The 144,179-nt window shown below is 40.1% G+C and overlaps 2 protein-coding genes across 4 annotated transcripts; both read left to right on the top strand.

Moving 5' to 3' along the window:
- The first annotated feature begins 74,271 nt into the window (after positions 1 to 74,271).
- Positions 74,272 to 142,647, top strand: MRPS6 (mitochondrial ribosomal protein S6). 3 transcript variants are annotated; one of them, XM_037832042.1, is made up of 4 exons: positions 74,272 to 74,286; positions 122,682 to 122,819; positions 123,045 to 123,184; positions 142,091 to 142,647. In XM_037832042.1, exons 2-4 carry the CDS (start codon positions 122,724 to 122,726, stop codon positions 142,281 to 142,283), a joined length of 429 nt encoding a protein of 142 aa, XP_037687970.1. In that variant the 5' UTR covers positions 74,272 to 74,286; positions 122,682 to 122,723; the 3' UTR covers positions 142,284 to 142,647. The 3 variants fall into 3 exon arrangements, with proteins under 3 accessions (XP_037687970.1, XP_037687977.1, XP_037687961.1); XM_037832033.1 differs by lacking the exon at positions 74,272 to 74,286 and adding an exon at positions 74,492 to 74,624; XM_037832049.1 differs by lacking the exons at positions 74,272 to 74,286; positions 122,682 to 122,819 and adding an exon at positions 74,431 to 74,624.
- Positions 74,511 to 106,209, top strand: SLC5A3 (solute carrier family 5 member 3). The gene is made up of 2 exons (XM_037832021.1): positions 74,511 to 74,624; positions 94,839 to 106,209. Exon 2 carries the CDS (start codon positions 95,171 to 95,173, stop codon positions 97,325 to 97,327), a length of 2,157 nt encoding a protein of 718 aa, XP_037687949.1. The 5' UTR covers positions 74,511 to 74,624; positions 94,839 to 95,170; the 3' UTR covers positions 97,328 to 106,209.
- Positions 142,648 to 144,179: the final 1,532 nt, after the last annotated feature.

Below are 144,179 nucleotides of genomic sequence, written 5' to 3'. Positions count from 1 at the left end.
GCCTAAGGTAAGTTTATTTCCTGTTCTCCCTCAAGTGCAGAGCTGGGGATCCAGGTTCCTTATACCTGGGATGCTGCCAGATCCAGTACTTGGTTCCATGATCATTGCAGAAGAGGAAGTGAGAAGATGGTCCATTGCACATGGGGTTATATAGCCAGACCCATCTCTTTCATCCACACCCCATTGACCAGAATGTAGTCATGTATCCTCAACTAACAGCAGGAAAGCTGAGAAATGTAGTCTTCCTATGTATCCAGAAAGAAGAAATGGAATTGGTCAGCATACAGCAAGTCTCTGTCCCAGCATGTGATGCCTAGAATTATGGCAGCCATGGTGTGACCACGAGGACATCTAATCTGACATGCAGTGGATTATCAAGAGAGTGAACAGAAGACCTACAGAATGGGAGAAAATATTTGGAAGCCATATATCTGATAGGATTTAATATCCAGAATATATAAAGAGCGCCTACAACTCAACAATAAAAAGGCAAATAATCCAGTTAGAATATTGGTGAAGGATCTGAATAGACATTTATCCAAAGAAGGTATACAAATGGCCAATAAACACATGAAAAGATGTTCAACATCATTAACCATAAGGGAAATATAAATCGAAAACACAGTGAGATACCATTTCACACCTGCTAGAATGGCTACTATTTAAAAAATGGAAAATAACAAGTGCTGGTGAAGATGTGAGTAATAGGAATCTTTGTGCATTGTTGGTGGGAATGTAAAATGGTGCAGCCACTGTGAAAAATAGTTTGGCAGTTCCTCAGAAAGTTAAATATCGAATTACCATATAACCTTACAATGTATATACTTCTAGGTATATACCCCAAAGAATTGAAAGCAGGGACTCAAACGGTTATCTGCACACTAAGGTTCATATGGCTTTATTCCCAGTTGCCAAAGAGAGGGCACAACAAGTACCCATCAACTGAAGAATGGATAAACAAAGTGTGGTATATATATGTGTGTGTGTATACACACACATATATACACGATGGAATATATATAATGTTATATATATAAAAGTGTGATATATATATATACATGTGTGATACACACACACACACAATGGAATAATATTGACATAAAAAGTAAAGAAGTTCTCTCCCCCCTATGCGGGACCTGACTCCCAGGGGTGTAAATCTCCCTGGCAACACAGGATATGACTCCCGGGGATGAATCTGGACCTGACATCGTGGGATTGAGAATATCTTCTTGACCAAAAGGGGGATGCAAAATGAAATGAAATAAAGCTTCAGTGACTGAGAGGTTTCAAATGGAGTCGAGAGGTCACTCTGGTGGACGTTCTTACACACTATATAGATAACACTTTTTAGGTTTTAATATACTGGAATAGCTAGAAGTAAATACCTGAAACTATTAAACTCCAACTAAGTAGCCTTGACTCTTGAAGATGATTATTATGACAATGTAGCTTACAAGCGGGTGACAGTGCGATTGTGAAAACCTTCCATTATCCAATATATGGATGGATGAGTAGAAAAATGGGGACAAAAACTAAATGAAAAATAGGGTGGGATGGGGGGGGATGATTTGGGTGTTCTTTTTTACTTTATTTTTTATTCTTATTCTGTTTCTTTCTGGTGTAAGAAAAATGTTCAAAAATAGATTGGGGTAAAAAAATAGATTGGGGTGATGAATGCACAACTATATGATGGTACTGTGAACAGCTGATTCTACCATGGATGATTGTATGGTATGTGAATATATCTCAATAAAACTGAATTCAAAAAAAAAAGTAATGAAGTTCTGACACATGCTACAACATGGATGAACCTTGAAAAGATGTCATGTTGAGTGAGATAAGCCAGATACAAAAGGACAAATATTGTATGAACTCACTTGCTTGAAACAATTAGGATACGCAAATTCATAGAGTCAGAAATTAGAATACTGGTTATCAGGAGCAGAGATGGGGGTAGGGAATGGGGAGTTAATGCTTACTTGGTAAAGAGTTTCTGTTTGGGGTGATGAAAAAGTTTTGGTGATGGATGGTGGTGATGGTAGCACAACATTGTAAATATAATTAACACCACTGAATTGTATACCTGAAAGTAGTTAAGTGGGAAAATTTAAATTTTGTATGTGTGTTTTTGTTTTGTGGCTGCCAAAGCAAATACCTTGGCTTAAACAATGGGAATTTATTGGCTCATGGTTTTGGGGCTAGGAGAAGTCCAAGATCAATGTCATCAAGGTGATGCTTTCTCCCAGAAGATTGTGGCGTTCTGGGGCTGGCTGCCGGCGATCCTTGGACTTGGCTTTTCTGTCAGATGGCCATACACATGGTGGCCTCTTCTGGTGTCTCCCTTCTCTTCTGGGCTCTGTTGTCTTCCAGCTCTGGCTGCTCCCTCAGTGGCTTTCTCTCTCTCTGTGTAATAGGATTAAGACCCATCCTAATTCAGCTGGACCACACCTTAACTGAAGTAACCATCAAAAGGTCCTGTTTACAGGGGCTCATACCCACAGGAATGGATTACATTTAAGAACATGCTTTTTTGGGGTACATGGTTCCAACCCCCCCAATATGTTAGTTACCACCATAAAAATAAAAAACAAAAAAACCTGGGTCCTTTAAGACATCATTAAGCAGCTGATTTAATCATTCCAGAAGTTGTCTTTCTCTAGATATTTTTTTTAATGGGAGTTAATAAACTTTTCCTGTTGTCAAGTTCTTTTGAATTGGCGAGTTGGGTAAAGAAAAAACCTCTTTACCTATAACCAAACATATCTTCATTCAGAAACCATGAATTTAATTACATCATTTAAAACAAGCTCTTACACTTAGCTAGATTATTATATTTCACTTGGGGGGATGAGGTAGAACACAGGCAGCTTGGCTAAGTTTCAGGAGGCCCATCTTGCTTGATCTGACTTTGCAACCCCAGTGGGAAAATGGAATCAGAATACGTTTTGTCTCAGAATACTTTTGTCAGGGTAGGACTGAATATTTGCATGAACTTCACATTTTGTAAGAAACAATCAAGAATACGGCAATAAACAGCCTGTCATTGACTCACTGTGTAGACATGACTTGCTTTGCACACCTCTTTAGGATGCTTCATTCCTTCACCTATCAAATATTTACTTAGGACCTACTATGTGTGATAGTTTCTATCTTCTCCTGCTAGATTGTGAACTATTCAAGAGAGGTATTTCTCTTATTTATTTTTAGATCCTTGCAAACAGACTTTAATATATAGATGACACATAAATATATATTTGTTGAATAAAGCTTGATTTGATCTCCCTGGTAGAGTTGCACATTCGTGGGTCTTAGCTTCAGACAGTGCTAGAATGGGATCTTGACTTTGACATCCTGGGTGATCTTGGGAAGGTACTTAACCGATCTGAGCCTACGATTCCTGCTTATTGAGAATAACAATCCGCAACAGAGCACATTTGAAGGGTCCGGTTTATTGCACACTGTAAATAGTTGTTCTCCTCTTCCTCCTCCTTCTGGCACGTTATAGAATAAGTCATTCCCTACCAATTTCCTACCATCCAGTTGATGAATATTCTAAAATCTCAAGTCTTATGGTAAACATAATTAAGAAGGTGAGTCTTTGGCCAGGAAATCATGTAAAGCATATGAAAATTATTTTTTGACTCATTTCTATTTGATATGCTCTATGACAGTGTTTCCTGCTCTTAGTGGAGTCAGTTGAGCTCCAACACACTTATTTTAACTCCCATGTCCTTAGAGCATCTCCCAGATACACAAATGCAAAGAAAAACAATGCTCTCTCCATTTGTTAGATGAAGTATTTCTCTTTTCAGCTGAGCTAAAGGGTAGCTAATCTTGCGCCAACGTTATAGGCTCTGACTGAGTGTTCTTTTTAGTTTGTTGCTTTTCTCACAACTGACCTGAGAAATACAATTTCATGACCAGGTGAGACAGGAGGCGTTCATTCCTATTAGCATTTGCTGTGTCGGTGAAGCAGAGCCTGGCTTGGGTGTCTTTTGTTTGAATTCAAGAGTGCTGCACTCAGGCAGCAGCCCTGGGTGTGAGTCTCAGCTCTGCAACGCAGCTGCACTGAGGCCTAGGGCCTCCGTTTCCTCATCTGTAACATTAGGGCTTTAGACCTGATGGCTCTCGTCTAAAATCTATGCTGGGAGTTTCTTTCCTGCATTCTTCTCCTCTTCTTAATTTCTTATTTCAATATTCACTTCTTAAATAATTCAAAAGAAGAACAAAATTATGTGTATGAAGATAGTCGCAATCCATTACGTTTCCATAAGAAAAAAGAAATAAAATAGCTTAAGTGTCCAAGAGAGAAAATGCTAAGTGAATTATGGCACATTAACCAACTCAGTGAAATTCTATCCAATGATCAAAAAGGATATTTCGAAGCCTCTCTAGCAAAATGGGAAAGTGCTTTTGTGTGATGGTAAATGAAAAGGGCAGAAGATACATGTTCCCTCTTTGATGATAAAAAAAATCTAAAAATTATATAGGAATAGGTACAAATTCTAGAAGGGAATGCAAAAAATGAAAACAGTTGATATGTAAAAAAATTTAATTATGTTCTCAGTTCTGGAGGGAGGAGGCAATTGTTCAATATGTTTTTGATTTCTCATTTGGCATCTTAACTTGCAAGTTCATCTGAGGTAAACTAATGACTTTAGATCCCTAAAATGCTAGAAGTGGGTGGGTAGCTGACCTCAGGCAGGTTAGATTCTGGCCACTCCTGTTTGGACTTTTTCCATGCCAGGGAGCTTGTCCTGGTGATAATGAGGGAGGGAAATGTGCTGCCTGATATAGACTGGGTTTTTGCTTTCCTCTCCCTGCTCCCTGGCCCCTCTTTTTGATTGTTATTTACTCCTCTTCCTATCCCCTTCCCCTCATTATATGATTTTTCCCATTGAAGAATAATTTACGTACACTTGAATGGTCTTAAGAGAATGAGTTTTAAGTTGATGAGTTTTGATAAAAAGGTACACCAATGTAATCAACTCTCCAATAAGCTATAGAACATTTCATCACCCCAGAAAGTTCCCTATGTCCTTTTCCAGTAAAACCTCCCTGCCCCCAGCAGCCACTCTTCTGATTTCTATCAAAAGAGATTAATTTTACCTGATCTGGAACTTCATACAAATGGAACCATCTAGATCTCCTCTTGTTTTTTGGCTTCTTTCACTCTGTATAATGTTTTTGGGATTCACCCATGTTGTTGGGTATATCAGCAGCTCATTCCTTTATATATATATATTTAACACACCATTATCTTTATTTCTTCATATGGCTTCAGTCAATTGTCTTTTTTTTTAAACTTTATTTATCAAAAAATTAAAAAACAATCATAATAAAAAAACACTACATTTCAAACAAAACTAAACAGAGGAATAAGAAAAACAAATAATCTAAAACAACTACATTGCTTCCAACATGTTCCTACCATACCCCCCAAAAATTAACAAACCATAATCGTTCCTGAGCATTGCCTAAAATCAAGATTACCCTCTATAACTTATCTGTTCTTATTAGATTATCATCTCTCCTTCACTATTTGCTGTCTATCGCTAGGTCCCCTACATTCTACAATCTAAACATTTATTTTACATTTTTCATGAGCTCACATTAGTGGTAACATATAATATCTCTCTTTTTGTGCCTGGCTTACTTCACTCAGCATTATGTCTTCAAGGTTCATCCATGTTGTCATATGTTTCATGACTTCGTTCCTTCTTACTGCTGTGTAATATTCCATCATGTGTATATACCACATTTTGTTTATCCACTCTTCTGTTGACGGGCATTTGGATTGTTTTCATTTATTGGCAATTGTGAATAATGCTGCTATGAACATTGGTGTGCAAATATCTGTTCATGTCACTGCTTTCACATCTTCCGGGTATATACCGAGAAGTGAAATTGCTGGATAGAAGGGTAACTATGTCTAGTTTTCTAAGGAACTGCCAGACTGACTTCCAGAGTGGCTGAATCATTATACAGTCCCACCAACAATGAATAAGAGTTCCAATTTCTCCACATCCTCTCCAGCATTTGTAGTTTCCTGTTTGTTTAATGGTAGCCATTCTAAGTGGTGTGAGATGATATCTCATTGTGGTCTTAATTTGCATCTCCCTAACAGCTAGTGAAGATGAACATTTTTTCATGTGTTTTTTTGCCATTTGCCTTTCCTCTTCAGAGAAATGTCTTTTCATATCTTTTGCCCATTTTATAGTTGGGCTGTTTGTACTAAAAAAATTTTTTATTGTGGTAACATAGTTACAATATAAAATTTCCTATTTTAACCACTTTCAAGTATACAATTCAGTGGTGTTAATTACATTTACCAATGTTGTGCTACCATCACCACCATCCATTACCAAAACTTTGCCATCATCCCAAACAGAAAGTCTGCACCAATTAAACATTAACTCTCTATTTCCCCAACCACACCCCTGCCCCTGGTAACTTGTATTCTCATTTCTGACCTTATGAATTTGAATATTCTAATTACTTCATTTAAATGCACAATTCATTCCTTTTTATTCCTAGATAGTACATTCCTGTGGCAGGATGGCTAATGAACCCAAAGTGATCCATGTCTTAATCCCTGTAACTTGTGGCTGTGACCTTATATGACAAAAGGGAGCTTGCAGATAGGATTAAACTAAGGATCTTGGGATGGGGAAATTATTCTGGACTAGCAAGTGAGCCCTAAATGTAATTACAAATGTCCTTATAAACGAGTCACAGAGGGAGGTTTGACTATAGAGCAGGAGAAGGCAATGCGATGACAGAAGCAGACACTGGAGTGATGGACTTTGAAGGGTCCACAAGCCAAGGAATACAGGCAGCCACTAGACCTGGGAAAGCCAAGGAGACAGATTTTCCCTCAGGACTTCCAGAAGGAATGGTCCTGCCAACACTTTGAGGTTAGCTTAGTGAGACCCATTTTGGACTTCTGACCTTCAGAAGAGTAAGAGAACAAGTCTATTTGTTTTAAACCACTAAGTTTGTGGTATTTGTTACAGGGGCAGTAAGAAATGAAAATAATTCCATTGTATGGCTATACCACAATTTGTTTATCCATTCACCTATTGATGCATTGGGATTGTTTGTTGTTTGGGGCTATTTTGAATAAAGCTGCTAGGAACATTCTTATACAAGCCCCTGTGTGGGTACATGGTTTCATTTCTCTTGGGTAAATGCAATTAGGAATGGAATTTCTGGGGCATAGAGTAGGTATGTGTAACTTTGTAAGAAACTTCAGGTTTCCCAAGTGGTTGAACCATTTGACAATCCTACCAACAAAGGATGAGACTTCCCCTCTCCTCATACCTTTTAACAGAGAGGCTGAGATCATTCACCCCAAAGCATAGCAGATTGATGATTCCAGACCCTGATTTTACTTCCAGAATCCTCAGCATGAGCTCAAGTGCAGATTTATGCCTCGATTTTTTTTTCCTTCTTGATTTTCTTTTCTTGCTAAAGAAATAGCTTACCTGACTAGTCTCGCCCATCCTCTTCTCAATTCCTTCCGTCCCTGGGCTCCCCATTAAGCACACACTGTACTTTCTCTGTGGGTGGGAGTCACAACCCCAGAAACTCAGACAACCCCGGGAGCAGGAGCCGGTGAGTCTAGACCTCAGGGTCCTGAGAGTGACACAGAAAACAAGCACGCAGCATGTTGCATGCCTGTCCCGTGTGGGGCAGTCAACCATATTATTCTTAAGTTAATGGAATTTTCTTGCTCTTCTAAGTAAAAAAACACCAGGAGCTCAGATGACGCCCACTACGGTAGTTGATAAAACACTCAAAGAAAGGGGAACAGGGAGGAGGAGGGGAATATCCTGCCGGATCTGTTTTTCTTTTTGGGGGCGTGTGGGGGTGCTTGTTTTGTTATTTTTGCTTTTGTTTTTCACCTAAAGAAAATTTGCCAGGGCCACCTCCAACCCTGATCCCTCTAGATTCCAGAAACTTTCTGAGCTTAAGCTTAAGAACAAAGAGGTGATTATTTTCCAGATGCAATCTTGGTGAGCCAAGTTTTGGCACCTGAAAGAGGATCTGGAATTTGGGGGTCAGCTGGTTTATCCACCACGATTCTCAAACTTTTTCATGTCATAGATCTTTAAAAACAAAGTGGTCCTCAGCTTGCTAAAACACTTCTATCTCTTTCCATTTATAATACCTGGGTAGTGATACCTCCCTCATACAGCATGAATCCTTCCAAGCATGCTTCCTTCTGTAAGGAGCCTATGTTATATTTGTGGTCACTGGTACATCATTTGGAACTGCATTTCTCTTGAGTTTATATCTACGTAAACACTGATACACTTCTGTGGACCACTGAGCACACTCAGAGTGGTTGAGAACTGAAGACCCTGGCTGTCATTTGTTACCCACTGGGGACAAGGAGAGTCATCTTGTGCAGCATCAGTGGGGCCAGACCCATCCATTTGTTTGTCCTGGAATCAAATTCAGTGATGGTCTCTTTGCCAATGACTGGATGGGCCTCCCAGGTGGGCCCAGCGGATGTTGGCCTGGAAGCCCTCTTTCCGCAAGTCGTCTTCCTGCCGTGCATCTTAATGGCTCTGGAATGTGAGTGCAGCATGTGGTCCAGGCACACGTCCGGTCCTTTGCAGGGTTTCAGAGGAGTTTGCACAGAGATGGAGACCTCATGGGAGGCATGGGAGTGATTTGGGCAAGTCCCCAGGCTTACTGCCCACCTAGAGGTGGAACTGCTCAGCTCACTCAACTTGGCATGAAAGCCTTGGCATGTACCAGGGTTTAGACGAAGCAGAGACTTCTTCCCCAGACTTCTATATTGGACTCAACAACACCAATTATTTGTTGTGTTAGGCATGGCAATACATGCTTGGTGTACATCATCTGATTTATCTTCTCACCTACCTAGAAAGTAGGTAGAGAAACAGAGGGGCAACTGCTTCCAGGTCCTCACATTTTCCCGACTCTTCCCAAGGTAGGCACCCAAGGAAACCTTACCCTGCAGCTCTGGAATGTGCAAGGAGCATGTGTTCTGGGTTCACGCCTGGTGCTTTTCAGGTTGAGCACTTAGCACAGAGGTCGAGACCCTGTGGGAAACATGATGCAGCACAGTATAGTGAAAAAGACAGAGTACTTGGGTCAGAAGATGAGTACAGCAACCAAGTCATTTACCTTCACTGAATCCCCTTTCCTCATCTGTAAAATGGAGGATGCCCCAGAGCAGGGGTAAGGATCAAAGGAGACATTGTGAATGAAGCTGTTTTGTAAACTTTCTAGACCATTTATACACGAATGACTGTTGCTCTTGATTGGTAGGGTAGCAACAATTCAGGCAGTGGGATGGTTTGGAACTATGTACTCCAGAAAAGCATGTTCTTATACTTAATCCATTCCTGTGAGTGTGAACCCATTGTAAGTAGCACCTTTTGATGAGGTTACTTCAGTTAAGGTGTGGCCCATCTCAATCAGGATGTGTCTTAATCCTATTACTGGAGTTCTTTCTAAGCAGAATGAAATTCAGACAGATGGAGAGAAAGCCACAGGAAGGAACAAGCTGAAATTCAACAGAAACTAGAAGAGAATGGAGAGGCCCCCATGTGCATTGCCATGTGACAGAGGAGCCCAGGACCAAGGATTACTGGCAGCCAGCCCCAGAATGCTGATCTTTGGGAAGAAAGCATCACCTTGATGAGGTCTTGATTTGGACTTTCTTTTAGCCTCAAAACTGTGGGCTGATATTTAAGCGAACCCATTGCATTGGTATTTGCTTGAGCAGCCAAGCAAATAAAACAGCATGAGAGAGCACTTGGCTTTGGCAGAAAATAGCACCCAGTGAGATTGTACTCAAAGAGGAGGTTGTGCCCAGTGAGGAGGCTGATACCCAGCTGGGAGGTTGGACCCAGTGAAGAGGTTGAATTCAGTGAGAATGTTGGACCCAGTGAGGCGGTTGGAACTTGGAGAGGCTCTTCACCTGATTTTGCCAGTGAAGGAGCCTAATGGTGGAGGTCAGATGGGATAGAAAGAGGTGGTTCACAACTTTCTCCACATTTTAATAAAATGGATCAGTGTACCCCAAATCTACAGTGCTCTGCCTCTGGTTAGGTGGTTTGTGGAGCATCTGTTTGTCCACATTTCTGCCCAAGGAATAGTTAAAATTAAAGTCAGCACTACCTTGATCAAACTGATCTCATATTTCTCCTGCCTGGAAATACCTACAATTCCTTAAAACAATGTTTCAATTTACCACAAGTCCGGTGGCATTTTAAAGTGTAATAAAAAGCCTACCATCCTTTTCCTGCCTCCCACTCCTGGTGCTTTGGAGGAGACTGCTGTACACATACGGACTTTCAATTCAGAGACTGTTCTTCCTTTATTTTGTGCACCTCCATCTTGCCTGTAGTGAAGAGTCATAATAAACCTCCAGATGCTAGTGACGCAGGTTGGATCACGGGAAGGAAGGTGGTGAGTCACAGTTGAATGACTGCAGTTTGCTTTCAGATCCTAGCTGACATGTTCCAGAATTTAATTTAGAAGTGTCATTAGGCCAGTTTGAATCTGGAGACATTCATTCATCCAGCAAGCTTTACTGATCACATTCTACCCCCACCTCCCACCACACACATACACACTCCCACCCGTGTACCTGCATTTGCGTCTGCGGTCAAGGTCAATATTTGGCAGGTACAACTCAACCCTTGAAATACTGAACTACTTTCACGCTGCTTGCCAAATAACCACTGCCTGGATACCTCCTAACCTCCCCAAGGACGTGCATCCATTCTAGTTGGTTAGTGCCTGTTTTGCTGACTGTTAAATAGTTGCCTTCCTAGCTTACGGGGCAATGAATACAGATTCCCACCCAAGTAGGTGAGGCAAGGGGTCTTGCCTTCCCTTGCCTGGAAAAGTCCCATTATTCTTTCAGGATAAAAGGGGTCCCTAACCACTACTTTTGTTCATGTGATTGAGGTGACCAAGTTTAGAGAAGACACTCTGTTGACATGATACAAGTAATAGAATTAATGTCTGCTATACATGTATTGGTACCTAGAAAGTCACTGGATTACTTCAACTGGGTAAAATAAATGGGCATATTGCTTAGAAAAGGTGAAGTTTGTACAGTGAGACAGGTGCCACTTGGCTAAATGGATCATTCTCTTCAATGTCAGAACTGCCCAGGGTGTGAGGCTTGTTGTCTACTTGTAAAGAGTCTTGGGATGTTGGAAGCAAAATTCAGAAAACAATTCTAATTCAGAGGTTCCCAGTCCTGAAATACAAGTGGTCACCATAGGGCAGGCCCATTCTGGAAACCTCCCACCAATTTTTATACTTTTTTTTTTCCCACTGGTAATATATGATCATTGTATAAAAAAATTAGTCCACCTGAAAGTGAACATTCTTCCCAACCCAGCCACTGCTCAACCCTTTCCCCCACTCTTCCCAAAAGAATCTCTGTTGATGATTTGATGTGTACCTTTTCAAAAATTTCTGCCTATATATAAGCATATTTTAATGTTTAACCGATTATCCACAGGATCTATAATCTGCTTCTTTTCGTTCAATGTATGGCAGGCAGGTTCTGTGGTGGATGGTGTGGTGTGCTCCCCAGATCCCACTTCAGCATGAAGGCAATCATGCCCACAGCTGCTGGAGTGCTGACTGGGGACAGTTCACCCTGAAACCTTCCCCAGGAATTGGCCAAAGTTACACCTTCTTCCTGGGTCAGCTCACATCTAAGGACTTGTCAGTAATACAGGCTCAGCCTTCACTCTGAAGAGACTTCTAGCTCCAACGTTCTTGTGGGAGCAATTGAGACCCATCTTTCAACTGCATCTCAGTTTAACTTCTCTTTCTGCCCATTCCTGCTGTCCTCACTCCCTCACAGGTGTTCCATCTGAGGGCATTTTCTACCCTGTGAACATCCGTCTCATATTCTGTTTCCTGGGAACCAGTCTAAGACAACTTCCCATCTTTTCAACATTGGCAGAGTATGCCATTGTATACAATATAACAGACAAATGTGTTTTGTCTCATTCTTATAAACATATTTTATATTTCTGTTTATTATTCCTTTTGTTGTTTCCTTCTAATCTTTAATGGATTTTATTTTATTTTACCAGGGTAGTAGTTTTCTTCATCTTTTTTTTCCTTCAAGAACAGCACTGTCCAATAGAAATATAATGAAAGCCACATATGTAATAAAAAAATATCTAAAAGCCACAAAGCCATGATGCATTGGGGGTGATTTTAGAATTCTTATCACATTCAATAAAAAAGTAAATTAAGTTTAACAATATAATATATTTTATTTAATCCAACATGGTGAAAATATTATCATTTCAACATATATTTAATGTAGAGGCTATTAAGGAGATAATTGCACATTGTTTTTTATTTGGTACTAAGTCTTCAAAATCCAGTCTGTATTTTACTCTTACAGCACATCCCACTTCACACTAGCTACATGACTAATGGCTGCCATATTGGACAGTATAGCTTTAGAGGTTTGAAAGTCTCCATGAAATTTATATTCTACAATGTCAGTGAATGTGGTAGAATAAGTACCTCCAAAAATTCTCTCCTCCATAAAAGCAATGGGAACACAGGCCAAAAAAAAAAAAAAAAAAAGTCAGAATTAGCCTTTTCAGGACCCTGGAAATTAACCAAAGGCTTGCAGTAATTTGGGGAGCATCCAGCACCAGAGTTCCCAGGAAAAAGAATAAGCAAACTTAATGGTAGGTTAATCCAGTCTGAGGAACAGAATGAAAAAAGAAGGAAGAAAAATGAATAGTGCCTCAGAGAACTCAGTACACCATCAAGTGTACCACCTCCTGTCCTAGAAGGAGAGGAGAGACAGAAAGAAGCAGAAAGAAGTTTTGAAGAAAAAAATGGCCAATAACTTAGGATATCTGATGAAAAACATAAATCTACAAATCCAAGAAACTCAATAAACTCCAAGTAGGATAAACTCAAAGAGAACCATACTTAGACACCTCATATTCAAGCTGTTAAAAGCAAAGAGAGAATCTTGAAAGTAAGAGGCAAATCCTCATCACGTGCAAGAGATCATCGATAAGATCAACACCTGATCTCTCATCATAAACCCTGGAGGCCAGAAGGCAGAGCGATGATATATTCAAAAACGGAAAGGAAAAAAAAAAAAACCTGTGAACCAAAAGTTCTGTCTCCAGCAAAATTACTCTTCAAAAATGAAGGAGAAATTGAGATATTCCCAGGTAAACAAAAATTGATAGAATTTGCTGCTAACAAATACTGAAGGGTTTCTTTCAGGCTGAAATGAAAGAATATGGGCAGTAACTTGAATTGACATGAAGAAATAAAGAACACCAGTAAAGGTAACTACATGGGCAATATAAAAGAAAGTATAAGTGTGTTTTTGTTTATATTTCTTTTTTCTCCTGATTTAAGCAATAATTATAAATCTGTATGGATTAGCACACAATGGATAAAGATGTATTTTTTTGAAAATAATGGCATGAAGAAGAAGGGGATGGAACTATATAAGAGCAAAGGTTTTGTATACTATTGGAATTAAGTTGCTATTAATCCCAACTATATTTTTATAAATTAAGATGTCAATTTTAACCCCCAGGGAAACCACTAAGAAAATATCTAAAAAACATATATAGAAAACAAAACCACAAGGGAATAAAATGGTACAGTATAAAATATATATTTAATATGGAAGAAGGCAGTAATGGAAGAATAGGGGGACAAAAATGACATAAGGTATATAGAAAACAATTAGAAAAAATGGCATACATAAAAATGGCACACTCATCAGGAATTACATTGAATGTAAATGGATTAAATTTTCCAATTAAAAGGCAGAGATTGGCAGTATGGGTTAAAAAAGAGGTCCAACTATATACAATCTACAAGAGACCCATTTTAGATCCAAAGACACAAATTGGTTGAAAGTGAAAAGATGGAAAAATATTCCATGCAAATAGTAGCCACAAGAGAGCTGGGTGGCTATTAACAACTAAATAGAATTGTGTGTGTGTGTATGTGTGTAATAAATATTAGTTTTATTTAACCAATTTTCACAACTGAATATTTAATTCTATAAAAACTTTATAGACTGTACAGTTTATATATAGTTCAAACTATGAAACAAAAAAAGTAGGTCCCACAGATGAAAAATTACTATACCAATCAATCTAAGTTGAGGTGGATTTACACATTATACAGCTCTCCATGTGGCAAGGGAGATGGTCAGTTCTAAGTATAAACTTCAAAACTGTACAAAAATAAGGTTTTTATTTTATTTCATTCTTCATACACTCAATACAATTGCAAGCTCAGAGGCCTAAATAACAATAGGCACCTGGAGTCGGGATTCAGTCACCAATCCTGGAAGGAATGCACAATGTCTGTTTACACAGGGCACTCTTGGACATCATTTGTCTTCAGGATATTGTGTAGACATGAAAGCACAGACAAAGAACATTAGATATCTAATAGAAGGTAGTTTTATTTTTTTGAAAGGAGTTTCTGCATTTAATAGTGTGCCAAAAGAATTTTAACTTATTAAATCAAATATATTCTAAGTGAGCCTAAAAATTACACTTTATAAACACAAAAATACTTTTTTGGTGTAATACAATTGTATCTGCAAACAGAAAAACAAACTATATATAAAGTCATATTTGTCACCCAAGCAACAAGAAGCAGTAATGTAGTTATTTTTCAGAAGGATCAGAAAAACTGACGTGAAGCCCACTAAGACTAATTGATAACTTAGATAGTCATACTTAAGCTACTCAGTGATTCACTAATACTGCAAAACAGGCTTTCTTCTAGAGAGACAGTGGTTTCTTCATGTTAATTGGGTAGGAACTGGACATATGGAAAAAAAAGGAAGAGGGGAAATAACCGATTTCTCAGTATGAATCACAAGCATGCAATTAGTTTGGGGGTACACTCCTAGTGGATTTTTTAACAAAAAAATTTATCTTAAAAGATAAGCCCCACTTTTGATTTAGAATTTCTCACCTCTGAGATATTTATACCTTCTTGAAGACAAAGACAATCTCTCAGATCTTTCTATATGGCCATTTGGGGCAGGTAAGGTTGAGGCTGGCCAATGCCCCCTTTAGATTCTGTATTCCCAATGGGAAAAATGTGGAAAACAAATGTTTCCAGACTTTCCTGAAACAGCAAGACACAATTCTTTTCCTTTTTATACAGTACTAGCTCAAGAGAACAAAAATTAGAGCTCCAAAGAGCAGCCTAATGCTTACCATTATACTTGTAAATTCATGGGTAAATTAAGTATAAAATAATGATGCTTGGACAGAGGAGATTTGTAGTTGTTAATTTTAAAGGTACAGTACTTAAAAACTACTTGGTAATAAATAGCTTGGATGGCTCCAGTCCTGGTTACAAGTATGAGCTAAGGGTAAATGAGGGCTACTGGGAGCCACAGTTCCAGTGTCATTTGGGTTGATGACCCAGCCAATCCAAACTCATCAATTTTCCTCTGTAGGTATTTCAACATTCAACAAAATAGACTTTAAGACAAAAATTGTTATTAGTGTCAAAGAAGAACATATTATAATAATAAAAGGATCAATCCATCAAGAATGTATAACAATTTTAAACAACTATGCATTAAATAACAGAGCTTCAAAATACATGAAGGAAAATGGACAAAATAAAAGGTTGAAATAAATAATTCCACAATAATACTTGGAGATGTTAATACCCCATTTTCAATAATGGACAGAGCAACTAAACAAGATCAGCAAGAAAACAGAAGACTTAAAGAAAAACACTCTATAAACCAACTAGATATAACTCTACTCTACAACACATTCTTCTCATGGACTGTTCTGCATATGCACCATTCTCCAGTATAAACCATGTATTAGGCCATAAAACAAGTCTCAATAATTTTAAAAGGATTTAAATCATACAAAGTAAGTTCTTTGCCCACAATGGAATGAAATTAGAAATCAGTAACTGAAGGAAACTTGGAGAACTCACAAATATGTGGAAATTAAACAAATATATGCTGTTTCAGCTTGCTAAAGCTGCTGGAATGCAATATATCAGAAATGGGTTGGCTTTTTCAATGGGGTTTTATTAGGTTGCAAATTTATAGTTCTAAGGCCATGAAGATGTCCAAATTAAGGCATCAAGAGGAAGATACCTTCTGTGAGGAAAGGCTGCTGGCATCTGGGGTTCCTCTGTCACAAGGGAAGGCACATGGTGATGTCTGTTGGTCCTTCTCTCCTGGGCAGTGGTTTCAAAATGGCTCTCTCAGTTTCTGTAGATACGTCTTGCTTCTCCTGGGGTGTTTTCTTTCTTAGCTTCTCTGAGCTGTCGGAGTTTCATCTGTCTTTTATCCTCTCATAGAGGACTCCAACAAGGGTATTAAGACCAACCTTGAATGGGCTGGGTCACAGCTAAATTGAAATAACCTAACCAAAAAGTCCCATCCACAATAGGTCTGCCTGCACAAGAGTGTGTTAAAAGAACATAGTCTTGATTATGATGTAACATTGTCTTGCCTATGTATAAAATAGTGAATCCTGTGGCGGACAATGTCCATGATTAACTGTACAAATGTTAGAAATCTCTTTTATGAACTAAAACAAATGTATGACACTATAACTAGAAGTTAATAATAGAGGGGTATATAGGGAAAAATATACCTATTGCAAACTATGTACTACAGTTGGTAGTATTTTAACATTCTTTCATCAACAGTAACAAATGTACTATACCAATGCTATCAGTCAGTAATGGAGGGGGCATTGGTTAGGGGTATGGGAGGATTTGTTTTCTTTTTTGTTTTTATTTCTTTTCTGGAGTAATGAAAATGTTCTAAAAATTGAAAAAAAAATTAATTGTGGTGATGGAAGCACAGCAGTGTGATGGTACCATGGGCAATTGATTGTGCACTTTGGATGATTGTTTGGTATGTGAACAATCTCAATAAAACTGAATTAAAATTAAAAATGACATAGTCTTAACAGGGGGCAAGAAGGTGGCATAGAGAAGTGTGGAATTTATTTATCTTCTGCAGCAACTAATAAGGAACTAGGAACAACTAGTAAATAATCTGGAACAATTGCTAGAGGACAACCATGACTGTACACATCATACACCAACCTGGATTGGGTGGAATGGCTGAGATTGAAGCATAAAAACTGTAAGTAATAACTGTGGAACCACTCTGGGAACCCCCTTCCCCCATGGCAGGCTGAGCTGAAAGACCTTGCTGTGGGAGAAAGCAGCATTCCTGGAGCAAGCAAATATAGTACAACCAAGCTCCAATTGGGGTTTTAATGAACAAATGTGGACTTCTGAATATTAGCCAGAAACATAGACAAACCCCTAACAGCAGAAAATTACCCTGAAGTCACTCCCAGTGGAGAGGAGGTGGGACTGACAGAAAAAAAATTAATTAAAAAAAATACAGAGGCTTTTAGAGACAACTGACTTTAGAGAGCCAGAAAAATGCCTGAGCCCCAGGAAAGGGTGCCCAGAAGACTGTGTGCTCACTCTGACTGACAGGTGAAAATGGGGGCTGTGGAATGGCTGTGAAAAGGGGCTTTCTTTCCCTTTCTCTCTCTCTCAACCTGAGTGGCTTAGTGGAGAAAGCCTCAGTCATTTTCAGTTCACAGCACTCTGACCCAGACAGGGGTGGAGTTAACAGAGTCAGAGAGACAAAGGAGTAATTCAAATGCAGAAGATCACTCTGTAGGGGGTGTATCTTCCCTAAGAGGAAGGAGGTGAGGCCCAGCTCTAATGCCTGCCCTCCCTTCAGAACTCAGACCCCAGGTCCTGGGGGAAAACAGTCAAAACAGAAACAACCTAAACTGAGAATTAAAGGGATCACACCTCTTTACACCAGTCAAGAGTGACAGGATGACAAGTGCCACATGCTGAGCAGGTTAGGAAAAGCATAGTGGCTAGAGGCCTCACAGGAAAGTCTGCCAATCTTCTAAGACACATCCCCAGGGAAACTTGACACTGAATATAGCCCCATTCTGAGACATGAATGCATTCTGGTCTGAGAAAATCTGATTGGGGTAACCAAGGAAACCAGATGCCTAGACAACAGAAAACGACAAATTACAGTAGGAAAAATGAAGATATGGCCCAGTCAAAGGAACAAACTTACACCTCAATTGAGATACAGTTGAGATATTGTTTCACTTTAATGCAACAATCAATTAAAGATTTTCAAATAAATATGCTTAAATCAATTAAAAAACCAAGTCAGTGAGTTCAGGGAAGATATGGCAAAAGAGATGAATGATATAAAGAAAACGCTGGGCAAACATAAGGTAGAAATCAAAAGTTTGAAAAAACAAATGGCAGAATTTATGGAAATGAAAGGCACAACACAGGAGATGAAAAACAAAATGGAGACATACAACAGCAGATTTTAAGAGGCAGAAGAAAACATTCAGGAACTGGAGAACAGACACCTGAAATCCTACACACAAAAGAACAGATAGGGAAAAGAATAGAAAAATATGAGCAATGTCTCAGGGAATTGAATGACAACATGAAGCACATGAATGCACTTGTCATGGGTGTCCCAGAAAGACAAGAGAAGGGAAAAGGGGCAGAAGCAATAATAAAGGAGATAATCAATGAAAATTTCCCGTCTCGTATGAAAGCCATAAAATTACAGGTCCAAGAAGTGCAGCATAGCCCAAACAGAATAGATCTGAATCAACCTACACAAAGACAATTAAAAAATCAGATTATCAAATATCAAAGACAAAGGGAGAATACTGAAAGCAGCAAGAGAAAAGCAATCCATCACATACAAAGGAAGCTTGGTAAGACTATGTGTGGATTTCTCAGTAGAAACCATGGAGGCAAGAAGGAAGTGGTGTGATATATTTAAGATATTGAAAGAGAAAAGTCACCAACAAAGAATTCTGTATCTGGCAAAGCTGTCCTTCAAATATGAAGGAGAGTTTAAAATATTCTCTGACAAACAGACAATGTGAGAGTTTGTGAACAAGATACCTGTGCTACAGGAACTACTAAAGGGAGAACTATAGACAGATAGGAAAAGACAGGAATGAGAGGTTTGGAACACAATTTTGAGTGATGGTAGCACAGCAATGTAAGTACACTGAACAAAGATGACTGTCAGTATGGTTGAAAGAGGAAGGTTAGGAGCATGTGGGACACCAAAAGGAAAGAGGAAACATAAAGACTGAAACTGTATAACTCAGTGAAATCTAGGGTGCTCAACAATTGTGATAAAATGTACAAATATGTTTTACATGAGGGAGAACAAATGAATGTCAACCTTGCAAGGTTTTAAAAATGGGGTGGTATTGGGGAAAAATACAATCAATGCAAACTAGGGACTATAGTTAACAGAAACATTGTATTATGCTTCCTTAATTGTAACAAGGCAAGATACCAAAGCTCAATGCCTATAACAAGGGGATATAAGGGAGGGGTATGGGACTCTTGGCATTGGTGATGTTGTCTGACTTTTTTATTGTACTTTAGTTTAATTCTATCTTTCCTTTTGTTGCTTTTTAGCTGTCATTGTTCTTTCTTTCTTTTCTTTTTCTTTTTCTTTTGTCTCTCTGCCTTCTTTGACTCTTCCTCCTTCTTTGTGGAAGAAATGGAGATGTCCTTATATAGATAGTGGGGAGAGTGGTGAATGCATAAATATGTGACTATATGGGGAACCATCGATTGTTTACTTAGGATGGAATGTATGGTGTGTGAACAAAACCATCTTTAAAAAAAACAAGTTGATGAAGAAAATTTGAGGCACTACATTGAGTGAAATAAGACAGACACAAAAGGACAAATATTGTATGATCTAACTGATATGAACTAATTTTAATATGTAAACTCATAGACATGAAATATAAGTTACCAGGATATAGAATGAGGCTAAAGAATGGGGAGCGGTTGCTTATTATGAGCAGAATGTTCAACTAGGTTGAACTTAAGTGTTTGGAAATGGACAGAGGTGATGGTAGCATGTTATTGTAAGACTAACTAACAGTGCTAAATGGTGTGTAAATGTGGTAGAAAGGGGAAGCTTAGAGTCATGTGTGTCACCAGAGGAAAGTTGGAGATTAAAATATGGGAATGTATATAACAGTAAATCTTGTGGTGGACAATGTCCGTGATTAACTGTACAAATATTAGAAATCTCTTTCATGAACTAGAACAAAGGTATGGCACTATAACTAGAAGTTAATAATAGAGGGGTATATAGGGAAAAACATACCTATTGCAAACTATGTACTACAGTTACTAGTATTTTAATATTCTTTCATCAACAGTAACAAATGTGCTATACCAATACTATCAGTCAATAATGGTTGGGGGTATGGGAGGATTTGAGTTTTCTTTTTTGTTTTTATTTCTTTTTTGGAGTAATGAAAATGTTCTAAAAATTGAAAAAAAAATAAAATTGTGGTGATGGATGCACAGCTGTGTGATGGTACTGTGGGCAATTGATTATACACTTTGAATGATTGTATGGTGTGTGAAAAATCTCAATAAAATTGAATTTTAAACAAACACACAAAATAACGTACTCTTTTCTGGGATACATAACAGCTCCAAGCCAGCACATATATGAATTAAACAAAATATTTCTGTGCCAGTTTGGATGTATTATGTCCCCCAAAATGCCATGTTCTTTGAAGCAATCTTCTGGAGGCCAATGTATTACTGGTGTTGATTAGATTGGAATTCTTTGATTGAGTGTTTCCATGAAGATGTGACTCAATCAACTGTGAGTGAGATGTTTGATTGGTTAATTTCCATGGAGGTGTTACCTGGCCCATTCAGGGTGGGTGTTAATTGGATCACTGGAGTCCTAAAAGGAGTTCATAGACAGAAGGAGTGCAGAGCAACTGAGAGTGACATTTTGAAGAGGAGCTGCAGCTACGAGAGGACAAAATGCCCCAGAGCAACATTTTGGAGAATGCCATTTTGAAACACAACCTGGGAGCAAGCAGACACCAGCCACATGCCTTCTGAGCTAACAGAGTTTTCTGGACACCAATGGCCATCTTTCAGTGAAGGTACCCGATTGTTGATGCCTTACCTTGGACACTTTATGGACTTCAGACTGTAACTTTGTAACCAAATAAACCTCCTATGCCAGTTTGATGTATCATGTCCCCCAAAACGCCATTACCTTTGATGCAATCTTGTGTGGGCAGCCATATTAGCATTGATTACATTTTGGAATCCTTTGGATGTTTTCATGGAGCTGTGAGTCAATCAACTGTGGACAAGACCTTTGGTTGGATAATTTCCATGGAGGTGTTGCCACACCCATTCAGGGTAGGTCTGAATTTAATTACTGGAGCACTATATAAGCTCAGACAGAAGGACTGAGCTTGCTACAGCCAAGAGGGACACTTTGAAGAATGCACAGAAGCTGAGAGAGTAGCTATAGATGAGAGAAGTTTGAAGCTGGCCGTTGAAAGCAGACTTCTGCTCCAGAGAAGCTAAGAGAGGACAAACGCCCCAAGAGCAACTGAGAGCAACATGTTTGAGGAACTGAAGCCTGGAGAGGAATGTCCTGGGAGAAAGCCATTTTGAACCCAGAATTTTGGAGCAGAGACCAGCCACGTGCCTTCCCAGCTAACAGAGGTTTTCCGGACACCATTGGCCATCCTCCAGTGAAGGTACCTGATTGCTGATGTGTCACCCTGGACACTTTATGGCCTTAAGACTGTAACTGTGTAACCAAATAAACCCCCTTTTATAAAAGCCAATCCATCTCTGGTGTTTTGCATTCTGGCAGCATTAGCAAACCAGAGCAACTCCTAAATAATCAATGGGACATTAAAAATACTTTTTGAGATAAATGAAAGTGAAAACACAGCATATGAAAACTTTTGGGATACAGCTAAAGCTGTGCTTAAAAAAAATTTATAGCTGCAAATACCCATATTAAAAAAGAAGAAAGATCTCAAATAAACAATCTAATCTTTCACCTTAAGAAACTATAAAAATAAATGAGATACTATACATAAAGTTGATTAGAATAGTACTTGAATCAGAGTTAGTCTTCAATAAATTTTGGCTATTATTACTATTTAATACCAAACTTTCTTTTTTTGAGGTCTTTATTCTGATTATTTTTATTTGGTTTGAATATATCTTAAATAATTTTCTCACTTACAGTGATGAAGAACACTTAAAATCAACAATAAAATGATAAATAACCCAATTTAAAAATGGGCAAATGATTTGAATAGCTATTTCTCCAGTGAAGATATACAAATGGCCAGTAAGTACATGAAAAGATGCTCAACATCGTCAGTCATTAGGAAAATGAAAATCAGAACCACAATGAGATTCCACTTCATACTTGTTATAATCCAAGACAGATAAAAACAAGTGTTAACATGAATGTGGAGAAGTTAGAACACTCCTGCATTGCTGGGAGTTTGACATTCCTCAAAAAGTTTAGCGTAGAATTACCATATGACCCAGCAATTCCACTCTTAGGTATACCCAAGAGAAATTAAAACATATCCACACAAAAACTTGTACATGAATGTTCACAGCAGCATTATTGATAATAACCTAAAAGTGGAAACAACCCAAATCCACCAACTGATGAGTGGATAACTCAATGTGGTATATCTATGCAATGGAATGTTACTCAGCCATAAAAAGAATGAAGTACTGAATCATAATGCAACATGGATGAACCTTGAAAATAGTATGCTAACTGAAAGAAGTCAGACACAAAGGTTGCATACTATATGATTCAATATATATGAAATATCCAGAATATGCCATTCTTAGAGACAAAAAATGGATTAGTGTTTCCAGGGCTGGGGGGAGGGGAAAATGGTAAGTGACTGCTAATGGGTATGGAGTTTCATTTGGGGTGGGGACAATGTTCTGGAATTAGATAGTGGTGATGGCTGCACAATGTTGTGTGTATATATATTATACATATATATTAAAATATGCTGAAATAGACTAGATAGTACACTTAAAAAGTGTAAATTTTATGGTTTGTAAATCATATCTACATTTTAAAAATAAATAATTTCATGAAAAAGATGGGAGAAAATATATATTCTATTAGACATTCTTAAGATTTTAACACATCTCTTTTAGCCTACATTTTTCTATGTACAGCAAGAATTATACAGCATATATAACCCCCCTTCCTCTTTATACCCTGCCCAGCCCGAGAACTTTAACATGTTCTTATTCCCCTCCTCACTTCTCTACAGCTGTGGTGGTTTGGAACTATATGTACCCCAGAAAAACATGTTTTTAAAGTTAAGCCATTCCTGAGGGTGTGAACCCATTTTAAGTAGGACCCTTTGATGAGGTTACTTCGTTAAGGTGTAGTCTACCTCAGTTAGGATGGGTCTTGATCCTGTTACTGGAGTCCTTCATAAAAGAAGGAAATTCAGACACACAGAGAGCAAGCCACAGGAAGCAAGAAGCTGAAGGAACCTGGAGGAGAAGGGAGGGACCAGGAGATGCCAGCTTGTGCCTTGCCATGTGACAGAGGAACCAAGGATCGCCAGCAGCCAATCCCAGAAGGCCAGAGTCTTCAGGGAGAAAGCATCACTTTGATGATGCCTTGATTTGGACATTTTCCCAGCTTCAAAACTGTGAATGAATACATTCCCATCATTTAAACTGAACTGTTTATGGTATTTGCTTGAATAGCCTAAAAGAACAACCTAGATTTTGTTATTGGTGATGATAATGATGGTGATGAAATACTAATATATAATTATTACTTTTTAGGTGTTAAGTACCAGGTACCATGTTTGTTTTATATACATTATCTCATTTTTTTCCAGGCTCTTAACTACTACCCCTATCTATCCCCTCTGACTGTTGAGGTTTCTTATTTGTTTATGTTTTTGTTTTAAATATGATGTCTCCTATTTTAAGTCTCCTTTATCAACTTTAAGTTAAATGGTACAACTATACCATCAATAATCTTTGTATTATCTTCTTAAGGGCACTTTCTTTCTGTGGCTTCTGTGATACCATATGATCCCAATTGTTCTCTTTTACCTCTCAGAGTCTACCTGTCATTTTCTTTGGCATGAGTGTCCTCCTCTTCTTCACCTCTACATAGTGGAGTGCCCCAAGACTGATATAGTCGCATGGCCTCAAATTTATATCTCTAATTCTGACCTGTTTCCTAAACGCTACCTGCAAATTTGACATCTCCATTTGGATATCTAATAGGCATCTCAAGACTAACATTTCCAAAATCAAACGTTTGATTCCCTCCCCAGACTTACTCTTTCCTCAGCTTTCTTCATCTCTGTAAATGGAACTCCATTCAGCCAGATGCTCAGGTAAAAAACTTGAGAATCAAACTCGAAACCTCTCTTTTTCTCACACTCCCTCTAGCCAATGCGATAGCAAATCCCTTTGGCCCTACCTTCAAATTACATCTCCAGTTCCTGTACCAAATTATTTTCCTGGTCCAAGGGAATATCACATTTTTCCTAGATTACTACAAGAGACTCTTAACTGTCTTTGTCATTGCCTCTTGCCTTCCTACAATCCTGTCTCCAAACTGAAGAGGGAGTGAAACTATTGCTTCCCATCACACTTGAATATAAACCAAAGTCCTTCCATGGTCTACTGACCTTAGGAGATCTGGTCTGTGGGTACTGCTCCTCTCCATCTCTTGCTGTTCTCTTTGCATCTACTTGTCTCCAGCCACAGTGGCCTTCTCGCCTCTTGAATTTGCTGAGTCCACCTCTGCCTCTACAAGCCTGGAACACTTGCTCCTTATATTCTTGTAGGAGCCTCCCTCACCTCATTTGCGTCTCTGCAACAGTGTCTCCCCAGGAAGGCCCTCTCTAACCCTCTCACCCCATCTACAAAAGCAGCTCCTTCCATTCACTCTTTCTTTACCCTATGTTTTCCTTCATGGCACATATGTGTTTGTTGACCATGTGCACACAAGAATGCAGATACAATGAGAATAGGCACTTTGTGTATTTGTTTATGCCTGTATCCCTAGCACCAAAGTAGTGTTAAATGGATGGTTTTATTGCTCACCATCAGAGTAGAGAGGTAGGTAAGAACACTGGTTGTTGAGTCAACTTCCTAGATCCAAAGACCAGTTCTGCCACCTGTCAAATTGTATAGCCTTAAATGAATTATTCTCATGTCCCAGTTTCTCCATCTGTATAAGGGGATAATAAGAGTATCTTCCCCATGGTGGTATTGGGAAGATTAAATGAGATGCTATATGTAAAGTTGTTTAGAATAATACTTTCTTTATTCTGATTATTTTTATTTGGTTTGAATATATCCTTAAATAATTTTCTTAGAATGGGTAAGGGAATGATGAACCCTCTACTTTCCCTCATTACAAAAGTCTGTCCCTTTGATTATCACACTTGTTTGGCCCATAGTAAAGGCTCAATAATTTTTAGCTATTATGTATAGTATATACAAAAATCTTCCCTTTATTGTCATCCTTATTCTGATACATTCTCATTGGATTAGAGAACTTCTGTGAGTAATTCCTTTGAAATAATATGGGGTAATATTATTAAGCCTTTGTCCAAACCTATTTCCCTTTTATGATCAAGCATGAATCACAGTTTGACTGGGAATCGAATTCTAGAATTCCCTCAGAATTCTGCAATGTTATTCCACTCTTCTAGCATTTGAAATTGCAGATGAGAATTCAACAGAAGTTCTCAATACATAATATTTAATTTTTGTTTGGAAGCACATAGGATTTTGTTTCTTTGAGCTTCACAAATTTCGCCATGACATGTTTACTTGACTGTCTTCTTTAGTATTGCTGCCTAGTGTTTGGTGGATCCTTTTGATGTAAATGTGCAAGTCTTTTTTTAAGCATAGGGACATTTTCCTGTATTGTTTATTGGATTATTGCTTCTCCTCCAACTGAATTATTGTCTACTAGAATTCATTTAAGTGGCTGGCTCTTTTAGATCCTACTCCTGTCTTTTATCTTCATCCTAAATGTCTGTTGCTTTGGTTTGCATCCTTTGAGAATTTTTCTGTTATTTATACATTTAGTTTTAAGAAGTGTTCCTTTTGTTATTCAGTGTCTCCATTGAAGTTATTTTTTACATATTTCAAAAAATTTCCAAGTTATCTGCTGTATTTTCATAGCAGCTTGTTTTGTGGATGTTTGATCTTTGCCCATATTAATGAAGCATGAGACTGGAATCTTTTCAAAAGTTTTCTCATGTTTTCTGCATTGTTTCCAATGTCTTTATATTTCTCCTCCTCCAATGGCTCTCCGAATGGGTTCACCTTCCATTTCACTAGGTCTGTGCCCTGGAGAATTATATAGTGACTCCTGAAGCAGTCTTTCAATTTAATCCATGGTGCATCATATCTGGAAAATATTCATTAAAGTTTATAGTAAAAGGTTGGAGCTTTTATTAGTTCCAGTTAAAAGTAATTTTCTTCCATTTAGTTTCATTTTACTTATTTCCTCTCTAGTTTTTATAAAATGAACTGTAAATTCATAGTTACACGTTTACTATATAAGCATTAAACTCATACCTTAATTTTTATGACAATTGAGACTACAATGGAGACTGTATAAAAGAGTAATGTTCTTTTATTATTCAAGGGTTGGCTTGTGTGGTAGACTGGAACTGTCCATACCCCAGAAAAAAACAAGTTCTTAAACTTGATCCATTCCTGTGGGTGTGAACCCATTGTAAGTAGACCTCTTGATTAGGTACTTTAGTTAAGATGTGTCCCATCTCAGTCAGGATGGGTCTTAACCCTATTACTGGAGTTCTTTATAAGCAGAATGAAATATAGACAGCTGGAGAGAAAGCCACAGGAACAAGAAGCTGAAATTCAACAGAACCTGGAAGAGGATGGAGAAGCCAGGAGAGGCTGCCGTGTTTCTTGCCACGTGACAGAGGAGCCAAGGACCAAGGATCACCAGCAGCCAGATCCATAATGCCAGTCTTTGGGAAGAAAGCATCACCCTGACACCTTGATTTTGGCTTTCTCTTGGGAAACTAAGCGTATTTTTGGTTCTTGTGTCACATGGTAAAGTATCTGCTAGTCTTTCTCTTCTTTTCTGGGTTTCACTCACATAAATTGTGCAAGAAACTTGTCAGATTTGCATGTTGTACACAGGTGTCCAAGCTGTCAGACAGTAGAACTTGCCACAGATCCTTCCTGGATAACTACACCTCCGATTCTGACTTGCATTGAAATGGCTGATTGGATCCATGTTCAGTCAAAACCTCACATGGAACACCATTCTCTGGAGACTCACTTCTAGGAACTCAGAATTTTCCAAACCATCAATTTCTGGTTTCTTTTTACCCAGGAATTCAGTTCTCAGCCTATTCCTTTACTCTCTCATTTCACGACAAGTTGCAAAGAAACACCAGGCTGCGCTTTTCACATTTAGCATGGAAATCACCTCAGCTAAATATCTGACTTCATCACTTTCAAGTTCTGTCTTCCATCCCACATCAGAACTCAATTTCTCCAAGTTCTTTGCTACTTTAAAACAAAGACTGCCTTTTCTCCATTTTCCAATAATACATTAATCACTTCTTTCTAAGGTCTCATCAGAAGTAACTTTAGCATCCATATTTTGAACAACAGTCTCTTCAAAGCAATCTAAATCTTTTCTACCAAGCGCCTCATGATTCTTCCAGTCTCTACTTATTATACAATTCCAAAGCCAAGTCCACATTTTTGGTATTTGCAAGAACAGCACCCCACTCTCCTGGTACCAAAATCTGTTTTACTTTCCTAGACTGCTCAAAGCAATACCATGAAAGGGATCAGGTTAGACAAAGAAAATTTAGTGGCTCATGATTTTGAAGCCAGAAAAATGTCCAAAGCAAGACATCATCAAGGTGATGCTTTCTGTTGATGATCCTTGGCTCTTCTGTTACATGGTAAAGAATGGGGGAGTGGGGGGAGGGCATCTTCTGGCCTCTTTCTTCTCTTCTGGGTTTCATTAATTTCAGCTTCTTGCTTGCATGGCTTTCTCTTTCTCTGTATTCATTCTGTTTATAAAGGACTGCAGTAATAGGATTAAGACCCGTACAGAATGAGGTGGGTGTTTCAGTTTGCTAATGCTGCTGGAATGCAAAACATGAGAAATGGATTGGCTTTTATAAAGGGGGTTTATTTGGTTACACAGTTACAGTCTTAAGGCCAAAAGTGTCCATCAACAAAGGGTACCGTCACTGGAGAAAGGCTATTGACATCTGGAAAACCTCTGTTAGCTGGGAAGGCACGTGGCTGGTGTCTGCTTGCTCCCAGGTTGTATTTCAAAATGATGTTCTCCAAAATGTCAGTGTCAGCTTCCAATGTCCATCTTCAAAATGTGTCTTTCTGCTGCAGCTCTCTTCAAGATGTCACTCTCAGTTGCTCTGCATCTGGGCCTGTGTGGCTCTTTTTCAAATACTCCAGTGATCCAATAAAGACCAACCCTGAATGGGTGGGGCAACACCTCCAGGGAAATAATCCCATGAAAGGTCTCACCCACAGTTGATTGAGTCACATCTCCATGGAAACACTGAACCAATAGGTTCCAACCTAATCAACACTAATACATCTGCCCCCACAAGACTGCATCAAAGAATATGGCTTTTTCTAGGAGACATAATATATGCAAACTGGCACAGGTGGGTCACACCTTAACTGAAATAGCCTTATCAAAAGATTCTACTTAATGGGTTCACATCCACAGGAATGGATTAACTTCAAGTACATGTTTTTCTGGGGTACCTACAGTCTCAAGGCACTACAATCTATTATATCCCAGTAAGTATTTTTTGAATAACTGGGCCCTTCTGTATAATTATCATCATGCCAAAGTACTATAGGAAATTTGGAAATATTTGTCTTTGTCCTCACCTTCAGAAAACTTACCATTTGGTTAGGGGCAACAAAACAATAAGACAGAAAAATATATAATTAAGATCAAATTGAGATGTAGAGATGAAAATACATAGGTGTATGGAGAAGAGGGATATCAGTGAGGGATGTAGCGGTCATCAAATTCTACAGGGAGATGATGAAACCTGTACTGAACCATGATGGATGAGTCTGGTTTGGAAAGGCAGAGAAGTGAAGTGTGGCTTTCTAGATGAGCAAAACATCCAAGGGAAGGCAGACAGGAATAAGTCTGAGGTTTTTGTGACAATAAAGACCCAGACCTAATTAGATTTAAAGTAGACCAAAGAGTCAGAAATTAAAAGTAGGACATCACTACAGATCCTACAGGCATCAAAAAAGATAAAAGGATGCTATGAAAACTTTATGCCCCCAAATTGGGAAAATGTGAAAGATAAAATAAAGCTTCTAGTTGGTAATAGTGTATCATCCTATTTGGGGACAGGGAAAGGCTTCTTAGACCATTAAGAAAAAAGATTGATATGTGGTACTTCATTTAAATTAAGAACTTTTTTCATCAAAAGACACCATCAAGAGAGGGAAAAGGCAAGCAGTTATTCAAAATTTAAAAATCAGAAAACAAACCTCTTACAAACTAATAAGAAAAAGATAACCCTTTAGAAAAAGGGATAAGACACCTGAATGGGCATATCACAAAAAAAGATATCCAGATGGCTACTAAATACATAAACCAGGGAAGTGCAAATTAAAACTACAATAAGAGTCCACTGCACATCCATTAGAATGGCTTCAATTAAAAACACCAATAATACCAAGTGTTGGTGAGAATGTAGAGCAAAGGGAATTCCCATACACATATCACCCTAAAATTCCAATCTTGGAAATATACCCAATAGACTTACATTTACCTGTGCATGCACCCACAGACAGGTACAGGAATATTCAAAATAGAGCTGTTCCTAACAGTCTCAAACTGTGAACAGCCCCAATGTGTATTAACAGTAGGATGGATATATAAATTGTGATGTATTCATAATATAAAATGCTGCAAGGAATGAAAACAAATGAACTCCAGCTTCATGGAAAAACATGGATGAATCTCATAAATACAATTTGGAGTAAAAAAAAGTACACAAAAGAATGCATACTGCAAGATTTCATTCACGTGAAATTCAAAAAGCAGGCAAAACTAAACTATAGTGTTTAGAGATACTTGTTTAGGTGGTAAAATTAGTTTGAAAAAATCAGGGAATTGACTTCTATAAAAATCAGGATAGTGGCTCCTTTTATCAGAGAAGGATGGGGTGGTGATTTGGACATGTGGGGACTTCTGGGATGCCGCTAATATTCTATTTCTTGACCCATTTGTGCTGATGTTCACTTTGGGACAAGCCACCGAGTTACAAATTTTCATTTTTTCTCTTTTCTGTATTTGTGTTTTATATCATATTCACACACACACATAAAAGACTATAAAATGAAAGGAATGCATGGTTAAATATTCAATACATGTAAATTATGGCATGCTAAGTAACAGTTTCCAAAAAATGAGGTAGATCTAAAAGTAGTGGCTTGAAAAGTTTTTGAAGACAGGCCATTACCATTAGGAAAACAAAAACGATTTACAGAATGTTGCACACAATATGATACACATATCAAAACTAAACAATAATATATATTTACATACGTAGTCATAGAAACATAGAAATGCGTAAACATAATCTAAAGTATCTATACCAATCTAAAAACTGTGGTTACCTCCAGGGAGTGGAGTCAGTATTTACTGAGGGGGATTTGTTTAACTAAAAAGAAATAATAACAACAAAATAAAAAGAGAAGGAAAGAAGAAAGAAGGGAAGGAGGGAAGAAGGAAGGAAATGAAAAAGGAAGGACCAAGCCAAGAATGTTGAGCCAGGCTACCCAAGCTCATGATAGATATGGCCTAGAGCAGCTTCAGATAAAATGTTCTCCAGACATTTCTTTTCTATTTCCACTCTGGGGGTTGTCAAAAGTCTGAAGAATTGGTTTATTCATTTTTTTCAACAAACATCTATATTATAAAGTGTGTTCTCCAAGGTAGAGCTGGTTGTAGTTTTCAGGTTTCAGTCAGCCATTGAGTAGGCAAACATTTGACCATTACATGAAAACCTCACCTTGATCAGGTAGACCATGACTGTTTATAAGTGTCACGTGCATTTCTGAGTGTTTAGTTACCTAATATAAGAACTCAGTTCATCAGAGGCTTAAGTCTTTTTTTTTTAATTTTATATTTTAATTGTATATTTTAAAAATCATCCTATCTACACATATAATTCTTTTTTTTAAATGACATTCAGTTTTTTTTTTTTTAATCTTCATTTTATTGAGATATATTCACATACCACGCAGTCATACAAAACAAATCGTACTTTTGATTGTTTACAGTACCATTACATAGTGGTACATTCATCACCCAAATCAATCCCTGACACCTTCATTAGCACACACACAAAAATAACAAGAATAATAATTAGAGTGAAAAAGAGCAATTGAAGTAAAAAAGAACATTGGGTACCTTTGTCTGTTTGTTTCCTTCCCCTATTTTTCGACTCATCCATCCATAAACTAGACAAAGTGGAGTGTGGTCCTTATGGCTTTCCCGATCCCATTGTCACCCCTCATAAGCTACATTTTTATACAACTGTCTTCGAGATTCATGGGTTCTGGGTTGTAGTTTGATAGTTTCAGGTATCCACCACCAGCTACCCCAATTCTTTAGAACCTAAAAAGGGTTGTCTAAAGTGTGCGTAAGAGTGCCCACCAGAGTTATCTCTTGGCTCGTTTTGGAATCTCTCTGCCACTGAAGCTTATTTCATTTCCTTTCACATCCCCCTTTTGGTCAAGAAGATGTTCTCCGTCCCACGATGCCGGGTCTACATTCCTCCCCGGGAGTCATATTCCACGTTGCCAGGGAGATTCACTCCCCTGGGTGTCTGATCCCACGTAGCGGGGAGGGCAGTGATTTCACCTTTCAAGTTGGCTTAGCCAGAGAGAGAGGGCCACATCTGAGCAACAAAGAGGCATTCAGGAGGAGACTCTTAGGCACAAATATAGGGAGGCCTAGCCTCTCCTTTGCAGCAACAGTCTTCCCAAGGGTAAAACTTATGGTAGAGGGCTCAACCCATCAAACCACCAGTCCCCTATGTCTGTGGTCATGTTAGCAACCATGGAGGTGGGGTAGGCGAATACCCCTGCATTCTCCACAGGCTCCTCAAGGGGGCAGTACATCTTTTTTTTTTTTTCCTTGTTTGTCTTTTTTCTTTTTTTTTTTTTAACTTTCCCTTCTTTTTTAAATCAACTGTATGAAAAAAAAAGTTAAAAAGAAAACAAACATACAATAAAAGAACATTTCAAAGAGACCATAGCAAGGGAGTAAGAAAAAGACAACTAACCTAAGATAACTGTTTAACTTCCAACATGTTCCTACTTTACCCCAAGAAAGTTACATAATATAGCAACATTTCAGTGAACTTGTTCCTACTACATCCATCAGAAATTAACAGACCATAGTCATTTCTGGGCATCCCCAGAACGTTAAATAGCTTATCTGTTCTTTTTGGATTATTGTTCCCCCTTCCTTAATTGCTCTCTATTGCTAGTTCCCCTACATTCTACATTATAAACCATTTGTTTTACATTTTTCAAAGTTCACATTAGTGGTAGCATATAATATTTCTCTTTTTGTGCCTGGCTTATTTCGCTCAGCATTATGTCTTCAAGGTTCATCCATGTTGTCATATGTTTCACGAGATCGTTCCTTCTTACTGCCGCTTAGTATTCCATCGTGTGTATATACCACATTTTATTTATCCACTCATCTGTTGAAGGACATTTGGGTTGTTTCCATCTCTTGGCAATTGTGAATAGTGCTGCTATGAACATTGGCGTGCAGATATCTGTTCGTGTCACTGCTTTCCGATCTTCTGGGTATATACCGAGAAGTGCAATCGCTGGATCGAATGGTAGCTCTATATCTAGTTTTCTAAGGAACTGCCAGACTGACTTCCAGAGTGGCTGAACCATTATACAGTCCCACCAACAATGAATAAGAGTTCCAATTTCTCCACATCCCCTCCAGCATTTGTAGTTTCCTGTTTGTTTAATGGCAGCCATTCTAACCGGTGTTAGATGGTATCTCATTGTGGTCTTAATTTGCATCTCTCTAATAGCTAGTGAAGCTGAACATTTTTTCATGTGTTTCTTGGCCATTTGTATTTCCTCTTCAGAGAACTGTCTTTTCATATCTTTTGCCCATTTTATAATTGGGCCGACTGTACTATTGTCATTGAGTTGTAGGATTTCTTTATATATGCAAGATATCAGTCTTTTGTCAGATACATGGTTTCCAAAAATTTTTTCCCATTGAGTTGGCTGCCTCTTTACCTTTTTGAGAAATTCCTTTGAGGTGCAGAAACTTCTAAGCTTGAGGAGTTCCCATTTATCTATTTTCTCTTTTGTTGCTTGTGCTTTGGGTGTAAAGTCTAGGAAGTGGCCGCCTAATACAAGGTCTTGAAGATGTTTTCCTACATTATCTTCTAGGAGTTTTATGGTACTTTCTTTTATATTGAGATCTTTCATCCATTTTGAGTTAATTTTTGTGTAGGGGGTGAGGTAGGGGTCCTCTTTCATTCTTTTGGATATGGATATCCAACTCTCCCAGCCCCATTTGTTGAAAAGACCATTATGACTCAGTTCAGTGACTTTGGGGGCCTTATCAAAAATCAGTCGGCCATAGATCTGAGGGTCTATCTCCGAATTCTCAATTCGATTCCATTGATCTATATGTCTGTCTTTGTGCCAGTACCATGCTGTTTTGGCACTGTGGCTTTATAATAAGCTTCAAAGTCAGAGAGTGTAAGTCCTCCCACTTCGTTTTTCTTTTTTAGAGTGTCTTTAGCAATTCGAGGCATCTTCCCTTTCCAAATAAATTTGATAACTAGCTTTTCCAAGTCTGCAAAGTAGGTTGTTGGAATTTTGATTGGGATTGCATTGAATCTGTAGATGAGTTTGGGTAGAATTGACATCTTAATGACATTTAGTCTTCCTATCCATGAACATGGAATATTTTTCCATCTTTTAAGGTCCCCTTCTATTTCTTTTAGTAGAGTTATGTAGTTTTCTTTGTATAGGTCTTTTACATCTTTGGTTAAGTTTATTCCTAGGTACTTGATTTTTTTAGTTGCTATTGAAAATGGTATCTTTTTCTTGAGTGTCTCTTCAGTTTGTTCATTTCTAGGATATAGAAACATTACTGACTTATGTGCATTAACCTTGTATCCTGCTACTTTGCTAAATTTGTTTATTAGCTCTAGTAGCTGTATCATCGATTTCTCAGGGTTTTCTAGATATAAGATCATATCATCTGCAAACAATGACAGTTTTACTTCTTCTTTTCCAATTTGGATGCCTTTTATTTCTTTGTCTTGCCGGATTGCCCTGGCTAGCACTTCCAGCACAATGTTGAATAACAGTGGTGACAGCGGGCATCCTTGTCTTGTTCCTGATCTTAGAGGGAAGGCTTTCAGTCTCTCACCATTGAGTACTATGCTGGCTGTGGGTTTTTCATATATGCTCTTTATCATGTTGAGGAAGTTTCCTTCAATTCCTACCTTTTGAAGTGTTTTTATCAAAAAAGGATGTTGGATTTTGTCAAATGCTTTTTCAGCATCTATTGAGATGATCAATTGATTATTCCCTTTTGACTTGTTAATGTGTTGTAATACATTGATTGATTTTCTTATGTTGAACCATCCTTGCATGCCTGGAATAAACCCCACTTGGTCATGGTGTATGATTTTTTTAATGTGTCTTTGGATTCGATTTGCAAGTATTTTGTTGAGGATTTTTGCATCTATATTCATTAGGGAGATTGGCCGGTAGTTTTCCTTTTTTGTAGCATCTTTGCCTGGTTTTGGTATTAGATTGATGTTAGCTTCATAAAATGAGTTAGGTAGTGTTCCATTTTTTTCAATGTTTTGAAAGAGTTTGAGTAAGATTGGTGTCAGTTCTTTCTGGAAAGTTTGGTAGAATTCCCCTGTGAAGCCATCTGGCCCTGGGCATTTATTTGTGGGAAGATTTTTGATGACTGATTGGATCTCTTTGCTTGTGATGGGTTGGTTGAGGTCTTCTATTTCTTCTCTGGTCAGTCTAGGTTGTTCATATGTTTCCAGGAAATTGTCCATTTCCTCTACATTATCCAGTTTGTTGCCATACAGTTGTTCATAGTATCCTCTTATAATTTTTTTAATTTCTTCAGGATCTGCAGTTATGTCACCTTTTTCATTCATTATTTTGTTTATATGGGTCTTCTCTCTTTTTGATTTTGTCAGTCTAGCTAGGGGCTTGTCAATCTTGTTGATCTTCTCAAAGAACCAACTTTTGGTGATATTTATCCTCTCTATTGTTTTTTTGTTCTCTATGTCATTTATTTCCGCTTTAATCCTTGTTATTTCTTTTCTTCTACTTGGTTTACGATTGGTTTGCTGTTCATTTTCTAGCTTCTTCAGTTGATCCATTAGTTCTTTGATTTTGGCTCTTTCTTCCTTTTTAATATATGCATTTAGTGCTATAAATTTCTCCCTTAGCACTGCTTTTGCTGCATCCCACAGGTTTTGGTATGTTGTGTTCTCATTTTCATTCGTCTCTATATATTTAGCAATTTCTCTTGCTATTTCTTCTTTAACCCACTGATTGTTTAGGAGTGTGTTGTTTAACCTCCAGGTATTTGTGAATTTTCTAAGTCTCTGATGGTTATTGACTTCTAATTGTATTCCATTGTGGTCAGAGAATGTGCTTTGAATAATTTCAATCTTTTTAAATTTATTGAGGCTTGTTTTATGTCCCAGCATATGATCTATTCTGGAGAAAGTTCCATGAGCACTAGAAAAGTATGTGTATCCTGCTGATTTGGTATGTAATGTCCTTTATATGTCTGTTAAATCTAATTCATTTATCAGATTGTTTAGGTTTTCAGTTTCCTTATTGGTCTTCTGTCTGGTTGATCTATCTATAGGAGAGAGTGATGTGTTGAAGTCTCCCACAATTATTCTGGAAGCATCAATTGCTTCCTTTAGTTTTGCCAGTGTTTCTCTCATGTATTTTGTGGCACCTTGATTGGGTGCATAGACATTTACGATTGTTATTTCTTCTTGCTGAATTGCCCCTTTTATTAGTATGTAGTGGCCTTCTTTGTCTCTCAAAACATCCCTGCATTTGAAGTCTATTTTATCTGAGATTAATATTGCTACACCTGCTTTCTTTTGGCTGTAGCTTGCATGAAATATTTTTTTCCATCCTTTCACTTTCAGTTTCTTTGTGTCCCTGTGTCTAAGATGAGTCTCTTGTATGCAACATATTGATGGTTCATTTTTTTTGATCCATTCTGCGAATCTATATCTTTTAATTGGGGAGTTTAATCCATTTACATTCAACGTTATAACCGTGAAGGCATTTCTTGAATCAGCCATCTTATCCTTTGGCTTATGTTTGTCATATTTTTCCCCTCTGTCTATTAATATCCTTTATTGTACCCATACCGAATCTCTTTAGTACTGAACCTTTCTCCAAGTCTCTCTGTCCTTTCTTTGTTTCTCTGTCTGTAGGGCTCCCTTTAGTATCTCCAGTAGGGCAGGTCTCTTGTTAGCAAATTCTCTCAGCATTTGTTTGTCTGTGAAAAATTTAAGCTCTCCCTCAAATTTGAAGGAGAGCTTTGCTGGATAAAGTATTCTTGGCTGGAAATTTTTCTCACTCAGAATTTTAAATATATCGTGCCACTGCCTTCTCGCCTCCATGGTGGCTGCTGAGTAGTCACTACTTAGTCTTATGCTGTTTCCTTTGTATGTGGTGAATTGCTTTTCTCTTGCTGCTTTCAGAACTTGCTCCTTCTCTTCTGTGTTTGACAGTGTGATCAGTATATGTCTCGGAGTGGGTTTATTTGGATTTATTCTATTTGGGGTTCGCTGAGCATTTATGATTTGTGTATTTATGTTGTTTAGAAGATTTGGAAAGTTTTCCCCAACAATTTCTTTGAATACTCTTCCTAGACCTTTACCCTTTTCTTCCCCTTCTGGGACACCAATGAGTCTTATATTTGGACGTTTCATATTATCTATCATATACCTGAGGTCCATTTCGATTTTTTCAATTTTTTCCCCATTCTTTCTTTTATGCTTTCATTTTCCATTCTGTCATCTTCGAGGTCACTGATTCGTTGTTCAACTTCCTCTAGTCCTGTACTATGAGTGTCCAGAATCTTTTTAATTTGGTCAACAGTTTCTTTAATTTCCATAAGATCATCCATTTTTTTTATTTAGTCTTGCAATGTCTTCTTTATGCTCTTCTAGGGTCTTCTTGATTTCCTTTGTCTCCCGTACTATGGTCTCATTGTTCATCTTTAGTTCTTTGAGTAGCTTCTCTAGGTGCTGTGTCTCTTCTGATCTTTTGATTTGGGTGCTTGGGCTTGGGTTATCCATATTGTCTGGTTTTTTCATATGCTTTATAATTTTCTGTTGTTTTTGGCCTCGTGGCATTTGCTGAACTTGATAGGATTCTTTTAGGATTTGTAGACCAATTGAAGTCCTTATCTCTAATTTATCAGATCTACAGCTTCGTGGAGTACACTTTCTCTAACTAACCAGCAGGTGGCGTCCACGAGCCACCTGTTGTCCACAAGCCAGTTCTCCCCTGCTTAGCCTTTTTGGTGAGTGGGGGAGTGAGTCTTGTGGGGTCCAATTGATGTACCAAGCTTGTGTGTGTAGTTCGTGTTGCCTGCCCTGTATATGGGGCGTGTTTCTGGGCAGTCAGGGAGGGGGTGGTGGTTCTAACAATCAAATCTCCCTGGTGATCCTAGAGTTTTAAAGCTGCTGCAATAGTCTAATCCTTCAGTTCAGTCCTGCCACAGTTTGTCTCTGCCACTGACCCACAAGTCCTTGGTATTGGCGTATGGCTCCTGAGACTTGCAAGTGGGCCCCTCTTCCAGGCCGTGCACCCCGGGTCCTCTGTTGAGGGATGACTGTGCTATGTCACAGGTGAGTGCCGTCCCCCCAGGGCAGTTCTGGGCTGCTGGGCTGTGTAGGGAGGCTCCCAGTCTGCTGAAATGATGGCTGAATGGGGCTTTGTTAATTCACACTGCTCTACCTTCCCAACTCTGGGACAATCAGCTGGGGTTGCAGGGAAGGCTAATGTCCACGCCCAGTTTTGTGGTGTGTGCCTGTTATTTGAAGCACTTCCGTCACACTGGGTTGTCTGGGGCAGTTCTGGGCTATGGGGCTGGCGATGGGCAGGAGTGTTTCCTGTCCACCAGGATGATGGCTGTGAGCGGACACCCCCCTTTTCTTGGGAAGTTGTGGTGTTTAGTGAATTTTCTCAGCCACTGGATTATTGCGTTTTATTTCAGAGCTCTCCTAGTTCTGCTCTTGACTTGACCTGCCCAAATTGCAAGTCTTTGAAGCTTTCTGTATTGGGCTTCTTAGAGTAATTGTTTTAGAAAAAGAAAAAAGGATTAAAAAAAAAAAAAAAAAAAAAAAAAAGGGCCCTCCTCAGAGATCTACTGGGTTATTGAAATGCTAAGAGACAAAGCAACCAGGGCCATTAAGGAAAGGTCCACAGGGCAGAGAGATCAGCTTTTCTTCCGGATTTGCAGATGCACCTCAGGGCCCTTCCCCTTTCTATGTTCACCAGAACTCCAAAAATCCTCCGCTTTTATTTTGGAGTTTTTTGTGTTGTTTTTTTTTTTCTCTGTGCCTGTCTCCTCTCTGCTGGGCTGGCTGCTCTCAGATTCTCTGGTGTCTGGTCTCAGTCTATCTATGGTTGGAGTTTGGATCAGTAGAATGAGATTCCGATAAGGGCTGCCACTGAAGTTCTCCCTTCTCCTTCCCGGAGCTGACAGCCCCTCCTCCCACGGGACTGAGCCTGGCAGGGAGGGGCGCGGGTCCCCTGGCCGCAAAAACTTACAGATTTCGCTGATCTCAGCAGTTCCACGTTTTCATGAGTGTTGTATGAAGTATGCCCAAAGGCAGATTGCTCTGTGGTGTCCAGTCCACGCAGTTCCTGGCTTTCTACCTACTTTCCTGGAGGAGTAACTAAAACATACAGCTCACCAGTCTGCCATCTTGCCCCACCTTGACATTCAGTTTTATTGAAATAGATTCACATACCGTGCAATCATCCATGGTATACAATCAACTGTCCACAGTACGATCATATAGTTATGTGTTCATCACCACAATCTATTTCTGAACATTTTCCTTACATCAGAAAGAATCAGAATAAGAATAAAAAATAAAAGGAAAAAAGAACTCCCAAACCATCCCCCACATCCCACCCTATTTTTTATTTAGTTTTTATTCCCATTTTTCTACTCATCCATCCATACACTAGATAAAGGGAGTGTGATCCACAAGGTTTTCACAATCACACTGTCACCCCTGGTAATCTACATTATTATACAATTGTCTTCAGGAGTCCAGACTACTGGGTTGGAGTTTGGTAGTTTCAGGTATTTACTTCTAACTATTCCAATACATTAAAACCTAAGAGGTGTTATCTATATAGTGCATAAGAATGTCCACCAGAGAGACCTCTTGACTCCATTTGAAACCTCTCAGCCACTGAAACTATTTCGTCTCATTTTTGCATCCCCCTTTTGGTCAAGAAGATATTCTCAATCCCATGATGCCGGGTCCAGATTCATCCCCAGGAGTCATACCCTGCGTTGGCCAGGGAGATTTACATCCCTGGGAGTCGGGTCCCATGTAGAGGGGAGGGCAGTGAGTTCAAAAGGCTTAAGTCTTAAGAAGTATGATAATGGCTGTGCAGCTTGTAAGACCTCTAGAAAATTGTAGGAGAGATGCTGATGACACCTTATGGAGGAATCTGATAGACTTTGTGCTGGTTTGAATGCATTATGTTTCCCAGAAAAAGCCATATTCTTTGATGCAGTCTTGTGGGGCAGACATATTAGTGGGGATTAAATTGGAACATTTGGATTAGGTTGTTTGCATGGAAATGCGCCCCACCCAGCTGTGGGTGATAACTCTGATGAGATATTTCCATGGAGGCGTGGCCCCACCCATTCAGGGTGGGCCTTGATCAGTGGAGCCATATAAATGAACTGACAAACAAAAGGAACTCAGTGCAGCTGTGAGTGACATTTTGGAGAGAAACTGAATCCTAGAGAGGAACGTCCTGGGAGAAAGCCATTTTAAAACCAGAACTTGGAGCAGATGCCAGCCACGTGCCTTCCCAGCTGACAGAAGTTTTTCAGATGCCACTGACCATTCTCCAGTGAAGGTACCCAATTGATCTGTTACCTTGGACACTTTATGGCCTTAAGACTGTAACTGTGTAGCCAAATAAACCCCCTTTTATAAAAGCCAATCCATCTCTGGTGTTTTGCATTCTGGCAGCCCTAGCAAACTAGAACAGACTTCATGACGGAAATAAAACTCCAAGGAGACAGCCAGCGAACAACAGAAAGAGGAGAAAACAGTAACTGGATGTGAACAGCTATGAGGATATGATGGTCTTGGAAGAACTTGATGCAGGACATGTGTATAAGTCCTGTGAGCTGCAGGGAATGTGGGCATATTCTCACACATTCCATTGAGCACACATGTGCTTGTCATATCCAGAAGGGAGTCTTCTAAACCTGGTCTTTGCAGTGGCGAGTGTCCGTAAATCACAGGGACAATTGACAGGATCTGCTTTCAGATACGTGTAATCATCGGCTTCACCTTTCCATCTCAACAGGCTCCTGAATGGTCTCTCTGCCTCTTCTCCTATCCCTGCAATCCATTCTCCACCTTCAGTTAAAGTACTCCTTTAAAAGTGTAAAATTGGATCATCTCTCTCCCCTGCTTAAAACTCTGCAATAAGGACAATTTTTATTAAGTGTCAGTGCTTTATCCATAATTTCTCACTTAATCCTCAAGGCATTCCAACACTGAGGCTGCTATTAAGGTCCCCATCTCAGAGATGATGAAAGGTCTTCTCAAACCACCCTCACTAACATGGAGGGCCCCTACCCTGCCTCCAAGAAAGCTCTCCCATTGTCATTTGTTTCTCTTGCAGCATTTATTGCTCTCTGAAATTTCTATTTGCCTATGTATTTATGATCTTAGAGCCAGACCCCATATTAACCCTTACTTCACTAAGATTTTTCAGTTTGATTCCATGGGTACTCTTCACAACCTTCCATTTGTCCTCTTACTCATCCTTCCCCCACTAGAACACAAGATCCACAAGAAGAGGGATTTTGCCTAACTTTTCCCCTGCTATATTCTGAGGGCAAAATGATGCCTGGCACATAGTAGGCACTCAATAAAAATGTGTTCAGTAGGCACTGAATGGATGAACTTAATGCTACTTTCTCAAGAGTTTCTTAAATGCTGTATCCAAGGTGAACAAGACTGTTGCTTGCATTTATGATGATTTATGTGTATAAATACATTACATGCAATGGTTTTCTGTTTGGGGTGATGGAAAAGTTTTGGTAATGGATGGTGGTCATGATAGCACAACACTGTGAGTGTAATTCATTTCATACACTAGAAAGTGGTTAAAGTAGGAGATTTTATGTATAAAATATATACAGACAACATTAAAAACAAGTAAGTAAATGCAATGATATTTTATCAACTCAACAATAAGAATGCTGTACGTTATCCTCATATAGTTTGTTTACCAAATGCTGCTGTGTACCAGGCATTGTTGAGTACTGGTGATAAAAGAAATACTCAGGCCCTTATCTTAAGGAACTTGTAATTGTGTGTGGTGGGGGGTAGGAAGAGGAATATGGGCAAGTCAAAGGATGGACCATACTGTGTGGTAATGATTATAGAGGTAAACTCAGGTACTGGAGGCAGAGAGGAAGGGCTGATAAATCTGAAGGGGGTTGGGGTGGGGTGTCAGGGAAGGTTTCAAGAGGAGCTGAGAATGGAGCTGAGTTGAGAAGAACAAATAATAATTATCCAAAGAAAGAATGGGGAAATAATATATAAGACCGGGGAAGCCATATGTCAAAGGCATGGGAATTTTGGTGCTTTGGGGAATTGTGGGTATGTCTGGATAATGATGCAAGGAGAAATTAAACTGGGGATGTCCTGGAAGAGCCAATTCCCAGCCAACCTTGAATATCACATTGTCTTAAATATCATTGGATATCATGTCACCATGTCTGCTTTATTTACCAATTATACCCAATGCTAGCACAGTGCTGCAGGCGATAGGCCCTTGGTCACTGTGTATTGAATGAGGGAACGAATGAAGGAATTTTGAATGTTATCCTGTAGTACCCCTTGCCCCAGGAGCCAGTTTAGGGTTTGAAATGGGGAAGCGAACTGATGTGATTGACATTTGAGGAAGATCCCCCTGGGAGTTACAGAGTGGAAGAGAGAAGATTCCGGTCAGGAAGGCAGGTGAAGAGGTGACTGTAGGGGAACATTTGGAAGTCTGGAGAAATGGATGGATTTGAGAGCTATGTAGAAGGGAAACCTGGTAACTGATAGGATGGGAGGTTAGAAGTAAAGTCAAGTCTGGAAGGTTTGTAAATTTTTGGCATAAGGCCTGGGTGTCCCACTCGTGAGTTGGGACATTGGAGAGGGTGCGGAACTAAAAGGGAAATGCTGAGTTCAGCTGGCCTCTGGAGTCCGAGGGGCACTTGGAGCATCCAGGTAGAGGTGTTGGCTGAAATACGGGCCTGGAGCCTAAGAGAGAGATATATGAGTTGGAAGAAGACATGGGTGTCACTGGGGTCTAAGCAGTGCTTGACACCAGACAGGACAAGAAGAGGGCTCTGGAAGGAAGCCCTCCCAGTGGGTGCTGACGTGGAAGGAATCAGCAGAGAAGTTACCCAAAGTTGGCTAATAGGTGGTAGTGGAACCAAAATGATGGTTTGGGATAGCCAGCGTCCTATCCAAAAGGACCTTGCCATTTGGCACAATCACAGCCGTGCAGAATGACCAATAAGTCAGCACACCAAAGGGATAAAAACCAGGGTGGAATGTGGAGGGAGGAATGAGCTGAGGCAAGAGTTTCAGAACCAAGCAAGGAGTGTGCTGGAACTCCCTTTTCATATGGTGCCCTTGTTCATATGGTTGCACAGGGTGAGAAGGCTTCCAGGAGCCGGTGGGATGGGGCAGATTCTGCCTTTGAGTAACATTCCATGCTACCTCCCCAGAGATTAGAGCTTCTCCTTTGTTTATTTTGCCCCAGGGATCCTGGCCTTCGCTGGCACTTTTGCTGTAATTCTCCACCCACCCTGTCTCCGTTTTATAGCACTTGAGCAATCAGCTGTCTGGTGTGGCACAGATGAAGGGCGATCTGGGAGCACATAACGTGTACATGGGCAATTACATGTCTGGAATTGTTATTCATTTTCTTTGGGCACAGATTCCCATTTAATCAGGTGTTTCTACCCATCTCCAGTACACTGGCCCTGGAGGTTTATTTTAGTTTCTTGGGTGCTGGAGAGATTGGGTCCTTGTTGTTTGGGCCTCAGTTTCCCCTAGTTTGGATTCTAACCTGAGACCTGCTTGGCACTGCGGGGCTCCCCTTTGGAAAAACAGTGTGGCCATCAGCCTAAGGAACCATAAACGATTCAAGATATTCCACTTTTGGAGGCTGTGAGGGGTTGAATGGTGTCCCCCCCAAAAGGCACATTCAAGTCCTAACTCCCAGCCCCACAAATGTTACCTTGTATGGAAATAAGGTCTGTGAAGATGTGGGTAGGTGAGACCAAACTGGGTTAGGGTGGGCCCCCTCTCCATGTGACTGGTGTCCTTAAAAGAAGAGGACATTTGGACACAGAGACAGACAGTCAACTGGGAGAAGACCACGTGAAGATAGCGGCAGAGATTGTGGCAATGCGTCTACAAGGCAAGGAACGCCAAGTTTGGCCGGCAAATACCAGAAGCTGGAAGAGGCCAGGGGGTTTCCTCCTCCACAGGTTCCAGAGGGAGCCTGGCCCTGCTGACATCTTGATTTCAGACTTTGAGCCTCCAGAACTGTGAAACAATACATTTTGGGAGTTTTAAGCCTTCTCGTCTGTGATACTTTTGTTACAGCAGCCCTAGGAAATGTAAGACAGAAACCCACCAAAGGAAACCTTCCTAAATGCAGGAAAAGCTTATGCACAAAGATGTTCATCTTGGAATTAGTTATAAAAGTGAAGAGTGAAAAATAGTGAACTGAAATGTCTAAGAGCAGGGGGGCAATTAGATAGATAATAGCATTTCCTTAGACAGAATCTAATGCAGTGGTTTTAAATAACAGTTATGATGGTTAGTTAAGAACATGAAAATGCTCAGAATTAGCTATCAATGGAAAAAATGGAATACAAAATTATATATACAGTATGATTAAAACTATGTAAATAAAAGACACATATTCATGGGAATTCTGGAAAGAAACAGCTAAGGTGCTAATAGAGGCTGGGTTTGGATTGTGAGATTACGGGCATTTTTTTTTTTTGTTGTTCCTCAAGTTTTCTGCTATGAGGTTATATTGATCTTATAATGGGAAAAATACTATTTTTATTTTATATGACAGCTTTTTAAAAATCTAAAGCCTGATGACAGCTACCTTCTCTTCTCTGGCTTGTTAAGACCAGACGGTTCCCATCCTGCTCCCAGCCCAGCCTTGAAGATAAGGTCCACAGATCACTCAGACTCCCGCCCTCCTCTTCGACCTGGGATTTGTCTAGTGACTGGTAGAGGGTCACAGCTGTGGACCAAAGCCTTCTGGCTGGGCTTCCAGCAGGAAGCTGACCCCTCCTGGGGTGGGGCAGGGCTGCATCTGGGGTGGAGCTGGTAGGGCTCTGTACTGGGAACTTGACATTTGGAATTTGCAAAAGCAATTAAATGCTGACTTTAAAGCTGAACTCACCATAAGCAGGAATGATCATTAAATAGGAAGCTACTGGAGAGCACAAGAGGCCTGTTTCCCACAGCTTGCCTTTGACGCTGGTTAGGAGAGTCAGGGTGAGGGTAGAGGGGTTGGGTGGGGTCTCATGGGGAGTGGAAGGCACTCAGCCTCCTATGACCAGGGTCACCGGGGCTAAGCATGGCATGCCGAGAGTGGGCTTCCAGGTCACAGGTCAATAACAGCATCAAGGACGGGGGACTGGCATCACAGGGCTGTCCCCGTGGGGACACTGGGAGTCGGCAAGTGGGCGGACAGCTGATGCAGGGAGGCATACCAGCTGCGGCGCAGTGACCTTCCTGACAGCACTGGGGGGCATGGCTCCCCTGGACAATTGCAAGAACTGCTAACCTGGCCTTCCCATGACCCACTCTCCACCCTACAGCTAAAATAGTATGATCAAGGGGCTCCAACGCTGACACCAGACTGTAAGGTCCAAGAGGCAGAAACAGGTGTAATTTCGGTAACCATTGTGTCCCCAGCTTTGGTCACATTTATTGACGACTCCATGGCGAATGAATCAAGGCCCCTACACCCATGCTTGGCATGGAGGGATGGAACCCCCACCTTTGGGTGTAACACTTTTGTTTGGCTGAGAATGAGAATCTCAGGGGAAAATCATGACTGAGATAGAATCACTTGTCAGGTTTGGTAGATTTGAGTCAAACCAGGTGATCTAATTTAGAAAGAAAAATAAAAGAAGAAGAAAAGAAATATGATACTAGCACCTGCCTGCCTGCCTCCAAATAGAATATAAGTACCTTACAAGGATGTTCCTTACTTAGCTTTGTTTTCTCATCCACTCAAAGTGTCTCAAGCACTAGCAGACAATTGTTTCTGGAAAATTGTACACGTGCACAAAGAAATGCCCTAGACTGGGGTATAATGCTTTAGAGTCAGACAAATGGGGATGTGCGGTTTGCTCAATCACTGACCGGTTGTGTAGTTTTAGAACAAAATGCTGAATTTTAATGATATGACAAATAGGGATACCACCCACCTGTAGAATGAATGATGTACACCAAGGAAAATCCATGTTCTTAATCTTAATCCATATTCCTGTGTGTACGAACCATTTGTAAATAGTCTCTTTGAATATGTTAAGGTAAGTCCGGATGTCGACTCATTTGTGAATAGGGTCTGATAAGATTTTATTTAGGTGTGGCCCAATGGAATCAGGGTGGGTCTTAATCCTTACTACTGAAGGCTTTATAAAGAGGAAGCCACAGAGAGGAGTTGGAAGCTGGAAGTCAGTGGAAACTGGAAGAGCAGACACAAGGAAAGAGAGATGGTCATGTGACTGGAGGGAGAAAAGCAAGCCAAGGAACCCCAAGGACTGCTGCAAGCCAGCACCAGCATGCTTGACAGGTTTCAGGGAGAGAGCATGGCCTTGCCAATGTCTTGATTTTGGAGTTTCAGCCTCTGAAACTGTGAGCTAATAAATGCTTGTCATTTAAGCCAACCCATTGGGTGGTATTAGTCATAGCAAACTGGCAAACTAGGTTTGACCTCATCCAGGTGTGTGAGGATCAAATGAGACTGCGTGACATGCCCATTCCACACCTGGACACAGGAGGTGCTCAACCCTTCCCCTGCCTACCCTTTCTCTTGAGAAGGAGTTGGAAGCTCCTTATCAGATAGGACATTCAAGGTCAGAGCCCAGCCAAAAGCAGGGATGCCCAGAGGTCCAAATGAGAGCTCCATAAATACCTCTGCTCATCAAGGCCAGGCTTTCCCTCAGCTTCAGGAGTACACTGAATCTTCAAAAGGAATCAAGTTTCTCCAATAGTGCAAAGAAGGGACATTTGGGAAACAAGAGTCAGGCCAGGTATGACAGTCTAAACCAATTTCTTTTAAAGTGCCTTACTGCCTACCTTTGTGGTAATAATAGTGAATGGTTACTAAACATGTACCATATGCCAGGCAGGCTTCCCTTCTTAAATGTCTTCTGTTATTTGATACTCACCATATCCTTATGAATTAGGTGTGATGATGTTACAAATGGGAAACTGAGGGATAGGGAATTCAGTTACTTGGTTGAGGTCACACAGCCATTAAGCAGTAGGACCTGGGTTTAGACACTCTGGCTTTGGCCCTGCTGTCTTAACCACCAATCTCTACTATCCCCAAAGAGCCTTCTTTGGTGAGATCTGCCCTGCCCTCAACACATGACAACTCTTCCCTGAGAACCAAGCATGTGTACTTCATGGCCTCATTTCTTTTGGAGCAAGGATAGACTCTTCCCACAAGGTGACTCTCAAGTGAGATTTTTCCTCCTGGAAATCTGAAATTAGGAACTAGAGATGGTGGTCAGTGTCTGTGGTCACTTGAAGTCAGTGCATGTGTACTCAGGAGCTCTGGGCCAGCCATCTGCCAAGGTGGGCATGGAGAAGCAGTAAAAGCTTCTTTCCAGAGAGACAAGATGGGGGTAGGGGTAAGAAGTGGGGCAGGGTTGGACACTTCATGAGCAAAGCAGAGATCAGATACCAGCAGTCTGAAAGAGACCAGAAGGGTCACATCTAGTTCCTTAGGAATGTCAGCTGCATGTCCTGTTTCTGGATTCCATGATATACTCTCAGGTCCTTTAAAAACTCTTTTCAATGTAATAATTACAAAAGGATTGTCAGTGAGAGAGGCCAAAACATAAAATTTAAAAGGGGCATTGCAGATGGCATTCAATCAACACTAATACAGCAAAGAGATTGGCTGCAACGTGGTGGCTGTATGCATATGTGCAGGTGTGCACGTATTTGTAGAGTCCGCCTACTCAAATCAGGTGCTGAGGAGTTGAAAGAGGTTTCAATTAAAATTGGCTAATGGTGAAACTTGAAAACCACCCAGGAAACACTGTTACAAAACTAAATCCCAGGAGAAAAGTGTTGGCATGGAGTCCCCTGTTGGCACAGCAGATGGATTCCAACTATAAGCAGGACTTCAGGCATTCATGGCTGCTCATTCAAGAAATACCAAGCATCAGTGTTCAAGTCGGGTCACACATCTCTACCAAGAGCTTGAATCTGTAACTGCATCCAGGTCCTGACTCTTCCACTAGTACACTCGGTCAGCCTTGGTTGGGGAGGGAATTTGCAACCCCAGGAAAACAGATCAGATCAGATAATGAGATCAATGTAGATAATGAGCTGAATCAAAATCCGAGTATTGCCATATTTCACTGAGCTAATATGCTGGGTGCTTTATATTTTAACATCCCAGAAATTGGGATTTAAATATACATTCTACAATCAGCAGTGTCATACAATTTTAAATGCTGATTTTTTTCTTCCTTAATGATATTTAAAATAATATTGTATCTTACAATTGAAGCTATCTTAGATTCCATGAAATATGGCAGTCTTTTTGTGTTAAGGTTAGGAATAAGATTTTTAAAGTGTTTTTATTGTAGTAATACATAAACAACTCAAAGTTTCCCTTTTTAACCATTTCAAGTGTGCAATTCAGTGGTATTAATTACCTTCACAATACTGTGCTATCATCGCCAACATCCATTACCTAAATTATTTCATCACCTCAAACAGAAACTCTGCTCCCATTAAACAATAACTCCCCATTCCTCTCTCTCTCCGCTCGAGCCCCCGGCAACCTGGTCTCTACTTTCTGTCTCTATAAATTTGCTTATTCTAGGTATTTCATATAAGTGAGATAATGCAATATTTGTCCTTTTGTGTCTGGCTGATTTCATTCAACATGATGCCTTCAAGTTTCATCCATGTTGTAGCATGTATCAGAACTTCATTTCTTTTTACAGCTGGAAAATAATCCATTGTTTGGATATACCACATTTTGTTTATTTCAATTCTTTTGGGTATGTATCTAGAAGCAGGATTGCCAGGTCATATGGTAATACTATGTTCAACTTTATGAGGAATTACCATACTGATTTCTACAGTGTCTCTACTCTTTACAATCCCACCAACAATGTACAAGAGTTCCAACTTCCATGCATGCTTACTAACACTTGCTATTTCTGTTTTTCTAATTATAGCCATCCTAGTCAGTGTGATGTGGTATCTCACAGTTTTGTTTTTTTTTTTTTTTTTTTTTTTTTTTTTTTTTAAAGCTTTATTCATGCACAATACAATCCATACTAAGTGAACAATCAATGGCTCATGGTGTAATCACATACTTATGCATTCACCACTACAGTCAATATGAGGACATTCACATTTCTTCTGAAGAAAAAAAATCCCATATCCCTTTTATCCCCCTTTTATTGACATTTAGCTTTTTTTTTTTTTTTTTTTTTTTTTTTTTTTTTAATCATCATTTTATTGAGATATATTCACATACCACGCAGTCATACAAAACAAATTGTACTTTCGATTGTTTACAGTACCATTACATAGTTGTACATTCATCACCTAAATCAATCCCTGACACCTTCATTAGCACACACACAAAAATAACAAGAATAATAATTAGAGTGAAAAAGAGCAATTGAAGTAAAAAAGAACACTGGGTACCTTTGTCTGTTTGTTTCCTTCCCCTACTTTTCTACACATCCATCCATAAACTAGATAAAGTGGTGTTTGGTCCTTATGGCTTTCCCAATCCCATTGTCACCCCTCATAAGCTACATTTTTATACAACTGTCTTCGAGATTCATGGGTTCTGGGTTGTAGTTTGATAGTTTCAGGTATCCACCACCAGCTACCCCAATTCTTTAGAACCTAAAAAGGGTTGTCTAAAGTGTGCATAAGAGTGCCCACCAGAGTGACCTCTCGGCTCCTTTTGGAATCTCTCTGCCACTGAAGCTTATTTCATTTCCTTTCACATCCCCCTTTTGGTCAAGAAGATGTTCTCCGTCCCACGGTGCCAGGTCTACATTCCTCCCTGGGAGTCATATTCCACGTTGCCAGGGAGATTCACTTCCCTGGGTGTCTGATCCCACGTAGGGGGGAGGGCAGTGATTTCACCTTTCAAGTTGGCTTAGCCAGAGAGAGAGGGCCACATCTGAGCAACAAAGAGGCATTCAGGAGGAGACTCTTAGGCACAGATACAGGGAGGCCTAGCCTCTCCTTTGCAGCAACCGTCTTCCCAAGGGTAAAACTTATGGTAGAGGGCTCAACCCATCAAACCACCAGTCCCCTATGTCTGTGGTCATGTTAGCAACCATGGAGGTGGGGCAGGCGAATACCCCTGCATTCTCCACAGGCTCCTCAAGGGGGCACTACATCTTTTTTTTTTTTTTTTTTTTTTTTTAACTTTCCCTTCTTTTTTCAAATCACCTGTATGAAAAAAAAAGTTAAAAAGAAAACAAACATACAATAAAAGAGCATTTCAAAGAGACCATAGCAAGGGAGTAAGAAAAAGACAACTAACCTAAGATAACTGCTTAACTTCCAACATGTTCCTACTTTACCCCAAGAAAGTTACATAATATAGCAACATTTCAGTGAACTTGTTCCTACTACAACCATCAGAAATTAACAGACCATAGTCATTTCTGGGCATCCCCAGAACGTTAAATAGCTTATCTGTTCTTCCTGGATTATTGTTCCCCCTTCCTTAATTGCTCTCTACTGCTAGTTCCCCTACATTCTACATTATAAACCATTTGTTTTACATTTTTCAAAGTTCACATTAGTGGTAGCATATAATATTTCTCTTTTTGTGCCTGGCTTATTTCGCTCAGCATTATGTCCTCAAGGTTCATCCATGTTGTCATATGTTTCACCAGATCGTTCCTTCTTACTGCCGCGTAGTATTCCATCGTGTGTATATACCACATTTTATTTATCCACTCATCTGTTGAAGGACATTTGGGTTGTTTCCATCTCTTGGCAATTGTGAATAATGCTGCTATGAACATTGGCGTGCAGATATCTGTTCGTGTCACTGCTTTCCGATCTTCCGGGTATATACCGAGGAGTGCAATCGCTGGATCGAATGGTAGCTCTATATCTAGTTTTCTAAGGAACTGCCAGACTGACTTCCAGAGTGGCTGAACCATTATACAGTCCCACCAACAATGAATAAGAGTTCCAATTTCTCCACATCCCCTCCAGCATTTGTAGTTTCCTGTTTGTTTAATGGCAGCCATTCTAACCGGTGTTAGATGGTATCTCATTGTGGTCTTAATTTGCATCTCTCTAATAGCTAGTGAAGCTGAACATTTTTTCATGTGTTTCTTGGTCATTTGTATTTCCTCTTCAGAGAACTGTCTTTTCATATCTTTTGCCCATTTTATAATTGGGCTGTCTGTACTATTGTCATTGAGTTGTAGGATTTCTTTGTATATGCAAGATATCAGTCTTTTGTCAGATACATGGTTTCCAAAAATTTTTTCCCATTGAGTTGGCTGCCTCTTTACCTTTTTGAGAAATTCCTTTGAGGTGCAGAAACTTCTAAGCTTGAGGAGTTCCCATTTATCTATTTTCTCTTTTGTTGCTTGTGCTTTGGGTGTAAAGTCTAGGAAGTGGCCTCCTAATACAAGGTCTTGAAGATGTTTTCCTACATTATCTTCTAGGAGTTTTATGGTACTTTCTTTTATATTGAGATCTTTGGTCCATTTTGAGTTAATTTTTGTGTAGGGGGTGAGGTAGGGGTCCTCTTTCATTCTTTTGGATATGGATATCCAACTCTCCCAGCCCCATTTGTTGAAAAGACCATTATGGCTCAGTTCGGTGACTTTGGGGGCCTTATCAAAGATCAGTCGGCCATAGATCTGAGGGTCTATCTCTGAATTCTCAATTCGATTCCATTGATCTATATGTCTATCTTTGTGCCAGTACCATGCTGTCTTGGCAACTGTGGCTTTATAATAAGCTTCAAAGTCAGGGAGTGTAAGTCCTCCCACTTCGTTTTTCTTTTTTAGAGTGTCTTTAGCAATTCGAGGCATCTTCCCTTTCCAAATAAATTTGATAACTAGCTTTTCCAAGTCTGCAAAGTAGGTTGTTGGAATTTTGATTGGGATTGCATTGAATCTGTAGATGAGTTTGGGTAGAATTGACATCTTAATGACATTTAGCCTTCCTATCCATGAACATGGAATATTTTTCCATCTTTTAAGGTCCCCTTCTATTTCTTTTAGTAGAGTTATGTAGTTTTCTTTGTATAGGTCTTTTACATCTTTGGTTAAGTTGATTCCTAGGTACTTGATTTTTTTAGTTGCTATTGAAAATGGTATCTTTTTCTTGAGTGTCTCTTCAGTTTGTTCATTTCTAGCATATAGAAACATTACTGACTTATGTGCATTAATCTTGTATCCCGCTACTTTGCTAAATTTGTTTATTAGCTCTAGTAGGTGTATCGTTGATTTCTCAGGGTTTTCTAGATATAAGATCATATCATCTGCAAACAATGACAGTTTTACTTCTTCTTTTCCAATTTGGATGCCTTTTATTTCTTTGTCTTGCCGGATTGCCCTGGCTAGCACTTCCAGCACAATGTTGAATAACAGTGGTGACAGCGGGCATCCTTGTCTTGTTCCTGATCTTAGAGGGAAGGCTTTCAGTCTCTCACCATTGAGTACTATGCTGGCTGTGGGTTTTTCATATATGCTCTTTATCATGTTGAGGAAGTTTCCTTCAATTCCTACCTTTTGAAGTGTTTTTATCAAAAAGGGATGTTGGATTTTGTCAAATGCTTTTTCAGCATCTATTGAGATGATCAATTGATTTTTCCCTTTCGAGTTTTTAATGTGTTGTAATACATTGATTGTTTTTCTGATGTTGAACCATCCTTGCATGCCTGGAATGAACCCCACTTGGTCATGGTGTATGATTTTTTTAATGTGTCTTTGGATTCGATTTGCAAGTATTTTGTTGAGGATTTTTGCATCTATATTCATTAGGGAGATTGGCCGGTAGTTTTCCTTTTTTGTAGCATCTTTGCCTGGTTTTGGTATTAGATTGATGTTAGCTTCATAAAATGAGTTAGGTAGTGTTCCATTTTTTTCAATGTTTTGAAAGAGTTTGAGTAAGATTGGTGTCAGTTCTTTCTGGAAAGTTTGGTAGAATTCCCCTGTGAAGCCATCTGGCCCTGGGCATTTATTTGTGGGAAGATTTTTGATGACTGATTGGATCTCTTTGCTTGTGATGGGTTGGTTGAGGTCTTCTATTTCTTCTCTGGTCAGTCTAGGCTGTTCATATGTTTCCAGGAAATTGTCCATTTCTTCTACATTATCCAGTTTGTTGCCATACAGTTGTTCATAATATCCTCTTATAATTTTTTTAATTTCTTCAGGATCTGCAGTTATGTCACCTTTTTCATTCATTATTTTGTTTATATGGGTCTTCTCTCTTTTTGATTTTGTCAGTCTAGCTAGGGGCTTGTCAATCTTGTTGATCTTCTCAAAGAACCAACTTTTGGTGATATTTATCCTTTCTATTGTTTTTTTGTTCTCTATGTCATTTATTTCTGCTTTAATCCTTGTTATTTCTTTTCTTCTACTTGGTTTAGGATTGGTTTGCTGTTCATTTTCTAGCTTCTTCAGTTGATCCATTAGTTCTTTGATTTTGGCTCTTTCTTCCTTTTTAATATATGCGTTTAGTGCTATAAATTTCCCCCTTAGCACTGCTTTTGCTGCATCCCATAGGTTTTGGTATGTTGTGTTCTCATTTCATTCGTCTCTATATATTTAGCAATTTCTCTTGCTATTTCTTCTTTAACCCACTGATTGTTTAGGAGTGTGTTGTTTAACCTCCAGGTATTTGTGAATTTTCTAAGTCTCTGATGGTTATTGACTTCTAATTGTATTCCATTGTGGTCAGAGAATGTGCTTTGAATAATTTCAATCTTTTTAAATTTATTGAGGCTTGTTTTATGTCCCAGCATATGATCTATTCTGGAGAAAGTTCCGTGAGCACTAGAAAAGTATGTGTATCCTGGTGATTTGGGATGTAATGTCCTGTAGATGTCTGTTAAATCTAATTCATTTATCAGATTGTTTAGGTTTTCAATTTCCTTATTGGTCTTCTGTCTGGTTGATCTATCTATAGGAGAGAGTGATGTGTTGAAGTCTCCCACAATTATTGTGGAAACATCAATTGCTTCCTTTAGTTTTGCCAATGTTTCTCTCATGTATTTTGTGGCACCTTGATTGGGTGCATAGACATTTACGATTGTTATTTCTTCTTGCTGAATTGCCCCTTTTATTAGTATGTAGTGGCCTTCTTTGTCTCTCAAAACATCCCTGCATTTGAAGTCTATTTTATCTGAGATTAATATTGCTACACCTGCTTTCTTTTGGCTGTAGCTTGCATGAAATATTTTTTTCCATCCTTTCACTTTCAATTTCTTTGTGTCCCTGTGTCTAAGATGAGTCTCTTGTATGCAACATATTGATGGTTCATTTTTTTTGATCCATTCTGCGAATCTATATCTTTTAATTGGGGAGTTTATAATCCATTTACATTCAACGTTAAAACCGTGAAGGCATTTCTTGAATCGGCCATCTTATCCTTTGGATTATGTTTGCCATATTTTTCCCTCTCTCTATTAATATCCTTTATTGTACCCATACCGAATCTCTTTAGTACTGAACCTTTCTCCAAGTCTCTCTGTCCTGTCTTTGTTTCTCTGTCTGTAGGGCTCCCTTTAGTATCTCCAGTAGGGCAGGTCTCTTGTTAGCAAATTCTCTCAGCATTTCTTTGTCTGTGAAAAATTTAAGCTCTCCCTCAAATTTGAAGGAGAGCTTTGCTGGATAAAGTATTCTTGGCTGGAAATTCCTCTCTCTCAGAATTTTAAATATATCGTGCCATTGCCTTCTCGCCTCCATGGTGGCTGCTGAGTAGTCACTACTTAGTCTTATGCTGTTTCCTTTGTATGTGGTGAATTGCTTTTCTCTTGCTGCTTTCAGAACTTGCTCCTTCTCTTCTATGTTTGACAGTGTGATCAGTATATGTCTCGGAGTGGGTTTTTTTGGATTTATTCTATTTGGAGTTCGCTGAGCATTTATGATTTGTGTATTTATGTTGTTTAGAAGATTTGGGAAGTTTTCCCCAACAATTTCTTTGAATACTCTTCCTAGACCTTTACCCTTTTCTTCCCCTTCTGGGACACCAATGAGTCTTATATTCGGACGTTTCATATTATCTATCATATCCCTGAGGTCCATTTCGAGTTTTTCAATTTTTTTCCCCATTCTTTCTTTTATGCTTTCATTTTCCATTCTGTCATCTTCCAGGTCACTGATTCGTTGTTCAACTTCCTCTAGTCTTGTACTATGAGTGTCCAGAATCTTTTTAATTTGGTCAACAGTTTCTTTAATTTCCATAAGATCATCCATTTTTTTATTTAGTCTTGCAATGTCTTCTTTATGCTCTTCTAGGGTCTTCTTGATTTCCTTCATATCCCGTACTAGGGTCTCATTGTTCATCTTTAGATCTTTGAGTAGCTGCTCTAGGTGTGTCTCTTCTGGTCTTTTGATTTGGGTGCTTGGGCTTGGGTTATCCATATCGTCTGGTTTTTTCATATGCTTTATAATTTTCTGTTGTTTTTGGCCTCGTGGCATTTGCTGTCCTTGATAGGGTTCTTTTAGGGTTTGTAGACCAGTTGAAGTCCTTATCTCTAATTTATCAGATCTACAGCTTCGTGGAGTACACTTTCTCTAACTAACCAGCAGGTGGCGTCCACGAGCCACCTGTTCTCCACAAGCCAGATCTCCCCTGCTTAGCCTTTTTGGTGAGTGGGGGAGTGAGTCTTGTGGGGCCCAATTGGTGTCCCAAGCTTGCGTGTGTAGTTGGTGTTGCCTGCCCTGTATGTGGGGCGTGTTTCTGGGCAGTCGGGGCGGGGGGGTGGCCCTAACAATCAAATCTCCCTGATGATCCTAGAGTTTTAAAGCTACTGCAATAGTCTAATCCTTCAGTTCAGTCCTGCCACAGTTTGTCTCTGCCACTGACCCACAAGTCTTTGGTATTGGCGTATGGCTCCTGAGACTTGCAAGTGGGCCCCTCTTCCAGGCTGTGCACCCCGGGTCCTCTGTTGAGGGATGACTGTGCTATGTCACAGGTGAGTGCCGTCCCCCCAGGGCAGTTCTGGGCTGCTGGGCTGTGTTGGGAGGCTCCCAGTCTGCTCAAATGATGGCTGAATGGGGCTCTGTTAATTCACACTGCTCCCCCTTCCCAGCTCTGGGACATTCAGCTGAGGTTGCAGGGAAGGCTAATGTCCACGCCCAGTTTTGTGGTGTGTGCCTGTTATTTGAAGCACTTCCGTCACACTGGGTTGTCTGGGGCAGCTCTGGGCTATGGGGCTGGCGATGGGCAGGAGTGTTTCCTGTCCACCAGGATGGTGGCTGTGAGCGGACACCCCCCTTTTCTTGGGAAGTTGTGTTGTTTAGTGAATTTTCTCAGCCACTGGATTATTGCCTTTTGTCTCAGAGCTCTCTTAGTTCTGCTCTTGACTTGACGTGCCCAAATTTCAATTCTTTGAAGCTTTCTGTATTGAGCTTCTTAGAGTAATTGTTTTAGAAAAAGCAAAAAGGATTTAAAAAAAAAAAAAAAAAAAAAAAAAAAAAAAAAAAAAAAAAAACGGCCCTCCTCAGAGATCTAATGGGTTATTGAAATGCTAATAGACAAAGCAACCAGGGCCATTAAGGAAAGGTGCCCTGGGCAGAGAGATCAGCCTTGCTTCGGGATTTGCATATGCGCCTCAAGGCCTGATCTCCGCCCTTCCCCTTTCTGTGTTCACCAGAACTCCAAAAATCCTCTGCTTTTACTTTGGAGCTTCTCGTGTTGTTTTCCTTCTATGCCCGTCTCCTCTCTGCTGGGCTGGCTGCTCTCAGAGTCTCTGGTGTCTGGCCTCAGTCTATCTATGGTTGGAGTTTGAATCAGTAGAATGAGTTTCCGATGAGAGCAGCCACTGCAATTCTCCCTTCTCCTTCCTGGAGCTGACAGCCCCTCCTCCCCCGGGACTGAGCCTGGCAGGGAGGGGCGCGGGTCCCCTGGCCGCAAAAACTTACAGATTTCGCTGATCTCAGCAGTTCCACGTTTTCATGAGTGTTGTATGAAGTATGCCCAAAGACAGATTGCTCTGTGGTGTCCAGTCCACGCAGTTCCTGGCTTTTTACCTACTTTCCTGGAGGAGTAACTAAAACATACAGCTCACCAGTCTGCCATCTTGCCCCGCCTCTCACAGTTTTGTTTTACAATTACCTGACGACCAGTGATGCTGAGCATGTTTCCTTGTGTTTTTTTTGCCATTTGAGTACCTTCTTTGGAGAAAAGTCTATTAAAGTCCTTAGCTCATTCCCACAAAGGGCATTGTAGCCAAAAGCAAAAATCTAATTGGTGAGATTCACCCATTCAACAAATATTTGTTGAGTGTCAGATACTGATCCAGGGTAAGAGCAATGAACAAAACTGGTAGAAATCTCAGCTTATTTTCAGTGAGAAGAGACAACAATAGGCAAATAAAATATATTACACAAGTGGTGATAGTATAATGAAGAAAAATAAAGTAGGGAAGGGGGACAAGGACTATTGGGGGAGCACAGGATGCAATTTTAAATAGAATGGTCTAGGAAGGCCCCACTGAGAAGGAAACATCTGAGCAAAGACCTGAAAGAAGTGAAGAAGCAAACGTGTGGTTATCTGGGAGAAGAGAGGACAGGCAGGAGAATGTTCTAGGTAAGTGCAGAAATGTGAGTTGGCAGTGTGCGCTGCACATTTGAGGGTCAACAGGAAGGCCATTGGAACAGTGTAAACAGGGAGGAGAGAGGTAAGAGATAAGGTCAGAGAGGTGAAGAAGGGGACAGACCCCATGGGATCTTGGAGGCCATCCTAAAGTCTTTGGTTTGACTCTGAAAACCAGCAGAGGATTTGGAACATAGAAGCTGCATGATCTGCCTTGTTTGTTTTTTTAAGACAGGATCTCTCTGTCTCTGTGCTGAGAACAGGTTGGGGGACAAGTCTTCAAATACTTTCTTCTAGTTGAGGAGTGACAATCTTGCTTCCTTGAGAAAAGTTCTGCCTTTTTACTACAGGCAAATGAAGCTAGGACTAGGGATAACAGACATAGGCTTCTATGGATTAAAACCATCTACAAGGAACACATTTTTAAATGCTCTTGAGGAAATCTAAGAAAAACTTGGGATTATTGATGGTAGCCTATAATAATCATCTTCGCATTATTTCTAATGTATAATGGGGAAAGTAGGACCTAGTTATAAAGTGACTAGAGGCATCTCCTGAGAAAGTGTATAAATCTATTTTCCTTTTTTAGACTTTTCTGGAGTCCTCATGTCTCCTTTGTCTCCTCTTATGGTCTCCATGGGGACACATTCAACATCACTATCTTCGGTCATAATCTCCCTGAGTTTTTCCCCATTTCCAATGCTCTACTGCATTGGAAGATTCTACTGTCCTATGTTAGATATCAAACTCAATCAAGATCCCAGTCTTCTTTCCTTGAAATCTCTTTCTTGACATCTTGATTCTGATACTCTCATTTTTCCAAGCATTGGAGCTGAGGTCCTAGCCATCTAAGGTCAGTTTTGATCTTCTTGCATAAAGCCTGTTTCATCTCCTTCTTTCATTTCATTCCTACAGCTATCACTCAAGTTATAGTCTTCATCTCCTCATCTCTAAATGACTGCCTCTCTTTAGCCAATTTTCTCCTCTCCAATTTACCCTGTATAAAAACTTCCTAAATCACCACATGGGTGATGTCACCTTCTCAAAAAATCATGAAAGCCTTCTCATCACCTACTGTGAAGAGTCACAAAAATCTAGATGTGGATGCTGAGCACCTTTGGAAAACATCTACAGGCTGGTAGAGCAATCCAGTGCACGTGAGATATGGAGTAGCCAAAGAAACATGGGACATTTAGCAAAGGGAAGAGAAGTCTCAGGGACAGGCCAGAAAACTCTTCCGATATGCAAAGAACCCATGTGGAAAAGCAGATAGATTAACAGATAGATTAGTACTCCAAGGGACTGAATGGACTAAGGCCAAAAAGTTACAGTAAGGAACTGAAGTACTAAGACCCAAGGAGTTGTAGTCTATCAGTGTTCTTGGCTGCAAGCAACAGAAACAGACTTTGACTGTCTTAAGCGAAAAAGAAATTATTGGAATGCTATTTGGGGGGAATCACAGCACAGATCAGACACCGGGAGACTGGCCAGGAACTAAGGGTGCTCTGGGGGTACAGGTTAGCAGGAAGCATAGCCACAGCCATGGAGCAGGAAGGGTCTGGCCAGCATGATGAATGACCCCCAACTGTTGCTCAAGCCTCTGTGTCATTCACTCAGAATTCACGGTTATGGGGAGGGTCAGATTGGCTGTGCCTGGATCATCTCCTCCCCTGGCTGAACACAGGATGGGCTGGGGGAAAATCTGGGCTTGATTCTGGCGTCAGACACCACCTTCAAGAGGAACGAAGATGTCATCAGACAAAGTCCATAGCTACCTCCGATGATATTTTCAAAGCCCATGAATTTGTGACCAGTGTCTCTGGACTGGGAGAAACCTTGTCTATCTCGTGTGCTCATACACTCTCCGCTGAATGATTCCAGAGATGAAAGGTCCACTACCTTCACAAGTTCTTCATGTCAAGATAAAAGAAAGACTGGGGAGTCTTTATTTTAAGGATTGGCACTTAAAGACCCTCCACCTCTGGCCACACATTTGTGGAGTTTGTCCTGTGATTCTCCTACGTAAACACTTTCTTGCCATCAAGCTTATTTACTCAATGTCACCATCCTCTGACCCCACCAAAACATCTTTTGTTTATTCTCTTCCCTCCTCCCATCTATCCAAATGTTATCCATTCTTCACATTCCAGCTCAAATCCCACATCATACATGAAACATTCCTGAACCATCCCCACCCAAAGTAACCTCTCTTTGGAAATGTCTGTATTCTTCATTAGGCAGTTAGTTACTCTCTTTTTAAATGCTTCCTATTTTTTAAAGTGATATTTAACTTTAAACCTACTTTATATCTTCTATAACTAAATTATAACTTCTTGAGGACATGGACTATTTTCTGTACATCTTTGCATCCCCCGTAGAACTTAAGAAAATTCTTTTCATATGGACTTTTATTTTTTCTTGATCGATTTGATTACCACAAGAATAGGTATGGTCCATAACCCTTATCGAGGAATTTGGGGAAGGGGGACAGAAGACGAGGATAAATATATATCAGATAATCACCTAAAATGACTTTCTTTGGAGTATACTAATAAGGTGCATGATTTACATTTTTACATCTTTTTTTGAGGTATAATTGATATACAAGAAAATGCACATATATAATGTGTAAGTGGTGCCACAATCAAGATAATGAATATATCCATTACCCCCCAAAGTTTGCTCATGCCCCTTTGTAATCTCTCTGCTTTGCCTGTTCTTTGCCCCAATCAAGCACTGGTTTCCTTTCTGTCACTATAAATTACTTTGCATTTTATAGAATTTTATGTAAATGGAATCTCTGGCTTTCTTCACTCAGCATAATTATTTTGAGATTCATTCATTTTGTTGCATGTGTCAAAAGTTCATTCCTTTTTATTGTCGAGTAGAATCACATTATAGGGAAACAAATGGATAAAAAATTGTTTATCCATTCATTGTTGATGGCCATTTGAGTCATTTCCAAATTAGGGCTCTTAAAAATAAAGCTGCTATGAATGTTTATGAATAAGTCTTTATATGGACATACATTTTGATTTATCTTAGGTAAATTCCTGGAGTATAATGGCTGGGTCATTTGGTAGGTGTATGTATAACTTTTTAGGAAACTGCCAAAATGAATACACCATTTTACATTCCCATCAGCAATATATAAGAGTTGCAGTTGCCCTATATCCTCACTGACAATGATCTTGTGAGTCTTTAATTTTAGCTATTCTAATAGGTGTGTAGTGGTATCTCATTGTGGTTTTACTTTGCATATTCCTAATACTTAATATGTTGAGCATCTTTTCACGTGTTCATTTGCCATCTATACATCTTCTTTGATGAAGGTTCTGTTAAAATGTTTTGCTCATTTTTTTTTATTTGGTTGCCTTCCTATTATAGAATTTTCAGTATCTATATATATATTCTATATTTTATCTAGATCCTTTATCAAACATGATTTGCAGATATTTTCTCCTATTCCATAGCTCATCTCTTAACTGTGTTATTCTAAGTAGAAGTTCTTAATTTGGATGAATTCCGATGTATCAAAATTTTCTTTAATGGATTGTGCTTTTGGTGTTGTAACTAAGAAATCTTTGTTTAACCTAGGGTGGTCACAAAGACTTTCTCCTTCTGGAAGTTTCATAGTTTTAGGTTTTAAATTTGTCTATGATTGATTTTTAGTTAAGTGTTGCATGTGGTATGAGATATGGATAAAGGCCCTTCCTTCCTTCTTTCATTCCCTCCTTCCTTCCTTCCTTCCTTTCTTCCTTCTTTCCTCACCTCCCCTTCCTCCCTACCTCCCTCCCTTCCTCCCTCCCTCCCTTCCTTCCTTCCTTCCTTCCTTCCTTCCTTCCTTCCTTCCTTCCTTCCTCTCTCTCTCTCTCTCTCTCTTTGCATATGGACATTCACTAGTTCCAGAATCATTTGTTGGAAAGACTATCCTTTTTCCACTGAATTGCCTTTGCAACTTTGTCAAAAATCAGTTGACCATATATGTGTGGGTCTCTTTCTAGACTCTATTCTGTTCTGATCATCATACCATGTGGTTTATATTCCTATAATGTTTTGGAGGATGTGCTTTCACCCATAGGTATACAGATTTGTGTTCACAGCATAGATTCTAGAGCTAGACTGTTTTTGTGAAAATCCTGGCTCCATAGCTTACTAGCTGTAGTATTTTGGGCAAGTTCTTTAATATATTTGTGCCTTTGTTTACCCATATATAAAATGAGGATAACAGTATTATCCATAGGACTTCTGTGAGGAACAAATGTACAGATTCAAAAAAAGTTTGCTTTTACATAACTTCTTGCATAAAATAATCATATGAGTAGGCTATGTTTTACCATTCCCACTTAACAGATAAAGAACTTAAGATGCAAAGCGATTGAATGACTTGGCCGGTGACACACAGATAAGGACTAATTTAGGTGGATTCTAAAACTAGTGCCTTCTCCATTCCACCACTGAGGCAAAAAATGAGGTGGGGATGAACAGTCTAAAATTTGTTCTGATATGAAAATGAAAGTCACTTGAATCCTTTATGAAAGTATGTTATCATTTTATTTGCACCTAGATCAGGGCTAGAAAGACGGAGGTAGGTGAATGTATGAAGGGGTTCCATAAACAGCAGCTTGTATGTTCCAGTTATCTATTGGTGTGTAACAAACCACATCAAAACTTGTGACAGAAAACAACCACCATTTGATTATGCTCAAAGATTCCATGGATCAGGAATTCAGACAGAGCACAGTGGGATGGTTCTTCTCTGTTCCATGTCTTGAACCTCAGCTGGGATGACCCAGACAGCTGGGGGGCAAGAACAGCTGGGCTACCAAATCTACTTCCACGATGGCCTCTTATTCTCATGTGTCTGGCCCTGGGCTAGCGTAGCTACAGGATGAACCCTGGAGCTGTGTCCTGGAGTGCTCATGCATGGGCTCTCCAGTGTGGTAGTTTCAGGATGGTTGGCCTTACATGGCAGCTTGAGACCACAGGAGCAAGTGTTCCCAGTGACAAGGCAGAAGCTGCAAGACCTTTTATGGCTGAGCCATGGAAGTCACTCTACATCCACTCGACATCACTTCTGCTGCATTCCATTGATCAAGGCATCGCAAGCCCACTCAGGGTCAGGAGTCAAAGAATGTGCAGCCATGTTTTAGAATCACCATACCATGGAAGGAATCCTTTATGTGGTCCTTGATAAACCTCTAAAAAAAGGCAGTGGAGGAGTCTGCCTTCAGGTTCAAGGGGAGGAAAAAGGAGATTTTGATCTAAGTTCATGTCATTGATTTCACAAAGGATGTAACAAAGATGCTGAAACCCCTGTGGATTTAAATGCCAGTGCATTGTGTGCACAGACTTGTTCCTCAAGGAGGGGCTTGCAATGTAGACATTCAATTCTGTTTCCAAGTGAGACCCCATATTAGTGATCTATTGCCATGCAACAAATTACCCCAAAGTTAGCAGCTAAAACAACAAATACTTATTACCTCACAGCTTCTGTGGGTCAGGAGTCTGGGAGCAGCTTAGCTGGGAGGTTCCAACTGTGGGTCTCTGTGAGGTTCCAATCAACATGTTGGCCAGGATGCTGCCATCTCAAGGCTCAACTGGAAGAGGATCCACTTCCTACCTCACTCTTATGGCTTTGAGCTGGGGACATAAGTTCCTCATCATGTGGGACTCTCCAGAGAGCTGCTTACAACATGGCGGCTTGCTTCCCCCAAAGTGAGGGTTCTGAGAGAGAAAGCGAGAGAGAGCGAGGAAAAGAGGGAGAAAGAGAGAAAACACGTCTATAAGAAGTCACAGTATTTTTATACCCTCAGGTCAGAAGTGGCATCCTATCACTTACATAGTATACTATCTGTTGGAAGCAAGTCTCCAAATCCCACTCACACTCAAGAAGAGGGAATTAGACAAGTCATAATACCAGGAGGTGGGGATCATCGGGGTCCACTTAGGGCTGCCTGCCACCGGCCCTGGGGTGGCGGTGGGGGCATATTCCTAAGTCAATGACCAGAAAAGAGACTTGGCTTTCCCCTCATGGAAAGACCATGAAATCTCAGCTCCTTTGTGCAGCATTCCACACTGGCCACACCTTCTAAGCAGGAGCTGCAGTCTGTGGCTTGGCAGGACAAGGGGGGTGGTATCAGGGTTAGCGCAAGCAGTTTTCTTTCTCATCTGCCTTTGAGATGACACTGAGCATAAGAGTAGGCACCTCTCTTATTTATATATTCATTACTTCACCAATATTTACTGAGGACTACCAAGTTCCTGTCCCCTGTTAGGCAACAGGGGCATGGTAGTTTCTTTTCTCAGAATTTACATATTAATTGGGAAAGCCATGGAGTAAAGAGGAAATTACACTGTGTTAGTTTGGGTTCTCCAAGAAGGAGATGCCAAGATGGGATTCAACTGGCAAGACTGTTGGGGGACACGCCTGTGAAGGATAAAGATAGGGGATCCAAGAAGTGGGGGAGAGAGACTTCAGACTGCAGGGCACAGCTGACACTTGGGAAGGAGAGGGAAGAGAAGAGTCTCCCACTGCGGTGCCATTCCAAGAAAGGTATGGCTGGGCCGTTGGGAAGTTCTAGAGACAGATGAGTCTTGAGTGTTGTAGAAACAAGCTGTATCTGTACCTCCGCTGTGCTCTGTCACTGGCTGGGAGCAGCCTGGGGGATGAGTGGCCTCAGTATTAACTGGGCCATGGATCCAGAGGGAGAGCAGCTGGGGCTGTTAGTCCATTATGCTGCCTGCAGCAGAAGAGCCATGCAGCACATTTTCACGTCTGTCATGCATTTGCAATAAGGTATGATCAGTGTGATGATGGAGTGAGCGCAGGTGCTAGAGGAATGCACATGAGGGGTCCCCGAGCCAGTCTTCTCATACACTTGCTTTTGGACGTGTGAACCGGTACCCGCACCCCAGAAAAACTATTGAGCTTATCTAGAAAAGGTGACGTTTTGCACAGCTTTGGAGGTAGCGCTACCCCCTAGAGGCAGGTCCCAGAGAAACTCTCATACATGTACATATGTATTGCATTCTACGTGTACAAGTATATTCCCAGCAGTATTATTTGTAGTACTCCTCCAAAAGGAAACAGCTCACGTCCATAAACAGTACAATGGACAAATAGTAGTTTATTTGTCCAATGGAACACTATCAGCAATGAAAATAAATGAACTGCAGCCACACTCCAAAACATGGATGAATCTCATAGACGTAATGTTGAAGGAAAGAGTGAGGCACTCATATAACAGGCAGCAATAAGCTGTTGCTTAGGAAATGCATGCGTAGATGGTAAGTCTCTAAAGAAAAGCAAGGAAATAAGGTAGGGTAGGTGCTGTGTTTCTAGAGAGGCACAGAGGAGGATTCTGGGATGTGGTATTCTAGAATGTTTGCTAAACAATTATTTTTTAAATTCTGTATGTTTTACACAATCTCTGCATGACATCATGATGTATAATTACAAGAAGAGGAGGAAACAGGAATAGGCTGGGGGAAGGCAGTGGGCCTGCTGGCTGCAGAGGACAAAGGTCAGGGCCTGTGCAGAGCTCAGAATGGGCAAACATACTGGAGTGGTGTGGTAAGGGGTGGTGAGATGGATGGAGCTGTACAGGCGGCGGCACCTACAGAAGGAGGGTCTCCTAAATCCTGCGGAGGAGTTCAGACTTTACCCTGAGGTCAACGGGGAGCCATTTAAGCTGGGGAGTAAATGGATCAGCTTTGCCTTTTCAGAAAGATCCTTTGGCCTGCAGTGGAGAATGAGCTTTGCAGCGACAAGTGAATGGCTGTGAAGTGGGGGGTGGAAGTTTCCCAGGCTTAGTGTGTTGCATGTGACACTTAGCTGGGGTTTGGGATTGAGTCCAAATGGAGCTAGAGTCAAGTTAAGAAGCCCTGCTTTAAAGGCCTGAGGCCGGGCTCCCTCACCATCCCACCCACTACCCTGCGATTCTGCCCTTTGACGCACTGGCTTTGCTGATGCTGCATCTAGGGGCTTCTTCTCGCTTAATCATTTCATCATTAATAACTCAAGGCAATTTTCCTAGCTTGTTGCTCTCTTTATGTCAACCAGGCAAATATTTGATTAAGGAGAAAGTGTCATTCCTGGCCCCCAAGGCTGGCTCACTTAGAGTCTGTACATTTTGGAGCAAAGTAGAAAAAAAAAATCAGCAAATAACTGATCATGGCAGAAAGTTAACCCTTTGTGTGAGTCATTTAATCATAGTATTGTATGTAATGATTCTTCATCACATAAATGACTTTAATGTTATACAGGAGTACCTGCATAATGTGGGGATTTTAAATTTTCTTAATGATGATGTATTTAATATTAGGTCAGTTATGGACTTCCTTATTCAATCAGGGAGCTAAATTCCCAAGATATTTCTGGCATAGACTGTAAGTTTTCAGTAGTCCCAGGGCTGAGAGTTCAAGATGATTTATTGTGCAGAACAGAGGGCAGGTATCATCTGATTGCTTCCAATTATCTCATAATTTTAGTTGCACCTAAGGGAATTTTTTTGGCAGCATAGATAACTACTGCTATTGTTGCCATTATGCATATTTTTAAAAATATGAGCAACCTGATAAAATGGATACTATCTAATAGTAAAATACGATATCCTGACCTGATGAACTAAAAAATCTTCACTGTAGTTGCTTTTTGAGGGGTATGACCTTCTACCAGATCCCTTCTTCACTGCCAATGCTCACTTACTTTTTTTCTTATCTTATTTTTTATTGTAGAGTATAACATATATATAAAGAAGTGATAACTTTCCAAGTGCAATTTAACAAGTAGTTAGAAAGCAAATTTCAAAAAATATTATGGGTTACAGTTCCACAGTTTCCTTATTGTAAAATATAACATATATGCAAAAAGGTAATATCTTTCAAAGTATGATATAATAAGTAGTTATATATAAAATTTCCAAAAATGTTATGATTTACAGTACTATAGTTTCAGTTATTTCCTTATTGTGAAATATAACATATATACCAAAAGATGATAACTTTCAAATTACAATTTAACACATAGCTATAGAACAAATTTCAAAGCATGCTATGAATTACAGTTCTACCATTTCATTTTTTTCCTTCTAGCTATTCTAATACCCTAGCAGCCAAGAGAAAGAAAATTATATAGAAATTCAGTATTCATAATCCTCCTTCAAATTTCATCTTGTTTGTTGCCACCCCTTCCTCTAGTTTATCACCTTCCTGATCTTCAGGGATGTCTAGGCAGTGACCACACTAACCTTTTCATGTTGAAAAGGGGTGTTGACTTTTTGAGAAAAGGGAACATATCTGGTTGATGTTTTTGAAGAGGCTATTGCTTCTGGGTTTTGGGACTTAGCTGGCATAGGAGTTCTCTGAAGGATTTAAGTTTCCGAAGAATAAACTTAGTGAGTGAAACTTTTATAGAGTCTCAGAAAGGGATCTGTGTATTCTTTAGGGTTTTCAGGACTACTGTTGACTTGGGCTTATCATACTGTGGCCGTTTGACATATCTAGGTGAAGCTTGCATAGGAGTAACCTCCAGCACCACCTCTTGGCTCTATTTGAATTCTCTTAGTCACTGGAACCTTATTTTGTTGCCTTTCTTTGCTCCCTTTTGGTCAAAAAGGCATTCTCAATCCCTTGATGCCAGGGCTAGGCTCATTCCTGGAATCTGTGTCCGATGTCACCAGGGAGATTCATTCATCTTGGGGGTCCTCTCCCATGTCAGGAGGAGGGTGATGAATTTATTTGCAGAATTAGGCTGAGAAAAAGAAAGTTCACATTTGAGTTAAAAAAGAGGTTCTCTGGAGGTGATTCCCAGGCACAATTATAGGTGGATTTAGCCTCTCCTTTACAATCATGAGTTTCACCAGAGCAAGCCTTAAGATTGAGGGCTTGACTTACAAAGTAGGGGGCTCCTAAGTTCACATAGCATATGTTATGTCCACAATAATCCATCCATATCTCATATTATCACCACTTAGTTGTACAATCCTCATCACTCTCCATTTTAAATAATTCTCATGACTCAAAACACCTCGTAGCTCTTGTCAGCCCTTAATTATTTGTCCCTAGTATTTGTGTGGTACTGGTATGGTATTCCTATTAATTATAGTACCTAGTATGCAAATGGTAGATTTTTCCCATCTACCATTCGGTTGTCAATTCTTTGTGCTAGTGTCATACCTTAGAAATATATCATGCAAGCACCTATCTATATTTGTGGTGCTGATCTGTGAGAAACCCCTTCCTATTCACCTTCAATACAGCCCTGATGCTTATAATCCCATTAACAATTGCCACCCCTATCCATTCCCATACCTTTGAATTAACCATCATTAACATATATGAACATATTAGATTATCATTCCCCCTCGCTAGCTTCTGTGTATCACTAGGTCCCCAATATTCTACAATGTAAGACATTGATTTTGCATTGTTCAGGGAGTTCATAGTTCATAGATGTGGTAATATACAATAGCTCTCCTTTTGTGTCTGATTTATTTCACTCAGCATTTTATCTTCAAGGTTCATCCATGTTGCCATATGTTTCAGGACCTTATTCTTTCTTACTGCTGCATAGTATTCCATCATATGTATATGCCATATTTTGTTTATCCACTCATCTGTTGAAGGAAACTTGGATTATTTCCAACTGTTGGCAATTGTGAACAATGCTCTTGTGAATATCGGAGTACAAATGTTTGTTCGTGTCACTGCTTTCAGATATTCTGGGTATATACCGAGAAGTGGAATTGCTGGACTGTAGGGTAATTCAATATCTAGTTTTCTGAAAAACCACCAAACTGCCTTCCACACTGTCTGCACCATTATACATTCCCATTAGCAATGGATAAGAGTTCCAATTTCTCCACACCCTCTCCAGCATTTATTGTTTCCTGTTTGTTTAACGGCAGCCATTCTTACTGGTGTGAGATGGTATCTCGTGGTTTTGATTTGCATTTCCCTAATAGCTAGTGAAGACAAACATTTTTTCATGTGTTTTTTTTTAGCCATTTGTATTTCCTCATCAGAAAAATACCTTTTCATATCTTTTGCCCATTTTGTAATTGGGCTATTTGTATTATTGTTGTTGAGTTGTAGGATTTCTTTATATATATGCAGGATATCAGTCTTTTATCAGATATATGGTTTCCAAATATTTTCTCCCAGTGAGTTGGCTGCCTCTTCACTTTTTTGACAAAGTTTTTTGAGGCACAGAAGCTTTTGATTTTGATCATTTATTTCTTGAAACTGTTCTCTGTGGGACTCCCCGCGGTGTCCTACATGCATTTAACTACCTATCATCTTCCTCCTTAGTAAAAGGAGAGGCCAGTGAAGTTTAAGGCAAACCTGACCCTGAAGCAAGTGAGCTGCAGAACTACAGGGTGTAATCTAGCACCTCTGGGCTTTGCTTGTTTTACTAAATCTCTAATCTTTTCCTCCCTGCCTCATTGTAAGGAGACCATTCGCCTCTTCGGGAGTCAATAGGACCAGGTGGCCTCAGACCCCATGACAAGGGGTGGGACATTCTCACAGAGTGCTGACAAGGGGTGGGACGTTCTCACAGAGGACTGGGCTTCGAGGACATGTGCATGTTTACCTTTTCACCAGGAAGTGTCATCTAGTGGCACTGTGATTCCCACCTCTCAACACTCCTGGGCAGCCAGATCATTAGGGGGACCCTGTGCAGGCTTTGGGACTACCCCCATAAAGCTCTAAATATAGACTATTTAGAGCAGTAAAAATAACACCTCGGCCCATCAGAAGATGATAATCTTACTACAAAGATGAAACATCCAAAGAGAAAAATAGTAATAAATTGAATTGTAATATAAGCCTTATATTACCGAATATGGGCTTGCCCAGTACAAAGGAAAGTTAAGCCCTGAAAGTTTCTTGGAGAGGAAACACAGGAAACCTCGCTAGCTGCCCCTCGCTGGTCAGTCTGCAATCCTAGGGCCTAGGGATTCCACCCCCCAACACTCCTTTCAACCTGCGCTGGCCCCCACCTTCCACCTGCACCCCTTTGGCCGGCCACGGCGTCCTCCGAGCCCCGCCCCCGCACGCACACTTGCGCCCCTAGAATCCACTGGCGCCTTTCAACGCCTCCACGTGCGGAGAAGGCCTCACCTGGCCCCGCCCACCCCTCTGGCCTCGCTCCGGGTCCCTGCTTCCCCCACCCCCAAGTTTATTTTGCCGGGTCCCCCCACCCCCACCCCGGCTCCTCGCCCGGGAAGCCCTGTCCCCAGCAGACCCCTGCCGCGGGGATTCACTGCCCGAAATCCTCCTGCGTTTAGGGCCTTTGTTTCTTTTACTGAATCTGAAACCCGTTCGCGTGCGTTCTGGATTTTGCACTGGTGGAGAAAGAACATAAAGCTGTTGAATACCTCCGATATTTCTGATATTTAACATTCAGAACACTTGGGGGCCCGCGAATGGCTACTGGGGTCCGTTTACAGTCATGTTAGAAAAAAAATGAACTCCTTCATAAGTGGAGATGTAGGAAGTATTTTGTCTTTCTAAAGTCCTAGAGTTAAAACTATATATTAAGCATTTCTTGCTGGAAAAAAAAGATATTGTGGCTCAGAAGAGCATCTTCTATAAACATCATGTATATATGATATTTATTTTTTTATATATTGTATCTATATATATGTTTTTGCAGGGGAGGATGCAGTAGAGGAGAAAGTACATCACACCCAATTACATTACATTTGGCCAAGCTTTGCTTTGCTTTATATATATATACATATATATATATATAGCTCAATGGAGTCCAAATTTGATCCCAGTTGATCAAAATTAGAAAATCAAAAAAAAAAAAAAATTGGGAACCTGATGGATCAAAAAGTAGAGAAAATGTTTCAAGTGCCCCTCAAATGTCTGATTTCAGAATATAGATGCACCACACAGTATTTCATTCTGCAAGGAATACAACCCACAAGCAGGTGCAAGCTGATGGAATTAGACAGGTAAAAAGCAGTCTACGAAGTACGGAGAGGCTTACCCAGAAGAAAAAAGAATCAGAGGCAGATCAGCATGGCCAAATGGCGCTGAAATGGTGGGAGAGGTGGGTAAGAGACTTAGGAACACCCAGTGGACTCACTGGTAACACATCTAAAAAACAAAATAAGTTTGAAATGTTGTGATTCAGGTCTGGGTTATTGACTGAGGAACCAAGATATGTCTCGAGCTGTCTGGCAGAGAAATGGGGTTTTACAGACCCAGGTCCTGGAAGCAGCTAGTATGTCTTAGGGAAGGGAAATGGGAAAGGTGGAGAGAGAGCTCTTTCCAGCAATGGAGGTTCATTTTCATCAGGAAAAAGATGATAGACTGATGAGAGTAATGACTGATGGCTTAAAAGATGACTTGTTGCTAGTGTAGGATTATTTTCTCCATTAGTGGAAAACATTCATATTTCTTCTTTCCCTGAGGGATGCAAGGTTACATAAGCAAAATGATGTTTTGGTTTATCTTACTCCTTCCCAGCGATATTTAGAACTCACCCTTTAGAATACAAGAGGACAGCCGTTCACTGTGTGTGTATTCATTAGCAACAGTAAAACTGGCATCACAACCCATAGCACGCCTGCAGGATGAGAATACAGGTAAACAAAGGTTTTTTTCCTGTGAGTTGTGCCAGCCCTGGGCTTATGGCCTGAAATAAATAATTTACCTTGTTTCTTTATCAGATGCCTTACCTACAGACAGGGAGATTGCTCATTTTATACACTTTCCACACTTCCTACTGGAACCATAGACAGGGAACTTAACAGACAAGAGCAAAGTTCTCTAGAGCTAAACGCCAAAGCATCCGGTGACAGGGACTTAGGTTACCGGAGGTCCTGTCTTAAATCCTTGCTGCTAGGCTCTTCCTTGCTTTGGAAAACAGCCACCAAAAGGAACCAGAAAAGGGGACAAAGGAGTCAGAGGGGAGCCCCAAAGAATGAAGGGTGAAGGCTGCACAGGGGTCCCTGCTACAGCCTGGAGGGAAGTGTAGTCAGGTTGAGCAGGTGGAGAAATGTGGCTATGAAACAAGAGAGAGATGAATGACAAGTTGAGAGGGCAACAGGGTCAAGATAACCTTCTTTTGTTTTCCAGCTTGGAGAGTCCTATATATGTTTGAGCGCAGAAGGAAGAAACCTGTGCAGAGGGAGTTTGGGTGTTCTAGGGAGTACCAGTTATCTGGGTGCTGGGAGAGGGAGACTCACATAGCAGGGCCTCAATGAAAGTTTGTTGATCGACTGATAGCTGCAAGCTAACCATGCTCCCTTTGGCTGGCTGGGAAACATACTGAGGCACAGGGTGGCGTTGGGGTTAAGTGTGCAGGCTCTGGGTTCTCTACAATTTGGAGCGGGTTATGGAGCATCTCTAAGTCTCATTTTCTTCATGTCAAATAGGGAGCTGATAATAACCTGTCTTTGTGGCGAGAATTAAATGTTAATAACATGCAAAGCACTTAGAACAGTGCCTGGCACACAGTGAGTGCTCAATACCTGTTAGATTCGATAATAAAAATAATAGCTAGCTCTGAGAATAAAAGATCTTGCATGGGATCAAGTTCAAGTTTCATTACGCAATAATATAAAATAAAAAGGTCAGGCATACCCTGAAGTTCCTTTTTTGAAAAAGATTGGATTTTAATGTCTGTTCTTATTTTCCTTATTTTCTTTTCCAATCTATCTGCATCTCACCCCCAGCTCAAAAACAAAAATGAAAACAAAAAACACACAACAAAAAACAAAAAAACCATGACTTGAGAATTAATAAAGATTTCTAGTTAATCAATTCATAAGCATAGACCATATTAAATGTCTTGGAGATTGCAGAGTTATAGATTATAAGTTTTTAATTAGTACATTAAATACTGCAGTAATGTTTTATAACTAAATGCTGACTATATGTAGTATAAAGATAAAATTTTTGACACGAAATTGACAGCCACATGCCTCATGATTTTAAGAAATTTTTAAAAAATTTTATTTTTACTTTTTTTTAGGAAGCCACCAGCATTCTCATGATGCGGTTTCTAAAAAGATTGAAGGAGAAAATTAGAATAGCTGCCCTCCCATTAAGAAGAAATGGAATGAGCCGGTGGGCAAAACCACCAGATCAGAAGGGCTTGGGGATGTTGACTCTGAGTTAGGCATTATGCAATCAGGCTAATTTCCTTATAACTCTTGTTATAGGGAGGAAGATGCCAGACCTCACTTGTCCCTGGGCTTTAGGGGAAAAACATGGAGCTTCCAAGAGGAAATGCCCAATGTTGACGTCAGCTCACGGTCTTGCCGTGGTCTTTGGCTTGGCATATTACCTCCGGGTCCATATCTTCTCATTCCCAAATTGGGGCACGTGGTTGACAACAGGCGGGACAATTAAAGTAGGGACCATGTTTGAAAACCAAGAACTCACCTCTGAAGCCCAGGAATCCCTGGTTTCCTTATTTTTAAAAGTCATATGCTACTTAAAACAAAGGAGAAATTAGTAGACATTCACCACTACTTTGGATTCATACCTGCGTGGTTTCTCTTTGGAAGAACACGACCTGTGGCCAAAATTCCAAGACTACAAAGTGTTAAAACCCAGATATCACAGAGGAGCTACGTTCTAACTATCCTCTTCAAGTTTATTTTGGGTGGGGAATGGGAAGCAGATGTGGACTGTTCTCTGGATGAGTGACCGTGGGACGCTCTATTCTTTATGTGGAATACATGGGTAATTCACTGAATAATCTCATTATCTTGATCTGTGTGATACTAGAACCGGAGGCCAGAAGTGTAGGGCTCTGCCCTCACGTAGTCTGGGTCCAAATTTTGTCTGTATTACTTACTATCTGTGTGACCTTGGGCTAATCTTCAAGTGGGGATCGTAACAGCGTTTGCCTCAACGAGACTGCTGTGAGACTTTTAAGAGACTCATGAAAAAAGCCTGAGCTTGGTACATACTGAGGGCTGCCTCTATTAAAGCCCTTTAAAGTGTAAAGTGAGATCACTTACAGACCCTTTTAATGGGGCAAGCAAAGGGAGGCAGTTGCCAGGGACTCAAATCTCTAAGGCAGTAGAGATGGAGAAGACGGCCTTTAACAACAACTCGGACCAGGGACTGGAAGGAGAGGGCACATTTGGGGGGTCGGGGAGGTCAGGATGAGACCCCTCTTCCTCTGGGCACGCTCAGGATCCCAGACGGCTGCTAAAACGGCCGTCCACGTACTCAGCTCACCCCCTAATGAACGCTAAACACGACTGTAAAGAATATTGGTTTGAGCCGGAGTATTAACCTGCCCATGGCAACCACACGTGGGCCAGGCCGGGAGCACACACCAGCAAATAAATGCATGTGGCACGGATCCTCCTCAGCAGCTTCGCGCATTAACTCGCTCAAAACGCACAACGGCCCTGAGAAGTAAGTGCGGGTTCCCAGCTCCGCTTTCCGCAAGAGAAACCCGCCCAAGGTCACGCAATCGGCGAGCCGGGGGCCGCGCGGGGCTTTGGGTAGAAAGCACAAGGGGCGGGCCGCCCGCGAGCGCGGGGCGCGACGGAGGGCGCAGCCTGCAGCGGCACGTCCTGGGACGCCAGAGCGCCGCCGGGGGTGGGGCGAGTCCCCGGCCCAACCGCGACCCTGTCCCGAAGAGCGCGGCGGCCGAGAGGGTCTCGGCGCCCGGGAGACCATCAGCGAAGGGACGCGCGTGCACGCGGGCCGGACCGCACCTCGGCGCACACACTGAGGATACGGGAGGCATAGAAAGTTCTAGAGTCGTAGATAGCAGAAGGGGGCGGGGGCGTGCGACGTCTCCACGCCGCTCCCCGTGGAGCTCGCGGCGCCAAGAGAACACCGCAGCCGCCCACCCACGGGCCCCTATCAGCGGGTAGTGCCTCCGCGGAGGAACGGGCTGTGGAGGGGGCGTGGCGAAGCCACCTTAAGGAGCGGGGCGGGCGCTCCGAGGCCGCTGCGCGGCGGGGGCGTGGCTTGCCGAGGGGGCGTGGCGCCGCCGTCTGCGCAGCTGCCAGAGCCTTTAAGCCCGGCTCGCGCGGCCGGAGCTTGCATTTGCCGCCCGGGAGCATTCTAACCCAGCAAATCGTCTGGCCCTCTGCGTCCCCGGCGTCCCCGGCGTCCCTGGGTCCGCAGGAGCCTACTCGCTCCTAAACCGCGCGTTCGGGTATGCCCCGCTACGAGCTGGCTTTGATCCTGAAAGCCATGCAGCGGGTAAGTGACCTTCCCTCAGAGCCCGCCTTCCCGCGCGGGTGTCCCCGCAGCCGTTAGGCCGCGCGCGCCGCCGCCTCTCCCGTGCTCCTGGGCCGCGCGGAACCCCGGGCCTGGGCGCAGGGGGCGTGTGGGCGGGCGTCCGCGCCGAGGGGCGCCCGAGGGGCGGGGGTGTGCCTGCGCGCGGGTGCGCGGGCGCGGGAGGGTGTGCCTCGCACGCGGCCGGCGGGGGGGCGGGGCGGCCCCGGCCCGCGGGAGAGGCCCTGGAAGGTTCGCGGCGGGGCGGAGGACACGCGCGAGCTCCCAGCCCGGCACCGGCTGGGGTCCCGGACCCGCTCTCGCCCGTCGTGAAGCTGCCTGGTCCCCGGCACCGCCGGCATCGCCTTCGCCGCCGCCCGCCTCGGCTCTCGGCCAGCCGGCTGCCCCGGAACCGTCCGCCCTCAATAAAGCGTTCCTCCAAAGGATGTCTGTGCAGTCGTTTGTACCACGGTCGCTAATAATCGCTCTGACGTTAAACAAACAAACAAAAAATATCTTTGACTTCTCTTTTTCTGACTTCAGCGAAAATCCTGCTCCGGGCGTCCTTAGCACAGTTTCATTCATCCGAGTTGTGGCCTCTCTTGCGCCTTCGGAAGAAGCGTCTTGCGTCTCCCCCTCCCAACCCTGCTTTTGGTTGATCTTGAGGTGGGGAATTTCAGGTTCCGAGGAATGCTAAGCGACCCTGGTGATGGTGTGGCCAAGGACAGGGGCCCGCGGCCCGGACGCAGCTCTTCGTCCTTGTTCTGGGTCAGGCCCTCCTCAAGCCCATTCTTCCTTGAATTCGGTAAAGTAGTGTGGTGTATGCTTTCTTTTTCCTTTTTTTTTTTTTTTTTCCTTTTTGCAGGTATAATAAAAATTACTGTTCTGTGTCTGAACTTTGGTGCTAGAGGTATGGACGCATTTTATGTTTGAATCAGTAACTGTTACCAAGTTTGATTCAACTTAAGCCTGGGATCTTGATCTGGGATCCATTGAAAAAATTATCAGGCAGCTTTAGGAAATTGAGGGAAAGGTCCATTACGTGCCTTGCTAACTATAAACTGGGACAGGACGCCAGCGCCTCCTGATCAGGTTGAGTCTGGCCGGCATGCCACTGCGCCCCGAGCTTCTGCTCCCGGAGTTTGGGAGAAGTTTAGATTGTATTGTTTAGCCTTTTGAGCATATCTCCCTCTCCTTCTCATCGAAATAAGCTGCTTTAATGGGATAGGAACAAGAAAGGGAAAAGTACATTATTAAAAAGAGCATTTTTGATTAGGTGAAAATTGTTTAAGACCTCCTTCATTTTTTTTTTTATTTTTTTATCACCATAAATTTTTTTTTAATTTTTTTATCTTCATTTTATTGAGGTATATTCACATACCACGCAGTCATACAAAACAAATCGTACTTTCGATTGTTTACAGTACCATTACATAGTTGTACATTCATCACCTAAATCAATCCCTGACACCTTCATTAGCACACACACAAAAATAACAAGAATAATAATTAGAGTGAAAAAGAGCAATTGAAGTAAAAAAGAACACTGGGTACCTTTGTTTCCTTCCCCTATTTTTCTACTCATCCATCCATAAACTAGACAAAGTGGAGTGTGGTCCTTATAGCTTTCCCAATCCCATTGTCACCCCTCATAAGCTACATTTTTATACAACTGTCTTCGAGATTCATGGGTTCTGGGTTGTAGTTTGATAGTTTCAGGTATCCACCACCAGCTACCCCAATTCTTTGGAACCTAAAAAGGGTTGTTAAGACCTCCTTTAAACCTGTGCTTTTTAGGAGCCATTATAGAGCCTGGAAAATGTGGTAACTGAATTTATTTATTTTTATTTTTTCTTGTTGTAGGGCTTTAAGAGGTCACCCTATAGGCATAGTGTTTGCTCATTCCATAAAACTTTGAAATGGAAACACCACACTCATCTTTGTCTTTGGCATAGCTGCCAAGTACACTGGTTAACGTGGCTGCAAGTATATTGGTTAAATGTATTTCCATTACCATGATACCTGTATTTTTTATTTATTTTTTCCATATCCTGTGACAACCAGGATTGGCAGTCTTTGGGTGTTGAGCATATGTTTTTTAATCTAGTTCACATAGGTGTAATAGTTCAATACCATCTTTGAAATCCTGGCGAGATAGCAAGGGAAAAGCCTTAGAAAGCACGTAATCAAGGTGAACTCTTTCCTCGGGGAGAAGGAAGAGGCCCCATAGAAATAGGTAGAACATTGTAGCAAAGGGGAAGTTATGTTGAGTTCCTTGACCTAAATTAAGATTAACTTTTTCCCCCCCTTTGGTGTAAAAATTTATCTTTGAGGAGGTTGTCAATGTACAACAAATACAGACTTCCTGGTTTTGGACATCTTTGCTTGCTATCAATTTAGGAAAATTGGATTCCAAAATAGGATCAATAACTGTGGGGAAAATGAATGGAAAAGTTGACCCTAGGTTATTTTAATGTAAAATGCCAGTATGAGCTTGCTTACCTTTAACAGGCCCTGGAAAACCTTTATTCTGAAGCAGTTTATGGTTCTACTGCACAAAGGCTATCCTAACTCAAGTCTAAGTTGCATGTGCATATCTTCTTGATTCTGAAACAAACACATCTTACAGTGAACCTGTTTAATGTGGTGGACTATTTCCTCTCTTCCCCTCCAAAGTTATTTGTGTTGGGAATTGAGGATATTTTAAAGAGACGTGTTGTGTTAAAGAAACAGATCTTCCAGGAGATGTGGAAGTGGGGATTTCTTGCTGTTTTCCTATCAGTTTCTTCTCTGTGGTAGCCTAATTAAGTCTGAGCAGCATTCCTAGTCTCTTTGGAGACTCCCCAATCATCCCCCTTGTTTGATTTCCTTTGACCCCTAACTCACCTCCTTAAAATAGAGCATACAGAGCTTTAAATTTAAAATGTGGATGCTGTACTGAGCATCTCCCTACTGGAAACCCACTGCCTTGTAGCAAAATCACTTTAGGGAGTCCCAGCTGAGTCAGATTTTAGAGCGTGGGATATGCAGTTAGAGTTTGCTAACCTGCTGATTGCATTTATGAGTGTAGACACCTTTGCTCCCAAGAAATTTATTTGCAGTTACTGTTTAGCTTGAGTTTTATTTAATTCTGGGTATATACAAAAAAAGGTTGTTTCTGTTTTCTCCCTACTTTTAATTTAGCATGTCGGTGAAAGTATGGTTAAATTCTGAAATATGTAGTAAACTAATGGAAATTGTGAAACCTGGCCTTAAAGGTGGTAATTGAGACCATTGGAAAGGGTAGTTGCTTATAGAATAAGAAAAGATGAAAGTCTTGTTAATAGCTTAGCCTGAGAGCACCAGAAGAGTTCTATTCAGTTGTGGAAGACAGTATCCAAAGACTGCAATGTGGAAGGACGTAGCTGCAGAGAAAAGGCCACTGGCTACAAATTTCTGGGCAGTCTCATGGAAGATCTTTTGTAACAAACGAAAAAGAAACTGAATGAATAGCCTGTGAGAGGGTGAGTTCTCTGCACCTCCACCCTGCCTCCCTGCAAATAGGTAGAAGGGGGCAAATAGATGCATTTGGTGGGTGAGGTCTGCAGCTGATTTTTTAACACCCAGAGTCTGAAAAATGACTCACACCCTTTGATTTCATTTTGAAATTAGACTTTAAAGAAGGCACAGATACTGAATGAATGGTGTTTAATTGCAGTTTGGTAAACGACCGAATTGCCAACACACAAGTGATTAAGCCATGTACTGTGTAGAAAAGCATAGCAAAAGCTTTGTGAACTTTGTATACAATTTTTACACTTGAGGTGGGTGTGGGAAAGGAAATTTTGAGAAAAAAAGTTTGCAACACACTTAAATTTAGTTATTTAATTTAAGAACAGTTTACTTATCTTGTCTTATTCTGTGTGCTCAGAAGATGATGATGGTTGGCATATTTAAGAGTTGTGAAAGCCCTGGGAAAATGTATACATTTTTTCCCCCTGAAATCTCATCTTTACTCCGGAATTTTACAAGAAGATCTAAAGGTTAATGGTTTAGATAATGTCTGAGTACATGTGTGTACAATAAAACAGCATTAATTTATATCTACTTGTACATATTTTTTAGTAGGAATAAAGCTACTTTGCAAGCCTTAAGTTCTTTGTCTCAAAGAGATTGAAATGCTGCTATTTGTATGTTTAGTGCCCCCCATTTTATTGTTTTTAATGTTACTGAAAAGCAGATTATATTTTAGATTTTAAAGACAATTTTTTTGAGATAGTTCTTTGTGGGTAAATCGTTTTATAATGTAATCTGAGCTTAATTTATTACCTGGGTTTTATAACCTTAGAAGTATAAAACAGGTAATCCAGTTGCCATGAAGCAAAGAGCAGGTTTTCTGATGGTGTGGTGAAGTCTTTCTTCTGTTTTTCTTCACTCACCCTTTTTGATGAGAAAACCTGGCACAAGTGTTTGTTCTAGAGTTGTATCCAAGTTAGGATCTTCTGAAAATAATACCTAGAAAATGTCTGCATATTAGCCACCTTTGGAAGTACTAGCATGCTAATGAATGGCTTATGTATGGGACTGGCCAACCCTAGGCCCTTGTAGTTGGTTAGCTTGGCAACCTTTAATAACTAGGAAACAGTGAAATTTCTGCTCTCAAGTACTAGGAGACCTTAGTTAAAATGGAAACATCCTTGTTCAGGCTGTCAGATGACAAAGTCCTTTCTTTCCCTCCTCATAGGCCCTCCTTATACAGCTTATTTTGTATCTTTCATAATTGCTCTTTGTGTTTTGTGAGCTCTAAGCCAGACAATTTAAAATAGGTATCCAATAGCAGAGGACTTTGCGCCTTGTGGGCAATGTTATACTTTCATTTGGTATTAAAGTTTTCTTGGGTTACAGCGTTTTGCCGCAGCAGTAAGTGACTGAAGAAGGAGTTGGATCCTGCCCCTGAGCTACAGCTAAGTACAAGGAGTGGCTTGGGGGTCAGGAGTCCTTCCTCAGCAGACTGGTTTGTATGTATGAAGACTGCCTGTCACAAGTTGACATGCTGCACTAATTTTTTTTTTTCTAATGGTTATTTATGACTCACATTCAATACTGATGTTTATAGGTCTTTGAAATTGAGGTTGTATCTAGTATTTGTATATGCATAGTGCTATTGAATCTTCTCACCTTTTAGGCTATAAAATCACTTTAAAGAAGTCAAAGAGTTTGACAGCAGTCAGAGGGACAAATTCTAAAGTACTGTTTTTCATCTATTGCCTTGGCTGTGTTTGTGGTAGAGGTATGTCTAAAAGAAACCTGGAATTAAGAAACATTAACATCAAGGTGGAAGGAAGGATGGAGAGGGCATGATGAAAAATTGCAGTGTGTTTACTCACTCTGTATAAAAAGCTGTTGCAATTTATTTATTTAACTATCATACTTCCCCTAGTACACAAAGTTACTGGCTTTATGTTAGAGTTGATTTCCATTATTCTTAGGATTTTATCTGTTCAAGATAAGGACACTTCTTTAGTGGAAGGCGATATTCTTAACCAACAGGGATCATATCAACACATGTAGTTAACCCTTATTTAAGTAAATCAAATTTGAGGAATCGGCAGGTAGATGTCTGGTAAGTAATCAAGTAATGTAAAGGAAAAACGATCCTCAAGAAGTTTGGAAAAGGACAGGTACATCCAGTCCTCTTGTCTATTGCTTGTAACTTAGAGCAGGGGCTGGCAAACCATGGTCCACAGGCCAAACCAGACCTGTAGCCTGTTTTTGTATGGCCTGTGTGCTAAGAAAGAATTTTACATTCTTAAATATTTGAGGGGAGGGCAGGATTCAAAAGCAGGATAATATTTTATTATGTAAAAAATTATATGAAATTCACATTTGAGAGTTCGTAAGTAAAGTTGTATTGGAACATAGCCATACTCATTTGTTGGTATTTACTGTCTGCTCCTTTACAGAAGAAATTTGCCAACTTTTGATTTAGAGTGTATGGACAGAGATGATTTCTTAGGTTGCACATTCTCCTGACTTCTTTTGGTGCTATTTTCTGAGACATTTCTTCTTTGATTTCTCTTTTCCCTTCTTATTCTTTATACTCTACCTTTGGCCTTAATGTGGATGATTTGCCTTTTTTTTTGTAACAGGCTGACAACTCTGTCATTTCCTATTCTCTTCTCGAAGGATCTCTGACGTCCTTTTGGCACTACAAATTCAGTGTACACAACTCGTTGAATTGCCTACCCGAAAACTTGTCTAATTTACTTCTGTTTATGGCATCTCTATCTTCTGTCACTTGGGGCTGAACAAACCCAATTCTCTTCCTGCAATCTTAGTCCTGTAGAATCTGTTCTCTGTCCTAACTGAACTACTGATTCTTCTTGCTTGGATTCTCCGAGTTTCTTAGTTGGTCTCTCCAGTGAGCTGCTGATGGGAGAATAGTAATGCCCGTAAATATGCTTTTAGGAGTGCAAAAATAGATTTTTACTTGAGATAAAGAGCTAAACTGAGATGGATTTTTAACAAGGAACTTATTAGAAAGCATTGTATAGTGATTGCTTTCTGTTTACTTCAGTGCCTTCCCATACTAGTTGATTGTGTCACCACCTCTCTTTTTCAAAGTCATTCACAGTGAAGTGTGGCATTCATGGCCTTCTCTGATCTGCTGCCAGCCTATTTTCCTAGCCTCATCTTTCCATTTCTTCCATTATCCATCCCATCTGCCAAGTAAACAGAGCTGCTGTAGATCCCTGTAAATACCATTTCCTTTTATTTTCCTTGATGCCTCTTTGATACTACTATTCTGCTTGGAATGCCTTCCCTTTCCACTTTACCACATCAACTTCATGAAAATCTGCCTGAAGTTCATTTTAACTCACTCAGTACATTAAACTAATATTTGAGAACCTGTCCTGTTAAGGAGTACAACCTGTAACTTTCCCTGGAACTTACATGATGTTTTTCTGTCTCTGATCACGTGGAACACTTTCTACCTTGTTTGCTAGTTAATTGATGAATGTGTCTTTTCTCCTTTGCTAGATTAAAATTTTTGAGGATCAAGTCTATTTCCTTTCTGCCCTCTGCCATGCTACGCACACATGGTAGGGCTTATGACTCATCTCTAAAATAGTTATTTGATATATAGCATGTTGACCAAGTGTGCTGGTAGGCTGATTTCTAGTCAGTGTACTTTGCTCAGCCTGGGTGAGTTGTATGCTTACCAGAAGTTGTGTTGGTTTTCAAGACTATTTTATGAGAGGTAATCTTGTTATTAAATATCATGTAAAATGATGAAATGAGTGTATGCTTTTTTCCCTATGAAAACCAAGTTGGATGCTTTGGAAAGACTTGATGAAGGTGAGTCACTAAAATTATTGCTGTGGAGTTAGGTGTGGCTGAAGTAACTGTAAAAGTTTGGGAGAAGAGTAACAGTAGTCCAGAATGATTCTGTATGTAGACTGCATCACAGGGGCTTCTTAAAGCTTTCCACTTCGATGAAACTGGAACTGGACAAACTAAAACTGGAAATTGTATATGCTGCATTTGTAGATGTGGCTTAGATCTAGCAGAATGAACTTCACTCAGCAAGGAACTCTCAATCATCGATCCCATTCTCCAAGTCCTCTGACCCCATATTAAGATTGGCAAATGAATGATTATTTATGTGTTAAACTTAAATAAGATATTTAAGGTATGTATGTGTGATTTTTTTTGATTTTCAACCTTAGCTTTAATTACCCCCACCCCTTTTTTTTTAACTACTACTTTTGGATATGATTGTTTTGGGTGCGAAGGCTTCTGCTTCAGTTAGCACTCCTGATTTTTGTTTTCTAAATAAATAAGAAAATACAAGATCCTGAGGGAAGATACTGGTTGCATATGGTGAGACAAACAAAGCAGGTGTTGGGAAACCAGAAAGAGCTTTAGAGATAGACTGGCCTGTTATTGGTTCTTGACACTCACTGCCTAGGGATCTTGGACAAATTACGTGACCTTTGTGGATTCTCAGTTCCTCATTTGTGTAATGGGAGTAATACTTACACTGGACAAGGGTCTTTGAACAGACTTTCATAAAGTGGTAAGATCGCCTTGCAGATAGTAGGGATTCCATTTGTCAGTAAATAGCGCTGATCTCAGGCAAGTTACTGAACATCACTGCCTAGGTTTTCCATTATTTCCACCTTATTGCTGAAGACAGTCCAAAAATATGAACTTACATGTAAGTTTAAATTGCCACAATCCCCAAGTGAGTCAAATCTGGAATATAGTACTTGGTTCAGTAAATAATTGAATTAGGCCTACTCCATAATAGTTTGCATGTGAATCAAACAAGGCCCAGCTTTTGTATCTGTGAGATGTAGAGTGTTTATATGAGGTATTCTGTGAACTCTACCAGCTTGGAAGACTGACTTCTTTGCCAGATTGTTGTATGCCATTTATTCCACAGATAACGGTTTGCCCTGTGTGCTCTGGAACTCCTCATCAGGGACTCTGTTTGCATCTGGGCTTTGTGTTCTTATCCTTTACCTTCCATCCTTATATAACTAATAGTAAGACTTTTTGTCTTTAGGTGAGAAGGCTGGAAAAAGTGAAGAAGGTTAAGGGGAAAATCTAAAGAAAAGAATTACTTAGATTTGAGGCTGCTGGTGTGAGGGAAAAACTTAATTTATTCAGTAAATGTTGGATGGCCCCTTTTCATAGAATCAATTGGTAGTCCAATCACTTTCTGCTTCTACATGGTATTTTCACTTAGTATTTTATTTTTCATTTTTGGTGCAGCAAGGTATTATAAAACTGTATTTTCCCTTTTAACTGGTGACGTGACTTGTAGGCACAGATTTTTATAAAGATTTGCATAAAACAGCATTATTTTACATCATAGCATATGTCTGGAATGTGTATATTTCATTAACGCACTTACTGATTTTTTAGTGGTGTAAGCCAGGAGTACCTGGAATCCAGCAAGTCCAAAATCAAGCATTTCACAAGAAAATAAGTATTTTTTGATATGTACTTAACAGTCACTTTTTAAACCCAGCTTTATTTCAGACTTAATTTATTGTGACTTTTTTGTACCTGAGTCTTATTTTAACCCCGAAGAACTATAAAGCTGAATAATGGGAATTGTAGGGAACTGGACACCATATGAAACAGACCTGGGAAGTGTGTGTGTGTGTGTGTGTGTGTGTGTGTGTGTGTGTTTAACAGATGAGTGAAGAAATATTGTGACCAAGAAGAATATTAGTGCCGGTGACTCTTAAAACTATTTTCAGCCTGTGTTTGGGAGATGGCAATGTGATGTGTAAATGCATTCATGAGTTAATAAAAGCTATTTAAATTAACCAAGTTGCCTAAGGAATAGAGTGTGTGTTGAATTCTTTTAGCCAGTATTCTAAAACTAGGTAAGTATGACTGATGGCCAGCCTTAGATTGCTTTGTCACAGTGTAGAATGTCTCCATTCATGAGGAAAGGGGGTGGGTGGGGCCTGTGGCTGGGGGTGGGGGAGGCTAAAAGAGTGTGCATAATAGCTCACTGCCATGAAACCTTGCCTCTCAGGAACTGAGTGATCAGTAATTTCAACTCCCCAGGCTACCAAGCTCTAAGTAACAACAACAGTAACAAAAGGCCAGTGCTGGTGTGCTGAGCTTATGACTCCACTCCAGCTGGTTAGTGCCATGGGGAGCACCCCCAGCCGGAAATCCAGATTTTCAGCAGTCTGATGTTGGCAATTAATTTAAAAATATTTACACACCACGAGTCAAATGCAGTGAGTCTGTGGGTCAGATATGGCCACCATTTTGTAATTTCTAATTTATTTAATTAGCTTTAGATCTCCTTTGAACTTCTTTTAGCATTTAGGTTTCAGAAAGTGCTGTTTACATGCAAAGTCCACCTTGTTAATTATGGGACCAATAGCTACTCAGTAAATGGCAAGCATGTTCCATTCTTGAAAGTAATATCAATTTCTATTGGATTATTTATGCCCAGTTGGGCGACGGGGTACATACAGACTTCAGAGTTGCACAATGCCTGGAGAAGCCTTAACAGTGTAAACTGTCAAGTTGCTATTCACAGTCTACTTTTCCTTTGACTATTTGGATGATAGCTTATTTTAAGCATGTGTTAGTACAATTTAATTTGCACCCATTGTGCTAACATCTTGGGGATATGAAATACTGCTTCCAGGCAGAGACTGCTTTGTCTAGAAAATGACATTTTTTTTCTCAGGCTGTATCTATGAAGTTCAAATTAATTTATATTACCTGTGATCCTTGAAGTGTAGTATTACCATGAAAAAATTCTAAATGTCTCTTAGAGCAAGGGGATGATAACAGTATTTCTGACCAGTCTTCGTGTTTCTGTAGAACAGAAACCGTGTTATTACCACCTTGATTAGTCTTCCCTGTGTGTCTTTCTCACCTCCACCCCTCCCATCCCAAATACATAATAACAATTTCCAAATCGGAAAACTCAGATCCAGTGTGTTCTTCCCTACTTTTCAGCCCAGGGTATAACTGATTTGTTTTGCTCCCCCCTTTCCCTCCAATCATCCTTACTTGGGACATCCTTACTTGGGACATTTTTACTCTTACTGTAGCTCTCTAGTTCAGGGAATCCCTAACCAGTTTGGGAAGACTTCAGTAGTGGTTGGTGTAGATGAGAGCTTAGAGAAGGAATTGCAAGTAAAAGTGTAGGCTTAAGAAAACCTCTACCTGGAGGCTTCCGTGCTCATGAACTGGCACTTCCCTGCTTTTTAGATGCTAATTGTAGTATCATCCTCCCCCTGCCCCAGAATCAAGAATTCCTGATTTTGTCTTTGTTTAGATTTCAGATTTTAATATGTTCTCCTTTACCCCTATGCAGGCTGTTAAATGCTTTAATTTTTATGTCAGGTGAAGAAACCCACGTGCAGCCGAATTGCTGTGGATGTAGTCCAGTTTGAGTAAACTTTTATTGTGATTAGACTTAGCTGTGCATGCATTTCAGTTTTGGGGAATATCCTTGTATGGGAACCCATGTGCATTCCTTGCTTCTGGTAGAAGGGTAGAGAATCTGTTAAATTCTCAGATACCTGCCCCATTTTGTTTGCGTTCAAATGTTGTTCTATGTGTGATTCATGAACAGAAAACATCTGTTCAGTACTTGTTTTGAATTACATTTAAGGTGAGTTTATGTTGCTGACTGAAAAGCCAAGTTTGGGGATAGGGCCTTTACCTGGCATATGTTACTGGAAAGATGTACTTTGATTTTTTTTTTTTTTTTTAATAGTTGACCATTAAGTCAGTATATGACCCAGTAGTAGCTTGTTCTGATTTGTCATTCTTTTGCTGATGTACTGCTTGCCTTCTCTTCTGTTAGCAGTCACATGAGAAAGCAATTGTATGAAGTATACTATCTTGAACACCTGAAATATCCAATTTCCATCAGGTCCAGCAGACTGAGTCCAGAAAAGGAATGCCGTTTGCACGTGTGGACTAAGGGCCAGGAGTTTTTGCAAGTTCACTGTGTGTATAAGAAGATTAAAAGTGAAGAAAAAATTCTTGCTAATGCTATTTTCTTTATTAAATATATTGTCTGATTAGGATGAAAACATTGGAAACTACTTGTGATTTCAAGATCTCCTACCTTCTCTGATACCCAAGAAACATAGTTCTGATCCTGTTTCCCTGAACTTTTATACCAGTCTACTTGTCCTGTCTTTCAAATACAAGAGAAACATTTGCTGTCTTGGTAATCTGAACACTGTGCCCCTGTTTTATGTTCATTTCTTATGTTCATTTTGGGCAAAATTTATTCCAGTCCTTCCAGATACTGTTAAAAGTATCTTGTTTGTAGTCTTATTACTTACTTCTAAAACTATTAGATTCTCAAACCTTAGGGAAGGTTAAAAGGTTTCTCTTTTATTTTCTAACCAAAAGAGTGAGTATCTATCTGAGGAAACATCCCAGATGATGATTTGGTCTCAAGGAGAATTAGGGGTTTCTGTTCTACCAAGAAGAAGCTTGTGTTTACATTTTCTGGCTTCAGTTACTGGAAAAATGAGAAACTTTTTGGTATCAGTTCTTGTAGGAACATAAAATTGAAACTAAGTAGGATGAGAATAGAAAGAACATGAAGGTGGTGAACCAGAGTTGACTTAGTCTGATGTCTGACACAAACTCTTACCTCTCTAAACCTTAGCATTGATAGCTGGTTTAAGCAGAGGTTGTGTGTATTTTCTGTTTCTACTTAAATCCTCAGCTATTTTATGGGTTAGGTAGTGTGATCTCCATGTTACAAATGAAGAATCTGAAGCAGAGTGATGCCTATGGTCTCACAGCTCAGTAAGTAGTCAAGCTGGTATTCTAAAGGCCGTCTCAGAGTAAGACATGTTTTTGATCACTGCACCTGTACAAAAAGTATATGCTATAGTGATAGTATAGTTAAAGTCCCTTTAGATTGAAGGAAATATTTATTCCATGTTGATTTGACTTCTTGTTATGTGCCAGCACTTCCTTGTGTTTGGAGAATATGGACTTTACATGCTAGTAAGGGAGACAAACTAGCAAAAGCTCTGAAGAGAAACAAACCAGGATAAGGGACAAGTTCCATTTTATTTAGGGTGTTCAGGGAAGGCAGAGAAGGCACTCAATTCTCTGGGCTCTTCTTCAATAGGACGACTCTAAGAGTTTCCTGAAAGAACTGACAGTACATGGCAGTGGTTTAATGTTTAATTTTGTTCCCACATGGCTTTTAATCTAGTAATTTACCTTAATGATGTAATAGCCTTGAGGGGTGTGTGTGTGTGTATGTTTTTATTCCCATTTTATAGAAGTGAGAAGGCACAAAGACTTAAGCATACCCAAAGGTAAATCCCTTAATGAATCTCATATTGTACCCTTAACCCAACCATTAATCAGTATTTTACTGATCTTGCTTCATCTCCATCCACTCCCACTTTCTTGTTTTATATGAGTAATGTATATTTTTCTTAAATTTTCAAACTGTTGGAAGATTTATAAGAACTGTTCAGTAATACCTTTTCACCTAGATCACCAGTTAAATTTGCCATTTTTGCTTTATCTTTTCTGTACCATTAGGAATAGGGCATTTGCCTGCCTAACTACAATATAATTATTGAACTCAGCGAAACTTAACATTGATATAACACCAAATATTCATTTCATATTCAGATTATCTCTCTTATTTCACTGCTATCCCTTAGTTTTTAAATCCACGATTTACTCAAGGACCATGTATTTTGTTATTGTTCAGTCTCCTTTGATCAGGAACAGGTCTCACACCTTTGTCTTTAATGACAGTGGCCCTTTGAAGAGTCCAGGCCCACTGTTCTGCAGAATGTACTTCAATTTGGATTTATCTAATTGATTTTTCATGATAGAATCTGGTTAGATATTTTTGGCAGGAATATTCTATCTGGATGTTGTGCCTTTCTCAGTGCACCCTTTCAGGAGTTCATGTTCATGTAAATTGTTGGTTAAAGGGGTATCCATGAGATTGCTGCATTGTAAAGGTACCTTTTTTTGCCTTTTGTAATAAGTAATCTGTGGAGTGATGAATTTGAGACTGAACTGTTGAGCAATCTTCTTGTTTCAGCATCTATTGATGATTCTGAAAAAGGATAAGTGCTTTTGAAAAAACATAATTACAGTGCTTTTACAACACCTGACTACAATTCTTTAACATCTTATATCCTGACCAGGTTCAAATTCCCTGTATTGTCTCAAATATCTCTCTACAGTTGTGTTGCTTGAATCTGAATCCAAACAAGGCCCCCAGCTTACATTTATTTGATGACCTGTTGACTCGAATAGCTTCCCCTACCTTCCCTCCCTTTTTTCCTAAGTCATTTATTTGTTGAAGATACTGAGTCATTTGTCCTCTTGAATTCCCCACATTCTGGATTTGGCTGATCACTTCTTGCAGTTTTAAGTGTTTCTCTGTGCTAGGTATTTTCTGCAAAGTAGTAGGTGGAACTTTGATTCAGTGTAGCTTTTGTTTAGTTTTGCAGGAGTACTTAGGTGGTGCTGGGTGTAGCATCAGTTGAGGAGGCACAGAATAGGTACATTTGAAACGATTCATCCTTGGTGGATGCAGCTATTGCCAGCCTCATCCATCCTTTGTAAAGTTCCCCATCAACCTTTTGCCCAAGAATTTTAGCAAACAATGATAATTATTGCCTAGGTCCAACCCAAGGTTTGCAAATCTAATTTCCATTATTCCTTCTGCATCAGTTAGCTGGATTTTTTTTTCCTGGCTTGAGTTTATTTCTAGTTTTTTTTCCTCCGTGTGTATCTTCTTGGAAGAGGATACATTCTTAATTTTTATTTCAGAGGGGATATTCCTGGACTCCTTTAGTGATCCTCTAAAACGTCCTCAGTTTCCTCATTTGTAATTGGTGATGACTATTGTGCCCACCTCCTGGGATTTTTGTGAGGATAGATGGTTAGTATGTGCAGGGTAACAAATAGTGCCCCGGCTCTCTGTGTATGCTACTTACGGAAGTAAGTTTCTCTAGTTCTATGGGAACATGTAGACTCTTCAGCAGGTGTGGTGGAGAGGTGAAAGGAGAGGTTCTTCATGAGTTGACAGCAGGATGCTTGAACGTGCACAGAGTGAGCTGAAGGGAAGTGCTGCTTGCTCATACTTATCTGCCCTTTGGACTACATGGAAGCAACCATAATGCAAGAGGCAACTGTGCATATCACTGCACACTGTGACATGAGCATGGATAATTGCCGAGGTAAAGCCTGGAACACATTTTGAAATGGCATGTGTACAATGAATGGAATAAACCATCTTGTGTGATGGGTAGGTTGGGTAAGAATGGAGTCTCTGTATACATGATCTAGTTATCATCCATGTATAAGTTAAAACAGTGGCTGTTTCACAAACCCATACCCAAAAGGTCTTAATTCTTTGAGACTTGAAAAAAAGATAGTGAGCCACCCTTCTATATTGATAAAAGCAGGTTAACATGAATATTTCTTAGAGAAAAGAGGAGATGCATATGGGGGAAATGATAAATTCTGTGGCTTACAAAGGTTTCTAGGTTAATGAAATTTCATTTGAAGAAATGATTTACTTACTGGGGACGCCATCCCTTCTCACACCCCGTAAGTGAAACTGATAAAGGTAGAGCTGTTTTGATTGGGCTATTCTGTCTCCTCTTCCACTCCTGTGGTGATCCATGAGGAACTGGAGATACTCAGTACAGTTTCAAAACCATTCATGTCCAATCAGGGTTTCATAGGCTTATATCCTTTTTTTGTTTTCTTTATTAGAAAAGTTGTAGGTTTATGGAACACTTATGCATAAAATACAGTTCTTATATACTTTTTAAAACTTGGACAGCTAAGATTGTAGGTGTGATAGAAATGTATTATTAAAGTTATTTAAGGACAAACTCCTTAATGTTTTAGGACTGTTACTTAAATTATGTGTAATGTTGTCTTCAGTTCAACTTGTAATTTAAAATGGCTGGAGTTCATTCCAGTTGTATTACAGAAACTTGTTTTGCATTTAAGCGTCACTTATGAATAACCAATATCATGTTATTCTACGTTTTTAAAGTAAGCAGGGGTTTTGAGCATATGAGTATGTATAAACCTTATAGCAAGCATCATGAGTCTATTCCTTTGATGCAGTTTGCTTTACTGGGCCTTGAATTAAGATGACAAAAGTTTCAACATTTGTGAAAAGTCTGTAAGTTGAATGTAAGTTGCTACTAATTTTTTTTGTATTATATTTGAATGAAATTTATTTAAATAGGAGCTAATAGTTGATCAGGTGGTTTGAGGCCTCTAAAACTTGTGACAAAGAGCTGCAAATTTAATAACGTTGTTTTAGCTAGTTTTTCCATGTAAAAATTTTTGTGATGCTCCTAAAATGCCTGGCATGTAGTTGACAGTTTAATTTGAGAGGAACCGATAATATTACTTCCAATCCATGTAAGTTGTGCTTGGCAGTATGATAATCTTTCTATATGTTATTTATTCTGTATTAAACCATTAATCCTAATATAAGCCATTAGGTTTAAAGCTTTCTGTATGTTATTTATTCTGTGTTAAACCATTAGGTTTAAACCATTAGCTGCTGGTTTACTGGTGAGGTGGTTTAGCCTCACAGAGGTTAAATTGGCAAGTGTTAAGATTGTGCAGTGAGGAAGTGGTAGAGCTTGGAACCCAGGCTTTAAAAGCTTGTCTGCTTTCTGCTACTCCCTACCAGCTCCACATGTGTGGTGGTGCCTACATCCACTTCCCTTCAACTTACACAGTATGAAATGTGGTGTAGTGAGAGCTTTGTATATCACTCTTTGGGGGGTGAGGTGGGGAGAAAACCAAGCCTTGAGTATAGCCATATTTTCTGTTTCTTTTTGGTAGGTTACGAAAAGATTTTCATAATCCAGAAAATCATGTTTTCAGAGATCTCTGTGTGTTCTATAACCCTTAAACTGCTAGCTGGTAAAATGAATGTTTTCATTGGATCAGAGTATGAACGAGAATGGGCAAGCCTACCCTTGACCGAGTGCTCGGATGGGCCTGTTCAGGTTGTCTCTTGAGAGTGTGTTTTTTATACTGACTCCAAAGCTAAATAGATTGTCAGTTTTAGGGTCACCATATTTCTCTAGCCTTTGGTTAGTAGCCCAGGTGCCTCATTGAATTTACTATGATTTACAGAGCCTTGAGTTTAGGGTTTGTTTTCCTTGTTCCCTGTTTAGTTCTATGACATGTGACTTTTTTTTTTAGATAGGAGGGTGACCAGTTGTCCTGCATTGTCCAAAATGTCATAGTATAATTTCCTGATTTGGAAGATAAGTTATATGGTCACCTTAGATACTATAAGAGATGCAGTTAATTCAGTTGTAATTTAATTCATACAGTTTCATGAAACTGGACCAATATGGTGTGCAAATTGTGCAAAACTATCAATAAAACATTACTTTCCAAGAAAGAAGTTGCCTCCTCTGGGGGTTGAGGAGAAGGTGTCTGCTGTGTTCAAAACACCCTTGTTGAGGTTTGGCTAAATCTTCCCACCACCATTAAGGGACCATTTCTTTATACATTCTAGGACTGTTACTCTCATTGTGGAAATAATTGTTTTGGTTTTTTTTTAAATAATGCACTACCAAAGAACCATCCCACATACTTTTCATAATTTTGATCATTTTATTACTTGTTCCATAGTTTTCACTTAAGGGGTTTACTTGAACTGTGAACTAGCTTAGTCCTAGAAATATGAAAACATAAATTTAATAGCTCCATTTTAACTTAAAAAAAAAAATTAAAGGCATAGTCTTTCTGAAAATAAAAAGAGCTCTAGGCAGTCATTGTGCTTTTGTTGTAGAAGTATTTTCTTAAAAGAAAGGGATAAAATATATACACTTTATATTGTATTTGGAACCATTTCTAGAGAATGTACAGTTTCCTGAAAGGCTGAACTTCTTCGTAACTGTGGCAATCTATCATGACTGGAATGTGAGATTTAGTTGTATTTTAGTATTTTATATTTTTCTACATGAAATTGACCTATTTTGTTTTTGTTTTGTTTTTCCTTTTCCAGTCTTAACAGGTGCTGGTCTCGGATGTTTTTTTGTTTCAGTTGGAAAAAATGTTAAATATACCCAAAGACTGGTATCCAGTGACAAAGGGACTGTCAGCAATGACTTTTGAAGGGTCTGAAGAGGGATAGGCAGAAAGAGTTGAGGACTCAGCTTTGACCTCACGTTTGGCCGCTCCCCCACTGCCTTTCTTGTGGGCAGAATGTGTCTTTTCTCTTTTGCTTATCTGCTCTTCTAGAGAAGTTAGGGGTTAGACCTAGCATGGGAATTCCAACCAGTCTGAATATTCAACAGGGAGCAGAATATGTCATAAATATGAGCCTTGCATAAGTCGTATCTGACAATGAAAAACGGTGCCACTAGAAAAGCCTGATGTTGGCAGTGCTTCCTAGTGACGGAGGAAAGAAGTGCTTGCTCTGTTTCTGAGCAGTTTGTTCTCTGAACAGATAAGCTGCTGCAGTGACCAATACATCCCTTCTGCACCCTGCCGCCCCTTCCCCTCCAAACCACAAGAACCCTTGAGTGTCTTTCTGTCCCTTCTTGGGGAAACACATGGTCAGTCACCACTGTGGAGAAGAGTAATGTCTGAAGGGACCCTTCTGAGCTATGAGCTGGGCTTATCTGTGTAACTGGAAACACGTGGCAAGGGCATGGCTTGGAAGTGTGGCAGGGAGAGCCCTGGAGAAGGCAGTTTCACAACTGCCAACAGCAATTTTTATTGTAATTGAGGACCTGCCCCTTATGCTGAAACATTAAAGGTATCCTTTTAAATGATCATTATTTATTAGCCATCTGAGTTGGTTTTATTTAAAATTAGGCGATTTCTTAAATAATGTTGAGGTATTTCTGAAAACTTGAAAATTTTTGGGGTGGGGAAGGTGGTCATAGAAACATCTATTTTAGAATTTGGCAGGTATCAAGTGATACAAATCTCAACTTAGTGTATTTTGTGCTTTGATCCATGGTAATTTTATTTATGCCAGTCATTGACACTGACTTTTAGGAGAAAGGATTTTAGTCAGTTTTCTTAATGTTATAGTGGTGCTTTATACTTTAAAGTCATAAAAATGGGGTTGATGGCAGCTTTATGAATTAGACCTACTCACCTAATTTAGTAGGGCATTTGTCTTTTTCTTGCCAGTGGTTGATGTGTGTGTGGTGTTTGTAAGTTTTTAGTACTCTGGTTTATTTTGAACTGTTTTGAAAAGAGCTGGTTTGATATATTATCATTTTATAGGCTTTAGGTTTATTGTTGATTTTAAAGGAAAATGTCTAGATTTATCAAACAGCAATTGCTTTTTTTTTTCAAGCATAGAAAATCATTTTACCCTGTGGTTACCTTATTACAAATGGAGAAATCACTTAGAAGTTAAGGTGTGGTTGTCTTAGATTGAGGAACGAAATGTTTTTTATGTTGATCTATTAAGTACTGTTATAATTCACTTTAAAAATTCAGAATTTGTCTCTTTTCCAGGAGAAAACCATCAAATTCATAAACTTGATTTTAGGTAAATTTCACTCTTTTTTTAGCAGAAGGATTATCTTAATCCAGAACTGAAAAATGCCTGTGATTGACTTATTGAAGATTGACTTATTGAAGATCATCTTCAATAAGTCAGTAAGTCATCTAATAGTTGACAAATGTCTGTTTCATTTGGGTTTGGAAGATAAAATAATAATCAAATTATCTTTTAGTCTTCCAGAAAACCTCTTTCCTTCTCTCCCCACCCTGTTCAGTACCCTTCAACAAAAAACATTTAAGAAGAAAAAATACTCAACAAGATCAAACCTTGAGTCAGTGTCTTTATACTCTCTGAGGTTCTCTTGGGTATATTGCCTAATGAGAAGGAAAGAAATTGTATCTCTTAAAAATTTCTTTTTATGTTTTTCCAACGCCTTCCTCCTAACTAGAGTAAAGAGTACAATTTTCGGGTCATTTTGTAAGTTGTGTGTTTCTAGCTTCTTGTGTGGAATGTCTTGTTTTCCTTTAGAGCAGGAGTCATTCTCGTAAGTTCTGGTTTACTGTATGACAGCTAATACAGATGTACAAGTGCAGTGGGAATTTAGGGAAGTAATATAGCCATAGATTTGCCCAGGCTGAGCCTGTGGGCAAAACTGTGTTTAAATTCCCTGGGGGTAGATGAGATCACCTAGTAAACATGACCTGCCATGCAGGACCCTAACTTACTGTGAAGTACATTGCTCTGCTTTTGGGATTTGTAGTATTTAAAGATTCATTTTGGTGCCCTTACTATTAATAATTAGTGTTTTGTTTTTCTTTCCCCCAGAAGCATTCTAGGTGCTTTAAGATCTTGGTGCCTGTTCCAATCTGAGACGATCGCAGTAAGACAAGAAAAGGGCATTGTCATAGTCGGCCGTTCTTAGTTCCTGAAGCGGTTAGGCCACTTAGTTATGAGGTTGATGAATTTTTTTTCATAGTTAAAAACCATAAATATTTTCACTGATTTTTAAGTATCCACTGCAGTAGTATAGACTGTTCTTTTCTGGGGAACTGAAGTGTATTTTAAAAGTTTCTTTTTTTTTTTATGAACAATGTCTTGTTGCGCCGTGTGTTTGCTAGACTGAAAGTTTCCTCATCACTTGGTGAGACCCTCCTCTAATTCAATCTTTGTCTTTTGTCTTTGCTGCCTTGCAGGGTTGGTACAGTAGGCTTCACTAGACTTAGCTGCAACTCAGAATTTCTCCTCCAGCACCTGAGTAAATGCTGATGGTCTTTTGGAGAGTGGATTAAGAGTACGAGCTAAGTTCTCAATCCCAATTAAGAAGCGGAGGAAAATTTAAACTGTCTCCTTCAAAGTTTATCACAACCACCACCATCAAGACAGCAAACCAAAGGACAAAGACTTTGACCTGCTGTATTGCTCTGTAGTCCAGTTCACGTATGGTGTACAGACTTGGCTGGGGTGCTAATAAGTAAAAAGTTGGACACTTCTGTCATTGGAAACTTTTATTCACAAAGTTACCGAAATGAGGGCTGTGCTGGAGACAGCAGACATTGCCATAGTGGCTCTGTATTTTATCCTGGTCATGTGCATTGGTTTTTTTGCCATGTGGAAATCTAATAGAAGCACCGTGAGTGGATACTTCCTGGCGGGGCGCTCTATGACCTGGGTAGCTATTGGTGCCTCTCTATTTGTGAGCAATATTGGGAGTGAGCACTTCATTGGGCTGGCAGGATCTGGAGCTGCGAGTGGATTTGCAGTGGGCGCATGGGAATTCAATGCCTTACTGCTTTTGCAACTTCTGGGATGGGTTTTCATCCCAATATACATCCGGTCAGGGGTATATACCATGCCTGAATACTTGTCCAAGCGATTTGGTGGCCATAGGATTCAGGTCTATTTTGCAGCCTTGTCTCTGATTCTATATATCTTCACCAAACTCTCAGTGGATCTGTATTCGGGTGCCCTGTTTATCCAGGAGTCTTTGGGTTGGAATCTTTACGTGTCTGTCATCCTGCTCATTGGCATGACTGCCTTGCTGACTGTCACCGGAGGCCTTGTTGCAGTGATCTACACAGACACTCTGCAGGCTCTGCTCATGATTATTGGCGCACTCACACTTATGATTATTAGCATAATGGAGATTGGTGGGTTTGAGGAAGTTAAGAGAAGGTACATGTTGGCCTCACCCAATGTCACCTCCATCTTGTTGACATACAACCTTTCCAACACAAATTCTTGTAATGTCAACCCTAAGGAAGATGCCCTGAAAATGTTGCGGAATCCGACAGATGAAGATGTTCCTTGGCCTGGATTTGTTCTTGGGCAGACCCCAGCTTCAGTATGGTACTGGTGTGCTGACCAAGTCATCGTGCAGAGGGTTCTAGCCGCCAAAAACATTTCTCATGCCAAAGGCTCTACTCTTATGGCTGGCTTCTTGAAGCTTCTGCCAATGTTTATCATAGTGGTCCCAGGAATGATCTCGAGGATACTGTTTACTGATGACATAGCTTGCATCAACCCAGAACACTGCATGCAAGTGTGTGGAAGCAGAGCTGGGTGCTCCAACATTGCCTACCCACGCCTGGTGATGAAGCTGGTTCCTGTGGGCCTCCGGGGACTAATGATGGCAGTGATGATTGCAGCTCTAATGAGTGACTTGGACTCTATATTTAACAGTGCCAGTACCATATTCACCCTTGATGTGTACAAACTCATCCGCAAGAGTGCAAGCTCCCGGGAACTAATGATTGTGGGGAGGATATTTGTGGCTTTTATGGTGGTGATCAGCATTGCATGGGTGCCAATCATTGTGGAGATGCAAGGAGGCCAGATGTACCTTTACATTCAGGAGGTAGCAGATTACCTGACACCCCCAGTTGCGGCCCTGTTCCTTCTGGCAATTTTCTGGAAGCGCTGCAATGAGCAAGGGGCTTTCTATGGTGGAATGGCTGGCTTTGTTCTTGGAGCAGTTCGTTTGACACTGGCCTTTACTTACCGTGCCCCAGAGTGTGACCAACCTGATCACAGGCCAGGCTTCATCAAAGACATCCATTACATGTATGTGGCCACGGCATTGTTTTGGGTCACAGGACTCATTACTGTAATTGTTAGCCTTCTCACGCCACCTCCCACAAAGGAGCAGATTCGCACTACCACCTTTTGGTCTAAGAAGAGCCTGGTGGTGAAGGAGAGCTGCTCCCTGAAAGATGAACCATATAAAATGCAAGAGAAGAACATTCTGAGATGCAGTGAGAATAGTGAGGCCATCAACCACGTCATCCGCAGTGGGAAATCTGAAGACAGCCTTAAGGGCCTTCAGCCTGAAGATGTTAATCTGTTGGTGACCTGCAGGGAGGAAGGGAACCCGGTGGCTTCCTTGGGTCATTCAGAGGCAGAAACACCGGTAGATGCTTATTCCAATGGGCAAGCAGCTCTCATGGGTGAGAAAGAGAGAAAGAAAGAAGCAGAGGACGGCAGTCGATACTGGAAGTTCATAGACTGGTTTTGTGGCTTTAAAAGTAAGAGCCTCAGCAAGAGGAGTCTCAGAGACCTGATGGAAGAGGAGGCTGTTTGTTTACAAATGTTGGAAGAGACTCCACGAGTTAAACTCATACTGAACATTGGGCTTTTTGCTGTGTGTTCGCTTGGAATTTTCATGTTTGTTTATTTTTCCTTATGAACTTTTAAGGATATGGTGAGACACTAACTTAAGAAAATACTGGTCTTTGAAAAAAATTATGTAACTATTGCATCTCTCAGGCATTGTTTACTCTATAGGTTTTAGCCAAATTTTATTTAGCAGAAAATCATCTATGTGCAAGACTTTATTTTCCCAGAGATGGATAAAAGTAAATCTTCCTCAACTTAAATGAAGCAAAACTTGTTTAGCAGACTGAATTGTGCAAATGTGGTTTAAATTTTTCCATACCAAAGTAAGGAGAGACCAACTATTAGAACACCTAGAGCAGAATATATGTTATGATAACACAAATAGGTCTGCCTGCACTGCCAAGTCTTGGTAAACCTGCTAATCCTAAAGTAGAAGACTTGCTCATTACAAAGTTTTTTTTCCTCTGTCTCTGTAATCCCTACTACCATTAAAAACAAACAAACAGATTTCTTAGACACTATACAATCTATTAATGTGCTGAAAATCTAACAAATGTGCTTGTGTGGTACTTGTTTCAGGGCAAGTTAATTAGTTCGCCAGGTTCATTTTGTTAGCATGAGCCTTTACATTCTGATTGCCAAAAGAAAGGAAGAATGTTTTCCTGTAGCTATTCTTGTATCAGCAATCTGTGGAATGTTGGGAAAAACTTTGTTCCAATTTCTTTTTTTTCCCCTCCTTTGACTCGAGTTTGAGTGAACCATACCAAATGACCACCAAGTCTTTGTTGTCACATTTTTTTGAATATGTTGTTAAATGATTATAAGGGAGAAAAAGAAGTAAACGTTGTCAGTGATCCTAAATTTATTGACCAAAATAAAGTGGTTCATACAGTTTGGGAATTAGCATCCCCCAAGCAGTGTTCGATCAACTAAGCTAAACAGGTGATTATTCATTCTCCACTAATTCTCTCTAGCATTGTTCTTGTCATTTGGTAACATCCTTTGTTAGCCAAGTGCCTTCCCAAGTGTATCCAGTTGGAAGCTATGTCCAGAAACTTGAATAAAAATTGACACTGCCTTTGTTCTGGGTTGCCCTCCTTGATTAGGTCATGACGTATTGAGGTTGAGGGGAAATTTAATTCTGAGATCATAATTGCATCCTTGAAATTTTTTTTTCCTAATTTATTTTTTTCTCAAACTTGCCATGTGTACAAGTCTGTGATATCTACATTCCTGTTTAAAGTTATATGACTTAGAGAATAAGGATGTTTCAGTGCAAACTGACTGTTAGTAACAAAATGCAGAGTGCATGCTTTACCATTCATTGATAGATTGTTAGGATAGTCTTTGCTATAGATTGGGTAGCATGTTCAAGAGGTGCCATGAACAAAAAATTTGGTTCTAGTAGTGCATCCTGGGGAGGATATTACAGGACTTGGTAGATAGAGGACCAGCTATCTTGACTTGGTCCCCAGTTGCAGCTTATAGGCCACCTCCCCATAGCGAGATAGGTTATGAAAGATACTAGAGAAAGGCTCTACAAATTATGTAGTTCTGTGTCTATATATGCTCAGCAGTGTCCTTTGTCCTCCATAAATAATGAAGGAAACTAATTGTATATTGACTTTCTTTAATCTATGATACTTTTTAAATTGCATGATTTTATTAAGCTTGTAATTCTTTAGGGAAAATTGTTACTTTTATAGATACTTTTGTAGATTTTGAATTTTAAACTCAGTCCTAATGATTTTAAATTTGTCATAGTCTGTAAATGTTTCGTTATGATGGACTTCATTAGTCCAAAGTTGGTTTTAGAAATTATACTAAGCAAATGTCTTCCATCTCCAGGAGACTTTCTGATGAACTGAGTCTGTAGATGAAAATGAATAGCATGTGTTTCTGAAAAGCTTATAGTGCCTTGTAGAATTTTTATCTTAATTTTATCCTTGAGGTTTATAATCTGGGGGCCAAATAGATAGGGACTATCCTTTTCTTGTATGGAGGCTGAGACGGTGAAATGTCCAAGGTTACAAAGTCTGTTTGGAAAGAATAAACCAGGTCTCCAAATCTGGGCTCAGGGTTTGTCCAGTAGACCATTCTTCCTCTTAGATAACCTTTTGGTATTTGGGGTATAAGATCTCGGATTTTTCAAATTTTTAAATTACTAATTTGTATTACTTAAAATTTTCTTTGACTCTCAGTACATTGCTGTGTAATTTGGCAGTGGGGATTGGTGTATTGCCTGGGTAGCCTTCCTACCCCTTCTATTTACAGCATAAACGAATAGGGGGTGTTGATGTGGATAATTTTTCCCCTTTATTTAATGTTGAGTCCTAATAGTTTGGAATATTAGGATCCCACTACCTTCTCTCTGCTGTTGTCTTAGTAAGATACATAAAATACACCATCTGTGTCTTTGTGTGTGTATATAGCAGTCGGTCAAGTTTTAGAGTACTCTTGTCTATTAGTAAGGAATGACTATCAGCATATCCATTAGGGTTGTTTATTCTTGCCCATATAAACATCACTTTATTTAGGCTGAAGTCCCTGAAGCTTGTCCTTTTTCCTGCTTCCCAGTAATAGAGAATGTGCTTGAATAAGTGTGTGAATTGCTGATTACAACTTCATTTCAGGGGACCAATCTTCAGTCTGTATCTCATTAGAATGATTGTTCCTGGAATGATGCATAGTCTGTCTTAAGCTAGCAAAGTTTTCATACTTTACACTAATTAAATGGGTCTTAAATGATGGCATATGATCTCTAGATGTTGACATGTATATATTCTTATATTAGCTCAAGCTAAGGTTCATCTAAGAGTGATACTGAGTCAGGTAGTTAGCCAAAAGTCAAAATGAGGTGAGGACATTGGTCTTCAAAGGTGGAGAAAAATATTTTCTCATCAGCTGTTAATGGTATTGCCCGGTTCTTAAATTTTTGTGCTCCCAGGCAAGCTTAGTCTCAAGCTGTGATGAGAAGGACAGACTTACTACTCTGGTACCCAGAGAGATTATTGGCTCCTTTGTGGGGCCTCTAATTTCCCTTTTCATCTCTCAGAATATTCTGTCCTGCCACACCAGATAGTAAGCAGCTTTGGAAACAGCTGAGCCAGTGTGTCCTTCCCCAGGCAGTCTCCCCTGCAGAGCTTATCACTCTTTTTCCTTTAGGTTAGAGAATCATCAGGCAGTAGCAATGGGTCTGTGTCCTTTGGCCTAAATTCAATAGATCTTATCTCCCAGACCTTCCTTTTCATTTGGCTTTTGACACAGAGGCTGGGTAGGGTCATGGAAGCCATAGCTCTTAGAGATGAGACCTTCAGAAATTTGCAGGGACCTATCTCTGTGAAAATTCACATCTTAAGTATTGGAAGGGTTGTTAGTTCTCTAACCTGAGGCTAAGCGGGTGTAAAAAGTCATGTCCTAGGCAATTAGAGTTTTTATTGCCACCTTCGTAGTCCATTACTTTCTTCCCTATCCTGGGTACATAGTTCTTTCCTCTGTTTCTTTGAATATCATTTAATGTAGCCTGTGGGTTTTCATCAGTCTTTACCCCTTAACACCCTCCCCCCCCTCCCCCAAGGAAACTGGCTATATCATTAGCTGTTTAAAGGTCAGGTCCTTCAATGTTCCCACTTGGCAGTATTAGGCTTATCTGCTTCCCTTATACTTTACTCCCCTGATATGATGGCTGGGAAGGGCCACATGGATATCTAGTAGTCACACCTCCGCCATTCCTTAGGTTTGGGTTGGGAGAAGATGTCTACAAAACCATCCGTGGTAGGTTATGTGACTGTAGAGACTTGCCAAAACAAAGTTTTCCGAAGATCAGAAAACTATTAAGTGAGATGTTGAGAAGTAGCTGGGTGATGCAGACATTAGCAAGTTGGTAATGGACAGTTATATATTAGCTTCAAATCTGTTGACTTAGAATCATATCCATTGGATTCTAGAACTTGAAGCATCTTGGCTATCAGTTTAAATAAAATATAGATTAGGGTACCAATGAATAAGAACCAGCCTGTTAGACCCTGTTTTGATGTTCAATACTGTGAAGTACTAATTTATTAACATGTCTGAGGTTAAATGACTGATATTTGATAGTGATAATTTACTAGAATAAATGCTTTTAGGATTCAGTATTTATAAGATTTCTCATTAGCCAGGTGTTAACTTGCTTAAGTTATTTCAATGTTGACATTAGTCAGAGCAGGTTTTACAAATAGGATATATTTTAATGTGTGTATAACCACCTCCCATTCAGAGATACTGGTCTTTTCCTGCATTTGTCTTCCCTCACATTGTTTCTTTAATTCTTTACCTATTCTTTCTTTCAGTACTTACTAGATTCCTACTTTGATCCTTTGGCAGCTTAATTCACTTTTAGGCTTTTTGCCATGGTGTGTGAAAGTGCTGCTTTGCCCTCAGTGTTGAGGACTTAGATCCAAATAATGTTTCATTAAATAAAGTTATGTTTAAATACACTTAATTTCTATTACCTTAAAATATTAATTCTCAGGAATGATATTGTTAGGCTTACTTAGTATTGAATATTAATAGAGGCACTAATTCCACTGTTTTATTCTCAGAATTCCTTTTTCAGAAATGACAGAGTGGAATAGTTAAAATTCACAAGTCCCTTTGAAATGATGGTATCACAATAATGCAGAGAGGCAGTGGAGTTTGCTGATTCCCAAAACACTTGCTCTTTCTATAAAGAAAGGTAAAATGTTAGAACTGGTTGGTTGACATATGGAGAAACTCTTTTGTACTTGTTAGATATGAGCTGGATTGCCTAAGAAAAGTTAACTTTTGAGAGATAGACTTGATTGACTGAACTCCGGGCTGCAGACCCTGTTTCCTTCACTGTTTCCTTCATTAAGGTCACCTCCCTTAATTTGACATGCTTTTCATCAAACCCCACTCTGTTGGAAAACTGTAGCTGGTTCAGCCACTTTAGCTCTTAGGACAAAATTTACCCAAGGTTCAAAGAAATTAATAAGCTTTGCCAGCACTGAGTCCTGCAACATTATTAATTTAGTCACATAAATGTTTTTGTTTTTTTTTCTTTAAAGTTCTCGCTCCAGTGCTGGGGATAAGGCTTTGAACTACTGATTTACCTTTAAAGGAATGTTGTGAGAATTTGTGTTTTCTGTTTCCATCTCTAATCCTTTACAAAAGGTGGGGTTTAGTCTTTTGTTTTGGGGTAGCACCTCATTTTTTCTGGTGGCCAATAAGTTTAACATACAGTTTTTTACTCAGAAATTAACAAAACAGGTTTGATGTGTCTGTATCATTGATCTCATGCACTTTACTTTTAAGAGTGGCTCATACTCTGAGGCTGTTAACTTAAACCAATAACCTTATTCATAGCATTTTTGAGGAGAGGACTGCTAGAATACAGTAGGTAGCTGAAGAGCAAGCCAAGACAAAGCACAGGGGTCTGGGTTTCTTCTTAGTGTAGGAACATTGGTTTTGCCATCCTGGGAAAAGCACTGTACCAACATTGGTGCCCAAAATAATGACAACGCCCTCCACCCCTGCCACTGAGTTTATGTTCAAGTGAACTCTGTCAAGGGAAATGTATGTTTTTCAACAATGGCAAAAGTTGACAGTAGGTATCCACAACCTCACTGGAGACATATTTATCTTGGTAAATTTACCTTGTTCCCTAGTGCTACTGGATAAAGGAGTGTTAAAAAAGAATTTTTAATATTTTTATTGCTTTTGGACAAACCATGAATTTTTCAATTTATCAGTGTACCCTGGACTTCTGTACATGGAATATTCCTTAATAGCTCACTTTAAAAATAATTGGAAATTGATATTAGGCTCATTGCTGTTACTGAAATCCCAAATTGGCCAAGGCCCATAAATCAAGTATTCCATAATATAACAGTTCTGAAATTTATGTTTTGATTAGTACCTTCTGGTTACCAATATTGACTGTACTAACTTCTACCTTTTCCTATATTGATGAAAACTCTTGTTACTATTCCCCTTTTAAAATTTTTTATAACTAATGAAGTAAGTAAAAAAATTTATATTGCATAGTTTATATGCAACCTTTATTTAGGTTCAAGGAAACCATGTAGCTTTATATTTGTTGCAGCTTAAATGTTATTTATTTGTCTGTATTTGTTTCTTTCATAGCCTTAATTAAATTTTTAAAGTTACTTGTATTAATTCTACGAGTACATTTTAACTTTATTGCTTGTCCAGTGCTGGTTTCATAGACATATGTGAGAACATATATGTGATAGGGAAAAAGCTAACGCTCCATAGAAAGCACAAAATCGTGGTCACCCACGTATGTATCTTCACACATATGAAGCACAAGACAGTATTCTCGGTGTCCCGCAAGTGCCAGTTTTAAAGCCCCCCAGATGTTTGCCTTGGGGGTTGTGATGATGAGGACTGACCTCAGTATTTAAAGACCTGAGCAGTGAGGTATCTGACTACATTTTGGGTCCTCAGTGATAACTGTTTCAATGTGATAATCTGAATAAGTTTGTACAGCTTTGGTGGAGGGAGAGAAGACAAATGTCAAGAAATGTTGCAGTATTTGGGGGTTACTGACTAAAATGGGGTCTGTGGGCTCTTTCCCACAATCTGGGACTAAAGAAACGGGGCACATCTAGGTTTTTGTTGGAACAGTTTGTAGACAAACAACTGCTTCCAGCTGTAGAGCCACTGGAGTTGTTTTTATCTTTGCAGGAAATATTACCTCCCATCAAGAGTGCCCTAAAATCAGTTTCACATTTTAATAGGACAAATGCTACTGTCTTCAATTTTTGTATAGGTTTGTCCATGAGAGATGAAGTGGTTTTTATTATTTTCATATGCTTATCTAAGCTTCACTTTATTTAATAAAGGAGAATTTGATCCAAGAATTTGAACAGCAGCCTAATTCTGAGCAACCCTGCCAGATGAACTACTATGCTTTCACATAGGCTGTGAGAGTCTAAAGGATTCTTTTACCTGGCCCTTTACCCTCTCCAAGACTAGATGAGATGAAATCTGTGAATTTGTGTGCAAAAGAAGAAAATGTGTTTTCTTCCACTCAGCCTTGTCCTTGCCTTGTCTTTATCATACACTTCACTCTTTCACCTCTGAAATAACCCATGTTCATCAAGAATGAATTAAATATATCTTTCTCTTGGGTTTTGCCCTTATGTCAAAAGATAAATCTTTCAGAATGGGAGAGAACGGACTACCTTCATTCCCACTCTCCTCTGTGTTGTGTATTTGTCTTCTTAGGGAAAGACCTGGTCAACTCATTAATATGTTCAGAATGAAGATTATAGCAGGTTGAGACCCCTGTGACATGTGATACTTGGAGGGAGAGCTCTCCCCAGCAAAAAGCTAGCCAGTTATGTACCTGCAGCATTCCTTTAGAATGTTAAACCTCGGGTTTGGGAGATGAGGGGGAGAGGAGTACCAGAAATGCAGGAAAAAGAAGTTTGAGGAATGTTCTTGGCTTAGCAGTATGTGATAATGCGAAGCAATTATAACCTGTTAATCCTATATATCATGTGTTCTATACCTTTAAATGTTAATAGTTTGCAAGAACTTTAAGAAAGAATGCTTTTAAATGTTCCTTTGACATCTTTTATTTCATTGAAAACTGCTTTAATTAGCCTAGGTGAAAATAGTCCTAGCAATGTAAATATGTATAATTAGTATTTTCGAATTTCACTGTGAGATCTCTAACTTTTGAATTGGCAAACAGATCAACAAATCTTTTGCTCATGGACTTTTCTGTGGGGTTGTTAAAATGCAAAAGCTTTATTATTATTTTTTAATAATGACATACTACATTAGTGTCAGGTGATGGTGTGGAATCGGTTCTGCTTTCCCCCATCATCGCCGCTTCAGTTTATCGATTGCCAACAGAGGTCAGAAAGTCGGGATCAACCCAGCCTTTGCTTGGAGATCTGTTTCTGCCTCCCTGCTTGTGTTGGTAATCATGTATGAACTGTGTGCTTCCCAGTGCTTTTTTTTTTTTTTTGAATGAGGTGGATATCAAATAGTTGCTGTGCAAAAAGTTAGTAGTCTTCTTTAAGAAGAAAAACAATTCCTTTTCTAATATCCTGTGAAATTGCTTCATTCATTCCTTTATTTTTAAGCCAAATGTCAGCAGAATACTGCTGCTTTTATCTAGTAATTTTGATATGTAAGTATTAATGCATTTTTTAAAGATGTCTATGTTAGAAATGTTTTTTCCAGTGGCCTGCCTATTGTTTTGTTCAGATTTTCTGTAAAAGGCCAGTCAATACACTGAAGATGTGTATTGTGTACAAGTATCATTTGAGTCAGTTATGCATTGTAGACCAAATGTGATTATAAATTAAGTTGTTGAAAATTAAAAACTGATTTTGTTATTGGTGAGTTTTTTGAATTGTAAATTGATTTCCAGTTTAACTTCCATTGCCCACAGCTTTTTTTTTTTTTTTTTAAGTTGGATTGAGTCCATCTCATTGTACAATGTTTTTAGTTGCAAGCAGAAAATAGAATTTGGTATGAACCAGGTTACTTCCGTATTGAAAGGAATAGAGTGAAATTGTAGATTTAGGATTGTTAACCATTCATGACAATTCTAACTTGACTATTCTAACCTATTGTATACAATCTGATTTTCAAAATTGTTGACATGTATGATCTTGGTTTAATGTGTTTTTAAAGTGTTATTGTTGTTTAAAAAATGAAGCAAATTTGCTAAAGAGCTGTCAGTTTTCATTACTGGCCCAGTGTAAAATACACTGATCTTTGTGTATTGTGTGTTATTTTGCCAGCTGCTGCATTAGCCTTCAAAAGTATTTGAAAACTTGAGATGAACTACATTTCTTGCAAAGTACATTCCTTTCTGTGGTATTTTGTCCTGTAACTGAAGTATAGTAATTATTTTATGGAAATGTTAGCACTTCTGTACCAACTTTGAATAAAATGAAAAATTTACATTCCTGTGACTATTTTCAGTATGAACACGGGTCTCCCTTCAGATATTGACAGCGTTCTGTGCTGTGTCTCAGCTGAAGAGGCTGTGTTCTTGACGTCCTTCCCCCTTGGCCCTTGAGTGGTTTCCACTGGGTTTGCCCTGCCTCTTATTTTAAAAATGGACTCACTCACAGGTGTTGACTGAAAGTTGGGTTACATACAAAACATTGAGTAAATAAAAATACTTCGAAGTTTTTTCACTTCTATCCCTCAACTTCACTTCTGAAATAGACCATGTTTGTCAAGAATGGATTAAATATATCTTTCTTTTGGGTTTTGCCCTCCTGTCTAAAGATAGAACTCTCATAATGGGAGAGAAGGGACTACCTTTGTTCTTTCTCTAATTTGTAGGTTTATGCTTTGAGAGTTGTTTCTTTTGACATAGTGCCGTCTAAGATTAAAGTAACTGAAATTTAAACTTTACAAGATACAAGTTACAAGAATAATTTGAAGAATTTAGGGATAGTCTTCAGATTCACCAATAGTCAACACTTTGCATCATTTGCTAATCAACACACGTTTCTTTCTGAACCTTTTGAGACTAAGTTGCAGATGTCATTCCCCTCATATACCGTTAGTTCTTTGGGGTATATTTCTTAGGACAGTCACTCAACCACAATATGATTATCAAAATCAGGAAAGTAAATGATAAAACACTTGGAAGACTATTCAAATGTGGCTGGTTTCAATAATATTCCTGTATAGCACTTCTTTTTGAAGTCCAGAAGCCAGTCCATTGTGTTGAAATTTTATGCCTCTTGTCTCCTTTAATCAGAACAGTTCCTTAGCCTTAGCCATTGTCTTTCATGGTACTGACATTTTGGAAGAGTACAGGCCACTTGTTTTGTGAATGTTTCTCCTCAGTTTGGGCTCCGATTCAGGCTGTGCATTTTTGGTGTGAGTACCACTTAAGTAATGATTTTTTCCCAAAGTTGCACTTATGTAATGCAGTTATGTAATGTTGATTTGTCCTGTTATTGGGGCATCAGTTAACTTTGTTCACTTGGTTATGGAGGTGTCCACCAGGTTTTTCCACTGTCACGTTACTATTTCTCCCATATGTAACAAGTCATTTGTGGGAGATACTTGGAGACTATCATTGATAATTCTTGCCTAAGTTTTACCATGGTGGTGCAAAATGGTGATGTTTCTTTAACTTTTTTTTTTTTGACCATATGAAAGCGGGAGCTTCTCCTTTTCCCCATTTATTTATCATTAGTATGCATTCACAGATTAGTTTATTCATTGGGTTATAATCCATTATTGCCATTATGTTGCTTAACTGTTTCTAGTGGGACCCCCTGTAGGCTAGTTCCTGTGTCCTTAGTGACATGTTTCCATCACTTTTTGAGCAGTTCTTGTACTTTTTCTTGCCCTGGTTCAGAAATATTCCATTTATAGGGAATGCTATTTAGAAACCAAGATCTGGGGTATGCTAATTGCTACTGGGGTGTCATTACTTCTGGGCCCTTTCAGTATAACAGAGCTAGGACATTCATATACATACAGGTATTTTCCAATACTACCAATCCTGAATCAACACAGGTTCTTTTTAGCCATCCTCCATTCTTTGATCTCCCCTGTCCAATTGTGAGAAATCTGCTAATAACATGGACATGTTTGTTTGTTTTTTCAATCCTATGACTCAGAATTAGATGATCTGGGGAGACCCAGAACTTAACTCGGTTTTATGCTAAAAGGATGAGTATCAGGCACTTCTCTGTTAGGTGTTAGATGCTTCTGCAAATATAATCAAATCATAATAGGTGACTCCAATTGTCTCTTTTATAGATGAGGAGCTAGGGGCTGGGACAGTGTCTGGGGTGGTTATTGTTCTTCCTAGTGCAGTGCCTGGTACACAGTGGGTGCTTAATATATAGCTGTTGAAAAAGTGAACAAGTGGACAGCCACTCAGTCTGTAAGTCTCAGAGCTGGGGTTTGAATCTAGGTCTTTGTGACTCCTGAGTTCATGCTCTATTGATGGGGCCAGCCAACTTTGTTAAGGGCCATATGGTAAACATTTTTTGGCTTCTGTGGCCACACAGTTATATCATGAAGTAGCCTTAGACAGTATGTAAAGGATTGAGCATAGCTGTGTTCCAGTAAAACATTATTTTCAAAAGCAGTCAGTGGGCTGTAGAAGTTTGCTGACTTCTGCTCTTTTTTCTTCCAAACTCTGCATCACATGTTGGGCAATTTTTGGAATAGATCTTTCAGGGATTCCGGGAAAATATTGTATTATCATTAGTGTGAAATGCATATGACCAAGTATAAGTGAATTAATTCAATTTTCTAGAAAATACAGGAACCTCAATTTTATGTACTAATTTTGGGTATCCAGCTTCGAATGGACTTGGTGTGATTTCTAGAAGTGCTGAGTAGTGTCAGGCCTATTTAAGAACATGGAATGAGGAGAGCCTTCTGGGAGGACTGGACATGTACTCCAGCTCCTAACAAGAGTAAATACTCCCCAAATATTTATGAAATGAATGCCTTGTCTCAGTTTGGCAATGACTCCATTCTCCCTGCACATCACATCCTTGGTGTCCCAGTTGTATTTAAGAGCTTGAAGTCTTGTTCAGTTGGACTGCTTATTTTCATGTTCCTCAAAACAACTGTTTTCATTTTTGATTGTCTTAGAACAATACAGTGGACAGTCATTGGACTTTTTTGTGGCTCGTTTTTGTCTCTACTTTACATACATGTTCCTGACAAGCTATGATTTTGGAAATGTACTCACTAGAACATTAGAAGACCATTAAGAAGACAATATTTTTTGCACTTTTTTTTTAAATTTAAAAAAGTTGCTGTAGATCTTATACTGCTTGCTTCATCTTGAGCTTAATGAGTACCTGTGATGGACCTGAGAATCCCAGCTAAATATCCCACAGTGGTTGCCAGAAAGTCTTTTGTCCTTTTAATTGAAGTGTACATCACAAATGTGGGAGGTCTTGATTGGTTGGATTTCTTTCCACTTTTTAAACTGTCTGGGATTATATTATAGTTTATCCAAAGGAAATCTAACCAAAGGAATCTAACTTCATTTAATAATGTCTGAAGTGCTGTAACATTTTGAATTACTTAATATGGCAGCCATTCCTGTTAACTAGCTATCTGAATTACAATTTAACTGACTAGATGAGGGTCCCCTGACTTGGTGGCACTTAACCTGTTTTTCAAAAGCAGGGTTCTCTGTCAATTCTCTGGGCAAACAAGAAGCGTCCCCTACCTGCCTTAGTTTGTCTTTTTTTAAAACATGAGGTTGGGCGCAACTCTACTTTTTGTTTTAGAATTGTGACTTGCCCTTTTCCTGTCTCAAAATGTGAGAATCTCTGGCCTGATCTTGTATGTGGGGAATAGTCTCATACTCTACCTTCTGTTATTAGAGTCCATTACAACTGTTAAGACATTCCAAGTCCTTGACTGAGTCCTTCCTGATACCATGGGAAATTGTTCCTACTGTGTCCAAAAATTATAATAGGATGGGAACAGGAATTAAGCCTGGTCACATTCAAAATCAAATGATGGCTTTTAACATTTATTAAGTTGTACATACTCATTAAAGAAAGCTTAGGAAATATAGCAAAGGAGAAAAGAGGTTTGTTTCACTTTTCCTCAAACCTCTGCTAATTTGATTTGTCTCCTCTCTAACCTATATATAGATGTAGTTTATTTTAAATGCTGAATACTCTTTTCTTTTAATATCCTGAAAAATTCCCTCTTGCTAATGTTTTTTAAAAAATTCAGTACCATTCCATTATGAAGAAAATATATTGCATAATTATTTTGCTATTTTAAACTCATTGGACATTTAGAATGTTTCCAGTTTCTTTGCTAAAATTATATTCCAATAAATGTGTTTAACTTTTCTGCATTTAAAAAAAGTCATCTATCATAGTAATAAAGTAGACAATTTGTAAAATAGAGAAAAATGGTCACCCATAGACTCAGTCCCTCAAAGATAATCTTATTAACAAGGTGCCATATTTTCCACCAGTTTTTTTCTTTGCACTCTTGTTGATCTTTTTTTTAAAATTCAGTTTTATTGAGATATATTCACATACCATACAGTCATCCACAGCACCATCATATAGTTGTGCTTCATCACCACAGTCAATTTTTGAACATTTTCATTACTCCAAAAAAAGACAAGAATGAAAATAAAAGTAAAAAAGAACACCTAAAACCTCCCATCCCCCCATCCCACCCTATTTTTTCAATTAATTTTTGTCCCCATTTTTCTACTGTCCCCATTTTTCTTCTGTCCATGCACTGGATAAAGGGAGTATGAGCCACATGGTTTTCACAATCACACGGTCACACTATGTAAGCTACATAGTTATACAATCATCTTCAAGAATCAAGGCTACTGGGTTGCAGTTTGACACAATTTCAGGTATTTCCTTCTAGCTATTCCAATACACTAAAAACTACAAAGGGATATCTATATAGCACGTAAGAATACCCTCCAGAATGACCTCTAGACTCCATTTGGAATCTTGCAGCCACTGAAACTATTTTGTTTCATTTTGCTTCCCTCTTTTGGTCAAAAAGACTTTCTCAATCCCACGATGCCAGGGCCATACTTATCCCCGGGAGTCATGCCCTGCGTTGCCAGGGAGATTTATACCCCTGGAGTCACATCCCACGTAGGGGGAAGGACAGTGAGTTCACCTGCTGAGTTGGCTTAGCTAGAGAGGCCACATCTGAGCAACAAAGAGGTTCTCTGGAGGAAACTCTCAGGCACAATTATAAGTAGGCTTAGCTTCGCCATTGCAGTAACAAGCTTCATAAGGGCAAGCCCCAAGATCGAGGGCTTGGCCTACTAAATTGGTAGTCCTCAATGCTTGTAATTCCCCAGGTGGGGAAGTTTAATATTTTTGCATTTTTCTCCAGTTGCTCAAGGGAACCCTGCAAATACATTTTTATTCCCTGCTCAAATAACTTTGAGATGTCTAGTTGATCTTAATGTTTCCCCTAGTTGGTGTTGCATCATAAGCTTTTCCCTTTTAATTAAAGGAGCTTTAAAGGCAAAATTTAACGGTTTTATTTTCTTTTATCTGGCCCTGCCATTGTTACCCAGTCATTTCCCCAATGTTTAAAACTTTTTACAACTGTTGACTCTTGCAGCTATTTAAGTGCCTCCTGTCTTGGCATGGCTGCAAGTGAACATCTTTGTGAACAAATCCTAGTTTGTAATTAGGATTAATTTCTTAAGATAGATTCCCAGAAAAGCAGTTACTGAATGTCAAGGATAACATTTTCCAGACTCTTGGGGCATACCCTCACTTGTCATTTGTGTGCCTCTTGGCCTCCTTTTCTCTGTTCTCACTGCCGGCTCTCTAGTCTGGGCTGCCGGCATCGTTTTCTTGGATCACAGTGACAACTGCCTACTGATCTCCGTGCTGCCTGAACTCCATTTCACCTGCTGTCCGCTGTTTTAAACACTCCCTTCCTTAAATCTTTCAAACGCTTTCTCTGGGCCTCCAGAATGAATTCATATTTCTTAATGAGGCTTTCAGGGCCAATTAAATCTGCCTCTGGAAACCTCTCCAGCCTCCACCTTGTTGCATTCTCTGATGTTTACTCCATCCACACTTGCTGCTGCCCCAGAAAGAGAGCTTGCCTGTCTAAAAATGTCTTCATTCCACCTCATAGTTGTTTGAAAATTTGACTGAAGATAGAATTCTAGGTTGGAAAGCATTTTCATTCAAAAATTTGAAAATGAGCCACCATTTTTATTCTAGCTTCCAGTCTCTGTGTTCTGAAGTTTCACAATTATGTGCCTTGATGCAGGTTTTTCTTTCCTTCTACTAAGGTCCTCAGTGGGCTCTTTTAGTTGGGCAGCTTGGTGTCCTTCAGCTCTCGGATGTTAATGATCCTCTGATTTTCTTAGCCTTTTGAAGGTTAACAATTCGGAGCCTGTTGCCCTTTCTGTCTTCCCTGAAAGAGCATGTTGACTACCAGAAGCCCAGTTGGCATCTCCCAAATTCTGCTTCTCTCTCTTATGTACAAAACTATGATGATTGTTCACATTTTGAAAGGGTGTTAGAAGCTGTCTAGTTGATTATTCTGTACAGTGCATGAATCCCATAGCATTTTTAAAAATTAAGAAATGAAATATACATACTCACACTTTGACGTAGATGCAGAGTGTACTGAATGATTGTCAGCAAATATCCTTGTAACTACCACCCACAAGAAAAAAGAACATTATCAGTCCCTCCAGAATGTGCATCCCATTTTTAGAAAGTTTTGATTAAGGGTTTTCTTATTGACCCAAAATCTGCTTCTGACTTTGAGTTAACAGTCCAAGTTCTGCCTTGTAACTTGTCTTCCCTTTGAGTATTTGAAGATAAATATGCTGTCTCTAAGTCTTCTCAAAATCAAGTTTAACATTCTCTATTCTGTGGGTTGTGCAGCACAGGGCATAGATTTTAGACTCTTCAGCAGTCTGAGAATCTTGGTCTTTTGCCCTTTTTGAACAGTTTTGAGGCAGCTGATATTCCTTTTCAAGTGTAGCCTACGAGTTGAATACAGTACTCCAGGGTAGACACTGCCAATGTTAAACTGTAATAATGAGAAATAAATACAGCAAAATAAGGACTACCATTTCCTTGGGTTTTTTTCCCCTCCCAATTCCAATTTGAAATCTCGCAGTTATACCTAGGGCAACCCTCTGTAAAGTCCTGTTGTCTCTTTATGGGGCTTGCTAACCCATTTATGGAAGGTTTCATAAGTTTTTCATCTGGGTTTTGCTGCTGTTGTAGTAATATTCCCTGTACACTCTAGGAATGGAGTGTCCATTGTTTTTAATTATGTCTTAAGAATATTTAGAAGTTTGGATGCACCTCTAAGTGTTTCTGGCTTTATCTTTTTTTTTTTCTCCTTTCACCTGCCTATCCCTAATTCCTTGGGAGTGCACGTGTTTTTGACAATAGATTGTGCTTTAGCTTCATTATACATCGTTGCTTTTTTTTTTTTTTTTTCAAATGGTGCTGTTTTTCTCATTGCAGTGAAGATCTTATTAAATTTTGACTCGGTTAATCCTTTCTTCCTTTCTAGTTGCATTAAATTGAATTAGCAACTCTCCACTATCCATTTATTCTTTGACTTACGTATTCATCAGAAATTTATTTACTGAGCACATATTGTGTACTAGATTCTTTGTATCCCCGTCATCTTGTAAAGATGAGGAAGATGCAACCTTGAGGGGCTCAGCCTGGGGAATGGGATGGACTTAGGAATGATTATATTGGCAAGATAATATGTGGAATGAGAGACACATGGGATTACCAAAGAACGCTGCTTCTCCTAGGATGTAACTGAACCGTGGAGGTTTTATCCCTTTAATTCCTCTGTGCTTATCTTTTCTTCTCCTTGCCCTTCAGAGTAGAGCAAATGACAGTCCATTAAGTGCCTTCCTCCCACCACTTGAATTCAAGTACCATAGCAGTGACCTAGTTGGTGGACACTCTTTGACTGGTTTTCAGCAAGGTATGCCCATCAGTGTATATTTTTAAAAACTCCTCTTAACCCAGTCAACTAACTGATATTTTTGCTAAGCCCTTACACTGACATTTAGAAGATTCACAGGATCTAAGTAGAATTTTCTTGTAAGCCTTTTGCCTCTACTGTCAGATCCTTTGTGGCATCTTACTTCCACTGGCCTTCCAGTGCTGTTCCCTTTGTATCCTGGGAGGAGGTTGGAATATAAGGAGGAGGCAGAGAACTGAATTGTATGAAGGAGAGCAGTCAGCAAGATTTAGGAGCTTGATGCCATGTACCTGATTCCTGCTCTCACTATCAATTTCATTGGCTTTGGCATTTCATTCACTTGCTGTCATAGTAACCAGGACTCCTGCCAATCTTCTTCCCATCTTCTTTTACTCATCTGTAAGTGCTTCTGGAGGGGGGATGGGGAGGATACAAATGGAAACCTCCCAGCACGGTGCTTGTGTTTGGAGTGCCCTCGGAATGGCAAGCATGGGTACCTTAATTTTGGCTTTGCTTCCAGCTGACGCAGTCACCATCCACCACAAGAGTCACCTATTGGGATGATCCTTTCTCCATTTCACTTTCAGTGAGGACCCTTATTGTGAGAAAGACTCCTTGAATTAGAGTTGGAGGAGGTCATTGCTGGGAATCCTTTAGAAACTGCAGTTCAGCCTGTGACATTCATCTTTGGGGTGATGAGAAGCCAGGCAACTTCCTATTACAGTATGGTTCTCAAGCCTTTGTCTGCACCATGGGTGCTCTGAAAAATCCTAGTGCCCAGGATTTTGTGAATCCACAGGCCAATTAATCTAAACATTTGAGGGCAAGGCACCAGCGTCAGTAGTTCTCAGCCTCCCAGGGGATTCCACTGTTCATTAGAGGAATGCGTTGGTGATTCTGGCTTTTTCCTTTGACTTACCCAAATCATGAAAGAGATGATTGGTTGTGTGCAGGTGAGCCCCCAAATTTGTCCTTCAGTGACATCTGAGGATATTCTTTGCTTGAGACCTCAGAAATGTCTCAAGTGAATAAATTAAGGGGCAAAACTGTATTATTGGTAAACTCCCAGATTTACTGTAGGCACATGAGTAACTGATACTTAGTAAGTTCATACAGGGTTGCCTCTCATTTAGTTATCACTTCCTTCTTGCTCTGTGGGTTAGTTCTTTAAATTTATTCATTTATAGCCTTTTGCTGCCAGTGCTGTCTTGATGTCTCTGGTTCAGCTAGCTGCAGGGGCCCCTTGGACACTTAAGGAAAGTTTAGTCTATGAGTTCAAGGCCTTCCACCCACCCTGCAGTGGAACCTGCTTTACCATTCATCCTCCTTAGCACCTCTGCTCTTGCACATTCAGCCGTGCGTTACCTCCCCGAGAAGATGAACCATGACGCTGCTTCATTGTTTGCACTTTATTATTGTGCTAAACTCACGGTCTCTCATTAGACTATGCTCTTTCTCCTCTGTTCTTTTCTCTCATTCTTTCCCTGGGTTCTTTTTATTACCATCTTTGCAAAGAAGGCATTTTCATGTTAGATTTCCTGGGTTTCCAAGAATCACAATCCTGGCTGTGTGGCCAAAGAATGGGCAGATTCCTCTTATTTTTGTCACCACTTTGATTTCATTGACCACTGTGGTCTCAGAGCCAGACTTGGCCTTGTCTTGTCACATCTCTTTGGCTGCTCTGATACTAGGACTATGGATCTCTGGGCTCCTGACTTCTGGGTTCCAGTTGTCTTCTGGTTCTCCAAGAAATAGAGCAACCAGTTGTACAAACAGTAATGTTCCTGGAAGTCCCAACTTGCAGGACTCTCTGAGTGGCCTGTGAAAGTTGTTCATCTGTAGCTCTCTGATTATTATATTGTTTAAAAACCTACATGGATGTGGATTCATTAGGCAGGGGCTGGCACTTCATGGGTTTTGAGGCAGATGGTTGTCCATTCTGTTCTTCCAAGGGCTGCTAGTGACACAACTTCCCTGTGAAGTCTGTTCTGTTGAAAGGTTAGTTCTCACAGATTTCCTTTTTCAAATCGCTGTGAAAATCTCCATGCAGAATTTCCATGGACATTCCCTTTATTTGAAATTTTCAATTTCAAAGAATTTTTTTCCCTGTAAGAAGATAAGCCTTAGAATTAAGATTCAGCAAAGAATGAGAAAGTCTTCTTTCACATTGGCATTTTCACAGGTATTAACAGTTTTCTCTCCTGGCCCAGCCTTTCCTAAGTCCTACCTGCAAGGTAAAAAAGGGGAGATGTTGGTAGATGCTATATTCCATTAAATATTGTGGATTCTATGTGTTTTTTATTTCCTGGTGGACTGTGGGGATGTTTACTGATGGCTGGGTACACCTGAAGGCCACTGGCTCAGAACTGTCTTTGCCAGAGAGTACAACTTAAAAGATAATTTTGTTCAGAAAATGAACTATCTTCTGGGATGAAAATAGGCTTAATTGGATTGAACATTGACCAGTGGTGGTGTTTGTGGTATTCCCATGAATTCTTAATGCAAATAACCTTACTGAATGTAGATTTTTTTTTCTTGGCAAGTAGAGATAGATACCCTTCTCTCTTTTGCTCTTCCCACCTCTCTCATCTTATTTTAGAAACTTCGCCCGTAAGTACTTCTATAACTGCAGTTCTCAGATATGGTCTGGGGTTGCTTGGGGCTTCCAGGAACCCATTTAGGGGATCATTGCAAAAGCAATAGTGGGTAAAACAGCTGGCATGTCAGTACAAATCCAGGCAGCAGCACCAAACTTGCTAGTAGTCAGTGCATTTATTCTTCACCACCACTCAATTTCACTTAAAAAAAAAAGCCAGTTTCACTTCAGAGTGTCCTTGATGAGGGAATAAAAATTATTAGTTTTATTAAATATTGATCCTTTATTAAATATTACTTTTATTAAATATTTTATTTCTTATTGAGAACACATATTTTAAATGTTTTGTGTGACAAAATGTGAGCTGTGCATACCAAGTATGGTGGTTGTCATGAAAGAGGTAGCTACTTTTCCTGGAATCCCATTGTTTTTAAAAGAATAACCAACAGACTGGTTATTCATTCTTGGATGTTTGACCAACATCTTCTCAAAAGTGATTGAAGTGAGCTGTCTTTTCAAGGAAATCCAGTGACTTTATTTGTTGCAATAAAATTCAAGCTTTTAAGAGTAAATTAGATTTTGGAAAACGTGTGTCTGACACCATGAGGTTGACTACTGCCCAGTATTTGAAGACTTTTTAAATAAGATTGATGGTGATATTAATGAATGTGACTTTTAAAAATATAATGATATGGGTCAATATCTGGAAGATCTGCATACTTAGTGAACAATATTTTTCAGATTATCAATGCATGATGTTATAAAAATCATGCATAGGAGAAAGAGCCACGCAAGGTATGAGATAGGCCAGTGGATTTTAATGCACCAGAGTACAAAAAGTTTGTCAATATGATTTCCAGTGTCACGTTGAATTTAACTTTTAAGCAACTACCACTTGTTAGGTTTGGGTATAGTATCAAAGAAGAATATATCCGTAATTATCTGAAAAGTTAGTTAATACTTGTGCTTTTTCCAGCTGCTTATCTGTGGCAGGCTGGATCGTCTTAATGTTGTTTCAGTCACAACAACATACTGCATTAGGTTAAATTCAGAAGAGGATATGAAAATCCACCTGTCTTCTATTAAGCCAGACTTGAAAGAGATCTGCAAAAAATGTAAAACATGCCACTGTTCTCACTAAATTTACTTTTGGTTTAGTAAGTAGTTATTTTTCATAAAAGCTGTGTTACTAATTTTAACATGTAATGGGTTTATTGTTATTTCTTAACATTTTTATTGTGGGAATATTTATTTGTATTTAACATAAACTTTGCCATTTTAACCATTTTCGAGTGTACAATTCAGTGGCACTAATTACAATGTGCTGACAATCATCCATTACTAAATATTGTTATTTTTAATGATTAATAAAAAGTGTTTAATTCCTAACATAGTAAATATTGATAGCTAATATCCACATAAACAAAGTATCTTTGGGGTCCTCATTTTTAATAGTCTAAAAGGGTCCTGAGAACTTCATGTTTGAGAGCTGCTCTTCTAGAATTAGTTTTACTGTGCTGCTTTTTGGGCCTCCCTCTACCTCACCCCTGGAGAAAAGGATGAGTGGTACCAGAACAGTATTAGAATTTAGTTGGCAGGGGCGTTAGGAGCACTCAAATCCAACCTCCCACCCATTGGAAACCCTGACAGTCATTCCATATCTCTCTACGCACTTCAAGTGACAGGAAGTTCAGTACTTCATCAGGCAACTGGTTTCATTTTCAGAAATGTGTTCTTGTTTACAGATGAAGCCTCTGTTTCTCTAATTTCTACCCTTTGTTCCAGTCTACCACTGGGGGCCAATGAAAAGAAAACAAATCCATCTTGTGCATAGCAGCCCTGCAAATATTTCACATTAGCTGTTGGGTCCTCCCTGTGTCATTTTTTGTAGTCTAAACACTAGTAGTTTTGGTAATTGGTAACACTAAGATCAAAATTTTCTTTTCAGTTTTTTTTAGAATTAACTACTTTTCCTTTTTAAATTTTTGGATAGTACTTTATCTTATCACCATATAATTAGAATATTGTAGGTTGAACATTTATATCTGTATGTATTTCTATTTGAACTTGATGGGGTTTTTGTGTAATGCATGGAATATTTAGTATTTAATTTCTATTACATGAATTCTGGAATCCTTTTAAAATAAAATAATGATATTAACAGGATTTGGCACTACATGAAATAAATAGAAAAACACTAGTACCGTAATTTTGCGTCAGTATTGCAGTGACTGTTCTGATCATGAACTATGTTGCATGTGAACGGTGGCTTCAAGTTATGTTAAGGGTAAGGGAAACTTAGGGTTCCTCAGCAGAAAAGACAAGAGGCAAGAGACCCTCTCAGGGAGGACCACTGATACATTAACTCATTTGACAACTATTTCTAGCCCTCAGTCCATGCCGTGTACTGATTTAGACTTTGGAAATACAGTTGTGTATAAGATAAACAAAGTTCCTTAGACTCCTGAAGCTTACAGGCTAGTGTGTGAAAGAACAAGTAATACAGGTGATCGAATATTTATAGATTGCTGCAAGTGCTGTGTAGAAGTAGAGAGAATGATATAAAGAGTACATGGGGTGGAAGGGACACTCTTGGGTGATGCGGACATCAGAATGGAGGGGGGAAGAGCAGGGGACTTTTTTCAAACTTTGAATGACCCTGATACTTTGAGAATTGCAATATGTTTATGTGAAGCTTCTAGAGACAGAAAAACTTGAGGACCACTAAAGTAACAGATGAGGAACCTGGCGCAAGAGTTTTAAGAGTTAATGTTATATCCAGGGTTGTATACCTCATTTAGTGAAAGAGCTGGGACTAGAATCCAGTTTTTCTAATTTTCACTCACATTGATTCACTGTTTCTTTCATATTTTTTGAAGTGAACGTGTTCAGCCCCCCAGTCTGTGCCTTGCCAAAATCGTGTTTTGTTGACATGTACAATAGATTGGAAGAAAGCTCTGGGGAGCTGCTTTCAGATGGGGAGGGAGGAGCTCACAAGAAGCAGGCACATTTAGAACAGCTGGTAGTAAATAGTTCAGAGACCTCGTAAAGAATTGTGGCAGCAAGATCACTTGCTTCCTGTAAACCATTTGCTTTTACAAATTGAACACTGTGCTGGATTGAGCGTAACTTTTATTTTATTTTATTGTAATAGATCTATGGGTTTCACTAAATGAGTGGAGTTGAAGTTAGTGGCCTGGGTTGACTGAAAAATTTTTGCTTGATGAATAGAATGGTGCCTTTGTAGAACCATTTCTGAGTCCTGGGGTGAGTTGAGTAGCCAGGCTGATGATGGTGTTGGATGGGAGACCTGTGCGCGCCCGGTGACCCGTCCCCAGGGGAGTCCCCCCTGTGCCGCAGACAGTGGCCTGGGCTCTTCCATCCACTTGCAGCCCTTCTCAGGGCAGAGGCTTTGAGGCCCTGCCAGGTCCCCGCAGCTCATCCATAGTGTAAAGCAGGGGTCGGCCAGTTGGTAAATAGTTGAGGCTTTGCAGGCCATACAATGTCTGTTGTAATTACAGAATTACAGCTCTGTCTTTAGCATGAAAGCAGCTATAGACGCTATATAAAGGCATGAACTGGCGGTGTTCCAAGAAAACTTTATTTAAAACAGGTAGTGAGCAGGATTTGGCCTGTGGGTGAGAGTTTGTGCCCCCTGATTTAAAGTGATGAGGTGAGGTATTTGGGACATGTTAAGCAACTTTATTAATAAATGGAGTATTTTTGCCCCCTTCCCCTTTCTTTCTTTTTCAACTTTTGGGTAATTTGAAATTGCAGTGAAATGAATGTGGCCATTCAAGCAGTCTACAGTTTGACCTTAACATACCAAAGATAGACAAAATGTGTTTTGGTTTTCCGAAGTTACGTTGTTGTGAGGTAGCACCCCTCTCCTCCCTGTTTTTTGGGAGGATGTGAGAAGAAAACTTTTAGTTCTCAAGCTCTTACTTCGGAAGAGGGTACTCCGTGACTCCATGTTTCATACGGTAAACACTTCAGCTGGAATTTAAACAAGAACAGAGATACAGTACTAAGACATATTCCTTTTAATCAGGCAAAACTGAAATTAAAATTTATGATTTGGGTAGCTAATCAAAAGACTGTAATCAGTCAAAGTTTTGTTTGATTTTTAAGACTTACCCATTCTTTATTTGGATAGCATGTTCATCCACCTCATCATAAATTAATTGATGTAATGTCAGGTTAAGAAAAAAATGTTTTTAATACAATGAAATATCCTGCTATTAGTAAGGAAGCTTTTGCAAAAATATGGAAATATCTGTGAACTAATGAGATGTGAGACGAATTAGTCTTCATGTTGTTTAGCGCTGTATAAAAATATGTTTGTATACAATCATAAGGAGAAGTTGCCATTGACTTTTTACCCAGTCACTATTAAGGGGAAAAGATTTTGGCACCTATTTTATTGATTTTAGGAAATTACTGTTTCATGAGCTTGGTTTATATATAAATAAGCATACCTTTTCACTAGGAATTGTTTAAATGCGTAGTGGGCTACATTATGAAATGAAAGTAAAAACTGTCTTCTAAGACAGTGTAGTCGTGGCATTTTAGCAGTGTTTGTCAGAGAAAATTTACAAGAATATAGCAGATTTTCTTTGCTTATCTAAATAATGCACATGTAAGCAGGTTCAGAAATTTTCTCTTCATTTGCTTCGAAATGAAGCCACTGTTAGGAGCTTTTCCCGAAGTTCCTTCCTGTGCTTTAAAATCTGTTCTGCATGCCTTCATTTATTGTCTCTGAGTAGCAGCACCACTTTTCTTTGTCCAGGTGTGCCTCTGACCTCCTCTCCTGACTCTGCTTTGTCACTTTTCCTTTTCCGTTGCGTCAGGCTCTCTTGCGCAATAGCCGCCATTGCCCAGGGACCCAGTTTCCAAATCTGTGTACCTTCTTTGCTTTTTGGGGGGCTGTGCGTGTGTGGGGTAAAGATTAAATATGTAGAAGACTAGACCAATGTCCAGCATAAAGCAGGTATGTAATAAATTATGGCTGTCATTCTTATTTTAAAAATCTTACATCTTGTCCTCTTGACTGGTTCATTCCCCTTTAACTACTAATTTGCTCATGTTTTTTCTCTTGTAAGAAACAAGTTTCCATCCTTGTTTGCCCCTCCCAGCTCTGGCCCTTTCTCCTCCTCTTCATTGCTGTCACACCTCTACCACAGACACTTTGCAGTCTGGTTTTGGGCCCACCTTGCGAGTGACCTTACAGCCACCATACTCAACTTTTTCCTCATCTCCAGCTACACTGTCATTCTGGAGGTTGCCTGTGACAAGGCCCGCTCCTGATTCTCCTTGTCCTTTTGACTATACTTATCAGCCCCCAGCTGCTGTGTTCCCCAGGGTTCTGTCGTGTAATCCTTTTCTCTCCCTACACAGCACTCCCATCCATACCCCCCCACCCCGCCGCTTCAGATAACCATTCTCTGCAGGTGACTCTTAAATGTGTATTTTAAACCTGCCTGCTTTGGACTTAAAGTTTACATCTTGAGAGGTGAACCTAGGGGAACTGTGGGCTATTTAGCATGTCCCAAATCAAACTCATCTTGTGTTGTCCCCAACCAGCTTCTCTAGATTTCCCTTTAGCTGTTCCTGGCAATACCTTGTTCCAGACAGTGTTTTGTGCCTTCTTTTGCTACGTCTCTCGCTCACCCTCCAGATTGTATCAGTTTTGTCTCAGGTTTATCTTCATAAAGTGTCTTTTCTTCCAGAATTACCTTGAGTATATATATATGCATATAGAGAGATATCCAGAAGGAAATTCACCAAAAGGTTTAAAGTCTTTTATCTTTGGGTGATGGAATTTTATATTCTTTGGGTTTCGTTTTCTACAATAGATATCTGTTATTTCTGTATTTGTACTCCACCTGCAGTCTTATTTTTTACCTTGCACTTCCTCCATTGGAATGCCTACCTGTTGCCTCGGTGCACTCATAGTTTCTTGCCCTTAATCCTTTCTTCAGTACTTGGTTCAGTCTTTCTTTCTATCTCTGTTCATCATTTTTCAGGGTTCCTCTCAAATAAACTTTGCTCGATGAAACCCTTCTCCCAACTGGATGTACATCCTCCTTCCACGAGCCCTCAGTTCCCCACGTCATTTTGTACATTCTTCCTTCTTGTCTTCTTTCCTGTGTTTTTGTGTCAATCCCTTTATTAGACTGTAAGTTCCATGAGGGCAGAGATTGGGTCTTACTCATACTTCCTCCTTTTGGTTGCAGTCTCCCAAGTTTTCTTTGGGGGACAAACTCTTTTTCCCTAGCTATGGTTTTGGTGGGATGGTCATTCAAGATGTCCTGCTGGTAAGATGCTTTTCCCCTGGAAGGTCTGACCATGATTGGCATGGATTCATTCTGGCCAAAGAGCTATGAAGAAGCCGCTCGGTAGTTCCTGCCTCCCTGATCCCGGGAGCTGCTCTGGTCCCCGAACTCTCCAAGGCCTGGCTCTTCAGATTGTCCTTCAGGTCTGTGAGCTATCTCATATCCTTACAATAAATGTGTTTTAAAATTTTTTTTTTATCTTTTTAATATTAAGTTAGCCAAAAGCAGTTTCTGTTCCTTTTACCCAAAGATCCCTACAAGTAGAGCTATTAGGATTGGAACTGACCAGGTTTTGTCATTCTAGTTCTTACATTGATTCTGATGTTGTTCTTTCTTGTCTTCTCTTTGAAAACAAAAACAACAAACAGCCAGAGACTGCTGCTGCTTTGAAACGCACAATAGAAGCTCTGATGGACAGAGGAGCGATAGTAAGGAACTTGGAAAACCTGGGCGAGCAAGCGCTTCCTTACCGGATCTCCTCCCACAGCCAGCAGCACAGCAGAGGAGGGTAAGTTTCTTCAGGAATTGCTGGAAATGCCTTTGATGGGCTCAGTAGAGAATACAGCTCCCCCCAGAATGTACTGTAACCTCACAGTTCCTGCTTGCGCCTGGCGGTGTGTGGGCATGTGTCCTAGTGATGTTGTGTTGTAACTGGGATGCAGCTGTGCTGGTCCTTCGTAAACCTTAATCAGAAGGCTCAAGTAGGCCATGCCAGAAGCAGCAGGTTTATGAGCTCTTGATCGCAGAAAACTTTACTTGTTAACCTAAGCACCATTTTTCCCTGGCATTTCTCTAACTTTTGTCTTTAAAATGCCTCAGTGAGTGATGTGTTGTCCACATGCTGAAAGCCTTCTTTGTAAATATGCAGGTTGTGGATAATAAGCAGAGTGATCTTATGACTAATGTACACAACCAGAGCCTAATCTGCAAGAAAAATATGGTTTTTATCTGTTCTAGCTGATAATCATAATTTTTCTGTAGTGGACCTTTTTCTCCCGCAGCACACAGCAACTTTCTGAAACATGGGTCAGGGATTTGATTCTGTAGTCATAGCTATCCCTGTAAAAATTCTTTGAGACCACTTTGTTGAGGTTTAAAGCTTCTCTAAATCCTGATAGTGTTTTTTTTTAAGCCATGATTTCTGGTACGGGGAGTTCTTTTGTCATCTCGTATTGGGTTTTCCAGAGGTAGGTGATGGAGAAGATGGGAACCAGTTTTTAGCATAGTGGATGTCCAAGATGAGGAGAAGACTTGAGCCTACTCTGTGTGACTGTGAACAAGTCATTTAGCATCTGTTCCTCCTGCATCTTGGGGGGCTGGTCCTGTCTGCATTGTCACTGGGATCTGCTCTGCACATGAGCTCTGCAGACCCTCCTGAGTGTTGTATGGTGGTTGCTTTTAGCCCTGCAGATACTGGTGATCTTGGGCGGGTGCAGCATGTGGGATGCAGCCCAAGCGGAGTCACCCCTCAGACCCTGGCTTTTCTCCTGCATTTAAACCTTCTGCCAAGATGAGGCACCTACTGTAAATTTCCTCTTTTGATTGCTTCACTTTGTTTTGTGCTGGTTAGTGTTCAGCTTCTTGAGAATACCTCTAAAGACAGTGCCTGAGGCGTTGCTAGGTAACAGGAAATTCATAGTGGCCAGCCTTCTTCCTCCATCAAAATAACAAGGAGGGTTGGAGATTGTGTGCAGCGTGCGTAACATTTCTTTCTTTCTTTCTTTTTTTTTAACTTAGTCACAAATGGGTTTGATTTTAACAGCCAAGCTATGAACCCGTTTTTGCTTTTTTGTTCAAAGAGGAGCATATTAAATTGGCTGAGAATTACCAGCCAGGTCCTCTGATGGAAGGCACTGAACAGGGAGATGAGTTGGCTTCCTCTTCTTGTGGCAGCGTCCTCATTCCTGTGCTGTTTGTGTGGATGGACAATAGGGTGCTTCTTTCTGCCCTTTCTCCAGGTGGAGGATTTGACTTTGTTGGGGTTGGCATGACCAGCATCCTAGAATTTGTACTTCTGACAAGTGCCCAGGGTACACTGAAGCTGCTTGGTTAAGGACCACACTTTGAGAACTGCTGCGTTAGCTCATTTAGTTTGCAGGCCTCTTGCGCAGTATTGGGGTTGGAGAGCAGTGGGGGTGGCACTGTTTTGTTTCAGGGATGGAATAAATTCAGGTCCTGGAAGGACCCACCTGGGACTAAGCCAGAACTGCTGACAACACTAGCCCTACATTTTGGATCCCTGACAAGGTACACGGCCCCCAGGGACTGTATTGGAGTCACTTAGTTCATTTGCATTAACACTTTTATTTCTGTTTCTAAAGTAATGTAGTTAATTTTGGACTCCTTAGCACAGAGAAGCAGCATTTCTACAAGTGTATTATACATGTCTATTATATATAGACATGGAAAGGTGGTACCAAGCCCAGTGGAGGACATTCATGTTTAAAGCCTGTTTTTCAGGAATAAATCAGTATCTGATACTTATTTGATGAAGGCAATGTTTTCCACAGTGTCATCTCTGAAACACTAGTTCTATGGAGATGTTCACCAAAAAAAAAAAAAAAAAAAAAAGTGTGTGTGTTGTCTGTGTCTGTAATCAGGTGTGGGAAACCTTGCATAATCTAATCCCTTTTAGAGATTCACAACACATGTTGGCATATAAATGGTGAGCAGCCCTTCCGTAAGACACCTTCATTTCTCCATTTTACTTGACCGTGGTGCTTTTATTTTTAAAACTTTTATTAATAAAAGTTCATGCTGATTTTTGGTAAATGAGGGTATAAGGGGCTATGTGTTTTGGGGTTATCTGGATAAAGAGTAGAATTGTGTGGTGTGTCAGAAGTTGGCATCATGGAGCTGGGGGTTAGTCTGATATTCTCTTGGCTTCAGGCAATAATCACTGGCCCCAACCATGTTTGTGCCAGTCATTTGGTTCGTTCAGCAAAGTCTTTCTGTACATTACACATGGCCACAGAAAGATGATGCAAACATTTACTAAGTGGCTCATGTGCCAAGCATTTTACTGGGTACTGAGAAGGCTCACACTTTTGAAGTGGTTAAGAAGGAACAGAATAGACATGTTAGTTACAGATTCGGCATTAAAAGTTGTGGCTCTTTCTCTGTAGCCATGGAGGTAGTGGTGTGCATCTGTAATTTTGGCAAGGCACTGATTTGAATCCTTTTTAGCTAGCTAATGAATGAGTCTAGAGGACCTCCGAGAATCCGCAGTGCATTGTGGTTCTGTTGCTGATCTGTGTTTATGGCTTTTACATTTCACAGGGAGAAATGGTGTGTCCTAGTGGTATTTATAGGTCTCAGGATGATTCCTGTGATTGTCGTGGTTCCTGATCTCAAGGAGTTTTTGGTCTAACTAGGGTCAGCAAAGGGTGTGTGTGTGCAAAGTGGCCAGCACGGCCAAGGAGGGCCAGGTGGGGCTGAGCACCAGGCGCTTCTGATGCAGTTACTGCCTGTCATGTTGGGTGGTGGCCACTAAGTTCTGCCATCTCTACCTCCTCCAAAGTCATTCTCCCTGCAACTCATGTGCCAGGGAGGCCCAGAAGAACAGGGGTAGCAATGTGCCTAGGCAGGGGAGATCCTACTACTCTAGGATTCTCTGGGAAGTCTTTGAAAGTAGTACCTGGCATTTATTACAATGTTAAGTATATTAATAGTTTATGCCAAAAATTAAAATTCAGTTACTATATTCCAAGTATTAATTTGGTCAGTCCCCACTTCAGAAACTGATTATGTTCCAGAAATTTGTCTGTAAGACTTGCTTATAACTGGGAACCTGTTTTCCTGGTGGAACAACTTAATGGTTAGTGTCCCAGGCCAGTCCACAGGAACTTAAAATGACTGCAGGTCGGTTGAATTGGGCGACCTGTTTATCAACAGCTGAGCACCATTTAAAAACTTGTTTTTAAAAATGCTGTTTCTGTGTTCCTCCTGAGAGCAGAGTGGAGCCTGGGTCAGGGTCTCCTTCTCCGGGTTGGGAAAGGTATCTCAGACACCTGTAATTTATTAATTATTTCCCTAGGAGGTCACTTCTCAAGTCATTTGTCCCTAGGTAGGTGATTTGAGTTTGGGAACAGGAGGAATTGACCAGATGCCCCTGCTGCTGCTTGGGTCAGGTTGGTGGTCAGGAAGTTGTGTCTTCGGGAGCAAGCCATCCAGACGGAGGTTTCTGGCCCTGTTCACCACCTGTCATTGCAGGCGGTGTATGGAAACCTTTGGGGCGCTACCCAGAGGTAGGTCTCAGAAGGCCTGGGTCCATTCCAGTTCTGGATTAGCTTTGGTCTCTTGTAGGCCTCTACGTTATCTCCCCTTTGTGTCTTCATCTACTCACCCGGATATCCTCATCAGCTCTGTGGGAAAGGCAAGGTTGGTGTTGTGGAAAATTCTTACTACATTCCTCAGGGTCCAAAAGGGGAGGATGTGACATATGTAGACGGGAGCAGTGGGAGGAGATGCTAATTTAGAACCTCCCTAAAAAGGGCCAGGCATGTTACTCAGTCTTGGTTTCAGTCATCCTTTGCCAGAACCACTTGAGCATCTCACTCCACGGCTGCACGTACTAGTTCAAGGCTCTCTTTCCACTAGATGGGGCTAGACTGAGACTGAGATTGATTCCTGGTGCAGGAAGAGTGAGCTCTTGAAGAAACCGATCCATAATCCCACTTTGGGCTTGGGCTTGTTTGAGACAGGATGCCCAGATTGGTTTGTACTCTGCTTTGCCAGGTCTGGTTTTACTGCACTCCATCAGGCTGACGTGTTAAATAGAAAAGGGATTTTTCTTGCCTGTTTTGCCTCTTATTTCCCTGTTCTCATCTGCTTTAAAATTCGGATAGGTGCTTAAAGGAAAGATCTGCTGGCCTACATATAAGATAGCCTTCTATTTACGGGTAAGCGGAATGGTAAAAATAACTGGCCCTGTGGTGAATCAGTGGAATTTTACTGACTTGTTCCCCAGATGTGTTTGCAGCTTAGTCCAAGAGAGCTGGCACCGTCCTCGAGATTGATTCTCCTCGGTGTTTTTCCCCATTGCTAACATTTTCATGTTCTTGCACTCTCCTGCCAGCATTAAGTCCAGGCCAGCATCCTGACCCCCTTCTTGTTTGTAGGTTTCAAGGCAGGGCCTCTGTGGCCTTGGAGGTTTCCTTTTCAGAGGCAGAGTCCCAAGTTTTGTAAGGATTCTACAGTAAATTTAGTGGTTTTTAAAATCTATCCGACCAACAGAAATTTTAAAAAAACATGGGGCTTTTCCATGTAGAGGGTGCCTCGGTTTTAAGATGAATGATTCTCTGCCTCAGGGAAGCCCGTGCCAAGCAAAGTCTACCCATACAGTCCAGGAACTGGAACTGACATTCAAAGGGACCAGCTTCCCATCTGCGAAAAGGCTGGAGGATGCTTCAGGGAGGCAGGTCCCTCCCACCCCCGCCCCGCCCCCACCCTGGGCGCTTTTGAGCACTTGGCTGGAAATTTCCACTTGTCTGCTAGGGGGAAGGGGAGGCTGTATGTGAGTGTGGCTGTGTCTGAGATAGAGGCAAAGTGAATAGTCCAAATTCAAACAAGGTTTTTTTTTTGAAAACTACTGGTTTAAAACAAAAGTGAAATTTTTTAAAAAATACACCCTTTACATTTAGAAGTATCCCAGGAAGATACATTCCCAGCTAGGTGGGGGCTGGCAGCCCCGGAAGTCTGCATAGCCTTGTGTCTGCAGCTGAAGTGAGTGGGTCTCAGGCTGGGAGCCTAGAGGGGAGGGGCAGAGACCCTGAGAGCTGCTGTCATTTTTTTCCTCATGAGACTGCTGCTATGGATGGAGTGCCCCTGGTGGCATCATTTTCCGGAATTGGGCCCCGTCTGTCCTAGAGAAACCATTTCTCTGGGACTTCTCTGAGCTTTATGTGGTTTCAGTCATTGTAGTGGAGGGTTTTGTATAAATGCATCTTAAGAAATACAAAGAAAAGCAAGTTCTACTCCTTGAAAACCATGTGGGCAGGTTCTACCTAAAACATAGTTGGTTCTTCCTCCAGCTTTTGAACATGGGGATCTGTAATGAGAAAGCGTTAGTCTACTGAAACTTTTTTTGTACCTTCTCTCCTTCCTGCCCAGTATCTATCATCTCCTTACATCCACTTCTGCAGAGTTGGCGTTGCATAAAAGTTAAGTGTTTTTCTATAAAAAAAGAGGGATGCTTGGGAAAAACTGACTCCAACCTGTGTAGGTGAAGTGTTTGTGTAATCAGAACCACACATAGGAGAACCTGCCTTTAAATATGAATGTCTCTGGGCTTTGTAACCTAAGGTGATGGTAACGCTTACATCAGCCCTGACTCCTGGTATGAAAAGCCACCACTTCACCTGGCCTGCTGGAACACATGGTTGAAGGTGTTTGAGATGTATGATATGAAATGATATGCTGTGCTATTTAGATTTTAGGTGATTGAGCTGGATTTTTGGGAAACTTTATTATTTGTCTTACTGGAATGCCAGCTTTTGGGTATGTCTAGGCGGTTACAGTGCCATCATAATTCTAAACTCTTCTCCTCTGAGTGAGGAGCTTATCAAGAGGATGGGGATAAGGAAGAGCCCATGTGTGTTAGGACTTTTGGTTTTGTGGTTTGATCCTGCGTAGTTTGGTTAGGGGAAGAAGCGAACATTGCTATCTCATGGTGGGGCCAGGATGAAGGTGGGGAGGAAGGGCTCTCTGGTTCTTGAGGACACTGGGCCCACCCTCTTTTGGCTGCTTCCCTTGAACATGTGCTCATCTGGGTTTGAGAGTGGTTTCTCCATGGCAGCCTGCAGCGGGATCTAGGGAGCAGGTGTCGAGGGAGTTCTGAGACCTTGTTCCCAACCTAGCTCCCAGTTTTGCATGCCTCTCATAGGCCTGTGCTGTTGAAGGAAAGTGATCCTTGCAGGCATCAGAAGCTGCCCAGGTCCACATCCCAAAGAGGTTGGTCTAGGCCTTCCTTTCTTCCTGGATGAAAATGGAACTGCAGGGCTGCACTCGATGCTCTCACAGCTGCAGAAAGTCCCACTCTCTCCTCAGGTCATCTGTGGCTTGAAGAGCTGGTGGCCAGGGTCAGTGTCCACGGCAGGGTGGGAGGCTGGTGAAGGTGTGGAAGCCAGGGTCTCTGCTCACACAGCAGCCCTTGTAAACTGCTGCTTTTTTGTACTGAATCTCTTATGGGGCTATCCTGTGGGATAGCCTTTTCTGTGCGTGTGACCTCCCTCCCCAGCTGGACTACATGTTCCAGGAGGATGAGGCTGTATGTGCTTCACCTTTTCAGCCTTCTTCTGAGGTGCCCGTAGTAGATGTTCATGGATCAGTTCAGTTTGCCCAGGATCAATAGGTGAGAACACAGGAGTATATACTGGAGGCAACCAGGAATGGGTCAAGGCCTTTCCTGTGTACATGGGCCTGACTGCAGCAGAGTTTGAGTTTGTCCTGGACTTTGGCTTGGTTCCCTCACCTGGGGGAGGGACACCTTGGTTCCCTGAGAGAGGAGGTGGGGAGGTTAGAAGTTCAACTTTCAGCTGGGCGTGGTCAATACAACAAGATCTCTTCATCTCCAAACCCCCTCATCCCTTTTGTCTTGGCAGTGTTTCCTCCTTGTGCCACGGTGTACTCAGGAGCATGGGTGTGGAAGTGGTCTTTGCCCATGCGAGCCCCAGGTGCAGATCTACAGAGACACACATGTGAAATACTGTCACAAGTTGTGGTTGTGGACATCAGCCCATGTGCATTTTGGCTAGTGCTCTTGTTTGTGTTTGGTTGAGAGAGGAGTGTGCTCATAACTGGTGGAGGGAAGGCAGGGTGGTGACCAGAGGGTGAAAGGCGAGAGGGATTTGGGTAGCAGTGGGAACCTCCAGCAGCCATGGATTTCCAGACCTTTATTCAGGACTCACTTTCTCTATGAGGAGAGGAGACTAGGCCAGGCCTGTGGTCTCTGAAATGCTCAGTGCTTGATAAGGAGATGTGATAGACAGTCACGGGGCCCTGAGCCTGCCTCACACTGTGTGACCCCGTGCAGATCACTTCCCTCGTTGGGCTTCCATTACCTCATAACCAGCCTGAGGGTGTTGGACTGGATTCTCTTTATGGTCTTTTCCAGCACTTGGCTTTCTATGATTCTGTAACCCACTGGTCCCAAAGCTGTCTGCGGCTTCTTGTGTCCTGGTGTTGAAAGACGTGCTTGTTCGAATCCTGGCTACGTCCCCGTAGGAGATGAGTGACCTTGAGCTAAAGATTTAACCTTTCTGAGTCTCTCAACCATGTTAGACTGTAAGACTCGGAGGGAGGGAAGCACTTTGAAAACTCCTGGAGGAGTAATTGCTGCTGGGGAGAGGGCTGCTGGACTCAGACCAGCCCTCAACACCACTTCCTCTTCTTCCATTTCCTGAATTGCCACACGAGTGGGGCTTCCATTTCCTCTTTGTCCTCTTCCTCAGAAGCTGCTTAAAAGATGAGAAAGCACTTTGAAACTCAGAAAGTGCTGTGTGAGGCATTTCTTTTTAAGTTCCAAAATGCGCAGTTTCTCATGTCTGGCCTCTGGTTTCCATCCTTGGGTAGCCTTTGGCCTTACCACAGGATGGTGTCCAGAGCCCAGCGTGTGTGTCTGGATTACTCGGTGACTGCCGGTATGTGGAGGTCACAGTTCAGAGGGGCTACAGGAGAATTGATTTGGGGTAAGTTGAGTTGGTTGTTGGAAGTGTAAACATACTTTGTTTCAGAAACATGTTTAGACAACAAAATGCCTCTTAAACCTGTGGTGCAGCTGAATGGAAACTGGAAGAAAGGAATGCTGTTAACAGTATCATAATTAAAACCAAAACAATTCCAGAAATGCTGTTTTATTAACTTGAATACTTGACTGGAAGGAAGGGCTAATGGGAGTCTGTGACAGAAACAGAGGGAGGGGCGGGACCGTGCAGGGCTGGCAGCGGTGATGTGCTGTGGAACTGAGTGCCCTCCACCCCCATGCTATCCTGTGCAGTGAACGGTGTTTCACCAGCACACCACTCCAGGCCATCAATACAGGGCTGTAGACAAAGCAAGAACGGAGGATTTTCCTAAGAACACTAGACAAAAGGCAGAGTAAGAGGTGCTCACAGAGAGTCATAGAGAATGTGTATGTGTTCAAAGAAAATCTGCCTGCTCTACAGTTAAGTAAGGTGAGAATATTGGCAGACAGACGGAGTAGTCATACCTTGTCCGTGGTAGCTTGGAAGGACCTTCTGATGAATGAGTGAAAGAACACTGATTGAGAGGACAGATGGATAATGGGGAAGGAAGAAATGCTGGAGGCTGTGTTGGGGTGCCCTGGCCACCAGCTGGCCAAAATGAAATAAATGATTTGGTGGGGGTGGGGGGAAAGGGCTGGCTGCTGGCCAGGAGGAGGTGATTTGAGGTTGGTCACATTTATTTTGTGGGCTCTAGTCCGCAGCCTTGCTCCTCATAAGCAATCAGTTGTTAAACGTTGAACCAGTGAGCAGTTCGTAAGTTGGATGATTGCAACCCTAAATGGGGTAGAAATAAATAAGTGGATATAGCGGTGGAGTATTAGACCAGGTTGGTGTGTGGTGTTCAGAACAAGCCCAAATGGTGGTCTCTTCGCTGAACAAACGTGCAAGCTGCTGCCTCAAGAAGTTTGCCAGATGGTGGAGGAGCTTACCACATTTCTGTCCCATTTCTCAAGAAAGTCTGGGAGTCTCCATCAGCCGTAATTGCTCCCTCATCTCCTCCCTTCCCTGTATCGAGTCATTCAGCATGTCCTATTCAGTGTCCTAAATAACATTTAATTTAACAGCTTTATAGAGGTAAAATTGGCATACAAGAAACTGCACATTTAAAGTGTGCAATTTAATAGGGTTTGGCATATAAAAATTTAAATTAATGAACTAGCACCACGATCAAGATAGTAAACGTATTTGTCACTTTGAAAGTTTCTTCATGCTTGATCCCTCCTTCCACCGGTTCCCCATCCCAAGGCAGCCAGTGATCTTTCACTATAGATTAGTTTGCATTTTCTAGAATTGTGCCATAGATGAGATCACACAGCAGGTGCTCTTTTACTCTGGTTTCTGTCACTCAGCATCATTACTTCGAGATTCATTGATAGTATATGCCTGTAGATTATTCCTTTTTATTGCTGAGTAGTGTTGTATGAATATACTTCAGTTGGTTTGTCATTTCTCATTTTGATGGATATTTGGTTTGGGGTTGTTAAAAATACAGCTGTTATGAACTTTCGTGTACAAGTTATATGGACACATGCCTTAATATTATCTCTTGGATAGATCCCTAGGAGTGGAATGGCAGGTATATGTTTAACTTAAGAAATTGCCAAACTGTTTTCCAAAGTGGTTGTATTACTTGTATGAGAGTGCCGGTCCTCTGTCCTTGCCAACACTTGGTATGGTTTAGTCTTCTTACTTTTGGCCATTCTAATAGTGTCTGTGGTTTTAATTCTGTTTTTTTAATGACCAGTGGTGTTAAGCATCTTTTCATGCACTTAATTGCTGTTGTATGTCTTCTTTGGTGAAATGTGTGTTCAAATTGTATGCCCATTTTTTATATTAGTTTTTTCTTATTAAGTTTTGATAGTTCTTTATATATTCTGGATGCAGTCCTTTATCAGACATGTGATTTGCAATCCTGCTCTGTGGCTTGTCTTTCTATTGTCTTAATGGTAGCTTTGAAAGGGCAATTTTTAACTTTGAAGAAGTCTAATTTATCAGCTGTTTTCTTTTGTGGATTGTACTTTTGATTTCATGATTAAGAAATCTTTGCCTAACCCAAGATCACAAAGGCCTTTCCCTTTTGTTTTCTTCTACATTTGGATCCGTGATTTTGAATTAATTTTTGTAGATGGCATAGGTTTGGATTGAGGTTTGTTTTTTGAATGTGGATATCATAGTTCCAGCACCATTTGTTGAATAGGCTGTCCTATCTCCACTTTGTACCTTTGTTGAAAATCAGTTGTGCATATACCTATGAGACTATTTCTGGACTCTCTTTTCTATTCTTTTGACCCATTTGTCTATCTTTATGCCAGTATCTAGACTGTCTTGATAATTACAGCTTTATAGTAAGTCTTGAAATTAGATAGTGTTAGTCCTTCAACTTTGTTCTTCTCTGTCAAAGTTGTTTTGACTGTTCCAGGTCTTTTGCATTTACATAAGAACTTTAGAATCAATTTTTTCAATTTCTAACAAAAAAAGTCTACTGGGATTTCAATGGGGATTCCATTAAATGTATAGATCAATTTTGGGAGAATTGACATCTAATTAACATTTAGTCATCCAACCCATGAACAAGATCTCTCTCTCCATTTATATAGATTTTCTTTATCTCATGCCTCACATACCTTGTGTCAGATTTATCCCTAAGTATTTTGTGTCTAATTTCAGGATCAGATTGCTTGTTGCTAGTATGCAGAGATATAACTTGAGTTTTGCATATTGATCTTGTATCCTGCAACCTTGCCAAGCTCTCTTATTAGATCTTTTAAATAAATTTCTTTGTGTTTACTATATTCACAATCATGTCATCTGCACATATAGTTTTACTTTTCCCTTACCAATCTGGATGCCTTTTATTTATTTTACTTGCTTCATTGCCTTTTTCTTGCCTTACTAAATTGAACCTCTAGTACAATGTTGTCTAAAGAGTGGACATTCTTGTCTTGCCTCCAGTCTTAAAGGGGAGACATTCAGACTTTAACTAGTAAGTATGATGTTAGTTGTGGGTTTTTCATAGATGCTCTTTATAAGATTGAAGAAGGTCCTTCTATTGCTAGTTTGCTGAGAGGTTTATTAGGAATGGATATTGGGACATTGGATTTTGATAAATGCTTTTTTTTTTTCTTTTTTTTTTTTTGCCTCTGTTGAAAGAGCATATGGTTTTTCTTTTTTAGTTTATTAATGTGATGAATTACATTGATTAATTTTTGAATGTTGGACCAACCTTGCACTCCTGGGATAATTCCACTTGGTCATGATTTATTATCCTTTTTATATATTACAGTAATTGATTTGCTAAAACTTTGTTTAGAATTTTTAAAATCTGTGTTCATGAGGGTTGTTGGTCTGTTTTTTCTTCTTAATGTTTGGTTTTGGTTTTTTGGGTAATGTTGGTTTCATAGACTAAATTGACAAGTGTTCTACTTTTTCTATTTTTTGGACTAGTTTGTGTAAGAACTGGTGATTTTTTCCTTTAAATATTTGGTTGTATTCATCAGTGAAACCACCTGGGTGAGGGCTGGTCTTGGTGGAAGGTTAAGTCATCCAATTTATTGCGCAAAGTTGTTCATAACTGTCTTAGTTTGCTAGGTTTGCAGTGACATAGTACATAGTACACGTGTGTTGGCATGAACAACGGGAATTTATTGTTTCATGTTTTGGAGGCTACAAGTCCAATATCAAAAGTATTGGCTGGGCTTGCTTTCCTCCGGAGTCCTCTATCATATGGCGATTTCTTTCTCCTCTCTGCTACTCTGGTTTCTGCTGACTTCTGGCTGCTACTTCTGTGTCCAATTTCCTTTGTCTTATGACTTACAGACTCCAGTCAGTCAGGTTGGAGTAAGGCCCACCCTGGTTCAATTTGGCCTCATCTAAATAGGGTCTTTGAAGCTGCTATTCACAAATGAGTCTGCTTAACTAATAGTATCTCCAAAGGTGCTATTTACACGAGTTCACACCCAGTGGACTGGAGGTTAGACTTGAGCATGTCTTTTGTGGGGGACGTGACTCAATTCCTTTACTGTCTTTTAATATCTGTAAAATCTGTAGTGATTTCACATTTCTCATTCCTGATGTTGATAATTTAGGTCTTCTCTCTTTACTGATCAGTCTTACTAGAGAGGTGTATCAGTTTTATTGATCTCAGTGAACTAGCTTTTGATCTCATAGATGTTCTCTATTGTTTTTGTTTCCTTTTTCATTAGTTTCTGCTGTGATCTTTATTATTGCCTTTTTTTTGGTCTTAGTTTGGATGTAATTTGCTCTTCTTTTCCCAGTTTCTTAAGTTGGAAGCTGAGGTCATTGATTTGAGGCCTTTCTGAGAGGTTTTCTTATTAGGTGTTCACTGCTATAAATTTCCTCCTCAATATCACTTTAGAGCTATCCACCGAATTTGTTTATATTGTGTTTTCATTTTCATGCAGTTCACAGTACTTTTTAATTTCCCTTTGATTTCTTATTTGACCCAAGGGTTATTGAAATAGTTGCTGTTTAATTTCCAAGTACTTGGGGATTTCCCAGGATCTTTCTTTTAATGACTTGAATCCCTATAGATCTGCTGAGACCTGTTATATGGCCCAGAATCTGGTGGGCCTTGGTAAATGTTCTGTGTGCCCTTGAGAAGACAGAATATATATATTCTGCTGTGGTTGGATGGAGGTTCTATAGAGGTCAATTAGCTCCAGTTGCTTGATGGTATTACTTTTTTGTATCCTTGCTGATTTTCTGTCGACTAGTTCTCTTGATTAATGAGAGGAATTTTGAAGGCTCCAGCTTTAATTGTGGGATTTGTCTGTTTCTCCTTTCAGTTCTGTTAGCTTTTACTTCTTATATGTTGAAGCTCTGTTATCTGATGCATATACATTTAGGATTGTTGCCTCTACACTATGAAGTCTTTTTTCATTATGTATTGTCCCTGGTAATTTTCTTTGCTCTGGAGTCTACTTTGTCTGATATGATGATGGTAGCCACTCTAGCTTTCTTTTCTTTTCTTTTTTAGGCAAGCTGTGAATTTACAAAACCATCATGCATAAAATACAGGATTCCCATACATTATCCCACCACCAATACCTTGCATTGGTATGGAGTATTTGTTACAATTAATGAAAGATTATTAAAATAGTTCTATCATCCATTATTTATATTAGGTATATTTTTCCCATATACCATCCTATTATTACCATCTTGTATTAGTATTATACATTTGTTGTAATTCATGAAAGAACCTAATACTATAGTACATTGTCTACAGTAGGGCTCCCTGTGTTATACAGTTCCATGCTTCGTCTTTTAATTTTTATTCTAGTAATATATACAACTTAACATTTCTCATTTAAACCACATTCACTTGTATAATTCAGTGCTGTTACGTACACTCGCAGTGTGCTACCATCATCACCATCCATTTCCAAACCTATACCATCATCCCAAGCAGAAATTCTGTACAAATTAAGCATCAATTTTCCATTCTCTAACCCCAGTCTCTGGTAACCTTTATTTTAGATTCTTACTTATAAGCTTGCTTATTGTAATTAGTTCATAACAGTGGGATCCTGCAATATTTTTCCTTTTGTGTCTGGGTTATTTGACTCAACATAATGTCCTCAAGGTTATTCATATTACTGCATGCATCAGGACTTCATTCCTTTTTACAGCTGAATAATGTTCCCTGGTATGTATATACCACATTTTCTTTATCCATTCATTGGTTGATGGACACTTGGGTTGCTTCCATCTTTTGGAAGTTGTGAATAATGCTGCTGTGAACATTGGTGTGCAAATATCTGTTCCGATCCCTGCTTTCATTTCTTCTGGGTATATACCTAGTAGCGAGATTGCCAGGCCATATGGTAATTCTATTCTTAGCTTCTTGAGAAACTGCCAAACTGTCTTCCAACAGCAGCTGCACCATTTTACATTCCCACCAGCAATAAGTGAGTGTTCCTGTTTCTCGACATTCTCTCCAACAATTTTAGACTTCTGTTTTTTTAATAGTGGCCATTATAGAAGGTATGAAATGATACCTACTTTGTGGTTTTGATTTGCATTTCCCCTATAGCCAGTGATGTTGAGTATCTTTTCATGTGCTTTTTAGCCATTTGTATATCTCTTTGGAGAAATGTCTGTTCAAGTCTTTTGCCCATTTTTTAATTGGGTTGTTTATCTTTTTATTGTTGAGTTGTAGGATTTCTTTATATATTCTGGATATTAAGCCCTTATTGGATATAATGGTTTACCGTTGAGTTGGTTGTCTTTTCACTTTCGTGACAAAGTCCTTTGATGCACAAAAATTTTTAATTTTGAGGAGGTCCCATTTATCTGTTATTTCTTGCATTGCTTGTCCCTTGGGTGTAAAGTCTAAGAAACCATTGCCTACCATAAGATTTTGAAGATTCATTACGTTTTTTTTTTTTTTTTCTGGGAGTTTTATAGTCCTGGTTCTTATAGTTAGGTCTTTGATCCATTTTTAGTTAATTTTTGTATATGATCTGAGATAAGGAGCCTCTTTTTTCTTTTCCATATGGACATTCAGTTTTCTAAGCACCATTTGTTGAAGAGACTATTCTTTCCCAATTGAGTGGACTTGGCAAACTTGTAAAAAATCAATTGGCTATAGATGTGAGGGTCTGTTTCTAAACTTTTAATTTCATTGGTCTATACATCTGTCCTTGTGCCAGTACCATGCTGTTTTGACCACTGTAGCTTTGTAATAAGTTTTTAAAGTCAGAAGTGTGAGTCTTCTAACTTCTTTCTGTTTCAAAATGTTTTCTGCTATTTTCAAAATGTTTTTGGCTATCAGAGGCCCCTTACCCTTCCATATAAGGATAATTGGACTTCCCATTTCTGAAAACTAGTCTATTGGAATTTTGATTGGGATTGCGTTGAATCTGTAGATCAATTTGGGTAGAATTGACACCTTGAAAATGTTTAGTTTTCAGGTACATGAACACAGAATGTCCTTCCATTTATTTGGGTCTTCTTTGATTTCTTTTAGTAATGTTTTGTAGTTTTCTGTGTATAAGTTCTTTACATCCTTGTTTAAATTTATTCCTAGATATTTGATTCTTTTAATTGTTATTGTAAATGAATTTTTTTTCCTTTCCTCCTCAGATTGCCCATTACTAGTGTATAGAAACACTACTGATTTTTGTGTGTTGATCTTGTATTCTGCCACTTTGCTGAACTCATTTATTAGCTCTAGTAACTTTGCTGTAGATTTTTCAGGACTTTGTAAATATAGGATCATGTCACCTGTAGATAGTGAAAGTTTTACTTCTTGCTTTCCAATTTGAATGCCTTTTATTTCTTCTTATCTAATTGCTCTGGCTAGAACTTCTAGTACAATGTTGAATAACAGTGGTGACAGTGGACATCCTTGTCTTGTTCCATATTTTAGTGGGAAAGCTTTCAGTCTTTCACCATTGAGTATGATGTTAGCTGTGAGTTTTTCATGTATGCCCTTTATCATGTTGAATAAGTTTCCTTCTATACCTATTTTTCAAGTGTTTTTATCAAGAACAATTGCTGGATTTTGTCAAATGCCTTTTCTGCATCAATCAAGAGGATCATGTGGTTTTCCCCTTTCATTTTGTTAATGTCATATATTACATTAATTATTTTTCCTGTATTGAACCATCCTTGCATACCTGGGATGAAACCCACCTGATCATGGTGAATAATTCTTTGGATTCGATTTGGGAGTATTTTGTGGAGGATTATTGTGTCTATATTCATAAGAGAAATTGATCTATAAATTTATTTTCTTGTAGTTTTTTTATCTGGCTTTATTATTAGGGTGATGTTGGCCTCATAGAGTGAGTTAAGTAGTGTTCCCACATCTTCAGTTTTTTTTGGAAGCATTTGAGCAGGATTGGTATTAATTCTTCTTGGAATGATTGGTAGAAGTCACCTGTCAAGCCAATCTGGTCCTGGGCTTTCTTTTTTGGGAGGTTTTTGATGATTGATTCAGTATCTTAACTAGTAATTGGTCTGTTGTGGCCTTCTAGAGTCAGTTTATATTGGTTGTGTGTTTGTAGGAATTTGTTCATTTCATCTAAGTTGTCTATTTTGTTGGCATACATTTGTTCATACTATCCTCTTATGATCCTTTTTGTTTCTGTGGGGTCAGTTGTAACGTCTGCCTCTCATTTCTGATTTTATTTATTTGCATCTTCTCTCTTTTTTTTTTCTTTCTTTGTCAGTCTAGGTAAAAGTTTGTCAATTTTATTGATCTTCTCCAGGAACCAACTTTTGATTTTGTTAATTCTCTCTATTGTTTTTATATTCTCAATTTCATTTATCTTTGCTCTAATCTTCTGTGATTTCTTCTGCTTGCTTTCGGATTAGTTGGGGATTATTCTTTTACTAGTTCCTTCAGGTGTGCAGTTAGGTCTTTGATTTTAGCTCTTTATTCTTTTTAAATGTAAGTGTTTTAGGGCTATAAATTTTCCTGTCAGCACTGCCTTTACTGCCTTCCGTAAATTTTGATATGTTGTATTTTTGTTTTCATTCATCTAAAGATATTTACTGATTTACTTTACAGTTTCTTCTTTGACCCAGTGATTGTTTAAGAGTGTGTTGTTTAACCTCCATATATTTTAATTTTCCAGTTCTCCACCTGTTACTGATTTCCAGCTTCATCCCAGTTTCTTAGTATGGCTTGTAATTTTTTGCTGATATCAGGGCATCTGATTATCTTGATGAGTTTATTCTGAAGGTCAGTTGCTCTCTTGCCTAGGATCTGATTGTTGATTGGCTTTGTGTTAAGGCTCTTCTTGACACTTGGTTCAACTCATTCGATACCTTTACAGTAGCCCATGTTTAACTTATCAGATTTTTTTCAGCTCTTCATCTGCTGCTTGCCCTGGATATGCGGTACAGTTTTCAAGATTGCACTTTTTGTGCAGTTGTTTCACCTTCAAGGGAAAGCTTCCTTTCTTCTGCTCCTTCTCTAGGAATCTTGATCTGTTTGTTTTGTTTTGCCTATGTAGTTTTTTACACTGCTTTCCCTGTCTCTGGGCAAATTCTGGGAAGAGTGTCCCCCTGGGGAGGAATTTCCCAAGTCAGTTTTTCCCAGCCTAAGTGAGGGGCCAGGAACCCATGAAGAGGGTGCAGATCAACTCCAAAGTGCCCTGGGTGAGGGGGCAGATCCTGAAGGACACGAAAAGCCTCTTTGCTGGCTTCCCAAACCTGACCTTTCTTGGCCTGCCCCGTAAATGCAGGCCTTCAGCTAACTGTTCCTGCAGGCCTGAGGAAGCACAGCGTCTTTAAACCCCGTCAGTGATCGGCCATGCCTACCCCTGTTCCTTGGGAAGAGGACTTTTATGTCCTTTTCTGTCTCCAACGAGCTAGCTAGGGGTTGGACCCCGTAGTTTATCTGCCTCTTCCTCCCGCCCTTCCCTGGATGCCACACAGTGTTCTTCTGGCCTCTGGAACCCCAGAACAGTTGTCTCAGACAGTTCCTGCCTGTTCAGCAGCCGTCTGATGGATGTCCCAGAGCTCCCTGCTCCACCATCGTCTCCTGAAGTGTCGAGCTTTCTTTTGATAGTGTTTGCATGGTATTTTTCTGTCCTTTTAATTATTTGTTTACTTGAATGGCTTTCTCCCTAGGCTTGACTCAGAATGAATGCTCACTCAGGGGAAGTTTTTCACTATGAGTTTTGAACCCTCTTGTCTAGAACATTATAAAAAGGCCGTCCTTAATTAATTTGCATCCTTGCTGATTTTGTCCATTTTCAATTTGTTTTTTCCTGTCTTCTCTGAGAATTCTCACCTTTGGTGCTGACAATGCCACTGTCAGATACACACTGTGGATGTGCTATATGGCAGCCTCTGTGCAGGGTACCAGGGATCTGGCCACAAAGTCCTTCTTAGGATGATTGTGTTTCAGTGTAGTGAGACAAACAGTAACCAAATATCAACTATGCCGGTGGTGATAGAGTGCTCTGGACAGTACCAGGGAAGCTTAAACTTTTAGAATGGAGAGGAGGATTGGGCAGGGAACAAGGATGCTGCTTTGTGTCATCATCCACATGGTTGTTCTTATAAGACCACGGAGCAGTGTGGGATGCCCCATCTGCGTTTGTCTCGTTGGAGCAGAGGAATGCTAAATCCCATCGATTTCTTGTCGGTTCTTCAATGTGCAGGATAGTCTTAGATGAGTCCCATAACTTTCTTGGTCTTTTTGCTCACTTGTGAGGTGTGGTAGAGGGGGCTTACTCTGTCTTGTAGCTGCATTAGGTCATTTGTCAAATTCTTTGGAAAATTAGAGGCTGCATAATGCTCAGATGTTTTCACAAAAAGCTTCAACTAGTGATTTAAAAAATTAAGCCTTGTCGATAGATTAGAAAATTCTGTTCTTGTACCCATAGTTCTATGATACTTTCTAGTACTTCCACCTCTATATTATGTCACAGTGCTTTGCTGCCAAAAGTTTGTTTGGATTCATCCTTTCACAAGAGTGTAATGGCAAAGGCCATAGGAAGACGGGACTAGGCTCCCTCTACACTCCAGTGCAGGCAGGTCAGCTGATAGTTTCGGTTCTGACAAGGGTGTGTGTATGTGTGTGGAGCTGATGTTTATCTGGGAAAGAATAAAACGAAAACATTGACCAGAAGGGTAGAATTGTTCTACTTCAGAATGCAGGAATTCACAATTTTAAAATTTTATTGCAGGTATTTCTTGGTGGATTTTTATGCACCAACAACAACTGTGGAAAGCATACTGGAATACTTGTCTCGAGACATTGATGTGATTAGACCAAATATTGTCAAACACCCACTAACCCAGGAAGTAAAAGAGTGTGAAGGGATGGTCCCAGTCCCACTGGAAGAAAAACTGTATTACAGAAGAAAGAAGAAGAAGTAAGAAGATTCACCTGATTTTAGCTTTGTTTTTACTTCTCCCACTTTTGAGAACCATGCATTAATTGACAGTTTACAACCTCATCCTTTATATGGGAGTGTGTTGCAGGTATAATTTGATTCTTTGAAGATGTTTTTAGCTCTTTGATCCCCTTTGCTGTGGGAGATGGCTTGCTTCAGGCTGCTACAGCAGCTGTGGCACCAGCACATCATTCTTGATTTTGTTGTCATTAATTTAATTGGCCAGTGAGGACTTTTTGCCTTACAACAAGAGTAATTTTGTAGAGCTAAACTTATTAAAACTGACTTGGATTGCAAGCTAGTCATTCAGACTGTGTAATTGTACAAAAATAAAATTTTAAAGCAACTGTTATTATTTTGAGTGACTTTTGTTCATTGTAATAAATTGATTTTAAAAACATCAGGGAAGTGTTTTTGTGACTTCACCTACCCCAGTGCATCCCTGCCCAAGGCTCTGCAGCCCCAGGAATGCTCAGGATACAGAGCAGAGTGTGGGAAGGGGTCACCCACTCACCTCCTAAAGCCTAGAGACCCGGAGGGCGTTGGGGTATTCCTTGACCACAGGGCATTTTACCAAATCAGTAGCTTCCTTCTCTCCCACAGCAGATTTGTCGTTGTGGTGGCAGCTGAGGCCTGACACTGCTTCCTGTCATTTCTTTGCTGTTGGCTCCTGCCTCCTCCACTGCCTCAGCCCTGGGCTGGCCTCTTTGAGGAAGTTACCATGTTTGTATTTGGCTCCTTATCCCCTCAGCCCCTACCTACCCTGATGAGACAGAAACCAATGGGTTTTCAGCCCGGGTGCCCAAGGAGCTCGTGGCTCCAGTGCCTTTGGCCGTGGCATGCTGACTCTTGATTAAGGGGACTTGCAGGAAGACACACATTCATTCTCTCTCTCTTTCTCTCTTCCTCCCTCCCCTCTGTTTATTTGATGCTTTAAAATAGATTTTCTTATCACATTATTGGAAATTAGAAAGTTTTGTTTTGAGGTTTTCTGTGTGTTTTGGGCATGGGGAGTAGATTGGGTTTATTATACTTTTCTGAGACTGTCCAGAAACCAAATAGCCTTCATTTGATTGAAATGAATGTAATTCGGAATCCCAGGTTTAGCAAATAAAAATGAAGGATGCCCAGTCAAATTTGAATTTCAGATTGACTATTTTTTAGTGTACGTCACAAATTCAGAATTAACGGCACGTCCTGCATTTTGTCTGGTAACCTTGGCTTGACCTATGTAAAGAAATAAGCAATACACAGCACAGAGACAGGGTCTGCTGTCCTACTGCAAAGCCTAGGAAGGAAAAGAAGACAGCATCCAACATCCTGGCTTTTCACCTGGCATCACCTGCAGAGAGGTTGTCTGAAGAGCATCGTGAGTTATAGACAAACACAGCCTGTGTGCCCCAATTTGCCTGAAGTTTTATTCCTTCACCCCATTGGAAAACTGATCTAGAAATCCTAATGAAAATTTCATTCCTGGTTAGTTCCAGAGGATCTGTTCTGTGGACCTGAATTTAAACAGGAGTCTTAGAATCAGTAAGTGCTACCTTGCTACCTGTCTTTTTTTTAAAGGCCTCCTTTAAAAGGTCCCAAGGCCTAGGGAGCGGAGGGCTCAGGGTCCCTGGCAGTGGGATGGCTTCTGTGAGGAGTACGCACGAGGCTTTTTCCTGGAACAGCCACTCGGATCTCAGCTAGTGAATTGGAAGAAATTGACCAGCCTTTCCAATAGATGACTTCCTGTTGCCACTGTCAGTTCAAAGGGACAAAGCCACTTTCCCCAAGGGTGCCCTGCGTAGGTTGTCCATCACCACCCTAGATGACAAAGCCTCAGAGCAAATGTTGGGAGGTGTGTCGGTTACCAAGAATCTCTGGTTACATCAAC

This window comes from Choloepus didactylus, chromosome 1, assembly GCF_015220235.1.
Source record: "Choloepus didactylus isolate mChoDid1 chromosome 1, mChoDid1.pri, whole genome shotgun sequence".
NCBI lineage: Eukaryota > Metazoa > Chordata > Mammalia > Pilosa > Megalonychidae > Choloepus > Choloepus didactylus.
This window is presented reverse-complemented; position numbering and strand designations above follow the sequence as displayed.

Coding starts and splice junctions, on each gene's coding strand:
- MRPS6 (XM_037832042.1), top strand. CDS start 122,724: ATGAAGAAGCCGCTCGGTAGTTCCTGCCTCCCTGATCCCGGGAGCTGC. Junction 122,820..123,044: donor CTCTTCAGATTGTCCTTCAG/GTCTGTGAGCTA, acceptor AACAACAAACAG/CCAGAGACTGCTGCTGCTTT. Junction 123,185..142,090: donor CAGCAGCACAGCAGAGGAGG/GTAAGTTTCTTC, acceptor ATTTTATTGCAG/GTATTTCTTGGTGGATTTTT.
- SLC5A3 (XM_037832021.1), top strand. CDS start 95,171: ATGAGGGCTGTGCTGGAGACAGCAGACATTGCCATAGTGGCTCTGTAT.